At 39.1% G+C, this 144,179-nt stretch overlaps 7 protein-coding genes, 1 non-coding gene and 1 pseudogene across 17 annotated transcripts in view; all 9 read right to left on the bottom strand.

Moving 5' to 3' along the window:
• The window catches only part of LOC103713574 (protein MONOCULM 1-like), a 3,604-nt gene extending 710 nt beyond the window's left edge, over positions 1–2,894 (bottom strand). The window contains exons 1-2 of the mRNA XM_026807144.4: positions 2,726–2,894; positions 1–2,550 (exon numbers count right to left, since the gene is read on the bottom strand). The exon at positions 1–2,550 is cut by the window's left edge and continues 710 nt beyond it. Of these exons, the coding sequence (XP_026662945.3) occupies positions 1–931 (931 nt within the window). The 5' untranslated portion in view covers positions 932–2,550; positions 2,726–2,894. The remainder of the gene's footprint in view (positions 2,551–2,725) is intronic.
• A 2,221-nt stretch (positions 2,895–5,115) lies between these two features.
• Positions 5,116–6,245, bottom strand: LOC103697981 (uncharacterized; annotated as a pseudogene).
• Positions 6,246–10,429: 4,184 nt separating this feature from the next.
• LOC103713547 (HrpN-interacting protein from malus protein) lies at positions 10,430–15,528 on the bottom strand. 2 transcript variants are annotated; one of them, XR_016399349.1, is made up of 4 exons: positions 15,260–15,528; positions 14,990–15,087; positions 11,375–14,884; positions 10,430–11,207 (listed from the first exon to the last, which is right to left on the bottom strand). XR_016399349.1 is itself a non-coding variant. In XM_089928985.1 (3 exons), the coding sequence occupies exons 2-3, from the start codon at positions 15,066–15,068 to the stop codon at positions 14,775–14,777; spliced, it is 189 nt and encodes a 62-aa protein (XP_089785111.1). In that variant the 5' UTR covers positions 15,069–15,087; positions 15,260–15,528; the 3' UTR covers positions 10,430–14,774. The 2 variants fall into 2 exon arrangements, 1 of the variants encoding a protein (XP_089785111.1); XM_089928985.1 differs by having other exon boundaries at positions 10,430–14,884.
• A 1,873-nt stretch (positions 15,529–17,401) lies between these two features.
• On the bottom strand, positions 17,402–38,028 carry LOC120103900 (uncharacterized). Of its 5 annotated transcripts, none has more exons than XM_088716365.2 (12): positions 37,002–38,028; positions 35,789–35,921; positions 35,610–35,712; positions 33,870–33,993; positions 32,785–32,850; positions 32,468–32,557; positions 31,490–31,570; positions 31,285–31,332; positions 24,885–24,935; positions 24,715–24,783; positions 18,304–18,546; positions 17,402–18,041 (listed from the first exon to the last, which is right to left on the bottom strand). In XM_088716365.2, exons 1-12 carry the CDS (start codon positions 37,158–37,160, stop codon positions 17,790–17,792), a joined length of 1,419 nt encoding a protein of 472 aa, XP_088572491.1. In that variant the 5' UTR covers positions 37,161–38,028; the 3' UTR covers positions 17,402–17,789. The 5 variants fall into 5 exon arrangements, with proteins under 5 accessions (XP_088572491.1, XP_038983172.1, XP_038983176.1 ...); XM_039127244.3 differs by having other exon boundaries at positions 32,468–32,506; XM_039127248.3 differs by having other exon boundaries at positions 32,468–32,506; positions 35,789–35,918.
• A 7,826-nt stretch (positions 38,029–45,854) lies between these two features.
• On the bottom strand, positions 45,855–77,068 carry LOC103713549 (MLO-like protein 13). 3 transcript variants are annotated; one of them, XM_089928982.1, is made up of 15 exons: positions 76,055–77,001; positions 74,740–74,797; positions 73,729–73,955; positions 69,020–69,070; positions 53,738–53,854; positions 53,575–53,635; positions 53,401–53,480; positions 48,484–48,558; positions 48,276–48,364; positions 48,123–48,172; positions 47,262–47,302; positions 46,754–46,963; positions 46,617–46,684; positions 46,429–46,489; positions 45,855–46,331 (listed from the first exon to the last, which is right to left on the bottom strand). In XM_089928982.1, the coding sequence occupies exons 1-15, from the start codon at positions 76,217–76,219 to the stop codon at positions 46,044–46,046; spliced, it is 1,641 nt and encodes a 546-aa protein (XP_089785108.1). In that variant the 5' UTR covers positions 76,220–77,001; the 3' UTR covers positions 45,855–46,043. The 3 variants fall into 3 exon arrangements, with proteins under 3 accessions (XP_089785108.1, XP_008798739.3, XP_089785109.1); XM_008800517.6 differs by lacking the exon at positions 69,020–69,070 and having other exon boundaries at positions 76,055–77,068; XM_089928983.1 differs by lacking the exons at positions 73,729–73,955; positions 74,740–74,797; positions 76,055–77,001 and adding an exon at positions 70,350–70,625.
• On the bottom strand, positions 71,167–71,273 carry LOC113463135 (small nucleolar RNA R71). Its single transcript, XR_003386873.3, has one exon. It is a non-coding gene; the product is annotated as a small nucleolar RNA R71 (small nucleolar RNA).
• An 8,867-nt stretch (positions 77,069–85,935) lies between the features above and the next one.
• On the bottom strand, positions 85,936–115,263 carry LOC103713551 (sodium/hydrogen exchanger 6-like). 3 transcript variants are annotated; one of them, XM_089928984.1, is made up of 22 exons: positions 114,840–115,263; positions 111,092–111,143; positions 110,954–111,013; positions 110,803–110,827; positions 110,628–110,713; positions 110,418–110,529; positions 104,333–104,395; positions 104,203–104,222; positions 104,023–104,120; positions 103,253–103,281; positions 99,058–99,089; positions 98,902–98,949; positions 98,758–98,818; positions 98,570–98,667; positions 98,331–98,406; positions 98,210–98,229; positions 92,415–92,512; positions 92,224–92,333; positions 88,535–88,618; positions 87,612–87,709; positions 87,441–87,520; positions 85,936–86,286 (listed from the first exon to the last, which is right to left on the bottom strand). In XM_089928984.1, exons 1-22 carry the CDS (start codon positions 115,021–115,023, stop codon positions 86,237–86,239), a joined length of 1,584 nt encoding a protein of 527 aa, XP_089785110.1. In that variant the 5' UTR covers positions 115,024–115,263; the 3' UTR covers positions 85,936–86,236. The 3 variants fall into 3 exon arrangements, with proteins under 3 accessions (XP_089785110.1, XP_088572488.2, XP_088572487.2); XM_088716362.2 differs by having other exon boundaries at positions 87,612–87,712; positions 99,058–99,090; positions 103,254–103,281; XM_088716361.2 differs by lacking the exons at positions 104,203–104,222; positions 110,803–110,827 and having other exon boundaries at positions 104,304–104,395; positions 110,929–111,013.
• Positions 115,264–118,098: 2,835 nt separating this feature from the next.
• Positions 118,099–124,045, bottom strand: LOC103713552 (uncharacterized). The gene is made up of 3 exons (XM_008800520.6): positions 123,624–124,045; positions 119,586–119,738; positions 118,099–118,487 (listed from the first exon to the last, which is right to left on the bottom strand). Exons 1-3 carry the CDS (start codon positions 124,041–124,043, stop codon positions 118,239–118,241), a joined length of 822 nt encoding a protein of 273 aa, XP_008798742.4. The 5' UTR covers positions 124,044–124,045; the 3' UTR covers positions 118,099–118,238.
• A 7,860-nt stretch (positions 124,046–131,905) lies between these two features.
• LOC103713575 (protein-tyrosine-phosphatase IBR5-like) lies at positions 131,906–139,401 on the bottom strand. The gene is made up of 5 exons (XM_039127288.3): positions 138,707–139,401; positions 135,264–135,363; positions 133,116–133,173; positions 132,922–133,028; positions 131,906–132,489 (listed from the first exon to the last, which is right to left on the bottom strand). Exons 1-5 carry the CDS (start codon positions 139,358–139,360, stop codon positions 132,176–132,178), a joined length of 1,233 nt encoding a protein of 410 aa, XP_038983216.2. The 5' UTR covers positions 139,361–139,401; the 3' UTR covers positions 131,906–132,175.
• Positions 139,402–144,179: the final 4,778 nt, after the last annotated feature.

The following is a 144,179-nucleotide window of genomic DNA, read 5'->3' as shown; positions in this document are numbered from 1 at the left end:
CTGGGTTCATCGCCTTCACGGCTTGAAGAAAGGCCCTCAGTTCGCGCGAGCCATCATCCTCATGGCGGCTGTCTTTGAGGAGCTTGTGCAAGAACAGCACACAATTCACTGCCAGGGTCTCGCCAGGATGCAGTTGGAAGGAAGAACAGGTGAGATTACTGATACTACTACTACTACTACCCCCACCAGCAGCAGCAGCGGCGGCAGCAGCAGCAGCAGAGAGAATGCTCGTGCTATTACCACTGCAGAGACTAGTGCCGATAGTGCTACTGGGGGGGAGGAGGAGAGGATGAAATTGGAATTGGAGGCCTAATGAGCGAGCGAAGGTCTGGAGGCGGTCACCAGTTCGGCGAAGGACGTCGAGGTCGGTGCCAGTGCCAGTGATGCGGATGGACGGGGGAACGTCGGCGCCAGAGCGATCGGCGATGGCCTGGAGGAGAGGGGGCCACTGCACCCCGTGGGAGGTGTCCAAGTCGAGGATGTGGATGCGTCGGCAACCATGGAGGGCGTCGAGGATGGCCTGGTTGGCGGTGAGGTGGGCGAAGCGAAGGAACGGGGTGACCTGGTTGAGCGACAGGTAGGAGGACTGGAGGGCCTCGGAGGAGGTGTCGGAGGGCACTGAGGGGGAAGCAAGGCGGGCAAGGCGAGCAAGGCGGAGGGAGAGGGCGCGAGCGAATTGGTGAGCGAGGCGGTCGGCGGAGTCGCCATAAGGCGAGGCAGCCGCGGAGAGGAGGGAAGCCGTGCGGCGGGCAGTGGGGAGGTCGCCGCGGTGGATGAGCTCGGCGCAGCTGATCAGGAGCTGGCGGGCATGGGCTGACAGGGAGATGAGCCCAAGGGAGGGGTTGGGGTGGTGAGGATGGGAGTGATGGTGATGGTTATGGGGGTCAGGGTCCTGTTCACCTCCTTCATGGGACTTCAATGAACCGAGCATCTCTAGGAGGCTGTGGTGGGAAGGAGAAGACAAGGAGGCCTAGAGAGGAACGGAGAAGCGTATTGGTTTAGAGTGAGAGGGGGAGAAGGGTAGAGTGAGGGGAGAGCGCAGTGGTTGGATTTGGGGGGTTTGGATTCCCTTACTTTAATAGAACATCTGGATAAGCAACTTCCTTGACGGGACATCATCCGCCAATAAACACAGCGTATTGTGATAGTTGTGGTAGTAGCAGCAGCAGCGGGGAGGGCAGCTTTACTGTGTAGATACACTGTTCACCAACCCCTCTCTTCTCTCTCTTTTTTTCTCTCTATATGGTAATGTGGCAGGGGTGGGGGGAAGGGTTTATGCTTTTCTCGACTCTTTTCCTATGGACTTTGGGGACTTGGATGGACTTTCGTGCCCTTGGGTTGAGGGCTGATTCGTTGCCGGCTTTAGAATGATGGAGGGCTAAATGAATGGGGGAAGAATCTAAAACATTATAAGGATTGGGTGGGGTTGTTGTAGGAGGTACGGTTGGCCAAGAACAAGAAGAAAACTAGGAGTAATAAAGAGTGGAACCCAGGAAGAGTAAAGAGAACAATAAAGAAGGTGGGCAGAATCATGCAATAACAATACACGAAAAGAGAGGCAGAGGGGGGCTGTGCATGGAAAGTGGGGGAGGGTGAGTGAGGCTATAACACGCGGTTCAGGAACTAAAAGATACTCCTATGCTCAGCTGAGAGGAGGCGGCCATCAAAAACTCCAATCTGGTGCAACTGTTTGGATAATATCCTCTCTTGTAATCTCTATGCCTTTGCTCTCTCTCTCTCTCTCTCTCTCTCTCTCTCTCCACACTGAATTTATACACGCAAAGCTTTTAATGGCTGAATAGAGACTACACACACCCAACCCCAACCATCTATTATTTTGTCTGCTTGTGGGGATCTTCATTGATGGCTTTCAGATAACTTCCTTGCAGCCTCCTCCCACGTTGTTGTGAGGACAAAAGAGCCCTCAGAGCAAGCAATCCCCATTCCCTACAGCTCTCCCTCCTTAAAAGCCATGGGCCCCTACCTCGACCACTCTCTTTATATATTTTTTTTTTTCTTTATACGTACAGTAGTGTTCCAAGGAGAATGGGCGCACCAAGTAATGCAGCCTGAATCATCACAGCTGATCTCCCCATTAATTGCTCACTCACATCAGTGTGAAGACGAGGCATCTTGGTACGATCCCATTAGCAAGCAAATGGAATATTTATAGCCCGGGAGAAAGCCCATTTGGCGGATAGGAATGTCGCAGACCCACTCGCCCCAGACGAGGAAACTGCATCAGCATCATCGTCACCAGATAATCGCATTCACAAAGATCCCTTGCTTGATAGGGATTCTTGCATCAAAAAAAATCTAAATCTCTTTCTTCTCCTTTTTATACTCCTCCTCTCAGTACTTGATGGTAAAGAAGAAGAAAAAAAGATCCTTTCGTATCTAAATAGTCTTTAAAAAATGAGATACGGACCTCACTCTCTCTGCCTCAAATACCAACCAGCTTACAAGAAGTGGGAGAGTTCTTGCTATAACTTGTGGAAATCAGAGACCACTCATATCCAAAGTAGCAAGAGAACTGCTGCTGCTCCTGCTCTGCGCAAATCAGGAAGAAAGCAGCAATCTATATAAGCTAATGAAAAATATAGAATGAGAAAATAGAATATGAAGCAGATGCGGGAGAAAATGAGCCGAGGAAGAAAAATTAACACCCCCCCCCCCCCCCCCCCCCGGCGCAATAAGAAAAATAAGAAAAAGCTGCTCTTTTTACCTCTATCACAATAAATTCACAGATTTGACATGCTCGAAAGTCCACCCTTTTCCATAGAGAATCTCCATTCCTTTGTGTGGTCTCTCTCTGTGTCTGATATCACCAGTCCTTCGTCACCTTACTTCTCCCAGCTCCCATTCCCATCTTTTCTCCTCACACGACTCCCCCACCCAGGAGATTTGCCTTATATCAGTAAAGGCAAGCGTGCTAAAAGAAGTAGCATAAATAAAAAATTGAGAGAGAGAGAGAGGATGGGGAGGAGGGTGATGTTGGAGCTATTGAGAGAGTAGTATTGAGTGGAGTTGAAGGCAGGAAAAGGGAACCCACTCAAGAACAGATGGGGCCGGGCCAAAGGGTGGTACCATATTAACAAAAGCGAATTAGCCTTAAGGAAGTGGACAAACAGAAATTTTCATAAAGAGAGTCCTACTTATCATGGGTTCTTTTTCTCTTATGTCAATACCCAACAGTCCAATGAATGAACTGCTCTAAAGCCATGTCCGTAGAAACTTTAGAACAAATCGCAGTAGTATTATTCTCGTCAGGTTTGACATCTGATAGAGTAGATAGATAGATTGTCATTTAAAGAGAAACCCAGGTGGGATTTCTGAAAGAATCTTTTTCAGAGCTGCTTCGGCTTTACTTCCATGAATCGTCTCCTTGGTACCTTTAAACTTACCCTCCATTAAAGCCATCCATTCAATCTATCTCATCATTCTCCCCAACCAGTCTGTTTCAATTCCCGACACCTTCCTAGAAAAGCCAAGTCACTTATCTCCCCAACTCCAAGGGAAGGAGACAAGAGAGAAGTACAATATGAATGAATCAAGTGTGTAATTCCAATCCCTAAAGTCACAACCAGGCTTCTGTAGAAAGCGGTAAACCCATCAGAGTGATCATGCTGTAGTCTTGTTGATTCTACATTATAACTTGTTAGTGTCATGTTGGAAAAGCCATTTTGCCCCAAAAGAAAGTAATACGTACGACTTTTTGTCTAGCTTGATTGTTTTCTTAAAATGGGCTTTTTGGATAAAATAAAAAAATGTTTAGATACTGATACTAAATGAATGATAAGATAAGACAGGAGTTTTTCTTAGAAAACAAAGAAGTAAAAAATTAAGGAGAAGAGATCAAAATATAATGTTGCTTGAATTTAGCCCTTAAATAAAGTCTAAATTTAATTAGCAAACTAAAGGCCTGTTTGGTAATGTCATCGTAGGGTGGTGGGGCTCTTTTTCACTTCAGATTATATGGAGAGGGAAATAAGACAACCCTACCTTTCTTTTGTTTCCTCTATTTCAGAAGTTAAAAAATTTTAGGAGTAAATTTAAAAATATTACCAACAGCAACGAAGGACTTATAAGGGTGTCAAAGATATTTTTCAGTCTTCTTAGCTTTCCTTTTTCTGGCTTTTTTATGAAATAATAAGAAATAAAGAATGTTACTGAACGAGCCTCTAAGTCGCCAATTTGAGTACCATAAAGCAACACGGCTTCATGTTTTAACGTTTGATTTATTCCACATAGGCCGATTCATTAATATCTAAAATAGAGATTCCACCGGGCCACAGACTAAACGGGCCGTGCCTGACCCGGCCTGTTACTAAACGGGCCCTGCCAGGCACGGCCCGCTTAGCCTAAAGGCTAAGCCCCGCACGGCCCTAGGCCCGTGGGGTGGCGAGCCGTGCTGGGCCCTGGCACCCGTCTGGCAAAAAAAAATAGCCGTTACCCATAACGGCTATTTTTGGTTTTTACTCAAAATACCCCTCCCAATAGTCATAAAACGGCTAATTTGAGGGGTATTTTGGGGAAAATACCCAGCCCGCGGGCCGTGCTGTGCTTGGCCCATGAATCGTGCCAGCCCAGGCCCTTATGGGCCGTGCCGGGCTGGCTCGCGGGCCATGCCGTGCTTGGCCCACAAATCGTGCCAGCCCAGGCCCTTATGGGCCGTGCCGGGCTCGGCCCGCGGGCCAGGAATTCTAAACCCAGCCCGGCCCCCTTTTATGGGCCGTGCTAGGCACGGCCCGTTACTGTAGCACGGCCCGCTCCGTGCCGGGCTGTGCCGGGTCATGGGCGGCCCGGCCCAATGCCCACCTCTAATCTAAAATACTCAGACTTTGTCAAACTTGGATATCTAAAGGATCCAGCTGATATTCAACAACGATAGATTTTTTATGAGAGTTTTTTCTGCATATATCCTCCTAAATATTAAAACTTGCATGAATACCTTTCTAAAATTGATATTTACACTACAACAAAAAGGGGTTTCGCCGACTCTTACCCACCGACGCAAGAAAAAAGCATTGGAAAATTGGGCACCCCGTGCAAGGTTGCCGACGCGTTATAGTAGGGTTGGAAAAAAATTAGATTAGACGATGCTTTTGAGCGTCGTCAGAATGCTACGACGCTCAAAAGTGTCGTCGGAAGCCTTACAACCCAGTCACCTAATTTTTTTTTCCCACGACGCTTTACAAAGCATCGTCGTAAAAATCTGCGGCATGAATCTGTGGCTTGCTTGGAAGAGACGAGGTGAAGGGTACGGGCGATGCCGTTGATGGCGCCATAGCTGCGGGAAGTGAAGCCCAGGCAGCCGAGCAGACCTTGGCGGTAAGGCAAGAATGTCTTCCGCCGCATCTCCTCCACCTGCGCCCGGTTCGCCGTGTAGTGCCGCTCGTGCGGAGACGGCGCCGGCGCCCTCCGCCGCCCCACCCAGTTCACCGGCTTCGCCGCCGTTCTCTTTGAAGACCAGCCGACCGATGGCGATGGATCCTTCGATTTCGCCTTCTCCGCCCCCGAGATCGCGGCGGCAGGCGGAGGATTGGCAGAAGAAGAGGAGTCGGCAGCAGCGGCGGCCGAGGCGGAGGGAGGAGGAATCGGCGGCGGAGGTTTGGACTTGGATTTGCATTGGAAAAAAGAGATCGAGTGCCAGAACTTCTCTTTGGTGTTTCCTCTCTCTCTTCCCTCGCTCTTGCTTCTATAGAGGAGATCTTTGAGGAAGATCCACTTCTTGGAGGTTCTTCCGGAGGAGGAGGAGGAGGAGGAGGACCGGGAGGACGAAGCCGAGAGGGATAGAGTGGCCGCCTCCGCCTCGATCTGCTTCGGATCTGGAACCGGCTCTACATCTTTCGCTCTATCCTCTCGTTCTTCGACCTCCATTTGCCAATGGAGTGGCGCATTCTGAAGCGGGGAATGAGATCTGGCCCTCCGACGAATCGATTGGCTCCGGAGCTTCAGATCCCGCCCCCTCGCGGCCATTTCCGGCGGGTGACACTCGGATTCGTTGTCGTCGTCTTCTTCTTCGTTGAGATTGAGGAGGGGGGCGAGGACCAGGGCCGCTGGAGGTGGGAGCAAAGCTTCATGGGGCGGATTTGGCCGTTAAGGAAGAGCTCGTCGGCGGAGATCATGGATCCGGTGGCGAAGGCAGCGGCGGAAGGGAATCGGGCGGAGAATTCGAACTCGAAGGAGCTGGCGACGGAGGCGTCGGGGGAGTCGGAAGGGAAGCCGCCTCCGCCGCCGCCGGCGGAGAAGAGGAATTATTATGCCGCAGATAATAATTCAATTTTTTTTATTTTCTTAAAAAATTAATTCTAACGACGCGTTAAAGCGTCGTTAGAACAAGTTTTGCCGATGCTATAAAGCGTCGTTAAATTACAATTCGCGATGCTTTAAAGCGTCGCTATGTTTTAAATTACCGACGCTAAAAGCGTCGGTAAAGCGTCGCTAATTTTCGACGCTTTTGGAAGCGTCGGAAAATATTTTCTCCACTGTAGCATAGGCGACGCTTTACCGACGCTTAGAAAAGCGTCGGAATGGTTTTTAGCGATGCTTAAAAGCGTCGCTAAAGGCCAAAAAACGCATCGCTAATGCCCAATATTCTTGTAGTGTTACATGTATACCCTTATAAAATTCTTATTTTGTATGCATATTCTTTATTTTCTTTTTTTCTTGCATACGTGCCCACACAATCTAACGCCGTCAGAAAATTAGCAGTTTAAAATTAAAAATGATTAAAATATTTTTAATGGATAGATATGCAAAAAGAAATATTTATAAGGGTATATATGCAAATAATACTTTGCGAGAATATTCGTGCAATTTCACATATTTAGAAGGGTTTACATATAAAAAAAATTATTTTATTTTTTTCTATTTCAACCGGTTTTAACACTCAGATTTGTCTAATACTTTCTCCTCGATGTTTTTCATAAAACTATTGCTTAAGAAAAAGATTCATTCGACAATTAGATAAGAAAAGGAGTTATGAAATTTTTTTTACTAATTATGAAATTATTCTACTTCATTTTTCTTCATTTATAATAACCTCTATATCTTATTTTATCGAAACATAGCTTATAATATTTATTATTATAAATGCATATATAAGGGCATGCACTAGGATATAGAAAATGATTAGAATATCTAAGGGGCACATGCTAGATTGCAATGATCAAGTTTTTTTTCCTACTACTATGCTCATAGGTGAAAAAACAACATCAATTATCCCCAAAAAAAATCATGAAAGAACTTCGAACCCTTTAGACTTATTAACAACCTCCATGGCCATGTGGTAAAAGGCCATCCTTTACATTGTAGACCTTAAGCTATTTTTTTTTGGAGCTTCAATTTTTTAGAAGAAGAAAAAATCTAGTGTATGGGGCCCATCTTGTCACAATAATTTTAAATCAGCCACCAGCTTATACATGAGAAATTTTTCAACTATAAAAGATAAACATAGCAAATCTCATACACTAAAAGATAAATATTGCAAATCTCTCACCACTTTTTTTAAATAATTTATAAAGCTATAGGCAGGACTTGACCATCTTCATGTAAAAAAGGATATAATGAATGGTTGTCTATGGTGGAAAAGGGAATCAAGAAAAATGGTTTTGATTCTGGATGGAGAAATAAAAAAGGGGATCGAGAGAGATCGAAAAAATTTTCAAAGGAGGTAGAGGTATTAGTTTCTAGTGAAACCTGTTAACCTATTACCCGCTTCAGAAATAAAAAGATATTTTCATAATTTTAATTAATTTTTAGTTTAAATAAATATGATTTTGGCTAATCATGTTAATTGAATAGCTATGTCAAAGATATTCATACAAAACTAGTGTTTTGTGAGGGCTTGCATGTAAATACCAATTTGGAGGGTATCATGCAAATTCTAATATTGAGAAGAAAATTTATGCAAAAATTTAAGAATTTTTTGCGTGTATACCCTTCTAAATATATGAAATTGCATGAATATCCTCCAAAATTGCTATTTGTATATATACCCTTATAAACGTTTTTTTGTGCATGTTTATCTGCTAAGGGTATTTTTGTCACTTCTATTTTACACCGCTAACTTCTTAACGATATTAGATAGCATGAATAGATACACACAAAAAAAAAGAAGGGTATACATACAAAATCAAGTGTTTGATAAGAATAAACATGCAAGCATCAATTTTAGAAGAGTATTCATCAAAATTCTAATATTTAGGAGGGTATGTACACAAAAAATTCTTTTTATTATCATAATTTCTAGTTCAGTATTACCGTTAAAATATAAACATATACTAAAATATAACTAAAATATAAAAATAAATTTTAGATGATGCATTGCAACAATAAACAAGGAAGGTCATTGAGAATATACATAGGTGTAGTAGAGAGGTTCACATAGGTTTAGAGTATAATTACTTTGCTCAATTGAATTATCTAATTACCCCTTCTTGTTTACATGCACGTAAGTTATTATTTAAGTGCTTGGGTAATTTCACCATTCCTAATGAGCTAAGGAATAAGGACAAAAGAATCTAGTTGTATTAAAAATTAGTACTTCTTTTCTTTCAAGCGCAGTTTGTGTTATTTCTATTTCCTTCGGAGAGTGAATCTTTGAAATTTTTTAATTAGAAGGATTCCAAACTAAGATCAAAAGATGAGGTGCGATATGATTCTCAGTCTAGTCAAAAGTAATACGAATTTTTTTTTGGATATTATATTTCAGATTCCCGGAGCATGGCCAGCTCTACATGGCAACAGGGGATTGGTTGAATCCAAATAGGAACAGGTGACCCGTCTTGTGAGGGTTATTGGGCAAATCACTCAAGCTACATTGGGGTAGAAACTGGCAATGAGGTACGGAGTGGTGCACCTTCACGCTTTTTCTTCTTTTTTTATGATAAAATCTCATGCTATATAGATCAATTTATATGCAGTCATATACACCAGATAGAAGTGACAATGGATTGATTGGTGTTGTCTCCACCCTTCCTCATTTTGTTCCTCTCCTCCCTCGATCTTGCTTTTGATTCTAATTTTTCGTACCATGTTCTTCGGCGAGCCCAAGTGCCATGCAGTAGAGCTAGCAAACAAACCCATGAAAGCAAGCATGAGGGAAGGCCATTGCAAGCTTTTTCTCATGCATGCAAGATTAATATGTGGATTGTATTTGATAACCCTTTGAAGATTCATTTTTTAAAAAAATAAAAAATAAATTGGAGGTTTTGGATAATGCAAATGATTCCATGAACTATGTTGTGTGTTTTTCTGTAATTTGTCGCATTGAAATTTAACTACAAAAATTTCTCCCACTAGTCTAGACAACTAAGAAGACACAAGCATACGTATATACATATAAAATCCTAATTTAGCGTTGACATAGAGATCCCTAATATATCAAATTGGCCACCAAATTGAATACCTTGCAACATGAGCTCAAAATATTGTATTTACTAACTTCCACGGGCCTTTAATATTGGTACAAATTTTATATCCCTAAAAAAGTTCGTATGTCTTAAAATTCTTTTTTAGAAAACGTTATATTTCGAAATCTTAGCATCTAATAAGATTAAACTATTGGAATATTGGATCTATCGACCTCAGATAGGCCTCACATATGCAGAGAGAGTGCCTCACATCACAAGGTAATCTATGGCTTGCTCATGTACTTTTCTTGATGAGTCACCTTCTGGAATTTTAAAATGGAGATTTTTGGTGGGTATTGTTGGTGGTAGAACACAGAGGTCCAAGGTTTGGAAATCATGTTTAATATATGCTTTGAATCGAGTGGCACTACCTTTGAGGGTTTAATTGTGAAAAAAAGGGAAGGTAGGAAGGCCATAAGGAACGGTCACCACCTTTAGCTTTTGTTAGCGAAATTTTAGTGATGAAGAGGTGTGCATGGGAATGGTAGAATGATGGGGCCTTCTTCCCTATTCTCCTGCTGCCATTTCTTAGGGGGTTCTGCCCACGAGAGATTTCTCCGCAATAATGCATGCATTGAGAATTATTGCCACCACAGCATGTATATTATCATTTGGTCTAAGCTCTAGTTTATGTATATAAATCAACAATCGCGTAATTCGAAAGGTATAAAGAGGAGGATTTTTTTTTGAAACAAAAGACAGAATCATGTTGCAAGAGCGAAGATGAAACTAGAATATGTTACTGATTATAGACATCCAGATGATCTCTGTAATTTATTTTTGTTCATTGATTTAAGCTTGTTTTGCAAGGATTTAAAAGGGCCTCCCGAGTGCCTTTATTTCTTCGATTTTTTAATTTTTTTTATCTCATTTAAAGAAAAAATTTATGAAATAAAGGAAATTTTCAAGAAGACATAACAAACCATGGTTTCTGTGAAATTAAAAGAAAATAACCATGATTGTTAGACTAAATTAATATACTCCAGTTAACTAGTAAAAGTAGCATGTACTTCTAACAATAACAAGAGGCAGTGAATAACTAGTTAATGAAACATTTTCCTGTTCAAAAAGGTCATAGGCTCGTTAAAGCTAAGCATTATGAGCATAAGTATACTCCACTTATCAACCCTGAATCCTTACACACCCTCTGCACCACATGGCTGCATCCATCCTTTTTTTTTCTTTCTTTCTTCCTTCCACCCTGAATCCGACAGAACCCTAGACAGATCCCCCGAAAAAAACAACAAACTCAGATTTCATTCGAGAAAGCTCTTGGGCACATCGGAAGAAAAACAACTTCAATTTCAATGAGGGTAAGAGTTTCCCACAAGTACCACCCTGCTCCATGGAAACAAACTTCCTCTGAAGAATAACATAACTCCCTTCAACAGGCTCTTTCTTGCAGATGACCGAGATTTGATGCACATTTGTTGATAATTGGGTGAACCAGTTTGGACTTAAGATGCAAAGAAGACCTCTGGAATAGGCTCTTTCTCACAGCCCATTGGGATATAATGCACATTTATCAATATCTGGACGAACCAGTGAACTTAAAAAGCAAAGAAATTGTTGGAGTGAGAAAGTTTCAGCCACCTCATGGTCCCAAAACTCACCTCTTACAGTAGCATCATACTTGGCAGTGGCAAACAAAAGGCACCTTAACCATCGGCTCTATCATCTGCAACACTGATTTAAAAAAAAAAAAACCATTGAATAATATCTGGTGCAACCATTCATCTTGCCCCATCTATGGAATTCAAAAGATTTTTCTCCTGCATATATAACCTGTTTCTGTTAAGAAAGCGATGCTGAAGTTTAGTGTCTCGCAGCAACAAAAATATCACAGCTTTGCACAAAAAATGCCTATAATCTACAAAGATTGAAGTCAATAATTACCAGTTCCTTACAAATTGACCACCATTATACAGCTGCATGAAAAGATTGAATAAATAACCTACATCTACAAGCCCAGAATGACTGCATGCAGTTCAGATGCCCAGAAAGGTTACTGCATCAGGCCAGATCGCTCCTATCAGCATCCTGGGAAAAAGCTTGAGGGCATCTTCACCATGTCCTTGATTGGCAAATCCTGCAATCATGACTTTGATACCACATCCTTGGCAGGCATCTCAGAAGACACTTTATAAGCTTCTTCGAGACCACCACATTTAGCATAAATATCAACTAAAGAATTAAACAAGTAACAGTTCATGTCGATGCAATTTTTGGCTTAGAAACCATGAACATGCCTTTGAGATTTCTAAAGCTCCTAGTTAACCACAAGCAGACAAAAATATATCCAATAGTAACATGGTTAGGTTTGACAGGCCCCAAGCACAAAGTCCAGAAAAATTCTGTAGCCTCACACCATTCTCCTCTATGAGAATACCCAGAAAGCAATGCATTCCAAGAACTAATTCCTCCCTCTGGCATCTGATCGAAAAGTTTCCTAGCAGCCAACATGTTTCCATGACAACATTCTTCTCAGGCATATTCCAAAATTTCTTTCTCGCTTCTTGAATCCAGCCAAAATTTGCACACATGTCCAACAATGTCGTTTGCACGTAAATGGGCGAACTAGATCCAAGTTTAGTTAAATGAGCATGAACTTCGTTACCTTCTCCTGTGGCCTTTAGAAACGAGCATGCCTTACAGATAACAGAGTGACATGTTTTGGATGAGGTCCATGTTGATACATCATTTTATGAATCAAATAGCCTCCCTCATAGCCTCAGTTTGATTATTTGAATTAAGATGTAAACATGGCTGTCCAAAGGAATGCATTTGCAGAAATATTCTCATCTGGGCATAACTTATACTCCCCATGTTTTACTGCAAAAGGATACAAGTTTGACAGCTACAAAGTTTTCATGGTCAAGACCATTCAGAAATACCTGAGCATGCATATGCTGCAATGATTTCAATGTTTTACAACTTTCAAGGCATTTCAAAGTGTTCTCAAAAATTTCCAGCATTCAGGAAACAGGAGACAGCTTTGGATCATCAACAGTAGATATTCACAATTCTGCTCATATAGGTACAACTCCACTAAGATGGTAGTCCCTGAAGTCTAAGTGCCTTACACAAGATGGTGATAAAAAATAAAAGCCTAGGCAAATTAAATCTAGACACTGACACCTACAATGCTACATACGATACACCATGAAATAAAACATGTCGGACATAGCCAAGATGCATGAGACAGCAAGAGTCCAGAAACTCGATGCACAATATGTTAGCAAAATGGTGATAACATGGAAATATAAATCACTACAAAAAATGATATTATATAGTAAGAGAGATTAGTAAAATATGTGCACATAAAAAATTGACAGATTGGCACAGAAATTGAAAGAGCTATGATTCACATTCATAACCTTGTGCGGCCACAAACATGTGCCTTTTCCCATGTTGGTCTTTGAATAATGAAACATGCATCTATATCACCCATTTTTTCATTTGAACAGACATGAAACATAAACAAGAGTATAGATTAATGATTTGCTTATATAAAGAAGTAGCAGATATAGGGTGCAGATTCATATAATCATTTATTATTATGAACATCCAGCCTGCAATTGCTATTCCACCACATAACAACATTCTCAGAAGAACTAACTGGGACTTGGGAGTACCATGAAAGAGAAATATCTCAAAGAAAAAAAGATATCATGGTTCCGCATCCATATATTCAAGTGACTCACAAAAGTCACTATGATAGCAGTAAACTGTAGCAGAAGTGAAAACACTATGACCACAATTAACCTATAAATTATTTTGAACCTCAAAAATATTCAAACACATGATCAATATATCCATGATTCCACATGTTGTCCGATTTCTGAAAATAATCCTGCGCCCTCTCTTTTAAACACAAAAAATTATAGACTTTTCCTACCCAAGCCTCCCATCAGGTCACAAAGAGCATGAGGACCCATTTAACTTTTCTGTCATCACCTAACAACCTCCATTAACAAGTCGCTAGCCCTAGAGCCTGGTCTCGGGTATCGAATTTTGTGTTGTTATAACAAATCTACCTTGTACACCAAGAAGATAACTGTGCACGACAAATAAGCTAATTATGTTCCTGTTCTCCCACATAGTGCATATATACTGCACCTGAATGTTGCCCCAGATAACTGAGGTCAGAGAAACTACATTATTATATCAATTGATATTGCTGACACATTCTTTTATGCTCAAAAGGAGATTTTATAACTAAGGAAAGCATCAATTTGCGTGAGGAAAGCGTCAGAAGACATCAGTGGCAAGCTTCCCTTCAGTCCTATCTCAAAATCCATGTCTTCCACTTGGAATAACTCAAGGAATTAGTAAGAAATAACAAATAGACACAAAATGTCTCTGTATTCGCCGTCTTTCCAATTTCCTTGTTAGGAGGCACCAAAGCCTTGTCATATGTTCTCACTTCTAAATAGACTTAAATGGAGTCTACTTTCTTCCAAGCAATAAAAGAGATTTTTGAAATGCGAGCCTCAGGGATGCTGACCAAACAACACCTAGAACCCCATCCTCTTCCCCTTGCCCGTCAAAAGGCGACACCAACCAATTAAAGCTCAATCTTTCCATGGGATATGAGATCACTTTAATTGAGTGTATTCCAACACAACATCCTCTATAAGCCTACCCATAATCTTTTACTCAAAAAGCACCACCTTTCCCAGAGTTTTTCAAACTTCAATGCCATTTTCTTGCATAGCCACATTCATCTCCCTAACATCTTTTAGAGCTAGATGCACTTGATCTTCACTTTCTGCTACATACAAATTAGCCCACTTGTCAAGGTAGCACCACAACTAATCTCCACCTTTTCCCCTAAAATAGGAATGTCCTACAAGTAACTTGAAGACGGATTAAGTAAATGAGAACAATTAACCAACAGGACAACATGTCTGTCGATCAATTCACTCCAGTTTCATCTAACCCTTACCTGAAGACACCAGGATCTTAAAAGTGCTCCTGATGATTCCCACGAGCCATAGGAGCTAAACATCTCAGGTAATCCTTTTCTAGGTAGACCAACAACAAAAAATCCCAAAATCTGGCATACAAAACCTTATAAACCAATGCCATAAAGAAACCATCTAATATTACATTTTTTATGAAACAAAATTACAACCAAATACTGCCAATATCAAAGAAGTTGTTATTTTTTTTCAAGCATTGTCTCACAATGCTAACAACACAACCTCGACACAACGGTCCCCAAGACGTCATCAGACAATTTTTTTGGCCGAAGCTACTGATGTTCCCTTTATTGATTTTTTTTTCGGTTATTGGGTGATCAACATTTTTTCCCAGACAGCGAGAAAAAACAACTCGAGCATTCACCTGTCCAGTTCAAACATCCTCGCCAGATTGGCCGGACGCACCATCCATACCCTTCAAGCCCTCGGCCATCATCCGCCCCCTATTCTGCGCCTGCCTCTCTACAGCCACCATGTAGAGGCCTATACCAGCAACGTATAAATAGTATTACAAGAACAGAAAGCAGGGATTTTTAGTCGATACCACTTCATCAATCAAAAGAAGGAACCCAAGAACAAAAAACATACTTATGGCGCTTCCAATCGCACAGAACCAAAGAATCCTCTGCGACCATTTATCACCCGCAACTCGCCTCGACCCCACCATCGCAGATCCGAGAAGAAAGCTATTCGAGATAAACTCCGATCAATCAAGCGCAGGTATGATGTCATAGCATCATAAAAAAACTAAACTTGATGCGAGAAAACAGGAAGTTTAAATCTTAGCAGGTCGAAATATAAGAAGATAAATAGAAAAGTCGATAAAACAAAGAAATGCATAAAGAGGAGGGCGAAAACCTCAAAATAGCTCGAGATATAGGGCGATGGAATCAAGCTGGAGCCCTCGAGTCCGTGAAATCGAGAGCTTCAGTGGCAGTCCGTGAAAACGAGAGCTTCAGTGGCAGTCCGTGAAATCGAGGGTTTCTTGTCGGTGTGAGGAAGGGCGAGCCCGGCGAGAGTGAATACTAGGAATGGCGGAACACTCGAACAGAGTTGCCCTAGATGGCGCGTGCTCAAATGCATTCCGATTTTTCTTTTTATTTTTTTTTTTAACGAAGGGGTTGGGTTGGGGTACGTAAGGGGAGGATGGCTTAAATAACGCGAAGAAACTAACGAAGAAACAAAAGAAAACAAGGCTTGGTGATTCTTAAAGGGTTATCATTTCCAACCCCCGACGGCCCAGTTAAAATATTTATAGAAGAAGAAAAAAATAAAATAATAATAGTAATAATAATAATAATAATAATTTTATTTTTTTATTTTATTATATTCGATCGATCTTAGGGATTATATATATTTGTGTATAGACTCTATACAAAAAGAAAATATAGGTTGATATAGGATCACATTAATAATGGAAAATATTACTGACCGACACAAGCTGTTATGTGATCTCTAAAATAACTCTAACAAGTTCATACTAATAAAAAAAATAAAGTCAATATAAAAAAATATTATGGGCGATGTAAGTTGTTACGTGATCTTTAAAATTATGCTAATAGGCTCGAATAGCAATCTCTCCGCCATCTTCTCCCCATCTCGTCCTAGTCTGACCTTAATTAAGATTGGCTGCCATCTTTGTGCGGACGAGGAGAGACAGTAATTAGGATGATCAAGCACTCTGATTTAGATAAGTGCTCTATATTTTTGACCATCTTATTAAATATGATAAATCATTTAGGGTTTTTATAATTTTCACTAAATTATAGCTTTGTTTTGAAAATATGGCCATTTTTATGGTTTGGTGTTTAGATTGTATGTTATAGGCTAGGGTTTGTCCGTCGATGATGTTGTTACTTGGATCATGACTCGATTAAGTACTTTTATGTTTAATATAGTGTTTTATATAATCTAGGATTTAGGGTTCTAGGGGATAAGGTACTCGGGCAATTGCTACTTCCATTGTTTTTTTTTTTTGATCTACCCATTTTCCTGATCGAGTAATTGCTACTTCCATATTCTTTTGTCTGCCCATTTTTCGTAAGCAATAGAGGTCATATGTTATAATATTATTCATGTGACAAAAATGTTTGGTGTTGGGATTAACGAGCAAGGATAACAATCATTTTTAAATTTTTTTTATCTCATATTGGATCATGCATGCATATGAGAATCTTGTATTCCTTTCATCATGCATATGAGAATCTTGTATTTTTTTCATGTCAAAAACGTATCGTCCACAACCCTGATTACCATACGGCGAGTCCCTAATGTAATAATGAAAACATTTTTATTGTGTTATAGATTGATTATTTGGTATGCTTACTCCAATTTCCTACTAACATGTTGTTCTTTATTACTTTACTCTATAGTTGGTTTCCCTGTTTACATGTCATTCTATATTTTACACAATAACGAGTGCCATTATATGCTTGTTCTCTGTAATTTAAAATACACCATTTCTACCAAATTTATTCTTTTCACAAATCCAATAATTATATAATTCTTCTATAAAATCCTCTTATATAAAATACACATTAATTAATATTTTGCTTATATTTCAAATTTAATCAAGCCAAGCTTGAGGAAGAAATGCCTAGTTTTTGCTCAGCTTGTTTATAGTTGTGCAAGCACCTTCAGCCAAGCCAAACACAAGCTCCTAACCAACTACTTATTTTACAAACAGCCACAGAGCCACCCCATTATCACTTTATTATTTTGCCATCCTACAGGTTCATCCTGCAAACCCTATTATCACTTTATTTTATGGATACGCCAGTAGCCTGTCTACTTGCCTAACCTGAGTAATCAAGTTGGCCTTTGGGACAAACAATGTACCAATTACTGATTTTTAATTCGGTTTGGTTTCTTTTGTTTGCTTTACCTTTTTGTTTCCATCCCTTTTGATGGTTTTCCTGCGAGACTTTGTCTAGATGTCCTGCAATGACACAGTGGAGTTCAGTTTCTTGTCTATTTCACTATCAGGGAAGCAATAAGCAATTTTCAATTGAGGGGCAAGAGCATGACATTATACCGAAGCTTACAAGCCAAAAATGGGGCAATTGTTGGGGAAAATAATGAACTGGCTTTTCATCTTGGGATGTGAATAATTGTACAATGGTGGGTCAGGCTGGACTTGGAGTGCATAAGGCCCAAACTTGCTAGATTCAAACGAGCCCATGCCAAGCCACACCCATCAATGAGGCAGCCTCCCCAGGCCCTTGCTGCAAAGATGACTGAATCCAGACTTCATGACATTCTAATGCTCAAGAGTTAAACCCAAGACCAGATAGCATCTCGAGAGCTAAGAGGTCCCTTCGGCCAAATGTTCCGAAACAATTCATCTCTGCAGCTGAAACATTGGAAACGAAGAGCAAGCAGCACAGGTTCAACCGTTTGGTGGTGGCAGGGGATTTGGCAATGCATATGGAGAGCATTCACGGTCAAGTGGAGCTCGGTGAAGAGGGTTCCATCGGTCAAAGATAATGCGTCCTCCTCGGCCAATCCTCCCATGGAAGCGATATGGAGGCGCCACTGAACCATTCTCGATTGGTGGATCTGGTGGCTGCACAATGCCCGAAGCAGCTAGCTTGCCTGGGTCCACGCCTCGAGTGAATAACAATACCGGCTCATCTGGGTCCTGCATTGACATCAAATATAATGAAATGCAACAAAAAATTGTGAGAAAAATGAACTAAAAGAATCGACAATGTAGTCTCTACTATTGAGTTCAATACATCAGAAGTCCCCAATTTTTGAGGATGACCTTTTCTTCTTTTCTTTTTTTCCTCACAAGACAAGCTACTTAGACAACAAACAGAAACAGCATCCGAGCAACTTTTGAAACTTCGTTGAAAACATGTAGTGGAACAATGGAGAAACATTGATAGAAGGTAGCATACCATCTTATGTAGCCATCCATTTCGCAGAGGCCCCCGTTTCAAATCTTGCCTCATGCGGCCTGGAGGGACCATCGCCATCTTGGAATCAACAGGCTGCAAATGAACAGCAGTGGGCCAAGCATGTGGACGACCATTTGTCGTGTCATCTGAGTCCATAAGATCATCTTCGCTTGAGCCAAACTTGCATGGGGCTGGAATGAAGCCTGGCAATGCTGTCCTATCTTCAACAAGCTGTGCCTCATGCTGAAAAATAGTTTGAAGCCACTATCAAACTGGTACATTGATATAATCACAGCAAGCACTAGCTTTTAGATATAATGTACATTCTCAACACATAATAAAGGCTAACTGAACCCTTGATCCACAATGCAATTGGAATTTATTTTGAATTGGTTGAATTCTATCAGAAAACAATGTAAACACAAGCACAAAGCGGAAACCGTCGACAAGGACAAAAGATCCATGTGTTGTGAGGCCACGCCACCTCTTTGCAATAGAGTCCACCATACTGATGGACTAGGAGCATAAGTAGAGGACATCCAACTTTTTCTGGCATTGTTGAAGACCTCATAGGAAATAACAAGATTCCTGATGGCCTAAATGCCCTTGCCATGATGATAATCTCATAGGAGAAATAACAAGATTTCTAGCAACCATAAAACCTTCAAAATAAAACCTTCAAACATATTTCTTGCCCCTAGATCAAATCACTCACAAGAATGAGAAACATTAATGTAATTCCATGGAACAGGCCTACAAGTATGCTCCCCCACTCCCATAACCCCCCCCCCCCCCCCCCCCCCCCCCCAACACACACACAACAAAAAGAAAAAAAAAAATTCAGTCAGCAATGTTTGAAATTTGAACCACACACTTGGCACAAATACTAGTAGTCCTAGCACCTCAAATGCTTAGCACATCTCCACAAAAGTCTGTTTTACTAGTGCCTGAGGATGTTTTCGGCAAGCTCTCGACCTGATATAAACATAACCATCAAGTCTTGGCCCAGCTATTTGAAAGCTCTCAAACTGATACCAATTTCTCTTTAAATTGGGGCCAGTTCCCTACAATGAGAACGGTTAGTCCTAGAACCTGAAAGGTCAATTGATGAGGACACAAACCTACCATATTGGTCACATAATATAAGCTAATGCAAATGGGAGGAACAAGCATAGCTCCCCCAAGCTTATGAAGAAGTTATGACTAAGAAAAGAGCAATGTCTGATATAGGAAACTGCACCCATCTGAAAGGCAGGAGTTATAAGCCAAAGATCCACTTCTTGTCTCCATCAAAGATTCCATGGATTTCATGTTATCTCGTACCATGTCTGTGACATATTCTAAGTTGCAACCCAACACCACTGTTTCCTTGGCTACAGTATCGATGAGCAGTATTGATAATGACTCATATAAGCACATGCTATCCCATATTTTCCAATATATGAGTGTATCAATACAGGCAAAAATGAGTAGGCACGTGGTCTTGATACATGACTAAAATTGAACCTACCCAAAGCATGTTAGTCTCTTTGGGTTGGTTGTATTAGTTATTAGCTAACATCATTCTCCTTGCTGGATCATATATAAGTAATCTATCCCTCCATATATTATAAGGAGGCTTAGATCATAACTGCAATCTGGATCATTTTAACTGATATAAATGCAATAAAACCTCTCGAATAGCTATTTGGATTTAAAAACTCCCCGACCATGATATATTTAAGCAGTGTTGCATAGATATGGGCACAAGAATCAGATTTCCACATGTGTCCAAGTATCTGGCTCAGCAGGAGGGAAAAAGGAGAGATGGAGAATAATTTTAATTAAAAACATATATTAAAACAATGCATAAAAGAAAACATCATACGTTAAGGTTTTCTAATGTGTATGTTTCTCATCCAAAATTCCAACATGAACTTAAGGACTTTTTGGAAATGATATTTTATAAAGTTATTTTAAAATTTACATTCTTGATCAATCTTAGAAATAATAAAAGTTAACATAAAGAATTTTTTTAATAAGTATCCAAGTATCTGACACATTTCTAATTCAGGTATGTATTTGAAACGGGTTCTAGGAGATGGATGTTAATGTCCATGTAACATAGTTTTTTAGTTAAAGACCAATAATTACTTCATATTAGGAAATAATAAAGCTCCGCGGGGGGAGTAACTGGATATAAAAATGGAAATTTGCTAAGAATATTTGCTAGAAGGAACAAGAAGAAATATTTTGATGATAGAGCAAGGTGAAAGGGATTACAAGTTGACAACCATCTTAATGGAAATGGGAGATCACATCAATGTTTGGAACCTGTTGATCCAGCAAACCCATGGTGGCTGAGTTGCAGGATTCCAGTTCCGTTGCAGTTCAAACATGGTTACTAGACCCAAGCACCATATAAGGGAACTCTCTTTCCCTTCCTATTTTGATCTAATTCCTCCTACCAAATACCTGTTGCCTTATCGTTTCAAACTAGAAGGGGAGAAGAGAGTGGAAGAAGAGGATCTAGCTGATCCTTCTCTTCATGAATTTTATGGCCACAAAGCGTGGCGGGCTTCATTGTTTGGGACACCACTAGAGCAGGCTGAAGCAAGAGAAAGCTCCAAAGGGAACAAGGCAGAGAATCTATGAGAGGAGCATGCCTGAAAACACAGATGGGAAAGAAACGAGTGTTAGGGCAGATATATAAGGATTATTTTAAAATAATCATATAATCTGGTCCAACATTTGAATTGGAATGGTTCAAATAGTTTGAGCAGTTGAACTGTCAGCTGCAAAGGGTTAGAATGGTTTTATATTTTACTAATTAGGGTCCCATTTTGACTATTTTGTTTTCAGGTGATGGGCCAAATGTGCCAACCCGTATGACCTGAATGGGTCTCTATGCTAGGCTGTATACCATCAACAAGAATTACTGTAACTGAAGGAGTCTGGCCCTTACTGTTATACTTGAAGCCTGTGTTGCTGAACAGAGCTTCAGAGTCATATCAGGACATGTAGTCTTAGTTATATACTAACAGATGTCAATTAGTAAGCTGATTGTCTACGCAAAGTCCTACCGGCGTCAAGATCCATTAGAAGAGATGATATCTACTCCTTTTCAATTACTTGATGAAGTCCTCAGGTACTTAAATGAACATGAAGTAAAATAGATCTAAGTAGCCTAATAATCATTTTTTACCTTTTTTTTTTTTTGTGAGCCGAGTATTTGTCTTCAAATATCTGCATATAACTTCCACTCTAAACTAACCATGCCACCCAAAGATAACCTCCAAGGTATCCAAAGATAACCATTTCACTCTTGTCTCTTGATGAATTAAGAACCTCCAAATCTATTATCTCATCTTACAATATAACAAAAGATCAATAACTGATTCCTTGTCTTCTCCTTGAATATGGTGGTAAATAGAAGTTAAAGGATGATGAGACATTTAGGGTGATACATCTAAGAGCTGTCACTCATGAATGATGGCCTAATACATATTTTGAAAGAAAATCCTCAAAGGGAAACTTCACAGTGTCAACTTCATTTCTTCCAACTTGACATACTAAATAAAAATAATTAAAGATAGATATTTCATTGCAATATGCATTATAGCAAGACTACCAATAAGCTTAAGCTACAAATGGACTTGGCAACAGATTTTCCCTGCCAAATCTGCACCTTGGTGATACTACAAAAATGTATAACAAGTGGAGTCTCCAGGTGGAGTCTCCAAGAATAGCTGACACAAGAACCAACCTGATGTCAACCTACTGGAGCAACTTCCACCACCTCAACATTGATGATATTATTTGGAATGTAAATTGAGCATTAGAAGACTTGCAGACTTTCATCTTGTTAGTAATCACTGCACCTACATGTCCTGAAGGCATTCAAAGTAGTTCATTAAAATAATATATGAAAGATGATACCACCCCAACCACCCACACATGCGCAGGAGAGAAAACAGGATCATGCAAACACCACTTCCCTACAGGCCAAGTTTCAGCACAGGCAAATTCGAAAGGAACTCCCAAAATACACATGGCATTGATTTCTTTGGAACTTTAGTTCTCCAATGGTCAGAAAACTGCATCTTTTACATGAAATATTCATTTAGACTCCCTTACTTTCCTCTCAAATTCAAAGCTATTTGAAAAAGATGTTCCAATCCCAGGCCTTAATTTTCCAACACAGAGCCTTCCCATTGACAGACATATCTAAGACACTCCAACAATATCTAGTTCACAGCCCTTTCAAGATCTTCTCTCTTTATTGTGATAATGGTGATTTTCTAAAAACAAGATCAACAATATATATGACTCGATTATGTGAAGAAAACCGGTTCCCAAATATGTGTCACATAAAGAAGCCTGACATTATAAGAAAAGACAATATAAGAGGATTCAATCTTTAAAAAGTTGTCTTGATAACATCATGTCTTACTCATGCTTTCCAAATACTGAATTTACCAACATTCTAGTGAGGTCTTGAAATCCCCATAAGTTCCCTTTGTATTGTAATATGGTGACAATGACAAAAGTTTGGTAAAACCAGAGTCCAAGTATACATCCACCAAAGCACCAAATAAATATCTCGTAAAGCTTTTGTTTCTCCCATTTAACTTCTCCAACAAAATATGCCTCCTTTCAAAAACCGATCTTCCCGTACTTCACTTTCCTAACAGTAGTTCATGAGAATGGTGACTTATGCAGTCCATGGTAATACATAATACATAAAAATAAAGTTTCTGAAACTTGTCACCGTCTCATTGACAGATACACTGGGGGTTGACCACCCGGCACACACTATAACTCAAACCAAATGATACAGAACATAGGTTTTGGATCTGAAAAGTTGGTTCAATAAACTGTGGTTGGGATTGAAAAAACAGACCAGAGACCTTACCTAATCAGCTTCAGTAAAGCTGTACAGGCCAAAACAACCCAAGACCTAGCCTGATCATTTCATATCATGTGTGTGTCTTCACACGTAAATGGTTCAATATTTGTCTCCTCATTTACACATCTAAATTTCGAAATGACTCCGATCACCTTTACCTCTCTGAAAAGCGTCCTAGGGTTATTCCCTTCCTCTTGCAATGAATGTAGAAATGATGTGCAAGTGAATGTTGGTGCTGCGGATAAGAGGATACCAATTAGTGGTGACTCATTCTCTCCCTCAGCAACTGGTTGAGTCCACTATTGGATTCGTGTCAATGGTTGTAAATTAGGTTTTGGTTTGGGTCTAGCTTTGGGTTTGGCACATCTAATTTGGGTTTGGGCGTGATATGGCTGTATCTGATCCAAACATAACCAATTGCTACCCCACCTGAGACTCCTATTATTATTCATTTCAATGCTTAGAATGATATGCAAGGCATTTATTACTGAGTCTTAATATCCTTGAGACCTAATTATTCAAACATTAAGTGTCGATTCTACCTATATGTAATAGAATTGCAACTTTTTGTGACACCTGAGCCCATACTACCATCAATGCTACCAAGTAAATCGTGTCATTTAACCTTCAATTTAGGAATAAAAACTGAACAGAGGATCTTCCTTAAAATTGCGTCAACAAATGTCTATCTAAAAAATAAAAATAAAAAGTGAAGAAAATATATAAAATACATATTTATTCCACCACCAAAAGGATTACTAAATACATAAACATCACCACATAATAATCTCACTGTGGCCAGCCATGATTCTAATAGAAATATGACATGATTTGGTTCTGACATAGTGACCTATTGGTTAAGGCAAATACATATAAAAAAGTCCACTAGTGGCACCATACTTACAATATATATATATATATATATATATATATATATATTCTTCCTTAAAATTGCATCAACAAATGTCTATCTAAAAAATAAAAAGTGAAGAAGATATATAAAATACATATTTATTCCACCACCAAAAGGATTACTAAACACATAAACATCACCCCATAATAATCTCACTGTGGCCAGCCATGATTCTAATAGAAATATGACATGATTTGGTTCTGACATAGTGACCTATTGGTTAAGGCAAATACATAAAAAAAAGTCCACTAGTGGCACCATACTTACGATATATATATATATATATATATATATATATATATATATATATATATATATATATATATATATATATATATATATATATATGCATGCCTGGTCGATCCAAAATTCTCAGGACTTTAGTTTATGCTATCTTGTTAGTCAGTTGTGAATTTTCTTATACTCACCAAACTTCTTGATGCAGGACTCCAAAACAGTTGATTACAAAAAGTGTTTTAAGTGATGTAACCAACAAGAATTACTAAGAGATAACAATGCAAACAAATTATAATAGAATTTTCTGAGTGAAAATCTTATACTAGAAATAGCAAACAAACACGAAAGACAGGAATACAACGTTAGGACCTACCTTGTACTTCAATTGAATGCGTTGAAGGCTGACCTCACACTCCATCACCACTCGCTTCTTCTCTTCCCTCTGAAAATAAATATGTTAGAATATGATTCCTCTTGATCTTCAAAAGCCATTGGATAAAAATTAAAATTCTGAGGTGTAAATAAGTGTTTGCAGTAAGAAACCTTAATCAAAGCCTCCAATACTGTTTTGGCCTGGTCTAAGTTACGTCTAACCTGAAACAGATTAAATTTCAATTCAAGGATGGTGAGCATCACAACTAACATCATATAAAATTTTCAAGGAACTGCACCAGAACACAACTTCTTTCTGTGAAAAAATGAAATAATTAATGAGAAGAATGTATTACTGATCTTAAGGTAAAGCAGAAGATCCTAGAAGGCTCATCTCTTAGTCATCTATATTTATATGTAGAACTGGACGAAAATAATAATGTCTAACATCCAGTGAAGCCAACAGTCCATTTATAGATATCACAAGTAATATATACGAATGGGACCAAGATTGTGGGTGAACTCTACAAAAAGATGCAATTTGTTGATAGTGGAAAGGCAAAGGGTGAGTCGTATATTGCTATTCCATGCTTTAAGAGCATAGTTTGTCTCTGTTAAATTTGTTGCATCTTGAGATACCTATTGGTAGATGTCATGATGCCTAGAAAGTTAATTAGTCATGCTTCATATCCATCTACTTATAGGTAGATAAGGAAATAAAAAAAACTTTAACAAATCTATCACATGGCATAAAATAAATCCATGCTATGTGATAAGTTTCTAACACAGGATGGAGATGTATATATTCAACAAGTTGTAATTCCACATGCCATAGTCCTGAGATGGTATATGACTTGACTCTTAGTGGTGTATTGCACTCAAGGCCCATTCCTCATCTTGGAGGATCCAGTGGCAAAGCAGAGGTCATAGATGAGCAGATAAGAGATCAACATAAGGTCCAAAATGCTAAGCATGGAGTTGTGACAGATTAAAAAACCCACCGTAGTCAGTGCTTAAATTTGGAAATAATAATTAGATATTCTAACCCATTGACATGCATCACATAAGGAAAATAAAAACAATTACAATCAAGACCACTCCATGTGAAGATAGACTTTGTATCATCAAGCACTGAGTTTCTTGTGCATGGATTTAAGCTCAAAGACAAGTCACCAAACTGGGGAGGGTGATGCAAATCAGATCGTCATTAATTTCCACAAGAAAAATGCACATAAGAACCAATTTACAGAACTAACCAACCATTTTGCTATGCTGCAAACAAGAGCACGTGTCAGCACCGAGAAGATTTTGCAGTCTCAACAAAATAAAAAAATTCCTAGTTTATTTTGCATGGTAGTCTATTAGAAATTGGATGCAATTCTTATAGTTAAACACCAGGTTTGGTGTTCTTTTCTTGAACTAAGATTATATACAGATAGGTCAGACAGAATTGAATTTCTTTTCCTCAATTCATAAAACTTTATAAGCGAACTCCCTTCCACTTCCCTTTCCACGCATCACAATGACAATATTATCCATTTTAGTTTAAGTTTCTATACATAGATGAATCTTTAGCTGTCTGAATGATTATCCAACTACTCCTATACATTTGAATTATCCATAGATTGTTTGATAATTTCTAATTTTAAGAATAATTGTTCTTATTTATGACATAATCAGGTATTACAAATTTATGATGTTATTGTTGTTGCTAGTAGTGGTGGATAAACTATTATTTGTTATTATTGCCTTTCCAGTCTACTTATAGGAATTATCCAAGTTATATATTTCACTTTTTTTTTAATCTTCAGTCTTCTTATAATAGTTATCAAAGTTATATCCAAATTTTAATTCATTTTTTCTGAACATTGAAATTGAACCAGTAATTACACCACCTGCAAGCTAAATACATGACACAACACCCTTCTCTCTCTCTCTCTCTCTCTCTCTCTCTCTCGCATGCACACACACACATAGACTTGGGCATCGGGCCGTGCCGGGCCGGCCCAGGCCCACCGGACCCGAGGTCTAAATGGGCCGTGCCGGGCACGGCCCGTTCAGCACCGAACGGAAGCCCGGCCCGGCCCCAGGCCCATCTATTGGCGGGCCGGGCCGTGCCTGGCACGGCCCGTCTGGAGAGGGGGGAGAAAAATAGCCGTTTCCAACGGCTATTTTGGGAAATTTCCAAATTTGCCCCTCCCAACAGTCCCGGCTAAATTGAGGGGTATTTTGGGAAAAAAATTTGGGCTTCTATAAATAGCCCTTTCCTCCCTCATTCTCACCACACCAAACCAACTATTCTCTCCTTCTCTACTACTATTATTTCTCTCTTCTAAAGTGCTCTTCTAGCAATTTAATTTTTAGTTTGCATTTAGCAAGTGTTCAAGTGCTACACAAGAGGAGGTTCCTGTTGAGAAGAGAAGGTCACTCCTGTTGAGAGCACAAGAGGAAGCTCATAATCTCGGCTCTGCCTCTGCCCTCCGACCCTCTACTCAATTCCTCCTTGTGGTTAGTTTTTATTTTTTGAATTCATCAATTTAGATATGTCATCTTTTGAGGAAAGTCAGTTTGGCATTCCTCCTGTTTCTGAAGGAGAAGAAACTAATCCCCAACCCCATGTTCCTAGTTCCTCTAGAACTAGTGAACCGAGTGAAGATCAAATCTCTTCTCGTAAGAGGACTAGTGCTGTATGGAATGAATTTGATAGAGTTATGGTTGATGGAGTCTGGAAAGCTAAATGTAAAAAATGTGCCAAACTTTATAGTTGTAGTAGTAGTGGGGGAACAGGGCATTTAAAAAGACATCAAGAGAGTCATAGGATGCATGATTCTCATGCTCAAACTCAAAGTACCCTTAATATACAAGGGGGATTACTTGTAGGTAATTTTGCATATAATCATGAAAATCAAAGAAAAGCACTTGTAAAATGGATAGTTAAAGGATGAATTACCTTTTAGTTTATGTGAATCTTTTAATTTTGAAGAATATGTTCAATTAAACCTACAACCTGCTTACAAAAGAACTAGTAGGCGTACATTTAGAAGAGTAGCTATGACTAACTTTTTAGCAATGAGACAAAGTTTAATTGAAACACTTTCTACTTTAAATGTAAAAATTTCATTAACTTCTGATATTTGGTCAGCATCTGTAGGTAGTAATTGTTTTATTGCCATTACTGCTCATTATATTGATAATGATTGGCAATTAAATAAACGTATTCTTGCTTTTCGTGCTTTTGATTTTCCACATTCTGGGCAACAAATTTCAAATGTCATTTATCAAACTGCATGTTCATATAATATTAATGATAAAATTATGTCTATTACTTTTGATAATGCATCTAATAATAATTCTACTGTTGCATTATTAAAAGACTCATTGCATCCCATGTTAGATGAAAATTTATTGCATATTAGATGTGCATGTCATATCTTAAATCTTTCTGTTCAAGCTGGCATGGGCATGATTCAAGATGTGATTTCAAAAATTAGAAATGCAGTTTCTTTTATTCATGCTTCAAGATCAAGACTTCAAGAATTTAAGGAACTATGTATAAATCATGGTAAACGTTTTAAAAAATTTAAACTTGATGTAATTACTCGTTGGAACTCAACATATAGCATGATACATGATGCATACCCATATAAAAACTTATTAAGTGCATATATTAATGATCGTGGATTAGGCTTTACATTGACTGAAACTGATTGGAATAAAGAAAAAATTTTGAAAGATTTTTTGCTTAGTTTTATAATGCTACCAATGTTCTTTCTGGTATTTATTATCCAACTTCATGTTCATTTTTACAACAAGCATATATAATTAGTCAAAAATTTGCAGAACATAGATATGATGATGTTTTAATGCCTATTATTGACCTAATGGAATCTAAATGGAATGAGTATTGGGACAAGATATGTCCTATGCATAACTTAGCTGCTGTATTTGATCCTAGAGTTAAATTAAATGGCGTGCTAATTTTACTTGATGCATACTGTGAAAATATGAATCAAGATCCTGAACCTGCTAAAAATGAGGTAAAACAACTTCTTTATGATATTTATGCTATATATGATGAAAAAATTCGTGGATCTAGATTTTCCGTACAAACCTCTATTTCTTCTTCTAGTAGTTCTCGTTCGTCATCTATTTTTTCATTCATTGCACAGAGAAAACACACACATGCTTCAAGTTTATCTTCATCTTTAAGTAGTGAACTAGAATTTTATTTACGAAATGATCTTCAGTCTGCATATGATGAAAATCAAATAGAGAATCTAGATGTATTAACTTGGTGGAAGAGTGTTAAAAATCAATATCCTGTTATGTCTGCAATTGCACGCGATATTTTAGCTGTGCCGATGTCTACGGTAGCATCGGAATCCGCTTTTAGTGCAGGTCGGCGTGTTCTTGACGAAAAGAGAAGTAGGATGACAGGCGAAACGGTGGAGATGCTTCTCTGCTTCAAAGATTGGTTGGATGCTGAGGCAAGACTTCAAGATAAAGGTGGACATAATACAACATCTTCTGATGATGATGATACAAACACTACTGAAGAGTGAATACTGATTCACTGAATCACTGATGATTAGTAAGATTTCTTAATTTTTTATAATTGTACATTTTTATTGTATTCTGGAGGTCAGACCAAGGTCCAAACCTCGGCCTTTTCTTATTGTATTCTGGAGATCAGACCAAGGTCCAAACCTCCCTTCATGTACCATTTTGATTTAAATTAATAAACTGGTAGGGGTCTATGCCAAACCCCCCACCATTAAGGTGGCTTTATATTAATAAATCCTTAGATTCAATATTTATTAATTTATTAAAAAAATTTATGAAGCATTAATTTTTATGGAGACGGGCCGTGCCGGCCCAGGCCCGAAGCGGGCCGTGCCGGGCTCGGCCCGCGGGCCAGAAACCCGTGACCCAGCACGGCCCCCTTAAATGGGTCGTGCCAGGCACGGCCCGGTACTGTAGCAAGCGGGCCGTGCCAGGCACGGCCCGCTTCGTGCCGGGCCGTGCCGGGCCGTGCCGGGCCGTCCACGGCCCGGCCCAGTGCCCAACTCTACGCACACATACAACACTAACTAAACTCGAGACCAGCATATGTGATGCACATGAGAGGACGGTGTAGGCACACACACGACACACAGAGCAACTGCATGCAATATATAACTAAACTAGGAGTTCAGCAAATGCGATGCTTATTAGAGGATAGTATAGGCAGCCGTAATCTTCTAATCTAGTCGATATTTTTATTTGCCATAAGATAGGGAAGGCAACATACGAAACCACTCTTCCACTTGACTAGGCAATTTTTCAGGTTTAATTTCCTTCACACATTGAAATCCATAGGACCTGTGAAAATCACTTTAAAAAAGATGTAAAGACCTCAACGTCCATGTGCATCTGGAAGATCCATTTCATTCTTCCTACTCAACATTCGGATCACATGAAATAGGAATGTTGCCGCCATCTTAGAGATAACAAGATCTTTAATGACCTTTGTTACACTATCCGACACGGAGGGCCAACCAAGGCATTATCCATCAAACTTTGAGGAATGCTTAATCTCTCAACTTGACATGGAATCATTCCTTGAAAGAAACTTTTAGACAAGAGAAGGACCTGCCACAAAACACCGGAGGCAAGTTGACAGATAGGAATCTCGTATTGCCAATCATGTTATTTAAGATTATGCATCCAAGAAGGAGAAGGTCCTCTTCTAAATGCAAGGGTTAACTTTACATAGAACTACCTCAGAAGTGTTTCTTCTGATGAACTTTTGTAATGTCAATATAGGTAAATATCTAAATTTCCTTTAAAAGCAGTTAACATTTTTCTACTTTCTACACATCAAGCAAGTACATAGCATCAGAAAGTACCAAAAGATACTTCATCAAAAATCTTCTACACCCAAATTAAATGCATTAGTATACTAATAGGCTGCAATCAAACTTTTTTAAGCAACCCTTTCTTTCATAGAGGACCGATAGAAGGTTACATTCATATAATAAACAAAACTGCCGATTATCCTCCTACATGAGGGCATACCAGATGCCGCCTAAAAGACCAAACTCTACAACCCAAATTCCGGCCACCAATTGTTGACAAAAGACATAGATGTTAATTGTTATCTGACAATATGCTCCAACGTCGATACACAATTTTAAATGATATGTGATAGATTACTCTAGAGACAAACAGTAATACTTTATGTAACCCTTCAAAGCTAAACTTTGAACATAAACCAACTAAAAAGAAGCTTCTTTACCCAGTGGAGAAAGATATAGAAAAGGGCGTAGAAAGCAATGGGTATCAAATGCATATGAACTTCAACAAAAAAATAAATAAATAAATGTAGGGCCCAGATCAATGGACAGAAAGCAGGTTCCTTCTTCATCTAACTGACATTTTTATTATTTAAATTCATTTCATCTTAGAACCCCACCCCACCCCAAAGCAGGTCCTTGTTTACAAGGAAGAATCATCCAGACTTCGTCTATGTAGAAAAGTATGTTACCCTAAGTCAATTGATATATGAAGTGAAAAGAAACAAGGACCTCACCTGGCGAATTTTTTCAAATGACTGAACATTATTCTCTCTCCTTTGTATCTGAAAAACGAAAAGGAGAAAAGATCAGACTGGCCACAGAAAATAAATTCTTGCCCTTGATTAATGTGCAAAAATATGGTTGAAACAAAAGGATGCTTTTAGCACTTCTCATAGAGTCAATAAGCATTTACAATAATATTCAAACTATAGCACCTACCCTTCTTGTGTGAAGACGGTGCACCTTTTCCCTAGGTCTGAACACATTGTAAGGATTTGTATCATTAACTGGTGGAGGAGGCTGTGCAAGCACAAAAAATACAGGCATCATCAGGCCACCTGAATCTTTTTCAGAAGGCGGTTATGCTAAAAGATCACCATAGGAGCGAAATAAGAATTTAAATTTTAACCAACTTGGTCAGCTGAACAGAACACCATGGAATAGATTGAAGAATACAGTAATTTAATTCATTCTTGTTAATTTCATGTTTTATGCAGCTTTCTCATCTCAAAAATACAAATGGAATATTTTTATCAGAGATTTAAAAACAGCAAAGCTACAGAGAAAGGAAAAAGAAACTAGAGCAGCAACGCTAACATATCCAGCAAACCAGAATAAGCATTAAATATGTACCTTAAGACCATGAAAAAGCAAATGCAATTCCACTAACACACTTGATGATATTGATGGAGAAAAGGTAGAATTAAATATACATCTCTGCATAAACCTATGCAGGCTTCAAGAAAAAGGTATTTTTGTAGAATATTAATTCCATTTTTTTATGTAATAAGTGTCTGAGCAACATTTTCAGAATTTTAAGATTCTTGATAGCACCGATCCTTTTAAACAAAGTAAATCTTTATTAGAACACATTCAAATAAAAAAATGGTGTTTAATATTCCATCATTCAGATAAGCTATGTGAAAACAATGAGCACAAAAAATTAAAGAAAGAAACTAGAGGCACAATAAATTTGAACAACAAGAATATAGGCTACTCCATCTAATGCTGTACATCACTAAAAGATAGCTTTAGAAAAGGAATGATAATGAACCAATAAGAGTTATTTCATGAACTAGAGAATAGCAAAACAATATAACTTCATGTGCAAGGTTGATCAATCATACATGCATAGTCCACCTAACAAAAATGAACCGCTTTGATACATCTTACATCCAACAAGGTGATGGGCCTCACCTGCAAGCACCGCAGAATAGGTTTTTGCCATCGCTCTCGCTGATAAGACATAAATAAGCCATGCATGAGAATGGAAAGAAAGACAAAGCGCTGAAAATTTAGCAAAATCAATATCTTCAGTAAAAAGAGACTATATGAAAGTTAATGCATTTGCAATCAACCATTCTAGGGTATGCTTGCAAAAAGATATCCACAATTGCAACAAAAAAAAAAATAAAAATTAGAAAAAATGAATTTATGAAGTTGACAATGAGATAATTTTTGTTAAAGAAACATGTTCATCAAGACTTCTCACGGTTTTATAACATGAAATATACCTTTCCTTTCCAATAGTTATATACAGACTGGAAAACTGCAAATCTTACAGATAGAGATTGCAAAGCCTGCAAAATGAGGAAGCTATAAGCAATAGCAAAAAGATTATAGGACAAAATTCACATCTATAAAAGTTTGAAAACCAACAGAAAATTTGAGGTCTTATTATTATGCCACACGAGCAGCTGAATAAACACCTAAAGATTAACTACCAGCTAAGTTTCTCATTCATATGCATTCTTGAACTTGTTTCAATAAAAAAATGCATGCTGAGATAAAAAGTACAAGGAGAATTATCAAACTACTTTTGAGATCAATCAGTAAAAAATAACAATAAAGAAAACTAGGTCCTCCCAGCATCTGCAAATGGTAAATTGCATTCTCTTTGCTTATAAAAATGGATTATTCATTTCTCAAGATTTCAACATGTAATTTGTCCACAAACAAGAAATGATCGGAGATATGGATATGTAGCAAAAAATGCACATTATGAATGTATGCCAATGGAAGATTTAGCTAAGACATGTATCCTCTGAAGAGGTCATAGAGGCTTTAGTTCCATAGATAGAAAACTGCAAAATTCCTATAAAATATTTTTACAAGATATAGAACAATAGTCTTTTTGCCAAATAGTTGAATAAGGATGACTGATTGTGGTTAACTACCACATGTTCTGACAAAGATTCCAACGCTATAAATCCAAAAGTAACCATTTCTTTTGATAAGTTATCATAAGAGCCAGACTTTAGTAGTAGGTAGAAGTTTTAGAAACTTCTTATATATAGGTATCAGGCACAATGGATTGCTAGATTGCAATAACCAGAAAAGATAATCAAGTGCGCATGGGATATGGCCACTTTAACACAAGAAGCTTTTTTGGGTTGACAAAATCATAGTGCTTCTCATACCAGACCAACCTAATGAAATGCAAATAGGGATCAGAAATGTGGCCAATATCATGAAGAATACTGCCTTACATTTAGAGCTTCTTAAAGAACAGAGAAACAAAAAACATCATGCAAATTCAATTTATAGCTAGTACTGGAATGACATAAATGCTGCTCCATAAAATTTAAAAGTGCATCACCTCAGCTGCAGCATCTAGCTTCAAAAGAACAGGAATAGGTGATACAAAGGTGGGCATTATAACTCCTGCTTTTTCTCGAATTTTGTGATCCAACACCTCCAACTTAAACAGAAGGGTCTCAAACCTGGATCAAAATGTATTTGCATGATCATTAGAACAAGGAATGGGAATATGTGATGAATAATCTACAAAGAAAAAGCCCATTCCTCACACCAAATATGTTGTGTGTGTAACAAATATTGCATTTCTAGCAATTAAGTACTGTCTCATTCTACAAACAAAATGAATGCTATTCGATAGAAGATGATGTCAAATTTTGTCTAAATTCATAAATCCCATCTATGAACAAGTGACATTGTTGAATTCATAAAACCAGCATGTCTCTGTGCAGCTATAATTCTTAAAAAGTGCTTCTATTGATCTATCAACAAATTCCATCCTGAAGACTTATTGCCAAAAGAGTACACATGATGAAAACAGGTGATTCTCGATGCATTAGAAAAATATGCAAATGGTCAGACTGCAATGTGAACCATATTGTACTATTACCTATGAACTGTAATACACCCATCAATTGACAAAGGAGCAAAAACATTCATAGATGTCAGCTAATAGTTAAAGCACAGAAAAGGTTATCAAGAAGGATTTAAAGAGCAGATGCCAATATTGTCATAAAATGTGGATATCTCATTGACAAACTCATCATTTTAGAAGCATAATCTAACAATGCTTAATATGTAGCATTTCACTCCCTCTTTATTTATAGAAATTATTAATTTTATATATAAAAGTAGTTCTTTTCCTTTCTTCCAATGGTGGGAAGGTGAGTAGCACCACTTGAGCATGCAAACTCCTCTTCATCCCATTTATTGCACAACTATTTAACTAAGTTCTTTAGCAAAATCTTGAGACCTTGATCATTTAATTTGATTTAACGACAAATAAAGGTTAACTGGAGCAAAAAGGTAGGACAAATATAATCCAAGTCAACCAAATGAAACCTGCGATGGCTACTGAATAACCTCCTTTTACTTTGTCAATAATAAACCCTTTGACCTTTTTCTTCGTTCGCCAAATCTTCTTCGGTTCCATCCAAGCATTCAGTTTGCACTACTTATGGATCATGTAATCTATTTCAGGCTGGACTTGAGTCAGAAATGGGTTATGCTGGGTAAGAGTCATGATCATTTAGGGATCATTACTATAATATCTCATCTAGGTCAGACAGCAGCCTTTGTTATGTGCCAATAATTGTTAGTCAACTAAGTAGTTTTCAGGCATTTGATGCCATCCAACAACTCGCATAATATTGTAAAAAAACTACCTTATGAAGAGTCTAATTCTAGAACTAAATTTTTCATATAGCTTCTTCCATCCATGATGGTCTTTCACCCCTCCTCTACTATTTTTTACCTTATCCGCCGACTATAAGCCTCAAATGCTAGTTCAAAAAAAGAAGTTCAGAAAGAAGTAAAAGGAGTTGTTTCATGCTTAAAGGAGCTCATATGAAGAAAATGGTGAGTTTTAAACAACAGGAAGAAAATTTTCATTAAGAAAAAAATGCTATTGATTATCTATAATTAACTAAAATGCAAATATTTATATCATGATTTGAGCTCTGACAATTTGTTACTAGAAATACACTTGTAAACACAATGCAATAAGACATATAAAAAATAAAATATCACTAACTCCACAACGAGATCTTTGGTCAATTTAGGTATAGAGTTTCAGTTTTACTTTTCAGGTGTAAGTATCTTTCTCTCGTTGTTAAACTCTTCAAGCCAGTCCTCATCCTCATTGTCCAAGTCGTACTCAACAAACTCACCAATCTCAGCCCTGGCTGCAAACAGTAATCAATGCTCAGAAAAAGGACCCTTATGATGAAAATAACTTTGAAAACAGCATTAGTATCATACATCCTCTTGCACGTAAATACGATGTTGGTTGTGTAAAGGTGCGAGCATAATCTCTTTCATATGTCGCCACAATACTAAATTGTGGAGTGGGTATCTCTTGAGAACTTTTCTTTCCAAAAGTTGGATGCACCTGCTAAAAGCAATATTATCATATCAGATAGTCACTCTATCAGATCAGATGTGCATTTACCACATTTTGACTATGTAGAGATTTCATTACATGTATCAAGCATGTGACTGCATGATATCTAAAAGACAACATTTAATAGCAGAATGGATCACTGCTACAAATCAAAGATAATATAAACATCAGCTTCAGGCAATTTTAGAGGTTCATATATACATATCATAGTCACATATAAAGACAAGGAAGACTGAAAATGGCAAAATCAAACAAGATGCACAGAGAAATGGAAAGGCAAATGTAAAGGTAAAGGCAAGACATATTCACCACAAATAACATTCAGTTGGAAAGTTAGTAAGCATTTCAAGCTAAAGCAAATTAAAAAAAGGGTAGAGTTATTAAGGGCCTTAAGGCTATAACTTAGTTTTCTAAGAAAAGATGATGAAGAAGAAGATGCAAACCAGAAATTAAAATTTAAAAGATTTACTGAAAATAAAGCCTCTTCTCAAAAACTAAAAAGAAAAGAAAGAAAGAAACCCTTCTTCTAACATGTCTAGTGGTGTTAGCAGAAGATAATAGAAAATAACAAAAAAGATATGAAAGCCCTATTATGATAAGCAAATGTCAAAAACAAAGCTATCCCAGTAACATCATTTCCTGCCAATCCATCAACAATGTCATTGGAAGATCATGAAATGTGATTATATGACACTGGAAAACAACTGATGCACTACCAGATCCCATCATTTCTGTCCTATACATGTCCAATCTCTAAAGAACCCATCCTCGATTATCCCAAGTATTTGAAAACTTTGTCCCTCACGCCCATATACTATCACACACTGGGTGAATGCTTTTTTCTTGCTCAACCTTATTCCCCATTCAATACAGAGATAATTTAAGGACACCACTACAATGTCTCTCCAATACCAGAGACACAGTTGACCCCAGAGTTGGCCATCACAATTCAAACAAAGGGTTTAAGTCACTTGTTACGATGGTTGCAATGCCATTAAAGCAAACCAAGCATCAACACCAAACTCCAAGCCCCGAATTCAAAAACAACAGTCAAGTAGGGAGCAGCATTACCTCATTGTCAGTGTCAGAAGCAAGCCGGAGCAGCTGGGAGTTGCGGGTGGAAGCGACGGTTGCAGGTACATCATCATCCTCAAAGTCCTTGATGGATTTGACGATTGGAAGCTTCTTGTGGATGTCAAGGGGACGAGGCCTAAATGACAGCCTACTCATGTCCACTTCATCTCCCTTCAGATACCAACCTCGCTCCACTGCTCAGGCTGCCGCCGCCAGCACCTCCATTGCAGCACTAGACTCGTAACCAATCGCCAAGACTCAATTCACCCCGCGATACCGACTCCAAAACCCACTTCGAACCGCTCACAAGCATCCAACTTCCCTGCGAGCACGAGGGCTCGCCATTCACAACATCTTCCGATAGAACAGAGCCCACCAGCTTCAATGCAACACGACGCAGTTCAAACAACAGGCTCGAAACAACGGAAACCCTAGAAGACCGACTCAGAAAACTTCAAACCCAATTGGAGAAAGGGGCGAACAGGGCGGAAATACACGAGGTTTCTCCTATCCAATGATGCCCTAGTTTCGAACGAACCAAGACAGCAACCACCAAGGCGCCACCTTTTCGAAAAAAAATCTCCACTCCCCGAGCCGAAAAACGGGCCACGAGGCGGCGAGACGGGATTCCGGGGCGAATTCGACGAGGGTTTTCGACCCGGACCAGTCGCCGGAATCAGCTGAGTTAGGGCACGGGATCTCGCGGGGAGGGGGCAGGCGTTGGGGGAGGGGGGCGTTCGGATGCGTGGGAAAGGAGCTCGGATGGATTCAAAATCCGCGCGGAACGACGGGAGAAGAGGGGGATTCGTTAGGGTTTTGGGCGGAGGTCTAGGGTTTGAAAGAGAGAAAAAAAGGGAGGGAAGGGAAGCGAAGGAAGGGCAGAGACGCGAGAGGAAGAGAGAGAGAGGGGAGAGGGGCTGGGCCGGTGGCGTTCTCTTTCTTTTCGCTCGCTGGCTCGACTACTCGAACGCCAATGCCCGAGCATACGAATTGTTTACAAAACAGACCATTATGTGTCGTAGATACTGGCTAGCTGAAAGAGGACGTAATTTATAGGGGGGAATGGTTGACTCTATGCAACCAAAAAAAAAAAAAATCTTATGATTTTTTTTTTTAATTTGGATTAACTTGCTTGTTTGAGTTTTTAGACAACTTAAGTAGTCTTGTTTTTTTTTTTTGCAGATATAAGTTAAGTTTAAAGGAATCATCATTCTCTCTATTTTATATAAATACCTTAAAAATAATAGTCAATTGTTATTTTGAAATATAAGTTTGGAGTTGATTATTATCGCTTGGGTGGTGTATCTAATGCTGATCTACGACATAATCTTTAAGGAAGGTTAGATACTTAGAACTACCTGTACACGTAGGGTTTGCAATTTTTTGACTTGCATGCCACTGGAATGGTGCATGTCTTTTTTATATGGGCCCCACTTATATTAAAGGTGGTCGCATGTACAAGTACGAGTCAAGAGTGGTTTTAAGCCTCGTGTTACAGAGATTAATAGTCATTTCATGGGTATATATTTCATTTCAAAACTTTGCTATCACATATTGTTTAGGTCCAATGTGATAGTCCTGCTTTCCTATATCTCTTAATCATTTTTTGAAACACAGAATTAGAAGCATTGACTGAGATTTTAAGGGAAACATCAATGAGAAGTAGTCCGACTTTTAGGCTCGCTAAGCTCAATAGTTGCAAGAAGGTCAATGACTTGAGTGCCCTCTCAGAAAATATGAGAAACTAAAAAATGAATGAGTGAGAATTTGTCATATTAGGAGAATATTGTGAGGCTAAAGGTAATTTAAATCTCTCTTGTTAAAAATCCGTGTAATAGTTATTATCGGATCACCTTCAACCCAAAAATTAATGGAGACTCGAAAGTAACTGATGGCCAAATGAATGACCAACCATGTTAGCCATAGCTTAATAATATCTAATAGAAGCCTTCCATAAAGAGCTGGCTCCAACTGCTATAGTTTGCTCGCATTGATTTTGCATCACAAGCCCATAATTGGGTGGTTACTATTCAAGATAAACTCTAAATTGCCCTTAATAGATAAAACTAATTCCATGTTTCAAATAAAAGTATTACCGTATGTGGCAATACTTTTATCGATAATATTATCGATTATATTGGATTTTTCCTTGGATCCCTCCTGGTTTTCTTCTAGTGTTTCACAATATCACGATGAAGGAATATTATTTTTCATAATTTAAGGTACTTGTGCTTAACTAATAGGTGGTTGATCTAATGAAATGCTAAAGATGAGGGATAAGATGGTGGCATTTATGATCACTGGAATACAAATGGATACCTTATTTGATATAATAGCAATATGTGCATTCCTTGAAAGTTGTAGATGTTTTGATGGTTTACTTGTGATGTTATAAAGTTTACAAAGGTTTTTGTGTTGATTTAACTCAACAAATTTGGTCAAATTTATTTTATAATTAATATCGGAATGAAGATTGAAACATACCATCAGATCATGTTTGCTTACATCCTAACTTGGGATTGAGAGCAATATTTACAGCGGATCCATGTATTTTTGCCAATATCAATGAAAAATCCCTTTTTAGAAAAAGACATTCGAACCTAGAATGCAAATCCACACAATATTATAAATTATACTCCCCACCATGGAAAATGTTGATAACAAAATGTTTCAGGATTATGGACATGAAATTGATAATAGATCATATTATGTATATATAGTTTATATATACTTTTTATGTTTAAATATTCTAGTGCTCAGTAGGTAGGCGCAAAGCATCATCCTTGCGATATCTATTCATGCCAATTTCGAGTAACATATTTGACTGAAAAAAGTAGAGAGGTCATGACTTTGTATTGATGACTATTAGATTCCTTATGTCATCCTTCCCAAACATTATCTAGTTTGAATGGTAAGTGGGAATATTCTAAGAAGTAAAAAAGAGATGTTTAAATAAAACAGATAACTCTTTGACCTTTGGAGCAATAAAAATGTTTTGGTTAATGGCCCGTTATAATGACTCCCATCCGAAATAAATCTAGTAGCATGAAATGGACATTACATTTTATTGAGAGAAGCAACGAGTTGCGTAAAATCTGATCAAAATTGATGCATGACATATGCACCATTGCGTTGAGACCATCTAGATCATTTGTTTGTCTTTATCATTTTTCTTTTTCTATGCACGAAATTGTCATGCATCTTTTCATCTATGCAAAAATATTTCAAAAAAATTAGTTTTAGCACATCGTAGGACAAGCAACCAAATATCATGCATACATCAAGACCAAAAGAGACTAATCTAGCAAGAAAAGTATTTGCCAACTATAAAATAAACTATCATTTCAGCGTCTAATTCTTAAACAATAAAAATTAAAACACATAAATATTTTAAAGCAACAAAGCCCACAATGACCTTATCATCGATATACAGTTTTAAGATTTGATCCGATTGTGGCTAACGCTTAGCGTATCGAGCGTAACTTTTTCATAAAATTATTGAAGTAAAACTCTAATATTAATTTGGTTATTGCCTACAACAGCTAAATAGATGTTAGTCTTAATAAGTCGGTAGTTAATGTAGAACTAATTATATGCAATTACAAACATCGAAGGTAGAACGATGTCGAAAAAATTTATAAAAAGAGGCATAATGATGTATCCGAGTTTACTCATAATAATCTTGCAGCAACAAATTATAATGGTGAATACCTGATTGTATCGGCACCTGATGCTCCTCCGTGGGTTTTGTGTGGGGTGTATGCGAGCACGAATCACAGGGTCAGGAGAGTCCTCTGGCAGGAGATTGCTAGTCTCACTGCCCAGGGTGTCCCGACAGTTGTTGTTGGTGACTTCAACTGCATCCTGAATTCGGGTGACAAGAGGGGAGGGGCAGCCTTCACGGATAGAGTGGACAGGAGGGAGTTCCGTGACTTTGTGTCACGCACGGGCCTGGTGGACTTAGGTTTCTCAGGACCTCAGTTTACTTGGTGCAATAACCAGCTTGGCAGTGCTAGGGTTTGGGAGCGTCTAGACAAGGCCTTTGCGTCCCCAGACTGGCTTCTTCTCTTTCCTACCTGCAGGGTTACTCACTTACCTCGGATCGCCTCGGACCACTGCCCCCTGCTGATTTCTACATCACTGGGACCCAGGCATCCTAGCCCCTTCCGCTTTGAGAAGGTTTGGCTATCGTACCCCCAGTCCTGGGATATTGTACGTGATGCATGGCGCCTCCCGGTGCGTGGAGACGCTATGCACCGGGTGTCGCGCAAACTAGAGTTGGCCAAGAGGCGTCTCCGGAGATGGAACCGCGAGGTTGTGGGCGATATATTCCGGAGAGTGGAGGGGGTTGAGACCGCGATCTTCGAGCTGCAGTCGAAAGAAGATTTGGAAGGCACGCTTTCGACGAGCGATATGGGTGACCTTCGGGGGCTTCTAGCGACTCACCACTCCCTTCTACGACAGCACGAGATCTTCTGGCGTCAGAAATCTCGAATCCAGTGGGTGCGTGAGGGTGACCGCAATACTAGTTTCTTCCACCGGACTACGATTATTCGGAGGCAGCGGAGCACGATTCACTTGCTGCGAGATTGGTCGGGACGCCGGGTGGAAGGTGAGCCCTCCATTCGTCAGATCTTGTTGGATTTCTTCCGCTCCAGATGGACGGAGGAGGAGGAGTCCGACGACAGTAACCCCATCCCTCCACGGGTGGATGTGAGGATCGAGGATGATGAGAACGCAGCCCTGGTCCGTCCGGTGTCGGCACAGGAGGTACAGGAGGCAGTCTGGGCTTTGGCTCCAGACAAGGCTCCGGGACCAGATGGGTTTCCCCCGTTCTTCTTTCGACGATATTGGGGTATTATTCAGACAGCGGTGGTTGAGGCCATTCAGTGCTTCTTCTCCCAGGCGGCGATGCCAGGGGATTGGAAGGCTACCTTCATCACGCTCATTCCGAAGCGTCAGGAGGCGGCCGAGCCCTGCCACTTCAGACCCATTAGCTTGTGCACTACCTTGTATAAGGTAGTGGCCAGGATTATGGTTCGAAGGATGAAACCCCTTCTGCCTGCCATCATCAGTCAGGAGCAGGGGGCGTTTATAGCTGGCAGGAACATTTCCCATAATGTTTTGCTGGCTCAGGAGATGATGTGGGACCTTCAGCGAGCATCGAGGCGACATAGCCTGATGGCTATTAAACTGGATATGGAGAGAGCTTATGACAGGATCAGATGGAGATTTCTTCAGCAGACACTGGAGGCGTACGGATTCCATAGGCAGTGGATCGACTGGGTGCTGGGGTGTGTCAGGGGGCCAAAGTTTTCGATTTTGGTCAATGGCACACCTTCTCCTTTCTTTGAGTCTACCATGGGGCTGCGTCAGGGATGCCCTTTATCCCCTTACTTGTTTATTCTTTGTGCTGATATTTTGTCTCGTAATTTGCAGAGGGTGTGTGCCCGTAGGGAGCTGGAGGCCTATGTTCCCGCCCCGGGGGCTAGTCCTCTTTCCCACTTACTCTTTGCTGACGATTGTCTTCTTTTGGCCAGGGCACGGGTTTCCGATGCACGGGTCCTTCGTAGGGTGGTTGCAGATTACTGTATGGCGTCGGGCCAGAGAGTCAACTTTCAAAAGTCAGCTGTCCGCTTCAGTCCGAGTACGGAGAGCAGGGTCAGACAGGAGATTCGTGGGATGTTGCAGATTCCTGAGCAGGAGGAGACATTGACCTACCTGGGAGTTCCCATCACAGGCCGCAGATTACGAGTGGCAGAGTGTTCCAGCCTGGTGCAGCGAGTGGAGAGCCGGTTGGAGGGATGGAGAGCAGGTTCCCTATCTATGATGGGGAGACTGACTTTGATCAGATCGGTGTTGGGTTCCATGCCAGTTTATCTCATGGCCAACACTGTGGTTCCGAAGACGACCTTACTGAGGATTGAGCGACTGTTGCGGTGCTTCCTGTGGGGGTCACTTGGTGGAGGCCGTGGGGTGCATTTGGTAGCCTGGGAGCACGTATGCCGGCCTACCAGCGAGGGCGGTCTCGGGGTGCAGTCCCTGCTGGAGCGCCGCGAGGCCTTCATTGCTCGGCATGCAGCTCGGTTCTTGCTAGAGCCACACGGGCTGTGGAGTCAGGTGATGGCTGCCAGATATGGACGTGACGGCTCAGAGATGGCATGGAGTAGGCGGCGAGTTTCCTTCATGTGGCGTGAGATTGGGAGGTATCTGCCGACGGTGTCGGCACATACCAGGTGGACAGTAGGCGATGGGCGGAGTATTGATGTGACTGCGGACCCATGGGTGGACACTGTCCCATTGAGGTGCTGGCCGACCATGATTGATGCTGCGGCGGCGGAGGGGCTGCGGGTTTTTGATCTTCTGGCCCCAGGAGAGTCAGCATGGGATGATGTCAGGTTACGTCAGCTGTTCGGGGGACATCTAGCTGAGAGGATCCGGTCTCTTCCGGTGCCAGGCTACGGGGGGCCTGATGTTAGGGTTTGGGGCACTTCCTGCCGATCCAGGGTCCGATTGGGAGATCTCGCCGGTGTTATCCAGCAGGAGCATGAGCCAGGGCCGGACTACACTTGGATCTGGAGGTCAGGGCTTCACCCGAGGACTGCACTCTTCCTATGGAAGGTGGCGTGGGATCGTCTCCCGACGAGAGCAGTGCTGAGTAGGCGAGGATGTGAGATCCCTGCGGAGTGCGGGACATGCAGTGTGGAGGAGTCGGTCGACCACGTGCTTTTCCAGTGTACGTGGGCGAGGTCGGCATGGCAGTGGGCAGGGTTCCCGCAGGAGGTCTGGCATGGGAGGCCTCAGTTTTTACAGACGATGCAGCAGTGGTTGGTCCGCCCTCGGACATGTCAGAAGGCTATTCGAGCGACTTGCACAGCACATCAGATCTGGCTGGCACGGAACGCTCGTACCCTCGGTGAGCGCAGGGTGTCACCGAGGTTCGTGGTGGAGCTAGCGCACGTACAGGCTTTGGAGATCAGATCCTCTTCAGATGGACCTCTGATAGCTCGGGACACCTGGGGTTCTCTTTCTGCCTCGGCAGCTTCTCAGATGGTATTCTTCACCTGGGAACCCCCACCCCCGAGTTTCCTCAAGGTCAACTTCGATGGATCGGTTTTGGATGGAGGCGCGCGAGGTGGTGCGGGCTTTGTGATACGGGACCCGCACTCCAGAGTCGTGGCAGCAGGGGGATGTCAACTGTTCGGCATATCGGTCCCCGGGGCAGAGTTACGAGCTGCCTGGGCCGGGCTTCGATATGCGAGGCAGGCTTTGCAGGCTGGCTCGATTGTTTTGGAAGGCGACTCAGCCACAGTCATCAGTTGGATTCAGAAGGGGCTGAGGGGTGAGGGCTCAGACCACCCCTTGGTTCGGGACATAGGGATGATGTGTGGGGTTGGGGTGGCCATTCAGGCCAAGCATGTATTTCGAGAAGCCAACGGGGCAGCCGACTGGGTGGCTGCCTTCGCGGCTCATCATTCAGGATACACCCTGTGGGTGGGGGAGGGGGAGCTGCCTCTGGCTCTCCGTGAGTTAGTATTTTTTGACTTTATTGGGTGTATTCGTACACGTTTTGTATGAAAACCCGCTTTTAGCAAAAAAAAAAAAAAACCTGATTGATTGCGTGGATGCCATAGGACAAGCATTGCCTTGAAGTTGGCAGTGCACATGAGAAACGTTCGTCATGCTGCAATATGGAAGCGAGTCTTGGTGGGAACCACTGTATCATCTTTTAGCTCGTTACGTCTCTTTCCTACCAAGATGCTCTCATCCAATTATCAACTTCAGGGTCATCACTTTTGTCCTTTCATATACGATAAGGGCACTGGTCCCCTTGGACTCGTAACCTTGTAGCTCTGGATGAGAGTTGGAGCTTCTTTCCGGACAAAGGCCAATTTGGATATGAACATTCAAATAATCTAATGTTTTAATCATCTTTCTTTGATCAATTACTAAACATATTGAAAATATTTTGCCATAGTTGGCTAACAAACCTACCTTTTAGGAGCCAAGAAACCAATCTTTATCTTCCCGAGGCATAATTTTGTTATTGATAGTTTCAATCTAGAGTGCAAACATTAGAATGCTGTATTTTTAATGTAATACTTCCAAAAGTGCGACGAACTAAAGACGAGTAAGTTGAGTTGCACATTTGGGCTATGCTGGATAGCCTAGCTTGAGCAGCAAGCTGAGTTATGTTTGGGCTCCGCTTGATATTACAATTGCCTATCTCGAGTCTGAGTCGGGTCAAGTCGAGAAATTTTAACCCTAGCTTAGCTTGAATCAGAGTCAAGCTAGCTCAAGCCTGGTGCCTCCAGCCGTGGGTAACACGGCCGGAGGCAACTAGTGGAAGATCGGCTAGCTATTGAGTTCCTCACCCCCGAGATTCTCCACCATCACCATCAATGCCCTCAACAGCTTCATCGATGTCATTAGTAGCCTCCTCTTGGGCGAGCTACACAACCACCGCCGAACCCAATCTCGGCACCCTCGCCACCGTCGGCAAGGTCGAAGTTCTCACCATCTCCCTCGACCGTGGCAGCAAAGTAGGAGGAGTTGAAGGATAGGAAAAGGTGATGGAAGAGATGGAGGGAAAGCCTCCCATCTCCTTTGTTTCCAGCAGAGGTGCGCGCCTGATTGTGATTATGTGGACGGTGGATCATGAAGGGCCAATAAAAAAGACGTAAGTACGTAACGTAGAAGGTTACAGAGAATCCGCACTCCCTCACTCCACCCTTTGCACCTAAAGCGATCGACAAAACCTCCAGACATCATGATGTACAAAAAATTTGGCTGATAAAAATCCGAAATATTTGAAACTGCACGAGCTTCTTCAGCACGACGCACTAACGGTTTCCAAGGTGCCTTCAAGAAATTTATGATAAGCTTATGAAGCTATCCACATCAAGGTAGCAGATAGGATGGTTACCCAAAATCCAAAGAAAAAGTTGTTCATTACAAGCAGAAAGCATCGTTTGCTGAATCCATGCTCTCAACGAAGGGATGCAGTTACCCGGCATTCTGAGCTCTAATACAATTCAGCTACACAGCTTGCACCTGTGATATCTCTGTCGACGAGGCTATTGTTCCTTCCAAGGCAGCTGATCGCAGGACATTGTGAGAACTCTCAGGAACTTCCGAGGTGATGCTCTGCATTGGAATATCGCTACCACCAGAATGGTTGCTCTTCTTATCCTTGTGACCGAACCATCCCAGAACTGAAGAAAGACCGGGGCCTGCCCTCTTGCGCTTTCTTGCACCCTCGACCCAACCGTGCAGCAGCAAATGCAAACGTTCGGCGAAGATTGCTCGTTTAAACATGTCGCCCATCTGAGTTCAATGAATTCAATCCATGAGAACCAACTCAAAAGTCCCACCGGGAGGGAGACTTGCATTGCTGTAAAAAGAAAATGGATGTATGACTGACCTGTGAGACGATAGCATACAAAGGAAGAGTGCTGTAGCTGCAGAGGAGTTGAATGATCACTCTGTCAAATTAATCCATCTCAACATTAGTACCAGTGAACCGCTTTATCTATTTTGTGTCGGAATTAATTGATATTCTAAGAATGTCATCAGATCCAAGGGGCCCAGAGGGCAAAGACAGAGGAATACCCGAAGACAAGACGAGGGACGAGATAACCCACACTTTCCATGATGCAGGACTTGAATCCATACGTGGTCTAAAGATTGTAGGATGAATCAGCAGAAATACACACATTGCAGCACATAGTCAGTCGCAGTTTACTTACCCAGATCCAGAAGAAAAATGCAATCTCAAAGGCATTCTGAAATAATATGAAATGAATCAAGTAAAGGACGATGTCAGGTCTATTGAACCAAAAATGTTCATCAGATGGCTTCACACGTGCTGCTCCTCCCTTGTCATCACCAGGCATCACTGCTAGATGAGCCAGCCGAGTAATAATGTGCTCCAGCTTTGCACCCACAACAAGCAGAAGCTGCAAATTCTCTGGAAAACTGCTCAGCTTCGGTTCGTAAACTAGATTCAACCTAATACAAGCTCAAGTTTCCAACTTGAAATTCAACAAATTCAATATATAATAATTAGCCTTTCAAGAAGCATGTTTTAGTTTTTCTAAAGTCTCAAGTCGACTCTTTTTTTTTTCCTCTGGCAGCAAGGTTTCAACACAACTTTGAATAATCATGATTTGAACCTCAGTAGGAATTATGAGTCCTTAAACTTCTTAGAATGCATTTATGCAGCACTGGTGCTGTTACAAGGCTTGGTATACTTACAATAAGAGGCAGGAAAGACAACCAGAAGTACGTGTGCCATCCTGCATTAACAATTTAAACTAAAAGCATTAATTAAATGGCATCTCTGTGCCTTATGAATCGTAGAATCATTTTTGCATATAGTATCCCTCCAATAAACCGTATGCATGGATGAAAGATCATCTTTGGCTTACATAGAGTGAGTTAGACATGGTGGTGTTTTGATTGGTTTCAACTACCAGCATTTTGTCACCATTTATACAAATGCTTAAATATAATAAGATCTTGCATCTTTCTTCGTAACTACCATGGATTTATAATGGCTGTGTGTGAAACTAAAATTGCTGCATAATTTACCTTTCTTTAATCTACAGCTTAACCTAATACAAATTCATACTGCCTTCTTCAAGTGTTAGGTTAGTTAAAGTCAAATCCAAGGATATAAGTTAAAGACATTAAACTGCAACACCGATTATAGGTCTTAATAAACTATACTATTTTCACTCTCAAATCCTTTATTATGTTGACAAGTAAACTAGATACAATTGCAGTGATCAAAAATAGATTTTCCATGTTTGTGTACAGGCTTAACATTCAAAATATAGGAAAGCGGACATTTTAACAGCTGCTTACACACTATTAGATAATGTGTTTACTATCTTTTGACCACCAAGCCAATACATAATTACACCAGAAAATACATATATGTTAAAATACATATATGTAATGAACATTACATTAACATGTATAGTTACTTAATAGTGGACTATGCTCTACCACACCTCACTTTTGGTGGGTGGTCGAAGAAATTTGAAAGATGAGTGAATACACCGTGCACCACTCACAGATATCCAAAAAAAAATACCACTACTCCCAACATACCGTGCACATTCAATAACAGGAAGATGACAACAAAGAGCCAGAGATACCAGCTGCATGAAAAGCAAGTTTCCAGTGAAAAGGTGTAAATGTGGCTAGACTTGGTAACAAGCCCAAAGGACTCAAGAAAAGATGAGAAATTATCAGTATGCATACCTTATGCCAACAACTCTCCTAAAATCATCCTCAAGAGCACGCATCATGTACTTGTGGAAATCAAAGTGCGGATGTGTAGGACAGTGACGCTGGAATTATACATAAAAGTTCATACAGTATCTGAGCATGTACAAGGTACAAGCATGGAGAAGAATAATAAAAATGTAAGAATTTCAAAATCCACAATGGCTAGCAGTGCTGCTCCTACCATGATGAATCCTTCTCTTAGTGCTCTGTAATCTGATTTAGTGACTGAGGCAGAAAACTGCTTGAAGAATGCAATCTACAACCAAATATGAGACAGAAGAACCATTTCTCAAGATAAATGCACATTTGAGTTAATTCAGAATTTCAAATTCTTTATGTAATCTCACCAAAAAAAATCCTTATGTAATAAATTTATCTTTCCTAATTTATACCTCAAGCATAACATGAGTTCCATATCTTGGTTTGGACAGAACACATTGCAGATCAAGATAATACCAGAATATGTAAAAAGAGGGTTCACAGGAATGCTTTAATATTTCGTCACTTTCTTTATTATTTCCCAAACAATCTTACATCTGTTTAAACCCTTATGAAGCCATGCCCAGATAATGTTCACTGAAAAGGAATGTCGCTGATAAGAAGTCCCTGTCCACACTCACAGAAATTCATATATTTAGTGAATTTTTGCAATTGACGCAACACCCAGGTCTGCTTTATAAATGTGAAGTATTGTCTGATTGAGAGGCAGTAGTATTAGAAGAGGGACAGGATACAATATATGTTTTGATTTGATTTTATCCAATTTTAATAAAAAGAAAAGAGAAGGAATTCATGAAGCAAACCCAAGCAGGATAATGCTTGTATATTATGGTTATTGCTTTCTTGATGCATTTGCCCAAGGAACTAAAATCTTAGTTTTCATGATGAACATAAGAGAATTTTAAAATCAAGATTCCACATAATACTACAAGGATCGTCAAGACCTATTAGGGATAGCTTCCAAAGTTCCCCATAGAAATTTGAATTTCCAATACAAAGAAAATGATACTGATCTCGTACTAAATTTTATGAATTATTGGACCCATGTTTGAGGTTGTGACATCAAATTAACTACTCAATCCTACACATCAGAACTTGTTAAACTGAAAATATTAATCTGTATGTAAACAAAAAGCAAGTGGAGAAGCAATATCATCTTTGAGAGCAAAACCACCCTAACCTAAACAGAAGTGACTGATAAGCCATATAGGTTGCCCCCAACATCAGTGAGAAAAGTTTAGTCATGATTTTCCACTTCCTGATAATTTGTATAATTGATAAAAGAGGAGTTTTCCCAACCAAAAAGTGGTAACAGACCGGCATGAAGAAACACAACAAAACTAAAGCAGAAGTCTTGCATCAACTTCTCTAAACCCCAAGGGCTATGGAGATGGATATCATTCGCTCCAATAAGAGTTTGAAAGGTAGACACGTTCTCTTGCAATGTCACACATGTCACTAGAGAAAGGTCGTCTTCCTTCGCTTGCCTAAAAGATTATGATATTGTCTTCCGCAGAAGCAGTCAATACATTAAATTCAAGCTATTCCAGTATTTCCCACACTAATTTTTCCTCCCACTTCATTCCGGATCTTCACCCTAAAAGGCCCAAAACCACCAAATTCTAAGAGACCCTGTTAAAGAAAAGGAGTAAATTTGACCTTGAGTGTTCCAGTAGTGATCAACCAGTAAGAATTCATAAAGCCAGCTGATAGACAAGGCATGATATATGGTTATGTTTCAGAATATCTAGGAGCAGGGCTTCCAACTTGGGTTCGGGTAGCAGATGCTACTCAACTATCTGAATCTTACTCCAAATTTGACTCCAGCCAAGTTAAGCAGACATGATTCCTTAGAGAAACTAGAAAGCCATTCCCCTTGAAACTTCAATTCCGAGGCCAAGAGAGCAAGTTCTATTACTCTGTGTACCCTGTATCTCCTCAAAGTTAATTAAATTTCAAAGGTCCTCCCTTCAAGCTTAGCCTCTAGCCACCTCATAATTATAAGATTAACATTTGAAGAATACCTAGTGAATTTCCTTCCAAAACCAACAAATGTGTCCGAAGTATTCTAGCCCACTCCCAATGGAAAAGAAGTTCTTTTTCCAATTTACCTTTCTTGAAGCCCATAAAATGAACATGCACACAAGGTAATTCACTATATTTGACTTTTAACAGTGGTCACTGTCTGGTCAAATTTTGATGAAATGAAACAACTCCCTACCACAGACTAAACTTGGCCTCATTATCACGAGCAGAATATTCTTTTTTCTTTTCAATACATGACATTATGCTGAAGTACACTACTATTCAGGATCATCCCACCTTCTAGTTTAAGAAACATAGATAGTATTCAAATTCTTTACAAGAGCCATATATTCTCATTCCTCCATCTAACATTCTGGCATTGGATTCAAAGTTATACTGGCGATCTTTATAAAGGACTCAAGTACCAGCAAATCATCCTGCACTCACACTGGCTACCCTCTGAAGATGAAAACAAGAACTCAAGGGCTTATCTCCTACAAACAAAACTGATATTGAAATAGACTTCCTGTTTACTGATGACACAGTGATTTAACCTGAAATATCTATTTCAACATGTAGATAACTTTTGAAAAAGAGAATGGAAAAACAATTTACATCTTTTGCATCTCCATCCCCACTCCATTCCAGCACCTGCGACAGTGATAACAGAGTCTGATGTTGTTCCCTCCCATCTCAAATTTCCACAATCACTTAATAAAAATAGTTGAATTCCATTTTTTGTGCTTCCCAATACCTAATCATTCTACAGAAATCAGATATTACGCTCCCAATTGACCAGGTTAAAAAGAAATGCAATAGATCTTGAAGCTTCATCAAGTCCTCTAAGACAATATTAGGAAACTTTAAATAGATATGAAATATCAAACTCCCTATATAAAATGGAAAAGCCTTGAGGCTGGCCCCAAGCGGCCAACTCCAAAAAGTGAAACCTCCCACTTTCTTGCATGCCCCACACATAAAGGGATTTAAGGTAAGTGTATAGTCCTAATACTCATCGCATGCCGGAATGAAACAAAGAACATAATGACATGAAGAAAAGGAAAGAAACTCCTTGAAAATAAATCACTTATTTGTTTCCTTTGGTGTGCTTTTTTTTCGAAAAAAATATATGACAGATATTATGGAGAGATTAGATACCTTTCTAATTTCAGTTGTTGAAACTCGAAAGAGATTAGATTCCTTGCATCATGTAAGCTGTTACTGAAGAAAATTATTATTTTTTTATCTGTTCCAACTTGAACTATTTTAAATTAATCTCAAATAAGATAATGAGGAACCATCTCTCAATCTTTTCAAAGATTTCTCAGCGTAGGTCCCATTTCTCCACCCATTATAATTTAAAATAATGCTCATCTAACTAACTATATCTCCAATCCTTGTTAACTGATATATTTAATCGAATCTCATTTAACTAAATATATCTCTAATCCCTATTAATCAATATCTTTGCTGAGAGAAAGAAGAGAACTGCACTATCAAAAACAGTACGATAGATATTAAATTATATAAATAGGAGAAAATCACAGTCATTCATATGTTCCAGCACATGCATTGCATGTGCAGAGATATAGTGGCTATAAAGTGTGAATGTGATGTGAATCTTTCTCCCTCCATCAATATAGACCTCCCCTTTTGTCCATCCTCCCTTTTGCTGGGTCAAAAATAGATGAGTAGAATACTCAAGAAAGACACTAGATGACAAAAGAAGCTCTATCATGCAACTCAACAATTTTGTTTGGTGCCAAATTTCCTCTCTTCATTTTCAACCCCACTAGAATATTTTATCTATGTTCGTGCAGGGTCCAACACCATTTCTAAGCATCATAGTATAAGGAAAATACTTCAGAGGTACTCCTTCCATACAAAAAGATGTGAAATGGACCATAAAGAGTGCACAAAGTAGGCCTAAAAGAACCAAAAACCGTGCAAGATATTCTTCCCTCTTAACATGTGTCTAGTAAAAGTATTCTCATCATATAACGAAAACAGGAACTTAGGAAGAGTAGATCTTCTAGTCTCAATGCCCTTGAAATCTTGAATGTTTAAAATAACCTTTTGAAGTTCAGCTCATATGGACATAAAGCAAGTACCGATCATCCAAGCTTTTCATCTCTCCATAAAGCCTATGGATAAATGACACTATCTCACTCCTCAGTGCAACCTTCACTTGATAACAAAGTAATAAAAGAAGAAATTGCACCATAATCCACCCATCCCTTTTGGTGAAAGTCCTGTGCAACTTCCATCACCACAAATTTTTTGGAAAATACAAAAAAGAAAAAAAAACATGGAACTAGAAGCTTTGTTATCTCCTTTCCAGGTTCAGTTGGTGCTTCTTCAACCTCCTCCTCCTCAAAAGTCTATCTCCATACCAAACTTAAGTTCTTAAGTGAACGAGAAAAATTGTCCAACTTCCAAATGACTCTTAACAGTTTTCTCTTTGAGATATAGATACTCAAGAAAAAAACAATATCCTTGCCCTATTCCTCAACCAATTTCCATTAACCTCTATTCATGTAAAAAAGTTCCATTGTTTTTGAGCATCAGCCACCATATGGAAGTATTAACTGTTCCCATCTGACTATCTTCCTCAATCTGCAACAAGAAAATATCTACCCTTCAACTAATTTGGATTTCCTACTTTAGCAAGCTTCAATAGGCCCTTGCTATTTGCTTTATCCAATATATCACTACTAGCTATCTCTTCAAGCAGCAATTTCAATTGATTCAATGTGCTAACATTTCCAAAAGGTTACTTTAAAGTCTAAATTAATGTCCATTCATGTAAAATTGGTTTGTGGAGAAAGGAAGCATCAGTAGCATTAGCACCAGAGGAAGAGAAAAAATATTTTGAAGTTCACACAGGCTGTAGCGGCCTGGTTAGAACAATGATTTGCCTTTTTAGTTAGGCATCCATGTCAGATCATTTCACAACCATGGCAAAACAGCTCATATGGGGATTTCGATTATGCATGGACCGTCATCCCAGTAGAAAATAACAAGAAATGATAAAATACTGCAGCATTGAAATTACTACAGAAAAGTGACTTACCAGCCAGCTTACAACTGCTGACTTCCTCCAAAATCCCATTGCACGCTCCTTGACAAACTCAAAGCGACGGTGATCTGGTGCTGTTGATTGTACAACAATATTACGATGCTAATATCAACAACAAAAGTCTGAAACAATTTACAAGGGCCATAAGCAAGACATAGGTCAAATTACGCTTCTCATGCTTGCTAATTTCTAGCTGAATTGCATCCTCCCAATGCTTCCAATGTCTAATCTGTAAACAGTATCACAAAATATTATAAGTTCCCCTCTTGCGCACGAACATTTATGTGCATGCCCATTCATGACAAGAAATAACTTTATAGCATGAATTTACCTTAGCTCCTCCAAGAACCATAGTAGTGGCACAGAACACAACATGAACAACTGCGAGAACGAAGATAAAGATGTGCAATTGGTGTAATGCTTCAAGGGATAACAGCGGAACCTTGCCCTAGAATTAGGGGATAAAAAAGGATACAATTAATATAGCCCATTATCATTAGACAAACTTCTTTAACTTGATCGACAAAAAGCAATTGACATTTGTCACACATACTCTTTTTTTTCTAGAAACAAAAACACGGGGGGTTGCTAACATCACAATATGAACCCTAGACCCCTCAGATGGAGAGAGGAATGCCAACTAGCTGAGACAAGAGTGGTCGGCGACACATGTACATATTTTTATGCATTATTTGATATATGTGTAGAGTTTTAATGTCAACAATTATAAAAATGAACCTTTGGTTACATTTGAAGGGCACACCAAAATGCTAAGGAACCTCTTATACATGCAATTGCCTCCTGTGACTTCTGCACTGGCAGCACTAATGATACTACTGCACATTTTCTTTCTAATGAGTAATTAGCAAGAGATGACACAACCAAATTATATATGCTTCTGTATTCAACATTGTCACCACTGAACATATATTTCAACATTTTATATCTCACGATCCTTTTCAAAATGCTAACCAATATTGTGCAGATATAGTTAAATTAATTATAACTGATTAAGTGCCTGTGTACGACTAGCTTGGCTGAGGCATCAACAAATGCTCTCTTGGCCCTGACACACCCCCCCCCCCCCAACACACACACACACACACACACAACAACAACAAAAAAAAAAAACACAGAGTAAAATGGTTAAGTGCATCTACCCATCTGGGCAAAGTTACAACCATGGCACCCAGCTACCCTAGGTATTCAAAATAGGTAACTTCCAAAAAGTTCCGAAAGGACACTTCTGTAAACAAAGACAGTTTATCTGAAAATATAAAATTTTGAAATAGATAAAAATCATAAATAGTATCTATGAATATTAATAAATAGTATTTTGCTGAAATTGATTGCAAATGCAAATATAGGCATATACACATAATTAAGTGCATAAGAACCATATTGAATATAACCATAACCGTCAAGTTTTGTCCCTGATATTTAGGGTTCACTTTTTCAATCATTCTTTGCCAACCATTTATATCAAGGGCTGCATCCACAATCATTAAACATTTTTCTAACTCTCGAGGAACACCCCATCCATGTTATCCAGGTCTTCCGCACCTTTTCGTTTGGAGGATTCAAGTGCTGTTGGTACATCCTGTACTGAGCAGTACTTTCAGACCTTATTGACCTTCCACCAACTGGCATCAATACAAGGTACCACATGTTCACCGAACCATATTTCGGTACAGGCTATGTACTTCAATACATACCATATCAACCAGTGATCAGTACAGGGCTGTACTGAGGCTTTTTGAACCTGTTTACAAGACATTTTAAAGCCCCATTCCTTTGCAGATGCAGCAGGGTCTTCTTCATATCTTTATTGCACATCCTTGTCTCAGTCAAATCTTAACCACTTCGTGTTTGATTGATGCAGCCCATACGCTTCTTTTAATGTGCTTGTCTCATATCTCAATTTTTTTATTTACCACACAATCTCATTAGCATCGTCATACTCATCTTGCATCCTTGAACCTTCTTTATTTTTTAAAATATGGGAAAATACATCATTCTATCTAATGCATCAATATCTGAGAAACACTCTGATCTCTAGAACCAGCTTTAATTCTGTTCTATATTTGTTTAATCTCTGTTTGAGAATATGCATGGTCCATTCTATAAAACGGTTGCATTAGTTACATCTTTGAATTTGATGTGGTATCATCCTCAATCAGACTTCCAGCAAGGAATCACGATTCACAATTAAGTTTATTTTAGTAAAACCAGAATTTTTTTCAGTTTTTTGCTGAAGATTCCAGCAACAAGGAACACAATCTGCTCCAGTAGCAAATTGGCAACAAAATGAAGGCTTAGGGCAAAGACAAAGCCAGAATTAGGAAACAATTGGAAGAAAAGCAGAGGAAAATAATGAATTCTATTAATTTCCACAGAAAGATTGATCAATAGTGAACACATTATCATGAAGGCTGAGATCTTGGCTGCTTTTTTTCATATACTTGTTGAACTATCGAAACAAATCATCTAATCCTTTTCTGCCCTTCATATTACCTATGCGCCATCTCTAACATTTCTTGAATCACCTCTTGTATGAAAATAACGCCTACAAATTCCAAAGCTACTATTCAATGACATAAATCCTGTTGGATGGGACCATCTTGGGTTTTGTAGTAGAAAGGGACATGATGAGAGCACAAAAGTGTGATTTACATACCGCTTGAATTAGTATTATTGTTAACAGATAATGATAAAATTGCCGATTTAATATTATATTTTTGTTGAGTGCAAGTGATCGTAAATCAAGGCTAAAATGCGTATTGGGTCTAGCAAGATGCATCAGCGCAGACCAACAGCAGAGCGCCTGGATCAGGCCATGGTGCAGAAGAATGTAGCAGGCTTAGCTCCACCAGATCAGAGAGGACCCAACCGCTTGAAAGAGTAGATGCCCTATAAGCCAATCATTTGATGGGTTTCTCTTTGTAATCCTCCAAATCATGTACTTTGACACTCGATATATATCAATAAAGGCATTGTGTTTCATCATTTGCTGCTTATCTATTTTATTATTGGATGATGAACCCCATAAATTAGGACATTGATTTTAGGGTTATGATGAGATTATACCAGTGAGACCTAAAATCCTAAAATCCTAATTTAGAATATTCCCAGTCAAATTGGTATATTGAGTCGGGGATCAATATTACCGGAAAGACTGGCACATCTTATGTATGCTCAATGTAGAGGGTGATTGATCTCACAATCACTTGTGTGAGACACTAATACAAAGATGTGGGTGCTCATTAGAGGAATGAGTTCACTGAAATGACCAGCCATGAGAACATCTTATGGATTCTTACTTAATTATCAAAAGATGGTTCTCATAGTGGGAGTTGTGCAAGTGATCCTTAGACCTGAGATCACCATGGTACCTTGTGCACTTGAAGCTATATTTTGGTTTACCCTCATTCACGACATTGCGTTGTGTACGGGGTATTCTGGATATGGTGGATTTTGTACGAAGGTTGTGAGTAGGTCAACAAGGAATCAGTCACTTCTAGTAAGAGAAGGTAACATCCTACTTACTCTAATCTTATGATGATTCACGAAGCCTTTGATCAAAGCAAAATGAATATTAGAAAGAGTTTCTAATGTTTCATTGTTTGAATTATCATATAAAAGATTGAGAGAGACATGAATAAGTGATTGAGTTTGATATTGATCCATGCTCGAGCACTTATTCAGGATGTAGTATGACTGAGGGATTGAATTGCACAGTAACTTTCCACTGAAGGGTATGTTTGGATTTGTCCAATACATTTCTCATCTTCCGGGTAGACATGATACGTTGCTAGACGTCAATCATGTCTTGTGGGTTGATCGGATCAAAGAGTTTGATTAGATCAAAGCATCAGAAAGGTTCTGATTGCTAAGTCAAGTTTAGCACTAAATTGAACCTAAATTGGATTAGAGGTATTCTAATCAGGTTAGGTCAACTTGCACCTGCACCTACTGCTGGCTAAGATAAGGAACCCAATGGGTCACACACAAGGGAATTGATCAAGGGTCTAATTGGATTAGATCATGTTTGCAAGATGAACATGCTAGCACGTGTTGCAAACCCTAGCTCCTGATTCAAATTAAATTCGAATATGATTCTTAGATTTGGTTGATCTAATATGATTAGATCATGACCTAATATGGGTTAGCCAAGAGTTGAAACCCATTTGGCTTTAATTAGACCTGATTTGATTAGGTTTAATGTTTTCTTTAAGTTGGTTAAACCCAATTGGATTGGGTTTGATAGGGCCTTCACTTCTGGACCATTGGATCGCTTCCTGGATGAAGGATCTGGTCCACTGGTTGGCGCCTTCATCTGGACCATTGGATGGCTTCCTGGATGAAGGATCTGGTCCACTGATTAGCGCCTGAATCTGGACCACTGGATGGCTCTCTGGATGAAAGATCTGGACCGTTGCTCAGCGCCTGAATCTGGACCACTGGATGGCTCTCTGGATGAAAGATCTGGATCGTTGCTCAGCGCCTGAATCTGGACCATCGGTGATGGCATCTTACTTCTGGACCATTGGATGGCACCCTGGATGATGATGTCTTGATCTGGACCATTAGATGGCACCTAGATCTGGACCATTGGCTTTGGTTCACTGCATTTGGGCCCTTGGATCATCAGGATTTAAGAGGGAGATGTGAGAAAGAAGTTGATACACCCTTCTCCTTAGCACCCCATCATGATGGGATGCATCTCTTGGCACATGCCTCATCATGATGAGGTGTGTGGATGGGATGCATCCCTTTATGATGCATCCCTCCATCTCTTATAAATAGGAGGTGCCTTGGGGTTCTAAAGATCATCCAAGAAAAAGCCTCTCCTTCTCTCTCCCTTACCCTTCTTTCTTACAAGCCTCTCTCTTTTGTCCTAACCCAAGACAAGAGGGTCTTCTTTAGGACAAAAAGGCTAGTGAATGTTTTAGAGGTAGAAAGGAAGAAGTGAAGGAAAATCAGCCAATTAAATTCTTTGGAAGGATTGAACAATTAGAATCAAGTTTTGGTGGAGCTAGAGTCTTGAACCCATTCCTGTGTGGATCAACATCGGAGGGTGAACATTTGGGCACCTTAGGACATCTTCAGACATATTGGATATAGCGTGATAGGTATTCTTCTATACCAAGATTATATTTTCTACATTATTTGGTTATACTATTAAGGTGATCTTGGCTTATTAGGGTTTCATATAATGGGTTTTATAAGAAAATTTTATAATCCCGTATCTTCCGCTGCGCCCTAGGGCACTGGGAAACCCTAACAGTGGTATCAGAGCCACCCTTAATCAGTTTAACCAAATGATAATACATGCTATTATCTTGATGCTATGAGATAGCTAGGTTGTTTGTATGCATGATTAGTTTATGCTATGAGATAGTGTTATATTCATGTTGTAGCACAGTATAATTGCTAGTACTAAATTATAGAATATGCAATGAGACCAATATAGTAGTATGAAAACTTTGGGCTGACCCATTCTGGAACAATCGACTCAGTTGGTGTCTAGGAAGGAAGCCACAGGTGGTTACTTAATTAGGACCTCACTCTCTGAGTGAGGGGTGCCTCCCACCTGCTTTCCTGGCCAATTATTTGATTGTCCTTTATGGTTGAGCTTAATGTTAGTAAGATACTATTATTTGAAAGCCCTCACTAAATTCATAATTAAGTCGTAGTGTTAATTGCTTTAAGCTGAGCCATTCTGAATCAATTGACTAAGTTGGTGTCTAGGAAAGAGGCTACAGGTGGTTATTTAATTAGGACCTTACTAAGTAAGGAGAGCCTCCCATCTGCTTACCTGGCCAACTATTTGATTGACCTTCATAGAAAAGCTAATTGCTGATATAACACTATAAAGGTCCTTCCTTCATGCTTAGATATTATTATGTCAATATCTACGCTAGCTTGTTGTGATTCCCACAAGGCTAGTATTAGGGATTGATATTGTAATATCTTGGTGCATATGATGCATATGGCATATTTTAATATGCTGCCTTGTTGTGATTCCCACAAGGGCAGCATTATTCAAATATGACTGTATAAAAATGAAGGGTTTGACTTAACTAGACACAATAGTTTGTTGTGATTCCCACAAGACTATATGTGTGCTAGAGGACAGAATAAAGTTGGGAATTGCATGGGATACAATTGGAAAGAGTTTCCTACCTTTGAACTTATAAGGGCTTGTTGTGATTCCCACAAGGTCTTTTATAAGGAATTTGGATCTCAACCCCACTAAGAAAATTAGTATTTTCTCGTTCATCATATTTGAGGGTTATGACATTCGATAAAAATAGTGGGAGTAACAATTAGATAGAAGTCCTTGTCTGATTGAATACATGTCATCATGATTGGTCTGCTTATATTAGTGTTCTTTGTAATTATAGATTAATTCTGCAAAAATGGCATCTTCACTCTCACTTAGAGGTATCTTAGATACAAACAAATTGACTGGTCCCAACTATGTGGATTGGTTGAGAAATTTAAAGATTGTTCTCACACAAGAAAAACTTTCCTACATTCTTGAAACCCCTGACCTAGGGTCAGCAGGGGAAGATGCAACTGAGGAGGAATTGGCCACATATCGTATGTGGAAAAATGATAGTTTGACTGTCAAATGTATCATGCTTGCTTCTATGAATAATGAATTGCAGAGGCAGCATGATAGCATGGATACTCACTCCATACTCCTTAACTTAAAGGAGTTATATGGTGAGCAGAGCAGAACTGCTAGATATGAGATATCTAAACAGTTGTTCCGTGCTAGAATGATCGAGGGATCATCTGTGCAAGACCACTGTTTAAAGGTTATAGACTTAATCACTCGATTAAGTCAACTTGGTTTTGCTATGGACAGTGAGCTCAGTCAGGATTTGATCCTGCAATCACTACCCGACTCATTCTCGCAGTTTGTCGTGAATTATCACATGAACAAACTGAATTCCTCCCTGCCTGAGCTTCTAAATATGCTGAAAACAGCAGAGTCTCACATCAAGAAGGACAAGGGTCCGATCCTTCTTGTTGGTGAGAGCTCAAAGAAGAAGTCGGGCAACAAGGGTTCAAAGAAAAAACTAAACCCTAAGAGTCGCATCAAAAAGAAGAAGGGAAAGAAAATCTCTGGACCCGGTACCTGTTTCCACTGTGGCAAGACGGGGCATTGGAAAAGGAACTGCAAGAGCTTTCTTGCAAGTGTGAAGCCTGATGCAAGTGTTGCATCAAAAGGTATGTTTTTATTACATGCCAATATGACATTAAGTTCTTCTGATTCTAATTCATGGGTATTGGATACCGGTTGTGGTTCTCACATATGCAAATCTTTGTATGGACTGCAGAAAATTAGAAGTCTGAAGAAAGGTGACTTCGAGCTATATGGCGCTGGAGGAGAATCCATCCAGGCTGAAGCTGTTGGCACCTACATACTGGAGCTACCCTCCGGAAAGTTCTTGAAGCTAGAAGACTGTTATTTTATGCCAAAAATCATTAGAAATGTAATTTCAATTCCTTTGTTGCTTAAGAAAGGATTCGAAATAAATGGAAAGAGCAATGGTTGCTCTATTTCTTTATCTAATGAGTATTATTGTCATGGCACTATGGAAAATGGTCTTTTAGTATTATGTCTTAATAATGTTATGTTTCATATTGGCAAAGATAATAAAAGAAAAAGAGAAAATATTAATAATACCCTCCTCTGGCATTACCGATTAGGTCATATTAGTGAGACAAGGTTACATAAGTTGTATAAAGATAAATTCTTTGACCCTTATGATTTTGAATCATTAGGAACTTGTGAATCTTGTCTTATGGGTAAAATGACCAAGTCTCCATTCTCGGGACATGGAGAAAGGGCAAGTGAGTTGTTAGAACTCGTACACACTGATGTGTGCGGTCCTATGTCAACTCAAGCTAGAGATGGATACTCTTACTTCATCACATTTACTGATGACTTATCAAGGTTCGGTTTTGTGTATCTAATGAAACATAAATCCGAAGCCTTTGATAAATTTAAAGAGTATCAAAGTATGGTCGAAAAACAAACTGGAAAGTGTATTAAAATCCTTCGATCTGATCGAGGAGGAGAATACCTTTCTAGTGAATTTTTAGACTATCTTAAATTAAAGGGTATACTCTCTGAATGGACACCTCCATATACGCCACAATTAAATGGTGTAGCTGAAAGAAGGAATCGTACCTTATTAGATATGGTACGGTCCATGATGTGCTTCACAAATCTTCCAATTTCCTTTTGGGGACATGCCCTAGAAACTGCTGCATTAGTATTAAATAGAGTACCATCTAAGTCTGTATCTAGCACTCCATATGAGATATGGAAAGGAAAGAAACCTAATCTTAAGTATCTTAAGATATGGGGTTGTCATGCTTATGTCAAAAGAAATTTTGGACATAAGCTAAGTGCTAGATCGGACAAATGTATATTTGTAGGTTATCCTAAAGACAGTTTAGGATATATCTTCTATGATCCTACCGAACAAAAGGTATTTGTTGCTAGGCATGCCACTTTCTTGGAAAAAGAGTTTTTCTTAGAAAAAGGCAAGGATAGAAGAATTGAACTTGATGAAGTTCAAGACCTACAAGGTGAGACACATAATAATCCTCAACCAGATGTACCCATGGAAGAGGTACAACCACTACACACTACTCCTCTCCGAAGGTTAGAAAGAGTGCGAAATGCACCTAAGAGGTATGGATTTATCATTGAGAATGATGAAGCCCACATCATTGATAACGATGACCCTCTGACCTATTCGGAAGCTGTCAAGAGTAGGGACTCTGACAGATGGCTAGACGCCATGAAATCCGAGATAGATTCTATGTATACAAACCAAGTGTGGACTTTGGTTGATGCACCTGAGGGAGTGATTCCAATAGGGTGCAAATGGGTATACAAGAAGAAGATAGGAGCTGATGGCCAAGTAGAAACCTACAAGGCCAGGCTAGTGGCAAAAGGTTTCAGGCAAAAACAAGGCATTGATTATGATGAAACTTTTTCGCCAGTAGCTATGCTCAAATCTATTCGGATTATCCTTGCTATAGCTGCATACTATGATTATGAGATATGGCAGATGGATGTCAAAACCGCCTTTCTTAATGGTCACCTTGAGGAAGAGGTTTATATGACACAGCCAGAGGGATTTGTCTCAAAAGGGAGAGCAAATCAAGTATGTAGGCTTAAGAAATCCATTTATGGATTAAAGCAGGCATCTAGGAGTTGGAACATCCATTTTGATATGATAGTCAAAGAGTTTGGCTTCATTAAAAATATAGATGAACCTTGTGTGTACAAGAAGACTAATGGGAGTGCTATTGTCTTCTTGATATTATATGTGGACGATATATTGGTCATTGGAAATGATGTTCCAATGATGCAATCGGTCAAGACTTGGTTATCAAAGAAATTTTCCATGAAAGACTTGGGTGAAGCATCCTATATACTTGGTATAAGGATCTATAGAGATAGATCTAAAAGGATGCTAGGTTTGTCCCAGTCTAGGTACATTGATAATGTGCTGAAGAGGTTCAGCATGGATGGAAGTAAGAAAGGTTTCTTACCCATAGGACATGGCATACAACTCTCTAGGAAGATGTCTCCTAAGACATCTGAAGAGAGGAATAGAATGAGTTCTATTCCCTATGCTTCAGCAGTAGGGTCGATCATGTATGCTATGTTATGTACCAGGCCTGATGTAGCTTATGCCTTAGGTATGGTAAGTAGATTTCAGGCAGATCCCGGGGAGGATCATTGGAAAATTGTGAAAAGCATTCTCAAATACTTGAGAAGGACTAGAGATGTTTTTCTGATTTATGGAGGATCAGAATTGAAACTAGAAGGCTATTCAGATTCTAGCTTTCAATCTGATCCAGATGATAGCAAGTCAATCTCTGGATATATCTTCACTTTGAATGGTGGAGCTGTGAGTTGGAAAAGTTCCAAACAGCAAACTGTAGCTGACTCAACTACTGAGGCAGAATACATAGCTGTTAGTGAAGCTGCTAAGGAAGCAGTCTGGATGAAGAAGTTCATCACAGAGCTGGGTGTAGTTCCTGAGATTGTCGGACCAGTCCCAGTTTATTGCGATAACACTGGAGCAGTTGCACAGGCTAAGGAACCAAGGTCTCATCATAGATCCAAGCACATTTTGAGACGCTTCCACCTTGTTCGAGAGATAATCGAAAGACAAGACGTCAAGATTGAACGAGTAGACACAAAGAACAATATAGCAGACCCATTTACTAAAGCTCTACCACAGCAGCAATTCAATCGTCACCTCGATTGTATGGGGTTAAAATATAAGGGCGATTGGCTTTAGTGCAAGTGGGAGATTGAAAGAGTAGATGCCCTATAAGCCAATCATTTGATGGGTTTCTCTTTGTAATCCTCCAAATCATGTACTTTGACACTCGATATATATCAATAAAGGCATTGTGTTTCATCATTTGCTGCTTATCTATTTTATTATTGGATGATGAACCCCATAAATTAGGACATTGATTTTAGGGTTATGATGAGATTATACCAGTGAGACCTAAAATCCTAAAATCCTAATTTAGAATATTCCCAGTCAAATTGGTATATTGAGTCGGGGATCAATATTACCGGAAAGACTGGCACATCTTATGTATGCTCAATGTAGAGGGTGATTGATCTCACAATCACTTGTGTGAGACACTAATACAAAGATGTGGGTGCTCATTAGAGGAATGAGTTCACTGAAATGACCAGCCATGAGAACATCTTATGGATTCTTACTTAATTATCAAAAGATGGTTCTCATAGTGGGAGTTGTGCAAGTGATCCTTAGACCTGAGATCACCATGGTACCTTGTGCACTTGAAGCTATATTTTGGTTTACCCTCATTCACGACATTGCGTTGTGTACGGGGTATTCTGGATATGGTGGATTTTGTACGAAGGTTGTGAGTAGGTCAACAAGGAATCAGTCACTTCTAGTAAGAGAAGGTAACATCCTACTTACTCTAATCTTATGATGATTCACGAAGCCTTTGATCAAAGCAAAATGAATATTAGAAAGAGTTTCTAATGTTTCATTGTTTGAATTATCATATAAAAGATTGAGAGAGACATGAATAAGTGATTGAGTTTGATATTGATCCATGCTCGAGCACTTATTCAGGATGTAGTATGACTGAGGGATTGAATTGCACAGTAACTTTCCACTGAAGGGTATGTTTGGATTTGTCCAATACATTTCTCATCTTCCGGGTAGACATGATACGTTGCTAGACGTCAATCATGTCTTGTGGGTTGATCGGATCAAAGAGTTTGATTAGATCAAAGCATCAGAAAGGTTCTGATTGCTAAGTCAAGTTTAGCACTAAATTGAACCTAAATTGGATTAGAGGTATTCTAATCAGGTTAGGTCAACTTGCACCTGCACCTACTGCTGGCTAAGATAAGGAACCCAATGGGTCACACACAAGGGAATTGATCAAGGGTCTAATTGGATTAGATCATGTTTGCAAGATGAACATGCTAGCACGTGTTGCAAACCCTAGCTCCTGATTCAAATTAAATTCGAATATGATTCTTAGATTTGGTTGATCTAATATGATTAGATCATGACCTAATATGGGTTAGCCAAGAGTTGAAACCCATTTGGCTTTAATTAGACCTGATTTGATTAGGTTTAATGTTTTCTTTAAGTTGGTTAAACCCAATTGGATTGGGTTTGATAGGGCCTTCACTTCTGGACCATTGGATCGCTTCCTGGATGAAGGATCTGGTCCACTGGTTGGCGCCTTCATCTGGACCATTGGATGGCTTCCTGGATGAAGGATCTGGTCCACTGATTAGCGCCTGAATCTGGACCACTGGATGGCTCTCTGGATGAAAGATCTGGACCGTTGCTCAGCGCCTGAATCTGGACCACTGGATGGCTCTCTGGATGAAAGATCTGGACCGTTGCTCAGCGCCTGAATCTGGACCATCGGTGATGGCATCTTACTTCTGGACCATTGGATGGCACCCTGGATGATGATGTCTTGATCTGGACCATTAGATGGCACCTAGATCTGGACCATTGGCTTTGGTTCACTGCATTTGGGCCCTTGGATCATCAGGATTTAAGAGGGAGATGTGAGAAAGAAGTTGATACACCCTTCTCCTTAGCACCCCATCATGATGGGATGCATCTCTTGGCACATGCCTCATCATGATGAGGTGTGTGGATGGGATGCATCCCTTTATGATGCATCCCTCCATCTCTTATAAATAGGAGGTGCCTTGGGGTTCTAAAGATCATCCAAGAAAAAGCCTCTCCTTCTCTCTCCCTTACCCTTCTTTCTTACAAGCCTCTCTCTTTTGTCCTAACCCAAGACAAGAGGGTCTTCTTTAGGACAAAAAGGCTAGTGAATGTTTTAGAGGTAGAAAGGAAGAAGTGAAGGAAAATCAGCCAATTAAATCCTTTGGAAGGATTGAACAATTAGAATCAAGTTTTGGTGGAGCTAGAGTCTTGAACCCATTCCTGTGTGGATCAACATCGGAGGGTGAACATTTGGGCACCTTAGGACATCTTCAGACATATTGGATATAGCGTGATAGGTATTCTTCTATACCAAGATTATATTTTCTACATTATTTGGTTATACTATTAAGGTGATCTTGGCTTATTAGGGTTTCATATAATGGGTTTTATAAGAAAATTTTATAATCCCGTATCTTCCGCTGTGCCCTAGGGCACTGGGAAACCCTAACACCGCTTGGGTCAGCCCCAGTTGCACACCATAAGGAGACTAGTTCAGCCGCATGAACATCAGCCGTGAGCCGTGTGAGAACAGGGGGAGGAGCAACGTTACCAGCCGTCCGCATTCACTGCAACGTCTCATCCCGTGCGTCCATTTGAAGGAGCCCGCGTGCAGCCCATCCTTCCGCGAGCGATCCACCGTGTCCCAAGTCCCGCGCCCGTTTCCTTCTCCGTTCCAGCGTCCCAGCTCCCGTGATTCATCCCACGCACTCCAACATTCCAGCTTCTTCCATGAGCCCAAGCGTCCGAGCCCGTGTGCGATCTCCCAGCATCCTGCATCCGTGCTTCCTTCCGATCCATCCGCCTCTTCCGCGTTGGATCCGCCCTCCACGCGTCTATCCGAGTCCCAGCAAATCCCAACATCCTCCGCGTCTAGCGCATCCAAATTTCATCCTGCGATCAGCTCCCTTCCGCATCCGCGTCCCTGCATCTCAGCAGATTCTTCCGTGCAGCCAGCTTCCGAATCCGCATCATTCTGCGATCCGCTTCCTCCAGCGATGCATCCACTCCATCCGTTCCCTCCGAATCAGCTTCCGGATTAGCAATCCACCAGTCCGCTTCTTCTGCGTCCGCAGCTTTCGGAGTTCACGATCTCTCGAACATTTCCGCGTCCATCCGTCCGTCCGTTCACTGCGCAGCCTAGCGTCACAGCAGGCCCCGCGTCCGCGTCCCAACATCCCAGCCGTCCGCACCTATTCCCCCTGCAAGCTTTAGGGCTCTCGCGAACTACACAGGGGAGAGCTCTCGACTGAGAAAGGAGGCTGCCATTCAAAAAAAAAGAAAAGAGAAGAAACAGAGAATGCTCTGTTTCTGAAAAGAAAAGAAAAAGAGAGAGGGAGGCTAATGTTTTTAATGAGAGGCTGATTTCTTAGGTGAAGGGTGATGGAGGAACCTTTGATGTATTAATTTCTTTGAAGTAAACTCTGAACTTTTGCTCTTATTGATTTATATTTTTGATGTGTTATGATTCTTGCATAATTATTGTGTAGATAGTTCTTTAATAGTTTATGTCTATTGATATATGGATTGCTTTAGTATTTGATTTGTCGTAGACGTAATAGGTATGATGAATGCTTAGAAGTTGGGTTCATGTGTTCATGAAACATATACCATGATTAGATCTATCCTACTATTAATCTTTAATCAAGAACCATAGAGTTTATTTCTTGGATGCAATATCATCAAGGGGGATTCCAGATCCCTAACCATCTCTATTTCATTGAACTTTGTTTATTTACCTATTATTCTCTGTTTTTAATTCTGAAAACCATCTGAAATTACATCTGAAATTACGCTAATAATACATATACCGTTCCCCGAGGATTCGACCTCGGATTTCCAAGTTTTACTACTTGTGCGATTCTTCTGCACTTGAGGGAGCAGTTTTGCGAACGCATCAAGTTTTTAGCACCATTGCCGAAGATCGGCCGAATTATTAGTATATTTTTTCAGATTTAATTAGAGATTTAGTTTAGGTAAGTTTCAGTTTTTTTTAAAAAAAGATAATAAAATAACAATAAAATTATAAAAAAAATTTTGCATGCTAAAGTGGAATAGGGACAACACCGATCGATTAAGTGGTTCATTTTGTGACAATCCTTGGGACACATTCCTGAGATTTCATCGCAGTATCTCACCCCTTGTGAGATGGCTGATTTAAATGAAGATGCGGGGTGTCACGCCCCGGATCCGGATCCGTGACACGGCCGTGCTATTGCCGACTACCGCCCACAATAGCACGCAGCCTCATACCTGGGTAACAGGGTAGTCAAACCAACCAAATCTTTTCATATGAAAGCATTCTTAGTACAACATGCTGGTCAGTACCCAAATACAGAGCTTCTACATAGTTTATGTACACAAAAGTATGCTTGCTTTACCCCAGAAGCCCTGATACCAAATTAACGTGTCTCTGGCAGCTATCAGTGGTAAGGATCTGAAAGAAAAAGTAAATGAACGGATATGAGCTACACGGCTCAGTAAGTAATCCTGCATAATCCTACCGGATCAACCAGTAGACTAAACATGTAAATCAGGGTTTTGAGAAGCTGACATGCATGTTTATCTAATAATCATCACGGCATAATATGTATGCAATTTAAAGAAGATAGCGGTTATAGCAAAATACAAAATTTTCATAATATATGCATATGAAACCGTGCCCCCCGGCATGCCGTGGTCCTTTTTCTCTCGGATGCTACTACGAAGTCCATTCGGCCACTGGCGGAGCCAGCTAGTCATTCTCGGCCACCAGCAAGGCCAGCGAAGTTATTCTCGGCCACTAGCAAGGCCAGCTCAGTTGCATTCGATCAGTAGCATCTTTGAGCCCGTGCCCCCGGCATGCTGTGGTCCATTCTCTCGGATGCTACTGCGAAGTCCATTCGGCCACTGGCGGGGCCAGCTAGTCATTCTCGGCCACTAGCAAGGCCAGCGAAGTTATTCTCGGCCACTAGCAAGGCCAGCTCAGTTGCATTCGATCAGTAGCATCTTTGAGCCATTACAGTGCCTCTTGGCTAGCTAAGATTTTACAAACTTACATGCATGATATCAGTATCATCATGTCGCATACATAGCCATAGCTTCTGGAATCATGCAAGTTACTTATGCATTGTAACATATCATGCATGAAACATATATACTTAAAATAAATGCTTAGGAAACATTAATAACATAACATGATCCATAACAGGATTAGGACAGGTTACTTACATTCTTCACTAATCATGCATACAATTCAAATTGTATAAAAAATACTGGTTCATCTTATAAAACGTAATACAAGATCTACGATAGGATTAAGACAGATTACTTACGTCAATTCGCTTTCCAAATTGCTCAAGTCCAGGTGACAAATCCTTAATCACCTAAAACAACATAATAGGGATTACATTATTCCCTATTTATTTATTATAAAATCTCTTAGTTCATCATATTATGAATTTACTTGCTTGGATCCCATCCAAGGATTTAGCCCAAGTCCAATTTGAAGCCTTTGGGGTTCGATTTAAAACCAGATTGGGTCTGCTGGAACTAACTCAATTTAATTGGGTTCGGACCCAAATCAATTTGGGCTTAATTCGGTTCGGATTTGACCCAATTTGCAGTTTGGGCTCGTCCAGACTTAGCCCAATTTAATTAGGCTCGGGTTCAGGTTCAATTGGCTAAATCAATTTCTTATTATTGGGCTTAACGGGTTTCGGACCCGAACCCGATTCCGGCCCGTTAACCCACTCTTTTTTTTTTTTCCTTTTTCTTTTCTTCTCTTCTCTTCTCCTTTTTCTTTTCTTCTCCTTCCCGAAGCTTCCTCCCCTCCTCCTCTCTTTCCTTCCTTCTCTCCCGATCTCCCCCTTCCTCTCTTCTCCGACGATGGCAGGACGGCGAGCGGAGGGGAGGATGGCGAGCGGAGGGAGACGGCCCACGACCGGCGGCGTCCGCGGCCAAGCCCCGCGGCATCCCCGGCCGAGCCCGCGGCCGAGCTCTTGGCTTCCCCGGCCGAGCCCGCGGCCGAGCTCTCGGCTTCCCCGGCCGAGCCCGCACCGGCGACGCTCACGGCCGTACACGGCAAGTCCCCTCCTCCTCTCCTTTCTCTCTCTCTCCTTGGTTCCGATCGGAAGCCCTAGCCATTTCGGCCGGTCCTCCGGTCTTCTTCTTCTCCTCCGGCCGGATCTACGGCCTCTTCCTCCTCTCTCTTTCTTTCTTTCTTTCTTTTCTTTGGTCCTTCCCTCCGGCACCACCCCCTATTCTCTCTCTCTCTCACTCCCAAACCCTCTCTCTTCCTCTCTCCATTCTTCCCCTGTGAAGGAAGAAGGGGGTTTTGGGAGGGCCGAGCCACAGTCGGCAGTGCCACGGCCGAGCTCGCGGCGTCCACAGCCGCGCCTGCGGCTGAGCCCACGACCGCGCCTGCGGCCGATGCCCGCGGCCACACACGGGTGAGTCCCCTCTTCCCTCTCTCCTTTTTCTTCTTTCTTTCATTTTCTTTTCTTTCCTCCCTTCTTCTTCTTCACTGAGACCCCCTATCCCACTGAAGAAGAAGAAGGGGAATGGACTCCGGCCGACTGCAGCCCCCTACCGAGAGCCGGCAGTGACTGCAACTGAGGTCCATGGAGTCCCTCCTCTATTTTTATTTTGGTAACAGGAGCTTACCATTTCCGGGGATGACCTGCGGTGCCTCCTCTCCAACACCTCTGCCGACTTAGGGGTTCCTCCTTCCTCTTGGAGCTTCCGGGCTCTCTCTCTTTCTCTCGTTCGGTGTTTAGGGGGGTCTGTCATTTTGGGGTTGCCGGCATAGGCTTAAAGGACTGTTTAAGGATGAGACCCCCTCTGAGAGGTCCCTTCCCTCTCCATTCCTCCATACCTCGGGACTGGCCGCCGCCCCCCTTGTCTCCGGCGCGCCGGCAGCGGCTGTCAGCAGGGGTGAGGGTCACCCCTCCCTGTCGGTCTTATCCCTTCGTTTTTATATTTTTTTATTTCAATCCTTATACAGCACTGCCCACAGTGGAATTTGGGCCCAACCCTTAACTGGGCCCATTTCTTATTGGGCCTAGTAGGTTCTGGGCCCGGACATTACACGGGGAGTCACCATGATCGAGAATGTGAACCCCCTATTATGACTTTGAGACAATACCTACAACTTACTAGAACTAGTCAGCCTTCATGCATGATTTTTCCTGATAATGTAGGACATTTTGACATCAAACCAGGGGTAATTCAATTGCTACCAAAATTTCATGGATTAGAGTCCGAGAGTCCTTACCTTCATCTGAAAGACTTTGAAGAATTGAGCATTACATTTAGAGTGCCGAACATCACCGAAGATATCCTCAAGCTGACGTTGTTCCCTTTTTCTCTAAAGGATAAGGCCAAAACATGGCTAAACTCCTTACGACCTAGATCAATAAGAACTTGGCAAGATATGCAGAGAGAATTTTTGAAAAAGTTCTTTCCCGCACAAAGGACCAACTTTCTAAAAAGGCATATCAGCAATTTTTAACAAAAAGACAATGAAACTTTTTATGAATGTTGGGAGAGATTTAAAGACCTTCTTCTCTCATGCCCTCATCACAGTTCGAAACTTGGAGAACTATTAGCTTCTTCTATGAAGGTTTATCTCCACAGTTGAAACAGTTTGTAGAGACTATGTGCAATGGTAAATTTTTAGAAAAACAACCTGATGAGGCATGGGAGTATTTGGATTCCCTTACTGAGACTGCCCAACTTTGGGATAACGGGGATAGAAACAATAAGTCTTTGCCCCAAGCCTACTAGCTCTGGACAGGGAGGCCTTTACAACCTCAAAACTGAGGATGATCTTCATGCTAAAATGGCAGCCCTCACTAGGAAGGTAGAAGAAATTGAACTTAGGAAGGTAGAAGAAATTGAACTTAGGAAGGTTGAGCCCCTCAAGACCATAGAGCTCAGAAATGAGTGTTGTGGGATCTGCGACATGTCTGGTCATACCACCACAGATTGCCCCACCATACCGGCATTTAAGAAAGTCTTGCACGATCAAGCAAATGCTATGAACTCCTACCAGAAGCCTTATAATGATCCATTCTCGTATACCTATAACCCTGGTTGGAAGAATCATCCGAATTTTAGGTGGAGAAACGATCATCCTCAGCAGTCATACCATCCAGCTTCTCTACCTGCACATCCTACTTTTGCATCACCACCCTCTCAAAAGCTGAATATCGAGGATACCTTGCAATCTATACAATCTTTTCTACAAGGTCAAGCCAATATCAATGCTCAAAATACTCGAAATTTTGAAGATATAAGAAATCAATTGTCAATTTTGACTACCGTCCTAAGTACCCAGGAGAAGGGTAAGCTTCCAGCTCAACCCCAACCTAACCCACAAGTGCATAATGGTAATAATACGGCTCCTTCTAGTTCGCATACAGAGCACACAAAGAGCATCATGACTTTGCATAATAGGAAAGTCATTGATCAGACTGTCCCATTGAGACCGCAGGTCACTTCTAATTCTGATGCGCCCAAAGCCGATAAAAAGGACAAAGAAGAAGTTGAGGTCCCAACTTCTACCGAGAAAGTTGAATGCCCTTTTCCTCCACCTTTTCCACAACAGTTAAGGCCGTTGCAAAAGCTCGAAACTAATTCTGAAATTCTTGAGCTTTTTAAGCAGGTAAAGATCAACATACCTCTTCTTGATGTAATTAAACAAGTACCCTCATACGCCAAATTTTTTAAGGACTTGTGTACTGTCAAGCGCCGATTAAATGTTAAGAAGAAGGCATTTTTAACTGAAAATATGAGTGCTATTTTGCAGCACAACATTCTCCCTAAATATAAGGATCCGGATTGGCCAACCATCTCTGTTTCATTGAACTTTGTTTATTTACCTATTATTCTCTATTTTTAATTCTGAAAACCATCTGAAATTACATCTGAAATTACGCTAATAATACATATACCGTTCCTTGAGGATTCGACCTCGGATTTCCGAGTTTTACTACTTGTGCGATTCTCCTGCACTTGGGAGAGCAATTTTGCGAACGCATCAGGATACACTGTCGTCCTACCCTATCCTTAAGATTGGAAGGGAAATGTTTGAGGATCCACTGAATAAGATGCTGGGATGACAGTGGGATGGTCTCATCACAATACCTGGGATGGTGCCCCATCCTGATGTCCGGCAAGATGTCTCAACAGGACTTGAATCCTTTCTACTACTCGACATGGAGAATTTGAGAGGATAACTAACTAGGATAACTAACACTGTGCAGGCTCAGTTCATCTTAGTGTCTTTATTATCCAAGGAGATAATAATCAAATGCACATCAAATTCACTCTTAAAAGTAGCTAAATTCTCATCTCTCCTCTTAAGTGTGCATTGCTATTGTCACCTTATCACTCATTACAAACTTAAGTATCAAAAATACCCATTCCCATGTTCAAATGCTTGCCACCATTTCCCCCTCAAGTCCTCTACTAAAAGTTACCAAATATAAATTGTTTCATCCTCCTGAATTCTGTGCTAAAAGATCCAACTCCACACATTACATTTTCTTCATACATCTGTTCAATCAAATCTTTAGTGCATAATTCATCATCTCTATCATTATGTACCAAATTTTCAACTACGTTTCCAGTAGTATCCAATAGATTTCTCCTACACATGCATTATCGACTCCCATCATTGTATCCACCAATTTCACCATTCTTTGCAATTAAAAGCCAAATGCATCATGTATCAAAATCGAGTTCTCTTTGACTAGCTTCTGTATCTTCCCTTGCTCCAATATCAGAAATGTCTCTTGGTAGCAAGTGTTTGCATGCAATACACAATTGTTTCAAACAACATATTTTCATGCACTATGCTACTCATTCAATTGATATAGTGATGTTTGATGCTCCTATCTTTATCTATGCGTGTGTTGTTAGTATTTAATGGGGCATCTTAGACAGACCCAAACAGTGTTGTTTTTTTTTTTTTCTTATTTCTAACATTTCTTCCATTTCAAAGAAATCTTAAAACAAATTCAGCTGTTTTGAAGTATACCTTACTTGTACAGTGATCAGAACTAGCACCCTCAGCCAAGAGCCTCCGCTTGTTCCATGTACGACCATGATAAAAGTTCTTCCCATGATAATTTTCTTGCGCTGATGTTAAGCCTTCCTTCTTGCATGGAAGCATGTGAGTTGAAACACTTTCTGGAATGCAGATGTTGCTAATAGAACCTTGAAAGACAGTTAGGAGAAGGGAAATAAAGCCGAGTAGCATTAGCTCTGCATGCAAACAAAACCAAGCTCTGTGTCAGAGTGTCCTTGACAAACTGTCCTACATAAACAACAAGTTGAAAAATTAATACATATTTATTATTAATGAGCTCTGGTTACATGATTTAGTCAATCATATTATTTGGCAACTTCAAACATCAAGGAACACTCATAGCAACCAAGAAGGTTACTGAATTAATATGCTGGACTAAAGAAAAAGCCTAGTACTACTAAGACAAGACAATCACCATGTCATCTGAACTTGTGGCACGAGCAATACTAACAGCCAGTCATCTCATGCCTTGAATGAGCAAAAGCGGTAAAAAAAAAAACTAAGGATATAAATGGGTTACACCACCCTAAGCAACATATACGAGAAACAATCTGCCTAATCTAATCAAGTATGATTTTAACAATTAATTTGTAGATCTCACAATCAAATCCAAGCAGCCATATCAAAATATCTTTCTTTTAATATAGATGATAATCCATACTCCTGCTTTTGTATCAAGAATAGCTCACATCCAGCATCTGAGACAAGAAAGATCCAAGAACCTTACCAAGATTCTGAGACAATGATGACACTTGATATAAAAATGGCTATGTAAACAACAGGTAACTATAACTTCCCAGAGAAAAGATTAAGAGATAATAACATTAATATCTCAAACACTTTGTGCATGTCAAACGATTAAAATAGCATTAAAAAAGGTAAAAGAAAGCAAACAACATAAATGAATACATTGGAGCTTGTAAAAATACTATTGGTGGAAATCCAGATCACCATGCTAACCTTCTTTCACCTTCTGTAATGCCTCAAAAAGTGCATCCTGCCTTTTATGTTTCAAAAACTGCAAATGATGTCAAGCAAAAACCATAAGAAAGCAAAAAAGATATCAGAATGCCCACAAAAATGGAAATCAATTGGAAAAAGAAAATAGGAAGCAGCAAAAAACTGTCATAATCATTAGAAAGCATATTGATTTAGGACTGGCCATTATATTCCAAGCTGACTTCACTTGCACTCGTACTTCAAGCAATGATCAAACTTGGCACCAGTTTGGAGATTTAATGTGAGCTCCATTTGGTTTGTCAAAACCATTTATAGGAACAGAAAGTACCCATCACAAAGACAACTTATAACATATGTTCGGAATGTTCTTTATGAATCACTTTCCCTTACTTGATATTGTACAAGGAAATGACCAAGTCAGGAGTTTCCTGAAATCCTCACAACCTCTGGTAGCCCCTCTTAGGTCTACCCTATCTCTTTTGTAGCTTTCTATAACCCAAACATGAGTTTAGTGCACATGTCCAAGCTGTCTGAATAATATTCCTGCCACGTTGTCTTATTGGTGCCATAATCTTTTTTTTCTCAAAAATGAAAGGCTACTACCTTTTCTAGTTATTATAAATATCAATCTCGACCAAGATTCACCATTTCGGCACGAGATCCTGTATTGATACCATACTAATACAGTATCGGTATACCTGGTAGATGCCCTCATACTGCATACTGGTTTGGTACTTTTATAATATGGTATAGTTGGTATGCATTGGTACCGACCAGTAGTACCATGATCTTGACATTTTCACCATAATATTGTTCACGTTATGTGTATTTATGATTAGGCATTTGTAGGCAACAGGATTACCCGGACATGGGACAGAGGTGTTGCGCGTCCAAGGTCATGAAGAATCCAACACGGCAGCAAAAATAAAATAAAAAAAAGAACATGAGCATGAGTAAATAAATAGATATATAACTATATAAAAGTGCAATCTGCTCATTCAAAAGCATTTTTCGTTCATCCAAGACATCTTGCATCATTCTTGATGTCTACAATCACCGGAGCTGAGTATTCAAACCCAACAAATGGTAGCAGTAGTTTGAAACTTCAAGCCAAAAAAAAAAAGCAGCGCATAGAAATAGTGATCAAAAAATAAACAAACTTTATTGATAAAAATTCAAACTTTTCACAAACTCAGTCCAATTCCGTCACGATAATCAAAAGGCCATCATCATCATCATCAAAAAAAAGAATAGCAGCATCAAAGAAAAGCGATAATGAAATAAGAAACCAAGAAAAGCGCGAATCTTGACGTGCCTTTCCGAGGTAGTGCAGCAAGCGCTCGACAGCAAGAGAGATGACGATGATAACACTGCAGACGGCAGCCAACACCCACGTCGGCGTGTACTCGAGCGTCCCCTCCGGAGAAGCTTCGGAAGCCATTACCTCTTCTTCCTCCCAGAGCCAACCCCCTCTCCGCATAATGTAATCACCAGGCCCATAAAATAAACAGCGAGGAGGAGACGAAAGCCTCCGGAGAAGAAGGAAGGAATCCCGTCGGAAGGGAGAGGAATAAAGGGGCAGGCGCAGAGTGTAGGCAACGTCGGAGTCGTCCTTTGATATCTTGGTCTTGCGTATGGGATAGGGGAAGACATCGTGGGCGAAGGCAGAGATGCCTCCCTCTCTCTGTGTTGCTTGTGAAGAGGACTCTTCTCTTGAACCCCCAAAAAAACCTCCTCTTTGGTATCCTCCTCTCCTCCAATCTCCTTAAAGAAAGGAAGGAGGGAAGCCAGGCGAGTCAGAGAGGGAGAGAGGGCAGGGGATTCGAATCCTTTTCGGGGGTGGAAAGAAACACGACGGCAGAGACGCAGTAGAAGAGGGAAGGAGAAGTTGGAACACGGAAAGAAGAAAAAGAGCAGGGAGGGAAAAAGACGAGATGGATTCAAGATCGCCCACGCGAGTGGATTTTTTTTTTTTTTTCCCTTTATTGACCAGAAGGTTCCCACTCTCCTGCCATATATAGAAAAAAATACCTCTCTAAACAAGACAAGAATATTAGAGTAGGGCGTTCATAAGATTCCACTAACAAAGACGGCAATCCAATTTGCTGTTCTGTTCATTTCCAACAAGGCTCCAAGAACCTAGCAGTACGAGATATTCAGTAGTGGATCTAGATTGTTTGAAAATCCATCTAATCACAATAGATGAATCGCCTTCAAGAAGAATATGATTAGCTTTCTTGGGGGCATACTTACAACACCGTTATTTTTTGTGCTGATGAGGAAGGGAAAGCTCTTAAAAGAGCACCAGACCATGGCCACCCTGGAGGGTAAGCTGCCCTTTCAATTCACTTTAGTTTTGAGTCTTCCCTTTTTCCCTAAGAAATTAATCTTTGCATCATAATGGTTGAAATATTATCACTTATTCATCATTTAACAAGAAAAATAGCTACAAATCGAAGACTAATAATATTATTGTGGACCAAAATCATTGTTCATCAAATAAAATGTTTTTAAAGCTAAGATAAAAGTTTGAGTTTTAAAATATAATTTTATTCAAGTAAATAATACAAATTTTACATAGCAATTGCTATGATTATTATAAAATATTATTATAATGAAAAAAATGATGATATTACACTTTTTGTTTCATTATTGATTATAATAGTAGTTTTCTGTTAAAGCCTTTGAGATACAAGTTAAGATGCTATGGGTTAGATGTGGAAAAGGTTTGTATTACCTTGGCAAAAACCATAACACAAACCCAAACTCTTTCATAGAGAGGCAAAAGAGAGCCGAGAAGAAAAGGATTGTAGAAGATGTTCTGAGAAAAAAATATTAAAGGAAAGTTTTACGTACTTTTTAGATCTTTAAGGGCTCATAGTTTAAGATGAAAATGAACTAGTTGAAACTAATCCCAGCAGTTGGTTTGTCCCTACTATTTCAAACCTATACTGTATCTAAAATAAAAGTTTAGAAATCAAGGAATATTTTTTCTGTTGATTCCATCTATCACTTTTTATACCAAAAGTATCCTTTCATATATCTTGAAAGCATACTGGTATGTAACTCGCGCTGCACAGCGGGATTTACCCTCTCCCTCACTCAACCCTAACCCTCCGTTCCGCCGCTCTAACCCTCCTCTTCTCTACCCCTCTCCTATCGCCATCCCATCGTGTCCTTCCATGCCCGTGACACCTCCTGTTAGAGAAGCTATGTCAGAGGCAGAACATTGAGAAGAAATGTTTTCTCTATATATTTCATAAACATAAGCGTGCAACATATATATATACAACTCTAGAAAACAAGGATCCCTTGAATGGTGGTTGAGATATGGGATATACAGTAACAGTGGATTTATACGTGGAGAGAATTAGAAGAGGTCAACGATTTGCTGAGCTGTGATATTTGTATACCTGTAAATTTGTAATATACCCCTTGAATGGTGGCTGAGATATGAGATATAGTAATGGTGGATTTATACATGAAGAGAATCAGAAGAGGTCAATGATTTGCAAAGCTGTGATATTTGTATAGTTGTAATACTCCCCCTCAAGTTGGAGCATGGAGATCCGTAATGCCCAACTTGCGTGGAATATGGTAGAAAGAGTCACGACCCAAGGCCTTTGTAAAAATAACTGCGAGCTGTGAATCAGCAAACACACGAGCAGTGCAGATCAGCTTGGCACGAAATTTTTCACGAACAAGGTGGCTATCAATTTCAATGTGTTTCGTTCATTCGTGAAAAACAAATTGGCAGCAATGTGGAGGGCAACTTGGTTATCACGGTAAAGCTGCATGGGTTGCAGATGAAAAATGGCAAGATCGTGGAACAACTGCTTTAACCAAACAAATTCACAAGTTGGGGTGGCAATGGCATGATTTCAGCTTCGGCAGAGGAGTGAGAAACAGTAACTTGTTTCTTCGTGCACCATGAAATGGGACTAGAACCGAGTAAAATAAAATAGTTAGTAGTGGAACGGCGAGTAATAGGATAGCTGGCCTAATCAAAGTCAGTGTGTAGCCATGAATCTGAAGATCAGATCATGAAGAAAAAAATAAGCCTTTGCCTGGGGAAGACTTGATGTATCTAAGAATGCAAAGAGAGGCTTTATAATGAGGTTGGCGAGGTTGATGCATAAACTAACTCAAAAGGTTGAACTAGTCTAGTAATAGTGAGGTAGATGAGACGGATGATGAGATGGCGGTAAGAGCTTGGATCAGCAAGAGGGTCACCATCATGATCGGTAAGCATCAGATTCTGCTCTATGGGGAAGGTGGCTAGTCGAGCACCAAAGTGGCCACTGTCAGCGAGAATATCCAAGGCATATTTTCATTAGTTGAGGAAAATGCCAGTGGGAGAGCGAGCAATTTCAAGGCTAAGGAAATATTTGAGAGTGCCAAGATCTTTGATTTTGAATTGTGTGGTAAGAAAGGCCTTAGTCTTGGTGATTGCCTAAAGGTCATTATCTGCTGCAAGAATATCATCCACATAGACAAGAATTACAGTAATAGAATGATTTTCGGAAAGAGTAACAAGAGAGTGATCAGCCTATGACTGGTAGAAACCAATAATAAGAAGGATAGAAGAAAGCTTAGAGAACCAATTGCGGGTGGCTTGCTTGAGACCATATAGAGATTTATAGAGTTGACAGACTCGAGTCTTCCCCTTACGATAATAACCCAGTGGAGGATAAATTTCCTCATCAAGGTCGCCATGGAGGAATGCATTATAAATATCAAGTTAATGTAAGAACTAATTTTTGGCAATGGCAACAACAAGGACACAACGAACAGTAACAAACTTAGCAATGGGAGCAAAAGTGTCGTGTTAGCCCAACCCTTCGACTTAAGTGTAACCCTTGGCAATAAGGCGAGCTTTATGGCGTTCAATGGAACTGTCTGCTCTAAGTTTGGTTTTGAAGATCCATTTGCAACCAATGGATTTTTTTCCCAGGAGGAAGAGGTTGGAGGGACCAAGTGTGGTTGTTTTCTAATGCTTGTATCTCGGATGCCATAGCTTCACGCCAATGGGAGTGTTGAGCAGCTTTAGAATATGACCGAGGTTCGTCCTGTGCAGATAAGGAGGAGAGAAAAACAAGGTGTTTGGCAATAAAGCGAGAGTAAGAGAGAAAACAATGAAGAAAATGGACATTACTTGCTGAAGACTGATTGGATGAAGAAGGTGTGATGGATCTATGGGGCAAGGTGGGGCATACATAATCATGAAGATATGCAGGACCAGTGATGGAGCGTTTTGGGCGAGAAGGTGGTTGAGACGGGTTAAGAGGAGGATCAGGAGAAAGGGATGTGAAAAAGTCAGGGAGAGGGGATGTGGGAGATGGGTGGTCAATAGGAGACACAGGGTTGGGAATGATTGCGGTGAAAGAATTGGATTGAGTAGACTGAAATGGAAATTGGTATTTAATGAATGTAACATCATGAGAAAAGAAAATTTTTTTGGACTCTAGATCATAAACTCTATAAACTTTTTGAGCATGAGGGTAACCAAGGAAAACACACCATAAGGCTCTAGGTGAAAATTTATCATGAGAAGAATGAAACGTATGTGCATAGCAAAGACATCCAAAAACATGCAAGTGATCATATTTAGAGAGAATGTTAAAAAGCAACTCATAAGAGGATTTCTTCTCAAGATTAGGAGATGGAATGCGATTTATAAGAAGAGTGGCAGTTAAAATGCATTCAACCTAGAAAATGAGAAGGAGGTTGGCTTGAAGACGTAAAGCTCGAGCAACATTAAGAAAGTGTTGATGTTTACGTTCTGCAACGCCATTTTGTTTGGAGGTCTCGACACAAGTGCATTCATGAAGAATGCCATTGTCATGGAATAAATTTTGCATAGAATGAGATAAAAACTCTTAACCATTTTCAGTACGGATATGGCGAATGGTGAACTGAAATTGATTTTTTATAAGAGAAAAAAAAGTTTGAGACAGGTGAATGCTTCAGATTTGAAATGCATAAGGTAGAACTATGTATGGCATGAAAAATCATTAATAATTGTTAGAAAATAATGAGCATTAGTAAAAGATGGAGTGGGATATCCTCCCCAAATATCACAATATATTCATTTAAAAATGGTCGTGCTTTTATTGTGATTCAAAGAAAAGGGTATTCGAGCATGTTTAGCCCGAATACAAACATCACAATGTGCAGATATATTGGCAAAAGAAAGATTTTTACTTAAATTAGAAGCAGGATGTCCAAGACGCTAGTGCCATAAGAATGGAGCAATGATGCAGGAAATGGTAGATGCTAAGTGCGAAAAAAAATTGCCAGATGATTTTAGATAATAGATGCTATCACGAACTTCACCCATTTCAATCAACTTTCTCGTGCGCAGGTCCTAAAAAACACAAAAGGTAGGAAATAAAAGGGCTACACAATTAAGAGCTTTGGTGATTTTATTTATGAACAAAAGATTGAATGTAAAAGTAGGAACATAGAGGACATTAAATAAAGAGAGAGTAGGGGAAAATCGAATGGTACCAAAGCTAGCAATGGGAATAGTCTCACCTGTGGGAAGAACAATAGGACTTCCATGTGTAACAGGATGACAAGTTTCAAATAAGGACTTATTGGGAGACACGTGGTCAGATGCACCATTATCTAAAACCCAATCTAATTTATGTGAAGAAGAAACTATATGACAACAAGACATATAAGCAATACCAGAAAAATTTGTTGTTGGGTTACAAGTAGGCGAGGAAATGTCCATCAATTGTCCATATTGCTCTGCCGTGAGATCTAGTATTGCACTTTTAGTTATTGTAGGTAGATTTTTTTCCGTTAGTTACATGATGGGCAGCATGGTATGCATTTTGTTTGCTACCATTAGAGCGTGAATTCTCTCTTGAGTGGTCCCAATTTGTAGGATGCCCTATGATTTTGTAACATGAATCCTTCCAATAACCGGCTTTTCCACAATGGTCACATTGTTGCGTCCTCTTTCTCTACCTTTAGAATTAGATTGGCATGAAGTGAAATTTTGGCGACTTGCAGACATAGCAATAGAATCTGTGGAGATTGAAGGTAAGTGTAACAGCCGTTGTTTCTCTTTCTGATGAAGGATAGAGTACACCTTGTCGACAGTGGGCAAAGGTTCCATAGCAAGAATCTGGCTGCAGATAGAAATGTAAGATTCATGAGCCCCATCAAAAACTGGAACACCCTCTCGGTTTTTTGGATCGAACATAGCTCTTTTAGACCACCACAAGAACAGATTGGATTCATTTGAAGTGCTGTCAGTTCATCCAAGTATCCTTTAATGGTGCTATAATAAGCCATAAGTGAGAGGTTACCTTGATTGAGAGTGCAGATGTCGTGTTTAAGCTTGAAAACCCGTAGGTTATTACCGTGAGAGATTCGTTCTTCCAAATCAAGCCAGACTTCTCTTGGACTATTGTAGTAGATGATGGTGTTGATGAGAGATTTATCAATCGAGTTTAGCAATCATGAAAAGCACCATATCCTTGCAGCGCTCCTAGACTTGAATTTCTGTAGTATTAGAAGTTAGTTTGGGAAGAGATCAACTAATAAAACCAAATTTATTCTTAGCGTTGAGGACCATCCATATGGCGTGCTTCCACATCGAATAATTATCACCTATGAGCGGCGTGGAAATAAAGATTGTGCCTAGATGGTTAGATGAGTGCAAGAAGAAAGATGAAGCAATATCACCAGAAGAATTGAGAAGATTAGTTTCATATGATTGGAAGGAGGCTTCATGGTTGCATGTTGACATGAAGAGATGAAGAGCAAAAAAAGATTGTTTAAAACTCTGATACCATGTTAGAGAAGCTATGACAGAGACAAAATATTGAGGAGAAATGTTTTCTCTGCATATTTCATAAACAAAAGCATACAACATATATGTATACAACTCTAGGGAACAAGGATCCCTTGAATAGTGGCTATGATATGGGATATACAGTAATGGTGGATTTATACATAGAGAGAATTAAAAGAAGTCAATGATTTGCTGAGCTGTGATATTTGTATAGCTGTAATATATCCCTTGAATGGTGGCTGAGATATGGGATATATAGTAATGATGGATTTATGCATGGAGAGTATTAGAAGAGGTCAGTGACTTGTTAAGCTAAGATATTTGTATAGTTGTAATACCTCGACTGCAATCCCTTCTCTCTTTTCTCTAGCAAGCAACATCCCTCCACTCCTCTCCGAATCCGCTGCATCGTCGTGCCTTTTTCCCGACTTTTTGATGCCTCCACCGCCCTCATCATCCTCTCCTCCGGTGAGATCCATCCCTCCCAGCCTCCACGGGCATATCAACGACCGGTCTCTCTCAATTAATGCTAACCCTCCACTCCATTGCTTCCCCCTTAAAAAAAACACTGACTCTCCTCTTCTCTATCCCTCCTCCGATCTGCAATCATACTGTGTCCTTCCATGCCTTTGACACCTCCACCGCCATCCCTTCTCTCTTCTCCTAAAGTAGCATCCCTCCACTCCTCTTTAGAGTGCGTCGTCCTGCCTTTCCATAGCTTTGATGCCCCACCATCCTCCCCATCCTCTTCTCCAATGAGTTTCATCCCTCCACTCATCCCCTGGACCTTATCTTCTCATGTCCACCATCCTTCCTTAGTCTTACCCTTGAATCCTCTCACTTCTCAAGCCTCCCTCTCCATACACTCTCATATTTCTCCACCTCTTACTCCACTCATCTTTAATATTGTAAGGACTTCTCTTTATTTATCGTACATATTATTTCAATCTCTTTTGCTCATGTGTGCGCTTACTCGCATCATGACAACATTTAATAATAACCCAAAATAACTATTTATTTTAATTATACTTATTAATATGACATTGATAATCACCATAAAAAATAAATTATTTATTATATTAATTAAATAAAATATAAATTAATTTATAAATTAAAAATGCATTATAATAATAGGTTTTAGTAGCATAATATAATAACAATATAACATACTAATTATATTAGATTATATTGTATTACTATAGCAATCATAATATAATAATATAATATTATTATAATTATATATTGATATTATAAAATATTATTATATTTATAATAAATATAAAAACTATTATTTATTATAGCATTAAGATTAAAATATTAAAATAAATAATCTATAAGTTAGAGTTTTAATACTATAAAAAACAATAATTGAAAGTACCATACAATATCTTTTATTATCATTTCTAAATATTAAAGTACTTTCTCAATTTAGTTACTAAATAAATATTAAAGTTTTAAATTATTTTAGAAATATAGTTACGAAACAACAAGAAATTTTTTATTAAAAACTCCACTAGCGAAAGCTCTGCTACCAAAAACTCTATCAACAAAAGCTTTGCTTCATACAACAATGTCAAACAAGATCCTAGTTAAATTGTCGTTAAAATATTATTAAATTTAGAAAGTAATAATATTTCTAGTCTTACAAAATCATTGTTCAAATTAAATTTATGAAATGATAATTTTACCTAGCAAAACTAGTTCTAAAAGTTAATAATTAAATACTATGTAAGCGATGCTAATCATCAAGTAAAACAAAAGCATCTTATCCACCACAACAACATTTAACAATAACTAAAATGATCATTTATTTTAATTATAATCATTGAATTAAATTATTTCTATTGTTATTTTTCTTTTTTAACAAAAATTGACATGTACTTCACTTCATTGTTTTGGATATTTTCAAAACCTTACTACGTAAATGATTAAAATTATTAATTATTTACGTAAATTCTGGTTTTTTTTAATCATGCATGAAATTTCATGAAAGTTTTAAAAAATTACATGATTTATGATTATTTTATATTTATTCTATTATTATAAAATAGGTGCAGAGAGTGGATCCATATTTAAAGAGAATAATCAAAATAAAATTTATCAATAACTACGTATGTTAAAAACAGATATACTTTATTTTATTTTCTGGTACTTTGAAGATTCCAATAAAAAAGTAAAATTTATCAATTTTATTTCAAATAACTAAAAATATCAGTTTAACTATTTCCATTGCATTCATGAACTATAGATGTGACAATGACCTATTATTATAATGTATGCCATCATTTCCAACATCTAGTCCTTTTCATCAAAATGGCTCAACTATCGAGCACAACTTTCTCGACAGAACTCCATGAAAGGATTGAGCCTCATCTTATGGGCAGCTGCCAACTTGATGTCAACCCTAATTATTGGTGCAAAACTTGTTTTTTTTATCATGTCAGCATTCTAATGTTTTCTCTCAACTACAGCTGATAAAGATAAAAAGATTGTATGTAGACTCATGGATATGATTTGCTTGCTTGTTAACTTCAAAATATCTCCTTCAAACACATGGATCTTTATATTGATGAAGACAAATGATGATATTTTCCCACAATTTACAAAAAGATTTAATGAAACGTATGTCTAGGAGACAAACTCAGCAATCAATAGCAAAAATTGATCTAAAAGCTGGCTGAGATCTTTGAGACTTTCCACTGTGATGACCATTCTCTTGTAAATTTGGTCTCGAATTATAGTCTCAATCACTGGTTGCTTTCGACATAGGTGCCTGATGGTATTTTTGTTAAGACAGCAAAAATTATTTGCAGATTTATTTGGGAATAAGATTCTTCTCAAGTTGGCTTTTATTATAAGGGTCAACACAAATTAATTTCCCCTAAAGCTTACTGTGGCCTGGCAATTTAGAATGATCACCACTATCAAGAGATAGATATATATTAAAAATGATACGCTGTATGGCATAAAAAGTCGTTTGATAGCTATCCATCTTCTGATAATGGCCATTGAGCAGCGTACATCAGTCTGTGGTGCAAACCGCGCACCGTAGAGGATCCATACTCATTTGGAATTCAAGATGGGCAAAGGTGGCTACAATGGGCAAAAATGTGATGAAGTTATTGCAAAATCATGAGACTCGCTCTAAGCTCAACTAGTCAAAGACAAATATGGGATCAAACGACGCGCTCTCTTGAGAATAAGGAGCTCGCAAGAATGACAGCTTGGAAGACTTGGTGCATGGCAAATGAGCATTTCAAAACTTTCTACCAAGCACCAACTACAAATCAGCATGTATGATGGGTAAGACGGGAACCAGCCCCTCTTAACTACTCCAAGATATACAGATGGCTTTGCAATGTCATGTCAAGTGAAACCTTCAAATGTTTGCACCAAGACCAGTAACCCATATGGAAATTAGATGGACATTACTGGCATCCGTTTCTTTTATATAATAGCTGATATTTACATACTTATCTAGAATTTGATCATCTCAGTAATCAACCATGCTGTCGTGTATAATCTATCCCTTGAATCACATGTAAAAATTGTGTATGGCAAATTTACAATATCAATGCATCCATCAGTTTGCAAGTGAGAAACATCTATTTAGCTGTCATTTGTAGAAGCTGCCAATGAAATTTGATTGGGCTCTGGAGGGGCATTAACCAGTTTAACTCCGGACACCTACCCATGCCCTCGGAAGCCCCCTCTTCGCTTATCCTGGGTTGGCTCACCTGACAACACAATTTTAACACAAAAATGAGTTGCAAGAGAATAAGTTACCAAAAAGCTCATTTACATTGAAAGATGAGTTTCAACAAGCACAAGATTAGTGGTGCAACAACAGATGATGTACATCAACTTTGTCCCAGGGTTTGGAAGACTTGACAACGAACAATAGTGAGCTTATCACTCTGCCAGGTTTCATAGCCATGCGATCTGGTTACAGCTTCCACCAAGTTTCAGGAAACCCATGAACTGAACCATGGGGCCCACTTCTATCACCGACCTAGCCATGCGTTTGGCATATGGGCAAAAGAAGGCATGGTAGCACTTCTGTAACCAAGATAAACAAAGAAAACCAACCTAAAGGCTCAATGCTTGAAATGGAGCTCAGGACATAATCTCTCCCGCTAGGATCGCTGCCCGAACTTTCAAAGGCACATTACTTGTAACCAACCACTTTGACGTACATATAATAAATACAGCACAGAGGCATGGTGCTTGCAGAGTTGAAGTTTAAAAAGGGAACATTCACAAAAATTAGGAAACTGAAGGTTTTATCCTATCAGCCAATTTTGATTTACCTAATGGTGTTTCAGGTGACAGCCAACGGTTGAAACGAATAGCAGAGTGTGGCGTATGAATGCCATGCTCCGATGATACTAGGCTTCTTTGGCATACTGCATCTAATATTGTTCATCTATCTGATACAAGACTCAGATTCTACTACCATACTTATGGTCAAAAGTCCATTGCTTTACCAAAAATAAAGACAGAAAGCCTCATTAATGTGAAGTAATCAGAAGAAAACTCCCCAAAAGCGTCAAGTATGCAAAACTAGACTTGTACTAGGCAGAGCACAGCGGAGCTGAAAAAACTCCCACTAAGTTCCATGACATGCAAGCCGACCCATTAAATCAAGTCTTCAATCAGAATGTTAGGTTTGCATGTATCCATTGGTCCAACACAATATCATGAAATAATTGGAACTTAGGGCAGCCATAATACTACTAAATGATGTGTTCTCTGGGGACATCAATCAAATGGCCCAACATGTATGAGCCAATCCAGGCACTCAAAATCCCTTGAAATCCTTGTGGTCTTCTGTGTCATTATAGAGGAACATGAATAAAAAAAACAAAGAAAACAACAAAATATATCTTACCAAAATCCTCTTCATCATCATTTTGACTCGTGAAAAATGGAGTGAGATAATTTTTATCCAATGCAGTGAAAGATGTAGTGCTGCAGCAGCGATCCAAAAACAATCAGGTCAAAGAGCAAATAAAAAGCCTTGAAATGTACATAGAGATGACCTATAAAAACTGAACCAAACCTTTCATGGAACTCTTTGAGTTTCATCTTTAGCCTACTCCCAGATGAAGTACCCTCTTCATAAGATGGGGCAACATAACCATTGTTTCCCTCGTAGCTCTGCTGATAATAATAAAATATTGAACATTGATAGATGATTGAAGTGATAACAAGAGCAGTAAGCTGTTGTATATATTCATATTCACTCTAATTCAGTAGGTAAGAAATCTAGCAGCAAGGTCTGCCGTACTTCCCGATACGGGGCGTGCCATACCATACCGAGAGAAAACCGATGCAAAATATATTCAAGTCGGTACAAGCCCCGTACCAAGGCGTACCAAGGTGCATACTGGTCCATACCGAGGTGTACTGAGATGAAAACTGAGAAAATAGGTAAGAAAGCTAATTTGGCACAGAAGTGTACCGAACCAATAAGATACCACTACGGTACCCAGTACCAAGATTGCAGATCTTACTTAGCAAATATATGATACAAGCACACAACAACATTAATAAATACAGGCTAACCACTATTCTCAAGGGAAAAAAAATCATCTCAAGAGAACAACGATAAGCCTAGCTTAATTTCCAGGAGTGTTCCCTAGGAGAAACCCAAGAACGTGCTTATGTGGAAGAGGAGAATTTATACAAGTTCATGAAGAAGCAATGCCACTCAATCTGCAAATAAGCTCATAGGAAATTACATATTTATAAGAGCCATTGATGTTGTGAGAGAAACGAATCAACAACCAATTTCAGAGAACACAAATATGTTGTGTCATCTGCACAATTGCCAAGGAGAAGCGAGCCCACATTAACTAGACAATGTCATATATACAATGGTACCAGGACAAAAATCTTAATGGCTTGCAGAAAAACAAAACGGGATAATGGAGTAAAATAAATAAACCAGATCATTTTGACTATTAGCTTCCAAGGACTTACTTCTCCAATTGGACCATCGTAATCATCACCTACGACTTCCAGAGCTTCAAGCATGGTGCCAGTTGAGCCCCCAATCAATAGAACCTATAAAATTACTCAAAAGGGATCAAATAAATCCAAGGTGCATCAGAAAAAGAAAATCTTGAAACATTTCCATTTTGAAAAATTCAGATACCGGAATTAGATATTGCATCTTAAATAAGCAAATTATTCATAAAATTGAATCACGATCTATCTTCTTGATCATATCTGGGATAGGTTATTTGAGTTCATAGAAGACCAAGCCATCAAGCCTAAAAACTGAACCAGAGTTAACCTTTCCAATTAAAAAGATGGGAAAACTAAGAAAAAGAAAGGACGTAAATTTTAGTTTCTACATATCAATTAAAAGAAAACTCTAGCATCACTCTCTTTACTGCACCTTTTGTCCTGATTCTCTCTAATAATATGAAAGTCCACCACAAGCCAGAATTTACTATTAGCATTAAATCCACTAAAACAAGTTTTCATGCTTTACAGCTTTATCGTCTGCATAACAAGACTCAAATCAGCTAAATCAGTTAATTTCCACCATAAAATAGATCTTCTTTGTAAGGTAATTAGGTCATTAAGATGTTTCACTTGAACTCCAGCAAAACATATCCATTCACGGCTTTTTTTCAAACACACTTCACCTCTCCTTTCACAACCTAATCCACATCGAAAGAACCAAAAATTTGGGTGCAAATACATCATATGATTAAAAGTACATGCTTCCTCCATTGTGCCACAAATTCCACCATGTTTTGATAAAGAGCACTTTTTAAGCATGAAATACCTTGTCAAATCATATATCTTCCATTGCCTCTGAAGGTTCAACTTCCAGAAAATGCTCATCTTCAAGTCACTGAATGTACCACGAAAATCTTCTTTTCATAAAAATGACTCACTTGACCATGTGTTTTATTCATAGTATAGAATGTACCCGAGATATTATGCATTTTTGCAACAATACAGATCTTGTACATCATCATCTTCTTCAAGCGCCACTCTGCATTTTCTTCCAACTTTTTTTAATTGATAATATTACCTTATTGATCCCAATCACTCCCACAGAGTCATTGCCACCTTCACCATCTCCTATAATTGACCTCCCTCTTGCCTGTGCTTTAGAACTTGTTAGTTATTTGTGTATTGAGATTTTCCACTATCTAGCTTTACACCAATTGCACGATGTAGCTAGGCTGATGCGTCCATGGATAAGCCATCATCCCACAGCCAAGCTTTAATAGCTATTAACCCAACCATCAGTGACTTATCATTCCTACCATAATCTATGGTCACATAGTGGGGCTGCCATCATCCATGTTCTGTCTATACATATAAATAGTCACTACAGCATATTCCAATATCTTTCAGACTTCACTTTTTACTTTTTTTTCTTCCACTTTTTACCCTCTTCTTTCTCTCTTCCCCCATGGGTCCTTGGTTGCCTGTGATTGAGGCAGCTTGTGGCTCGCACCATGACGCTTACCCTCATCCTCTATGCCAAGCAGCACGTGAACAGATTTGCCTTTTTTTTCTCAAGACTTCTGGTTCACGAGCATAGCAGCCAAGGCATCAATTTATATTCCATTGAGTGGATTCTTCCATTTTCGCTAATGCCCAAGTGATATTATTTCTGTTCACATGTCAAAAAAAAAAGAGAAATATATGTTTTTCTGCACTACTGTGTCCTAAAAATATGGCAAATAATGTGTCAATGTGGTACAGCAAGGACATTGTTAGATTATAGCGATTACAAGAGAAATAAATGACTAATGATGGAAAAATAATGTCATTATTTACCAAACCACAATTGATTAAATAAAATATTTTTGACTACTAGCTGGATAAAAAAATCTTCAATCCAGTACAGGTATTTCAATTAAATAAAAATAAATGAATAGTGTTAATGATACATGATGATTGTTGTCTGCACTGCATAACGGTCATTATAATGGAATAGTGGCTAGATAACAGGCAATATTTAGACATCCATTATTACCATGCACAGCAATGACAGATCCCCCAGTGAAAGCCTGAAACTAACTAGTCATTATTATGGTCATAACACCCGATGCTTTAACAAAACTATCTGCACATAGTTTATTAGGGTTTGAAATAAATGTGGCTATATCAGCTGTTACTTTTGTTTTAATGGAACATAATGCTCGATAACAAAAAAAAAAACAAATAACAGCATTATGAGCCCAAATCATGCTGATCAAATAAAAAATTATTCTTAATTGTTGACTAAATAAAAAAATATTCAATGGGCACAAAAGATTGAATTTAGAAATATTACAAAACAACAGCCTTAGTGAATGCTGTAAAAGCTAAATAACGGATCTTGATCATATAACGGCCTTAGTAACAAAACAACAGTCAAACAATGGTGGTTATTCAAATACTTCTTATGCATATTATAGCATAAGGAACCCCCTCAAAAGTATAGTGGTCATCATAATATTATGATGGGTGTTATTTAAAATCATGATTTTTATTGACGAAATTCACCTCTGCAACAAAACTTTTAATGTCTGCAGTAGCCTTTCTAATATGCATGTCTGTTATTCACTAGATTACATATGCACACAATTGTACTAATGTTAGTTGGCATTCTCTACATATGTGCATAGGTGTTGGGTTTTTTTTGCATGCCACTAAAGTTGTTTGTTGCATTCAATTTATGTGCCAAGTTTTTGCTTTTTAACTGCCAGTCTACTGCTGCTCCATTCATGCATATCACAGTTTTCATCTAAGGCAATTTGCATACTTGTTTTTTTTCCTTTTTTGGAATTTTAGTTTAATGATACTGCATATTTTGTTTCCATCTTCTGCATAATTTATGTACATCTGTGTGTATATATATATATATATATATAACTTTCTTCCTATGTTTCCCATGCATGGCATGGAGCTTGTGCAAGTTCCTTAGTACAACAGTTGTGGCTGAATAGCATACTACACCATTATAAGATGTGATCATGTTTCTGAAATGGCCTATGAGAACCTATTTTGTGGATGTGGGTCTGCAACAAAAAAAAAAAAAGACCAACCTAAATGGTTGAATCAACAAATACAAGGTTTACAGGATGGCATATGCCTTTCTCATTATGATCTTCTTCCTATACTCTATATGGCATATTATCCACCATATAGCTATTGACTTCATGAAGCTCACTTGGCGCAATGCTTCACTTCTCAAACAAAATCTCTGCACTGGATTAGGAAGGATTTTTAGTTTTCTTGAAGAGCTCATATTGCAGCATATGATGACACGAGAGTACTGTTGGTCTTTTTTGGAAGGGATACCAGATTGAAAAAAAATACAGAAAGCTTGGTATGGAATTTGAAGAAGTTTGGCACTATGAAGTTTGTGACTGCAGAAGAAATTGATAGTTTCTTTCAATTGCCCAGAAGTGCAATTTGAGTCAAGACTCTCCAAATTTCAATACACAGTACATCAAGAGGATGGACATATTTCATTTAACTTTTACTGAAAAAAGAAGATCTTTGATCAAGCAAGATGCATTATTCAAATCATCCAAGAAAATCAAGAACATCTCAATGAGATGTGCATTCAGTAATGCAATGACCAGGTCCCAATATGCACTTTAAATGTGCATTGTTTGAAATGTAAAGCAGGCATCACTAACAACACCTACCGTCAGGACAACTATCGCAGTGGTAGCTGTGAATATTGTTTGGCCATGCCCTTCAGGAAGGTCATGGATTGATTGCAGAGCAAGAGCAAAAGCCATAGCCCCTCTAAGTCCTGCTTGCACAAAAAAATATCCATCATTTAAAGAAAAAACTCAAATGTAATTTAACATTCTACCATAGCATATCTACTTACCACTGTACCAAAGAGCCTTCTGGTATTTTGGGGGTATTTGGCGATGTGCTGGACGAACCAAATTGACCAAGTAAGCACAACCAAACACATTTGCCGCCCTAAAGTAAAGACAAATCAAGATGGTCAAGCAATGTTATAGAAGATATTCTTAGAATCACATTGCTACAAATCAGAAATCCCTAGAAACAAAATTAACAAACTAAAGCATGAAATTGATACAATGTAAAAAGTGTCTGTAACATAGGAGAAGGTGATGGAATCAGAGTGCAAAAGGTGCATGCATGTAATATTCATAAAGTAGTCTTGCCTAAAAAAAAGATTTAAGAAGATATAGTATGGACAAAGAAAAATCTATAAAGAATTATAGTAAACTAGCAAAACCACCACAAAATGCTTGTTGCATGGTTCACACTAATAATATCTACAATAAATTACTGTCTGTTCATATTAGCATGTAAATGTTGAATACAAGACACAAGCCACCTATGAAGGGGCAACTTTGACAGAAGCTCCAATATCACAGAAGCATAAATATGTTCATGAAGAACATGTTAGATTGGCACAAACAAGGCTTTACGTCCCACCAGCTTGGAGCATGCCAGCCATTATATTTGTTTTGTGCCATGCCCCAAAAAGAAAAAGAAAAGAAAAGAAAAGGACTTTTTGGCACACGTTGGTTCCCTGAAAATAGGCAGGATACAGCCACACATGCATGCCCTGTGCTGGCACCAGCACAGCTTGGCACGAAAAACATTGGGTACAAGGCCTATAAATCATTTTAACATTTTGCTTTAATCACATCATAGAGTCTAGCCCTTGCAAGTCAAGATGCCTCAAAGGCTACGGAAATTATCTCGCCATTAACCTTCGATTTGTGTAGTGTTGGCATGTCCGCAAAATATTTGATATGGGACCAATAACCGAAAATGCAAACAATGTGTAAGATACACTCAATGTACTAGGTCCATTAATCAATATAAACTTTTCATTGAAAAGCCTAATCCATCTAACATCAAGAAGCCTTGAATGTGAGGCTAGGGAGATTTCCTGGCTTCACACCTCTTATACTTTTCATTGAAAAGCCTAATCCATCTAACATCAAGAAGCCTTGAATGTGAGGCTAGGGAGATTTCCTGGCTTCACACCTGCAACTTAAGAGGCAGTGCTGCACCTTGCAACAAGTAAACACCCAAATTAGCAAGCTGCAGCAAAAACATACATGCTAAAATTTATTGGGATGCAATTTACATGACTAACACCACATATACATCTATAGACATTCTGTGGTACATATCTCTAACACACCACCCTATCTTTTTCCAACTCATAAAAGACAAACATTTAGTTCCCTAGTAGTTCATGTTTTAATAATGCAGCAGTCTAAATCTGTGGAAAGGTTAGTAGGCTGCTCAATAGACTGGATATAAAAAATAATTAAGTATGCAATTGAATTTTCACATAAAGTAACAACTAATTTTCATGCACTCATCACTCATGGAAAACTGGAAGCCAGAGTAAGAGCCATGAGGAAGAATTGCAAGCAATAAAAGTAATCTATAAAGCCGCAGCGAGAAGAATCTTGAATTGCAGGTTAGCTCATGACATGATGAAATGCCAATGCACAAAAGTCAGTCTCCTGAACAACCAATTCGATGATCTCAGATACAACATGAAGCAAGGATCTAGCAAGGATCTAATGAAGCAATTGATTTTAGGCATTTAAAATTCCTAAATGTATGATATCTTGTCTCGCTAGATGGAGAGACTTACGCCCCCTAGAATATTGCTCATGCTTGAAGGCAATTATCCATGAGTAGAACTCCAAGATCAACTGCTGAGTCTAGTAAGCAACCTCAAATACAGAGAATAAACTTTATACACAAATTCTAGAGGGAAATTACCAAATCTCATGAAATGTCCAAAAGTCAGCATTCTACAGTCAAAGCTGAAGGTCCTCAATAGTATCATATTTGTAATAAACATTGCAATGTGATTGATTAGTCATGATATCAGAGAGTTGCACAACAAGGAGGCAAATGGCCAATCGACGGTTAAGAGATAGAGGCTCCAAAGAAACTAAATCTTGGAAGTTTATTGGGATAAAGCATGTCAAAAAAGTAAAAAAAGAAACAAGAGAGAGAGAGAGACCACCAATGAGTCACTGGACAGCGAAGTATGGAAAAGAGATGTGTGGGAGCTAGCAAACAACATGCAAGGACCAAAGATACGTTAGTTAAAGCCCCCAAAAAATGTCTAAACACTTGATGAAAGGCACAAGAGTACCTAGTTGAGATCAACACCAAAGCAGACAGCGACAAGATGGCACCCAAGTGATTGGTGTTGGATTGACAAGGACTATATTAACTTGATTCAAGACAGAACTTATAGAACAAGGTTCGCCATCTCAGTACCGAACCCTGTATAGGTACCATCCTATTATAGTATCAGTACACGGTACCATACGAGACGATAAGACATATCGAGTGTCGATACGGTACAAGACTGGATACAGATTTGGTACCAATATAGTACGGTACACCCGGTACTGACAGGTGCGGCGAAACTTCTTGTGAAAGATATGCAACATTCATGTATTTCTTTAAAATGCTAATTAATGGTTAAAAAAAAGGTTTAATGGATCAAAAGAATATTTTGTATAGGATGGATAGAAATGGCATGTAGATGATCACCATTTGGAATTTATGAGGTTTAGATATCACATACCAATGGTTACACACCTAAAATTTTTATAAGGAGATTAGATGACGTAAAGAAGATGGACAGTAAAAGTATAGCGTTGCTTACAACCTAACCACCATCTTCAAACATAATTAAATGTGGGGGCCAAAAGAAACAATAATAACAAAATCTAGCACTCTCTTCCATGCAAAAAATAGAAGTCTGACTCATCAAATTCCAGTAACATTAACTATTGGAGGTTAATGATGGTATCCCACAATAAGACAAGCAAACATCCTAGGGCTAGGTCTTGCAGCAATCTACCAAATCGGCCATTAGACAGCTAGCAATATATGTTAGATCTTGGCAATGGCCTAACAAAAGACTCTTGGATCGTTACAAATGATACTAGAGTAGACCTAGCCCATAGCCCATATGAACTAAGGAACACTGCAGCACGAGCCTATTTGGAGCTGACCATAGGCCAATTTTGTTTTTTGTGATTGAATTTGATTTGTTCTTTATGATTAGACCCTTAGCCTAGCAAGGATGCTAAAGATTGAACAAGGGGAGCATGTAAAGACCCATGCGAGTATGCGTCTAGTCCCAAATCAATTATGCAAGAAGATCTTGAATACTTATACAGAGCCAAAAAATCCTAATAATACCTTCTAGCTGGCCTTTTGAGGTGAGGTACTAGGTCATTATAAGAGGTATTGGCTCAAAAACTGATCGATTTGCTCAAACCCAAAGTGATACAAACGACAAATCGATTTAACTGCAATTTTAAGCAATTCTCATAAATAGGATTTTTTTAGTTGAAAAGGGCTTAAGAGTATATCTAAACCGCGCATTGGTTGGTTCACGGTTCAACTGGCCGGTCTGGTCGATTTTCAAAATATTGTTGCTAACTAGCATTAGTACCAAGATATACCAAATCGATATCGGAGCTTATACCAACCGGTTCCGCATAGTACAGATCTGTACTATGCCATTATGGGACGTACTGAAATACAAAGAGTTGGACAAGGAGAGAAAGAGGGAGAAGGAAAGAGAGGGAGAGGGAGAAGGAAAGAGAGGTTCGAGCCATCACTAGGAAGCTTCAAGAGCTCCAAATCTGGCGATGGGGATAGAGAGAGAGGGGGGGAGAGACGGAGGGAGAGAGAAAGGCTAGGAGAGAAATGTTTGAGCCATTACGAGGGAGCTTCAAGAGCTCCAGATCTAGTAATGGGGTTGACAGAGAGAGGAAGAAGGGGAGAGAGAGAGACTTACCTAGCTGGAGACCTCGTTGTCGTTGACTCGACGAGGATGGAGGGCTTCAATGATAGTGTCTCAAACCAGAGCAAGAGGAGAAGCTTCGAAAAGGGGAAAGGTGAAGCTTTTACATCCCGGACGAACCGGCTAAACCATGCCGGTGATCAACCAATCCAATTTGGTACGCCTTGAATCGGCCAGGTCGGCACAGTTCGGCTAACCTTGATTGGTACAAACACACATAGAATATCTTTATTTAGTTTTTTTCTATTTCCTCGAAACTCAAATCTAAATAAAAGTTTTTCAATAATATACATTAACATAAGAGCTAAAAGAGGATTTTTTTTTTTTTTGTTAGAAGCATCAATCTTTCTTTGATAAAGTTCTATTTTTGGGAAAAACTTCAGTTTTTTCTTGCCTTACATAATTGTTTTAAAGGTATTTTTATAACTGAATTGACACGTGCTTTGAGTTTAAACAAGCAAAATCTACAAACAAGCCAAGCTTCATGATCTAAGCAAGTTCAATCTTCACTTGATTCAATTTCAAGCTTCAACAAGCTGAGCTCGAGATGGCTCAATTATACACGTGTGGAGATTGGGGAGAGTTGCGAAGCTCATCTCGAGCTCAAGTCAAGCTTGATCTGAGCATTTTTTTTATTTCTAGCCAAGCTCAGATAGAGCTTTGCTAGCTCATGTTTAGCTCGTTTGCACCCTAATGAGTACACCCCTTTTGAATCAATCCATGCTGAGATACAGTATGTCACCACATTTTTGCAATTTTGATATTGGAGTACTGGGTGTCAGCACAATACCATACCATACAAATAACGTACTAATGCAGATAGTAGCAGATTCAACTATTGATCTCAATTCTTGAAAAGTCACAAAGAGCATATATTGGTGACACAACATCCTTGAAGCAAATTTTTGCTTCATCCACTCTTCCACTTTTCTATCAGACATCTTTCTCTATCTCAATGTTCTTACACGCAAAAGATTCAAGCTTGTAAGCTGCTCAAGTTGGGCTATCTCATCACAATCAATGCTTGTTGAGGCCAATTTATCATTTGATTCTACAAAAATCATTTCTGTAAAATCCAATTTCACTTTAGTAACTAAGTTTTGGCCCGTTATCCTCTGAAAACTTCATTTGCAATTCCAATTTTACATAAACCCCTAGATATAACAGCAAGTAACATAACACCATCCAATAATGACATCACAACAACTCTTGAATCTCAGCAAGAAGATCATTTATGATGGAGCAAGTTATGCACTTTAGGGTCAAACCTTGGTGTTGCCACAAGTGCACCTAACACTCTCACCACATTAGTTTCTAACTCTTCTCAAAAGTCACTTATGCATTCCCTAGTAAATAGACATAACAGAAGATAAAAATGATGAACCATGTAATATGATCTTAATACCTTATCCATAAAATTCAGTTCAATTTTATGAGCCCCTTTATCAAGGGTCATGTCTTCTATCAATGCAAGCATCCCTAAATATAAGAAAGTTAAAAGAACATATTAATCTTATATTAGGATCATATCAAGTTAGAAAGCACAACTCTTATCATTTCGGCATGTTTGCACTATACACCAAATCCTGGAGAACCTGGAGAAGCTGATCGATGAAGAGCAAAAGAAAGCCTGGCTAATAAGAATGATCTACAAAATGCTAGGAATGTAACTGCAGATTTTGAACTGAGCTATCTATCTCCACATCAAGCTCGCTAGATAAAAAGTCAATCAATAAATAAATTGCAGAAGTAAAAATCAAGGCATCCAATACTTTGCCCTTATAACAGAAGCATAAATCACAATATAGAAGTTTTGTAGGAGAGTCAGAAACTCATACCTTGCAACTCCTATGAACAGCTGGGTGTTTAATGAAGACTTAAGGAAAGAACAAGACCATGCCAAAGAAACCCTCTAAAAGTAATAAAATTTCTGCATAATGAATAAATTTTAAAGGATACAATTGAGAAAAAGATAAATCCAACATGTGACCAGCTATGTTGTTCCATAGCAATATCAAAACCCATATATATAAATCTGCAGACAAAACAAACTTAGTAAGGAAAGTTAATTGCAAAGTTGGTCAAGAAATACAATTAACATTTATAAAGAAATATAGGTATTTAGTGAAGATAATGACATGATTCATATAAGAATTTAATAAGCATTAAAAAAAATCATTCATGCAACAATATCTTACACAAAAGTTTCAGCCAATGATGATATAAGGTGGAAAAAAGCAGTAGCAAAGCGTTGAGAGTTTTCTGACAAATTTGAGAAGGTATAATGCTTCATGACCTGAAAAGAATGGAATGAGAAAGAATCTTGAAACCATTTAGCACCAAATATGGATATCTGTACAGGTTAACAGGTAAAAAATGTACTTACAATTCCAGTGAACAATATAGAAACAATTCCAGACAGGCCAAGACCCTCTGCTAGCATGTAGCTGGAGAGAAAAATCAAACAATTAGCAAATTATGACTTTCAGATGCAACTGAATGCAGAAATAAGAATTCAGTATTGGCTTACGAAAAATAAGGGAAAAGGACAAACAGACAGCACTCCAAATTCTGAAGACTGGAAGAACAAACAAGGTCATTCAGTACTTTTTATAGCTGCCAACTGATATGAGAAGATTGAAAAGAAAAAAATCAAAGAATAGGAAAAGATGACTGCCATACTTACTTGTCAATGTCCAGTCCGGCATACTTAAAGAGGTACCAAGTGGTCAAGGTTTTTCAATATAATACACATCCTTGTCAGAATTTTTCAAGAAAAAGAACCCAATGCTATAACAATATATGCAGCAATATTGAATATTATAAAGAGACGAGGTGCATAGACCAGATATATCTTGTTATACACCATCCATGATGAAAAGTTGCAAGTACACTTGTTACCCTCCAAAATAGATTACTGACCATTTTCTTTAATCAGTAAAAATCTGATCTTGATATACAAAGCATTATATATGTTCATACGTAGCATAGACAAAAATAGGGTGTAAAAGGAATCTAAGTCCTTGAGAATGCATATACAGAACATAAACCATTAACTGGTAGACAGCCAAATTACTTTTTTACTATTCTTGTTTCATGTCTTAGGAACAGAATTCCAAGAGTAAACTTTCAATTACAACATACGCACAAGAGAATGGGAAGCATCAATCTAAATCACCAAATCACAGCTTCTAAGTTGTCTTTGTGCCGCTGCTTTATCAGCTGCACCATTTAAATAACCATGGAGAGAATATTTCCCATACTGTTCTTTAGACATGATTCCAAGTTTCAAACTTGATGCTCAATCATGTCTTTTGACAACATGTAGATCTGTAATTTGTTCTTCACCTGGTCAGACTGTTAGTAGTTCTACTTTAAGAACTAAACCTACTAAGAATTTTCCTGCTTGAAAAGGACAACCTTTAAGAAAATTGCATAATCAATCAACAATTGACCTAGGTGCAGAATAGCTCCACTCAGTGTTATCTACTTGCTTAAGCATAATTCCAATCTTGGGTCAGATAAGAGTTCGCAGGGTTCTGTGTGATCTCTGCTTATTAGTCTGGCTTACATAACCAGAGTTTAATATTTCTGCACTCATCTATACTATCAACCTACTGCATATCAAGGGGACACCAGACCAAATGATCAAAGATCGTTCTAAATTTATATGAGTTTATAAAATATAATATCTTGGAGGCTACTTCCATTAGAGGGTATATTGATGCATTTTTTCCATTAGAAATACTTCAATTTAATGTCATCCTCTCTAATGTCCAGACATTTTAGTTTTATGTTACCTCTATATTTACTAAATCTAGGAAAATTCCTAATCCTAGGCTTAACAGTTGTTGACCACACCAAGGTATCACATTATGCTACTCTCTCCCTATTAATTTTGTGCTTTGTAATTTCAGTGCATTTCAGCAGCTATACAATCTGCTTGGAACAAAAGCAACAGCTAAAGTTGAGGAGAACCTGGCTCTGCACGAGCCCACACTTGTAATCGCTTTTCTCTATGAATAATTACTGCAAATCAAAGATTTAATTCAGAAGGTAGTCTCAATTCTCGAGCTCCAAAACTTAGCATATCGCTGAAGATTCCACAGACAAGGCATAAGTAGAATGAAACATCTATCCTTGGTTTCAAAGATAAAAACCGGGTGAAACAAGCCACAATCACTAATGAAGTCTCCCTGCTGATATAGTGAAAATAAACCATAGAGTTTTTTGCAATGAACACAGATGGTCAATATATAGCCTACTCTCCATTAATTCTTATGCTTTGTAATTACAGTCCATTTCAGCAGTTATACTACAATCTGCTTGGAACCTAAGCAACAGCCAGAGTTGATGAGAACTTGTAATTGCTTCTCTCTATGAATAACAGCATCATCAGTCAACAATGACGGCAAATCAAAGATTTAATTCAGAAGGTCATATGAATTCTTGAGCCCTAAAGCTTAGCATATATCACTGAAGATTCCACAGACAAGGCATGAGTAGAATGAAACATCTATCCTAGGTTTTGAAGATGAAAACCAGGTGAAACAAAAACCACAATTGCTGAATCATAGCCTCCCTGCTGATATAATGAAAATAAATTTTAGAGCTCTTTGCAATGATCTTAGAAGGTCTATCTATAGCCCACTCTTGAACTCAGCATCAGTCAGATGATGTTCATTTGCATGCCTTTTATATTATTGAACAGGTTAATGCACTTGTTTATAATGAGATGGGCCCATTCCTTATTCATTGAGAGACTCAATGACTATGCTTTGCTCATTCATAACCCTCAGATTGGCTACACCAGCCTCCTTGACATCAACAGCGATCCCCACTTTCTAAGCAAAACAAAACCAAAAAAAGGTATTGCCATTAAGATTTGTTCTGGACTTCTAGCTACTTCTTGTCCCTTGAGGTTTGTTTGTCACCCAAGATTAATTAATAATGCAACAAGAGTGCACCTCAGATCTTGATATTCAAAACTTGGGAACACTTAACCCTATAAGCACAGTGCTAGAACTATTTGACGAACAAAGACCTTAACATAAGTCAAATAGTCAGATGATATTGCCAACATTCCTCAGACATTTTGCTGATATGGTCATACCATTTCCATCCACCTAATAGTCACATGATTTTTTCAGTAGTCCTCAGACATTGCACTGATATGGTCATAGGATTTGCATCCAGCTGCATATTGACATTCTTCACCACACTATAACACACACCTTTGCTACAGATTAGTCATTGATAGTGACCAAATTCCAACAATGGGTATATGCATCTATTTGAGTCGTGCTTTGTTCCCACAATTAGCATTTTTGCAACATCAAGGCAACAAATTGTACTGATTGATATCCTTCTTAAATAATCATTATGCCATTAAATGACATGAAATCTGGATTTTCACCAGTGAATAGAGATATCAAGATTGATATTAACTTCATCAACCAGGACTGCCTTGGCAGTGGACCCTCTCATTTTCCTAAACTTAATTGACTTCATTGGTAGCATAGTCTAATACTACATAACAATCTCAATATGGTGCTCTTAAGCCTATAAGAAATTTCCGCAGGAAGTCAGAGAATGTCCGTTCCTGCATCTTTTAGGGACTCAACCTATCCTTTACTTAATAGTAAACTTCAATTACTGATCAAATAATGTTAAACAACCACAGAAAAAAAAAACAAATCTGAACTTCCTCAAAAAAGCTATATTAGCAATAAGACATGCATACATGCATAGCCCCACACCAACATACTTGCAGCCCCCTCCCCCCTCCCCTCCCGAAAAAAAAAACACATACAAACACACGCACTAGCAAACAAAACACCCAAAAAAATAAAAAAATATAAATGCCCATGGCCACATGCATGCATACACAGCTCTGTAATTTTTGATTAGTTTCACATCATAAGCTTTAGGAAAGGCTTTCCAGTGCCAACAGCAATCATATGAAGCAAAGAGAAGTAAATGATTGGAAGACCAACCATAGATTCACCCATGCAGTTCCTTTCTCCAGCAGACCAGAATTGAATTGCTTTGCCTCTAAATCAAATAGCTCTATAAATCATGCAAATGTTGCATTTTGATAATCAGATTATTCTATTTGGTCCTTAAGCGTACAGATGTTATATCAAAAATATTTTCAGCCAACCTTAACTAACATTTTACAAAAATCATCTGACTGAGGCAATAAAATGGATTTTGCAAGAAAGTGTAAAATTAAGAACAAGGAAATTACTAAAATTTATGTTAGCAATATATGAAAGGCTTTGGTAGAAATGAATGACTATGACCGTCCATATGCTGGGCCTGGTTGAAGAGCAACCCAAAAATCTAGGGCTTGTGTTTTAACCGAAACCATGATGCTTCACTCTTCAGATGAGTTCAGGCTGACTGGGCTGAGCTTTTTCTGGGGGGTCAGATGCTGGGACAAATTTGAGGCCACCGGGCCCAGCCCATTAACACTCTTTATAAGGCAAATTACAAGAGCAAAAGTTCCTCAAAAAGAACATGTCCTGAGGATGACAGCCACATTAACATTATCCAACAGAAAAAAAATATGTAAGTACATTATCCTTGATGCCTAAGCTTTCTGACCTGCAAATATTCTTCTTTGTACTATCATACTTTTTGTTATATCAGTCCCTCAGCAAGTATGGCTACGGTACTTGCTTTTCTTTTTCTTTCCCATTTCCTAATCTTATTTTCCATATGCCTGCCTAGTTACAATAAATTATGAGCTAGCAAAAAACTAGGCATCAAGAATGGTTCGTATAATATTCAGGAAACATATAACAGGAAAAAAACAAGTAACAGACTTCTCTATAAATCTGCTGAGAACAACTACAAAACGGTATTGGAAAGGATATGAGAGCAGATGTGAACCCAACTCCAACCCCTGTAAAAATAGAATATAAGTCAATTGAAAAATAAATTCTTACAATTAAATTACTGCAGTGAAATACATAATTAAGTTGCAACAAACAAAAAACTTGAGACAAATCCAACTCTTATTTAATCAGGTAATTGCCTGACAGGCTCAACTGCCTATCACTTACATGACAAGAAATGATGCATGACGGACCAAAATGTACAAGAAATGAACAGGAAAGAAAAAAGATTCAATAAATTTAATGCAAATCTGTTACTCAATAGTCACCAGTTGACTATCAATTAATAACCAGAGGTAGCCAACAAATTGTTCGATTGATTGGATCCTAATGGTAACAGCACTTTGTAAACAACTAGACAAATCTGAGTTCCAAATAAAACATCTCTCTGAATAAATTTATTATGTGTACCATAAACAGTGCCAAAGAATAGTATGGTTTGTAAGTTGAATTGATAGAAAAAATATACCATATAGATATTACATGTTATTTTTTATTTATATTTATAAAATATTAGTTGATGAGAGCCTGCTCCATATTACAGGTTGACTAATCCAACTCTAATAAAAGAAAGGTGACAACATAATTGTTGAGCAATTAATTATGAATCTTCATGCAAAAAAGGTCTTTTGCATAAATTCCCCATCTTTTCTGATGCAAGGAAAAGAATTCATGCTTCTTTTTTGAATGTGAAAAATGAGCCTGAACAAGAAATTTAATAAACATGTATAGTAAGATTTCATACTGACCTGAAGACAATGAACCAACAAACGTCTCAAGAAATCTCACAATAATCATAAAAAAGTTTTGTCCTGATGAAGCATGACTTCTTACTGATGACATTGTCCTGGAGTATAATATTTCAGTCAAACAGTGAACAATAGATAAGGAACAGTAGTAAGAGCAGGTTTCAAGCACTTTAAGCAAACCTGTACAAGGAGATCGCCATCTACAATGCCAAGAATGAAAAGATATGTCAAGCAACAAGCAATAGCAGTTGACAAATATAACCATGAGTTACTGGAATTACTGGTTTTCAGACAATGGAAATACACATACTGCATCATTTAGAACAGACTCTCCAAACACCAAGGCATAGAGGTTCATATCAGTGCCAAGTTCCTGCAATGATTTAAATAAGTGACTTAATGTTTCCTGAAAATATAAGAGTATAGCTTTATGTAGACAATCTGCGCACATGAGGGCCATCAACATGGAGTTTGCAGACGCCACATATACGATCTCCATGTGAGGCCTCAAAGAATTGCCATCAGGTCAAGTTCATATCATTTTTCATACATCATATAACCCTCTGTCCATACAACTACATAGATCTAACAGTCCCAAAAAGATCATATAATAAACAAGGAAAACTATATTCCCAGAAAAAGGGAAACCTAATTCTTCAAGAGAAAGTGATACATGGGTTATATTAGGCACCAATTATGAAGTTTCCAGGAGTTGATATTATAAAAACTCAGGAGACAAGAAGAAGAAACAGAAACAGTGGTGATCATCACATTGCACACACAATCAAACAACTGTCAAGCCCAAAATTTTAATTGTCCACATATCATGACAAGCATGACTACAAGACATAGAACTAATTAAGTTGCCTCAAAACGACCTTAGATGTGGTGTTCTTGGGAGGTCTGCATCGCAAAATGATCCACAGGATCATTTTTTCCTGGAATTACTTTTATGCAGCATGCACCAAGTATGGAAGCACGCACATAAATATGGCTGCCAATTTTTTATTAAATAATGTTATGAAAATGCATCATTTGAATCCTTAAAAGAAACTTCCTAGAGAGGAAAAGGAGAGAGAGGGGGGGGGGGGGGGGGGGGGGGGGGGGGGAAGAATCTAAAAAGGATCGCTCCAATTCATAAAACTCATATCCACTCCCTGCTCGTTTTGAGATAGGTGAAGGTGGAAGATATGGTATAGTCTCAAATTATTTAGACATTTGATTCTCATAATTATATATACTTGGATATCTCCTAAATTCACAGAAATGCCCCCATTAATTTGCACAATATGTTACGCCTTTCTGGACCATCCATATTTTTTAAACAGATTTGATATGGTTTTTAGTATATATATGCAATAACCCCAAAAAAAAAATTATATATAAAAAGGGATAGAATAGTCCTTTAAAATTGATATAAGGGGTAAAATTGGAAGGAATCAAAAGTTAATGGCATAACAGTAGATATGTTGAAGTGTTAGGGGCAAAATGGAAATTTAATAATATTAAACAAAGGGTGAATAGTGTTTGATGTGACTTAATTAGGGGGTTTGGTGCTGTGTCCGTGGAATGAAACAGAGAAGGAGACGGGGAGTCTCAGGCGGTGGAATCAAACAGAGAGAGAAGAAGAGAAGGAAAAGAAAGAAAGAAAAGAAGAAGAAGAAGGGAAGGGGATTCGAGGTGGAAGAGAGCCCCGGTTGCGCTGCCAGCTGAAGGAAAAAGCGTAGGTCTCCTTCCCCTCTACGCAAAGACCTCGACTTTCCGAAAAGAAAAAGGTAAATACCCGTCCCTACCTAGTATTCTAAAGAAATTAGGCTATACAAAGGGTGGATTTGGTCTAGAGAGGTTAGATAGAAGTGGTTAAAGGAGAGGAAATCGGATTTCGACAAGTTTTTCCGAGGCTACGGAAAAACTGTGTCGAAGTCCCAACTTCGGTGAATTATTTCGGAGGTCAATCGGCCTCCGATGGTGATACATGTTACCATTCTGGAAATCCCTATGAGTGTAGAATGTTAGGTAAAAATTTCATAAAGTTTAGAATTTGAAAAGTGGATCAAAACCGGGATGAAATAACCCGCTGTCAGTTCGGGTTACTGTTCATCCGAGAGGAAGAAGGTGAGAAAAATGATGGAAGTCGCCTCAAAACGCGCCGGAGTCGACGCGGGGTCAACTGGAGTCGACTCGAGGCAGATTGGGGTCAACTCATGCCTCAGAGGGGTCGACTCACGAGGTTGGGGGTCGACTCTCTCTCTGAGAGTCCAAAAAATGAAGTTTTGCGGCTCTGTGGTCGGGGTCGACTCATGAGGTTGGGGTCGACTCTCTCTGAGAGTCCAAAAAATGAAGTTTTGCGGCTCTGTGGTCGGGGTCGACTCATGAGGTGCTGCTTCAGTGAAATTTTTAGTGAAGGAGGATTTTGACTCTTTCTCGCACCTTGACCCTATAGCAATGGCCTAAGATGTGTGTGTGATGCTTTTGCATCATAATACATATAAGGGGAAGATTAATTGATAGGAAAAAGGGAAAAAGGAAGATTTAGTGAGGGGGGAGTTGAGTCAATTAAAGTTTTCTATGTTTATGGTTGATACATAGATTATGAGTCCTTGATACAAGACTGAATGTATAATTAATGCATGTCACAGTTGGGCAAGAAGCTAGGGAACAAGAGGAGGAAGTCCCCCACTGCCTACTGTAGATTTTGAAGGTGTATAAAGACTGTGCCAGATTGACAGATGATTGAGAGTCATGTACTTTGCACCATGAGCATTCTTAATTCATTTTCATGAATGTCGCCAAGTGTGAATTGATTCCACTTGTGCATATTAATTGATATTGTAGTAGATTCCTCTATAATCTTTTTTCTCCATGTTTAATTATTTTGTACATGCATTTGAGGGAACATTGAGAGGAATTACAAGGGGTAGATGAGTAGTTAAATTGGTTCCAAATTGTGAAATGACTTCTTTTGTAAATTGATTTCATTTCCTCTATTTCAAAGACTTGTAGAGCCTTTTCAGTGATATATTGAGTTGCATTGCACTCCCATGATTCCTCACTCCCAACCCTGATGTTAGTTATGATTGGGTCATGGCCAAGTGAGTGGTAGTCTTGATTATACTCCTTTTTAGTACAGTATTGGAAGGTGCATTATGGCATTTATGCATGGCCTGGTAGTATCTACAGAACACCTATAGTCGATGGGGTTAGACATCGGCCTGTGTGCACATATTAGCCTTCTAGGTGGGCGGAACCCAATCCCTTCCTAGGGGGGACACGGTCCTAGGCGTAGGATCAGCAGGTCCTACGACTTATATTCTGCTTGCCGCCAGGCATAGTAAGACCCCGCGAGGTGCAGTATGGCTTTCCGCGGATGTAGAATTCCCGCAAGGTGCCATTTAGTATTCAGATGTGAGATGAGTCTCACGGTTTTCTATGAATTTCTGTTCTAGATACTGGCCAGCATATACATTATCAGTATGGTGTCTTATCCTGCATATGCATGTGACAGTAGGGAGTTGTTGTGGTTCGCCTGGGGCGTAAGACCCACCTCCCGACAGCTGTCTAGTGATGACTTTGCATATTGACACCCCGATTTGCATATTTCAGTGTTATAATCTATTGAGCATATTCATAATGTATCATTCATATTTATTTGACTATTCTATATATGCTCCCGATGAGTTGATTATGATTGTGGTGATACTGTAATGATTTACTCCATATTTCTTAGTTGAGTTGTATGCACCCTATTATTGATGACTACTCATATGCTCTTGAGATTTCACCTCGAGCCATGATTATATCTTGTCTCATGTGCATAGTACTCACTACTCCACTCACTGAGTATTCATATACTCACTCCCCAGTTTGATATTTTTGTTGCAGGACAGATGTCGTTTAGAGAGAAGCAAGGTTAGAGATTGCCTGCTAGCTGTGCCGCTCCATAGTATAATGTAGATAGAGGTTTATACCTTTTGGTGTATTATAAACCTTTTGTTGTATATAGTGTATAGTTACAGTCATAGATCCTGTTGTGGATATGGGTTGACCATGGATGGATTGGAAAGCAGATATATATATATATATATATGCAGATCAGTTGCGTGCCTGTGATGATGTATTGCTATATATTGTCCAGGTTTATTATGTGACAGATTATGTGATTGCTGCTCTGACAGGTAGTGTTGTATGTATTGAGATAATCCTGACAGGTCAATATAGGAAAGGTGATCATTTTGTGCATGTATCATGCCAAAATTTTTAGAATTTATTAATGATTGATAGGTAGTAGGGTTCTATATGGTGGCTGGTGGCCTTGTGCCTACCCGCATCCTAGGACTGTCGCGGCCGCCCGCCGGGAACGGGGCGGGGGTCATGACAATATAAGAGCTGCACAGCTTAAATTAAAGAAAAGACTTTGTGTGAGAAGGAGAGAGGGAGGGAAAAGGTAGGGGGAGAGAGAGACCCCCTATTCATCCCATGCTTTATTCTTTTAACACAATATCAACATGAGTGTTTGTTTAAAAATATGCATTATCATCCAATTGTAGCGTTCCGGGCAACATAGTATGTGGCATACACCTTTTTCACCTTTTTTTTGTTGAGATTATCATACCCACCTATAGCATGCCAATTTTATCTTCTCATTCCATCAATAATATTGAAAACAAGTAGAGTATGTTAGAAATGATAATGATAAGATAGATGTGTGGTAAAACTGGAAAGGATAAAATAAGAAATAAATATATTAGAGAAGCTATAGGAGTTGAACAAATTAAGGATGAAGTGAGAGAAAAATGATTGAGATGATATGGACATGTACAACAAAGATCTAAGGAGACTTCAGTAAAGAGAGGTATTTTAGTTTGTGCTAAAGGTTGCAAGGAAAGGAGAAGAACTAAGGTAACATGGATGAAGATTGTAACGGAGGATATGGAAAAAACTTTAAATAACATCAGCGGTGGCCCTAAATAGGAACACTTGAAAAATGAGGATCCACAAAACTAACCCCAAATTTAGGAAAAGGCTAGATGGTTGTAGTTATTGTTCATCAATAATATTCAGATAAGGAAGCACTAATTTCAACATCCATTTACAAAATAGTCAGCATATAACCATTTTTGAACAGCATATGCCTCTTATTTTATGAATATTGCATGGTATGATGTTTTGGTTGGACATGTACAATATAGGCCGAGAGATGCACCATGAGTGATTTGATATATATGAAAGGAAAGAGGGGCAGAAATAGAAGAAAATCATATGGGATGAAGTAGTTGGGAAAGAGTTGATATCGCTACATCTTTCAGAAAGTGTGGCCCTAAATAGAGTAGAATGGAGGAAAAGGATTCATGTACCCGAGTGATTAAAGCTTAGTTGAGTTGCACGGTGTGATGCTTTGTCCATTCCCATGCATTTAGCAATATCAAGAATTTGTTGAATTATTCCCATTGGTTATTATGGCCTATTTCCTAGAATCACCAAGGGGTCAAAAATGTCCAGGTGAGATAATTCTAGCATAAGAACAAGATTGTAAAAATAATTTTCCCGATAATATATTTTAGATTTTCTTATAAATGGGTGGCAAAGATGTCATTCTAGACAAAGACATAGTCATAAAAAGAGTTTTTTTTGGAAAAGTTAAAAATTGATATGGACCTTGGAGTGCAATGTCCATTAACAAATTCTAAAGATTGCCCATGATTTCAAATACGATAAGAAAGGCTTAGGGTTAAAATCTAACAGTCTAGATATCATCAGACATGAACTGAAAATTCAGTATCGCATTGATCCCAGTTGGTATGTGATGACCTAGAATGACTAACAGAGGCTAAAGAAATTTGATAGTGGCATAAATTAACAAATTTGTTCCGAATTTCTAAAGAGGACTAATAGCATCCAATGATAGTACAAATTACTAATGAATATATTATTTAAAACATGATCTATTGTGCCGGTACCGGGCACCGGACCGGTTGCTCGGCAGCACGGGTCGGTACGGGCCCGCATCGTGTCGTGTCGGTATGTCGGGCTTGTACCAACACAGTAGAGAAGGTGGAAGAGAGGAAAAGAGAAAGAAAGGGGAGAGAGGGAGGGAGGCCGGCGGAGGATGGCAAAGGCCAGCGCCAGGCAGGACGTAAAGGCCATGGCCGGGTCTCCTGTTTCGAACCACGGACGTTCGACGGCCCTCCACCGGCCTCCCTCCCTCCCCTGCTCGCTCTATCTTTTTCCTTTTTTCCTTCTTCTCCCCCTCCAGCAATGGATTTCGTTTCCGTTGCCGAAACCATCCCGGTCCGCCGCCGGTATGACTTAGTACAATTGGAACCGCCCGGTTCGAGACGGTTCTGCCGACCTTAATTGAAAATATTAAGATAAATAGGTGGAAAACATCTACACACCTGAAATATGGATAACACAGTGACAGGATCTGTCGCTGATATAAGAGCACCAAACATAAGGCATTCCACCAATGGCAGTCTATACATGAGAAATGTTAGTCCACCAAGGTATCTGCAAAGGAATAACAGGATGAATAAACAACTGACAAGAAGTGTCAAAGAAAAAACCTATTTGCCAATAAACAGGAACCAAGACTGAAGAATGCTTACACTAAAATCCCCGTAACAATTGATGCAATAAACGTCCCTAAAATTGCAAACGTGACTATGGCTCCAAAATTTGAAAAGAATGGTTTCTGCCAAGGTCAGTTCAGTGGACGCATCAGATATACATCTTTAATGCAAGAATAACATGCGGAAGATGATACAACTCTAAAACACTTACTGGTGCTAAGCTGAACCCTGATTGAGTATGCTGAAGTTAAGGGAAACATCATACAACTCATGGCATCATACTGTTTTATCTGATGATCTTCAAACTTAATAAAAAAACAAGAAAAGAACTAATAACTTCGGACATAGCAAAGATTGGATATAATATAATCGGAGGTAATAAGAAGAGGAAGAAAAATTCTTCATGGAAATTGAACCACGTCCTGGAAAAGGAAGAAAGCAATTAGTACAAGAAAACAAAAAATATGTTCTAGTTCAAAGAAACATAAAAATTCACAAACCTGATGCTGGTTTCTGTATTTGAAATGTTAGCAAGTACACCAACAATTAAACCTGCAAAGGAGAGCGGGGGATGAGTTCTAGAAAAATATGAGTTCTAGACTGCTTCTAAACAATTCCACTCATCTCAGTATCAAATCCACAAACTCCAAGGCACCGGGCATGCTATATTGTATTCCAGCACCTGGTGGCATGCTAGCCTGGCACTGAAATGCTCCCGACTATGTTATGCCATCCAGCACCAGTATTTGCTGCTCTCTTATCAATCTAAGTTAGGAATCCAATCCTCAAACCCTTATACTTCCTTTGCTTCTCTTTCTCATACTTCTATTTCAGTTCTGAGACTTATTTCAGATCCGAACTGAATGTTTATTATATCTAATTTTAACCATGAAGTGCACCAAAACAGGTAAAACAAAAAATTATTTTTCCTAACATAAGAAATTACTTGCCCCCTAGACATAGTATGAAGTTTCACAACATGGTATAGGAATAAGAGGACTTGAAAGAGGGCCAGGATGGAAGACAGACACAATAATTGCATATAAGGTTCAAAAAAAAAAAAAAAAACTCAAGAAGTTGGCTAATGATGAAGCCTAAAATCTATAACTTAGAACTGGAAATTCAGATACAAAATCCTTCAACTGAATCTCCCACCGCAGGTTTGTAAAAAGCAAATACCAGTTTGGAAAATAGATGGCAAAGTGTTGGACATGGACATATAGGTCAAGAACTGTGTATTTGCATATAATTAAGACTATAAAGCCCTGATCTAAAAAAAATTCTGCTTGGCATTATAAATCCTCAAACACCGCCTGTAGAGCTACATCAGGCTTTTCCAAAGCCACTCGAACAAATTTCAGATTTGTAAGCTTAGTATTTCTTCAGTCCCTGGTAAGCATTTGATGTCAATATGAGCATCTCTTCTTACCAAAGCCTCCTAAGATATTCACATCACTACATGTCAATACTAACTTAAATGGCTCTCCATCAATTGTCCTCCATTGGTGCAATTTATATGCCACCTTTAGTGCAATCATTCCTCATCATTTTTTAATCAGTTTTACCCTGCAATCATCTCAACATTCTCAGCCATGCACAACCATTTTTTTTGCATAGGCCCTCTAAGATCTCTAAGAAAAAAAAGAGTGATATCTTGAGATTTCCTCAATCAGAAGGTCAGCATTCAAATATTCTTCTTGCCATAAAGTATGTGAACAAAGAACAGTATGCAAAATTGAGAAACAACATAGTTGGTTAAGCAAGGGTCACGATGCATATTGTAGTTGCTGGCAATATAAGACTGAAAAAATGGAATGAGACAAAAAAAAATCAAAGGGTGTGAATGTTTTGTCACAAACCATTAATAAACATCATTCACCAAGTTTTGTCATTTACATATTAGGTAGAAGATGAGCAGGGTAGCAAGGACTAGAGATGCCATGTAAAATCACATTGTTGGTCTTAGCCCTATTGGTAGTTGGTGTCTTGGAGAGAGAGGACACATTGTACTGGGACATCATCCTACCAATTCCGCTTTCTCTTCTAGGACTTAGAAATAACTTCCTAGACTATTTGGATGCTATTGTTTCACAACCATGCGCCCCATAATAAAAAACAACCTTTGAAACAGTGCCAGCTTAACTAACACTTTCTACATTAATAGAAAACTAGTAAGGTCCAACTTGAATACTACTTTGTCATCCACCAAGTCCCTAATCATATTGCTTACTATCACATCCTGTCAGATTATATGCATGCCCTTATCTCCAAGACCCAAGTACCTTAGAGAATATTGTCCTACTTAACAATCCAATATAGAAACTCCAGTCCATAATCTACGAAAGTTATCATACCATACAAACTCTTTCTCCCCTTAAACGCAGCAAGCTTCATGTCAATTCCTTCACATGTGCCGCTTTCCTCACTCACAATTGAAATAAAGCTTGTGGATAATGGATAAATCTAACATTAGCATCTCCCCATCCTCCCACCAATGTAGCTTCGTCATATTAAGTATATTATATGCCTTCAAACTACAATGGGCACCCCTCTTAGTCCCCACCCATTCAGACTACTACTGCTAGAAACTTCATGTGGAGATTTGAAGATACCCTTTCCACAGTCCCCGCCCTTTTTAGCTCTCAATTGCAAAGAAGTTGTATCCTTCTTCGCAACCAGCATAAAATCAAAACATGGCAGAGCCTCCCAAATCATGATTCTAGTAAGCAATCTAGAACTTACCAAAGAAGGTGACAGGTGGCAAGATAATCACCATCTTATGCATCCCCGGTTTAAGCATTATCAAGCAGAACTCCTACTTAGTCTAGGTCATCTAATGAAGCTTTAAATTGGAACTAAAACCTTCCCGAATAAAATAGTAAAAAAAGGTTCCAGATAATGCAAGAACCTTGTTAGATTTGACTGAATATTAAGCTTATAGCAAACTGCATTCCCACCCAAGGATCAAACAAATTAGTGATCCAAAAGCCTCAAAAAGGCTCAATCTCAAGGTTCAATTTTCAAAATCCCTGGCATGAAAATCAATAACTCTATGAGGACTACATCTTCTCATTTGTACTTTTTTTTGTGGGGTTAGTTCCATGCCCATAAACCCAATTATGATAGTCCAATACATTCTTCAATCCCCAATAATTACACATCTCCACAAAAGCAAGATTTTTTTTCTTTTTTTTTAATAATAGATCCATGAAGATTTGAGAAATTCCTGTCCGCATATGAATCTATCAAATATGGAGCGCTAATGTCATTTTAAGAGACTATAAGTGCCTCAGCTTCACACATCTCTAGGGCAATACAGTACAAACAAGCATGAGAACAGTGTCCATATACCAATACTTAAAACATCTCCTTAAATCCTCCTCCCACATCCATCTTTATTTGTCTTCGAAAACAATACTTTTTTATGGTATAAATCTTCCCGGGACCATCATTCTTTTCTACTTATTTCCCAACAAAAGCCCTAACCCATCTCATAATTCAACAAAACCACCTTCTATCTAACCAGATCAGTCCTGTTCATTCATGTTTTTTTGTTAACATGATGTATATATAACATGAAAAGGCAGGATGATACATTTGAGACAGATTAGGGCAGGGGGCAATACAATAGCTGACTGATTAACAAGGAAAGGATGAAGAAGGACATAAATGTTCATCATCTAGGACTCGCAAATTGTAACCTCCTTCCCATTTCACATAGGAAAACTCGGTGCTTATTCATCCAAAACTTCTGTTTTCATCCTCTCCTTAACTTCATTATGTTAAGTGAAAAATGGGAGCAATATTAAATCATCAGCCTGCCATTATCTAACCTAAATTCCATTTTGAGGCATAAACCAGGCATAAAACCTGGAAAAGATTAATCTCAAATAACTCATACATGAAGAACAAGAAGAATAATCACCGTACAGGCACATATTCTTAACTTTCATACCATCAACTCAAAGGATGTAGCGAATGTTGCACACACAAGAAATTAAGAAAAAAAAAGAAAAAAAGATCCAGAATCTTGAAAATTTGAGCAGTTAATCTTCAAAATACGAATAAAGAACAACGGACTGGTCAACATAAAAACTGGAACCGACCAAATTTCCATCAAGAATCAGATAGATTTCAAACAAGAACCAACTTCAAAGATCCAGCATCAAATCCCGCAAATTAAAGATCATAAAGAAAGCAAAGAAACGAAAAGCAAGTCCACAAGGCGAGGTGGGAGGACGGGATTACCGATTAGGAGAGAGCCACTGGCCTCGGGGAGGTAGTAAAACTTCTTGCGGCGGAGGACATGGCCGAGGACGAAGGAAAGCACCAGCATCGAGATCTGGAGCAGGATCCCCACCCCCGCCGCCTGCTGCTCTTTCCCCGGCGGCGGGCTTCCCGCCGGCGGAGCCGTCACGTTCAGCTCCATCATCGCCGGCGATCCCCCGCTCCGCTCACTCCACCCTCTCCTCTCCTCTCCTCTCCTCTCCTCGAAGGCTTTCTTTTTATTGAATCCTTCTGGACTCTTAAATTCTTCTCCGCTCGCCTACCTACGCTTCTCCGAGGGGATTAAAATAGGGCCGTCCGGCGCGTTCTCGGGGCGATTATATCTTCCACGCAAGTTCATAAAATATTATATGCGGGGGAACGCATCCCATCCGCCGACATCGGTATCGTGTCCGGCGCCGCGCGCGACGTCTTATATTGACGGACAGGATGAGTTTTCGCGGAAAACGCGAGCGGCGGATATTTTTGCGCATAATATTTCATGTGCGCGGCTTTGTTTGGACGCGTATATAGTTCGCGGACTATTCGTTCATTGGCTTTCCACTTTGGCTCCAGAATTTCGGCGAGCTTACGGCTGCGAAGTTGGGTCGGGTGGATCCAGATCGGATCCGAACCGGTTTAAGCCTGGCTCGGACCCATCATTTGGTCTCACGAGTCCGAGGTCAGGATTGTTGACCCAATTCCAAAAATAAGTCCAATCTAAATGGCGTGCAAGACTGGTTCTAAAAAACAAATGGTAGAATACGTTTCAACTTTTGCAAGCACAATCAAGATCCATGCTAGAGTCTAGCTTAGTGTGATACATAAGGTGAAAACATGTAACAGTATAAGTCTACTGCTCGTGTGCCGAACCGAGTAGGCTAAGATCACAACTATGGGTTCTAGCTTGATATTTGATAAATTGCTAATTACGATGTCCAAGCATATTGAATATTTGGATTTTGCATAAAATCCACTTATCAAATTTCCAAGAGAAGGCTGATTTCTTTTTTGCAAGATAAAATATTTGTTTAAGAGTCTATGAATAATTTTATCCATGGATCTACGTAGGAGATGAAAAAATATTAGATATTTGATATATGTGCACCGATCGTTAAAAAAATGTGTACGCACACTATGCATTGCATAAATGTTTCTCACCCATATTGCAATATGGCTCGAGGGATCAGAAAACCTCTATATGTATAATATTCTTTCTAAAAAATAACTAATTTTTATGCAAAAATTGCTATTAAATATTTTAATTTTTTTTCTAGATAGGCAATATTGCAGTGAGTATATGTAACAATTTTAAAAAAACTAGTCGGAAGATTTTTTTTGGATTTCTTAGTCTTATATAAGTACTCAAAATCTCTCCAATAAATAATCATGGAATTAAAAATACGTCCGCATAGATTCTCATATACTTTTTTGTTTAAACCCCGTCCTCGTCGAGCTAAGGATCCAAATCTATTCAAATCTTATCACAAGCACCACGATCAATCTATGCTTAGCCTCAAAAAACCTATGTTATAATGTCTTCTAGTTCACATAAGTCATAGGCTGAATTCATTCTAATACCACTTGTAACAACTATAACATCATCCAAAAAGACTATTTGGAGGATTTTTTTTGAATTCTTTAATCATGTATAGATATTCAAGATCTCTCTAACAAATAATCGATGTGGATTAGACACATACTTATACGGACCCTCATGTTCCACCTACTCCTGCCCCTTAGGATAAATAGAGCTGATTTACATAATTGGAACCGCTGACCTTATTGCAACTTTCAGTGCTAAAGAATTTTCCAAGGAGGACCATCGAGCCTGCCCAAAATGGTCAGGTCGTACACTAGACTTTGTCCACGGGGCTAAGAGCTCCGAAAGCATTTTTTTTGAAAAAAAAAAAAAAAACTCAATTGAAAAAGGCAACATATGTCCGAATACCGAATCCATAGGCGTCGAGTCGTCGACCAACTAGTGAGGAATCCGATACTATAGTCAACCAAGATGGTGCTATATCACTCCATCCATGCAATGATGCAATGCGTGACATCTGCACTACAAAAAATGTGGACCACAATATTCGTATGACATCAAAAGACACGTCGCACAATTAAATAAAAATGTAAATGTAGTTGGACAGCTGAACACCATCGCCAAGAGCTAACCCACAAGTATTGAAACACTGTACAAATGCAGCAATCTAATAGTTAAAAAATTATGTCCTACACCGGATGCACCATGCCAATTACTTAGTCTCCTTCATATGGGCTCTATCATCATGCGCTCATTTTAGTGATTGGCACATAGGAAGAAGACGAGTTGATTAGCATGATACATTGACCATATTAGTAAACATGGTGCAAGGTATAATTTGCCCTAATAGTTGGTGGTAGGTGGGACTCAAACGAAGGTGGTTAACCTATTAGATTGTAGTTGATGATGTAATCCTATTCTCTTATGAGATCTGTTGCATCATTCTTTTTATTCTTTTACAATCTTCCTTTCCTTTAACTTAAAAAAAAGGGAAGAAGAAGAACATTAGCATACAAACTTATTAAGGGCTCGTTTGGTTCGTGGGAAAAGAAGGGGAGAAAGTATGGTCAACGAAAAAATACTGAAATGCCTCTTGTTTGGTTGGAGTTTTCAAAGGAGAGAAATGGAAAAATTGTATTTCCATGGAAATATAATTCCCACATTTTATGGAAAAGTCTTTCCCATAAGAAACATGAAAAAGTTACTTTCCCATGAGGCGGGAATCACTCTATTTTTACTTTTTCCCAAAAAAGCCTTTCAGTATTAAAGAGAAATTAAAGACCTAATTTTTATTAAGGGTATAATAGGAATTACACATAACTTTGTAAAGAAAGTGGATGGTCAACCAAATATTAGCACTCTGAAAATCTACCACTTTTCCATATTTAACCAAACATGCCAAAAGTACATTCCCAAGCATTCTCTTCTTAGGAATCTTCTTTACAGAAATCATATTCCTAGGAGGAAAAATACTTTCCGCGAACCAAACGAGCCCTAAGAGTTACATGGCATAGGTAAAAGGGAACTAAGCTTTGTCTCGGCCCAGAGACCTAGCTTCTGAAGCTTCATCCATCATAAAATCATGCCCAAATTTTTATACACAAAGCTTAGATCCAGAACTGAAATTTGATCTTCTAAATAGCAAACTACGTGCAGTTCTTTCAGGGTATTAGAGCTACCTGATTGGCTAAAAAAGCATTTCAAAAAGCATAAAGCTCACATAATATTGCAAGCTTAAGACAGTTGACAATGTCTCACACATAGATGATAGTGCATCAATCAGGGTACAGTATCATGCCTCTTGCAAGAGGGTCAAATAAAAGAAGAGATGATATAACTCACACTCTCATTTCAAGGTCAGGGGTTACGGCCTTCCTCTTTAATTTATTATCGGTTTCTGAATTTGTTCCAGATTTCATTTCTACATCCTCGCCTGAGTTTACTCTCTCCAGTTGACCAGTGCTATCACCCTGCACTGCCAGCTTTGGATCACTTTCACCATCACCATCTGGAGCATTTAAACCCAAGCTCAAATTTAAATCTGTTCCCTTGCTGTCTTCTGCAAGTGCTTCATCCTTCTTTGTAGCCTGAAAGACATTAAAAAAAAAAAAAAATCCATACATGGTTAAAAAGGGCATGTTGGAAAAAGGGCAGCAAGTACCCAGACATGATTATATCAGCTTAAGTAAAAAGAATATGAGCTTTTGCAAAAGGTTTGTCTTATCGCATGATTTTTAAGGTGAAGAAATCTGATGAGATTGGCATGAAAGTGCTGGCCTAGAAAAGATGGAACAGAGAGAAAGAGGCCATATTAAAGGTTTTTCGCATGAATATTTGGCATTCTTCTAAAAGCTAAGATAAACTGATAATAAAACTTGACACATGGGTGTGGTTACAATACAACACTCTTCGTACAGGTCCACAAGAAGAAAATTACTCGAGATTAGAAGCATTTGACATTTACATGCGCACCCGTACCAAAAACTTGTACCGTAGTCCATGTCATGTAAATTGCATAATCTGTTGCTTCATCAATTTTGAACAGGTAACTGACTTATAGGCTGCATAATATTGTGCTATAGATCATCCCACACAAGTATCAGGAAACTACTCGATCAAACAAGGTAAACATGCACAGCCGCAGTTTCATACCTGAGTTCCATGTACAAAGTTGACAGCATAGGCCAATGGACTGCAAGGTCTATTGCTTCATCACTTTTGAACAGTTAACTTAAAAAGACCTGGTACCTCTGTGCTACAAATTGATTCCACATCGTGTTCACTGTCAAACAAGATAATTCATTGGTTTCATGTTGAATTTCCTATGATTTACTGTAAACATTCTTCTTGACCATCTGAATGTAAACAACCAAAAACACAGTCCTGATGGACCTGACACTCAAATGAGATGCTGCAGGCCATAGCTGGTGGGAACAATAGCCAGAGTACAGGTTTATGTTATTTTAAACAATGGTATCTACACCATCCTATTAAAGGGAAAAAAAAAAGATGAAGGCTAAAAGTGGGAAGCAGGAACTTATATTTAAAAAACAAAAAGATGACAATGATTATTTGTGAAAAAAACAGGACAATATTTTCATGTGGAAAACATCAGACAAGTAAATTGATCAGCTTCCATAATGAGATATTGTATATATGAAATATAGGAAATATCTAAATGCCACCTGAGCTTCTTCCATTGAGACATCATTCATATCAGGTTTCCCATCAGACAGATCAGCCTGGACAGGCTGTGCGGATGGATCAGCATCACTTGGTTTGTTCTCCTCCTCAGAGTTCACAGCAGCCTCTTGCTTTTGCTCTTCAATTACAGAAATCTGCATTATTCATATGATCAAATAAAATATCAACAGAAAAGGCTAGAAAGGCTCTAATAACTTGGTCTTCTTCAAGCTGTATTTTACCAACTAGCTTATGATAGAGAATACTGAGAAAAATGTGACTAGTAGTCTAACATACACACATAATCACTACAAGAAAAAGGAGATTTCCCGACGCTTTTTTCCCGACGCTAGGGAGAAGCGTCGGGAAATTTTGGTTCAGCGCCAAACTTTGCCGACACTTCTAAAAAGTGTTGGCAAAGCTTCGGAATTAACGACGCTTAAAAGCGTCGTCTAAAGATTTGACCTACAACGATGCTTATAAGCGTCGTCGGAGGCCAAATTCATTTAAATATCAGCCCCCTCTCGATTGATGCCCTAATTCTTGTAAACTTCTCCTCTCCTCTCCTCCTCCCTCCAGCGCCGACATCAATCCACCGCCTCCTAATATCTTCTCTACTCCTCTCCTCCCTCCAGCGCCGAATACTTGAAGATCCCAAGCCCTCCAAGAACAGTACAAATCCTGCTTCTCCTTCTCTCAGCAATCTTTTGATCATTACATCATTTTTTTCCCCTTTTGCTTTCCCCTTTTCTTCTTTTTTTCCTCAGGTAATGGCGAAATATTTCAAGATATACTCTGGAAAGGAAAGGACAAAGGCTGAGTCCCGCGAATCAGGTTTTGAATCATCGAGGTCTGTCATCTTTCTCTGCCCCTCTTTTCTTTTTTTTTAATTAACCGTCTTATAAGAGTAGTAGCTCTGGCTTCTGCATTTTGTTCACAGGAAGGATTCAAGAAAGGTCTCGATGGCCGCCTCTCGAAATTTTTTTTTTCTTTTCTTTCTTTAATAAAGTTTTATGTGCATGGTTATTGTCCCTTTGCCTTAATTATCACATGTTTTCTTGAAGGAAATCGGTGCCTGGGAGTGATGCATGTGAAAAGCCTGCTGTGCAAACTGGTCTGAATGGTGGCAAGGTGATTTCGTTACTTGATCTACGAAATTTTGGTTCTATCCTTTCTTGGAGTTCTTGATTTCCTTCTTAGTTTTGTTTACTGATGCCTAGGTGTTTGTATGTCCCTGTCTTTGGAAAAAAAATTCGAAGAGTTGATGTTGCTGGGGCTGATATCGTTGATGCTAGGTGGATCTCGAATGTAAGAAGGAATGGGGATGCTGAAGAAAATAATTTTTTTAAAAAAATTAAAGACTATAGCCGACGCTTATAAGCGTCGGCTTTGATGCTTTTAGCGCTAGAAAGCGTCGCTAAAAACTAATCTTTTACGACGCTTTCCGAAAGTGTCGGAAAAAACTTTTTCCACTCAGGTATCGCCGACGCTTCTACGACGCTTTGTTTAGCGTCGGCCGAACTTTAACCGACGCTTATAAGCGTCGGTAAAGGTCATAAAAAATGCCGGAAAAGATGTATTTTTCTGTAGTGAATGATACCATATATAGTTCTTTGCCATAACTGGTGGACTGAAAAGAAGCAAACGAAGAGTTAAGCAACACTCCAATTGAAAGCCCAAGCTACACACTCCACTTCCTATGTCTGGAAGGATCAGCAACCTAGTTAGCTGCTCAGTAATGTGTGAAAAGGATAATATGCTCCCACGTAGAAAAGACATGATCTGTTCTTCTATTTCTATGATGACCTATAAGGGACCATGGTACAATGGAATCTCATCCTCTAAATATGCATCTTATATTCACCAGCATAATGCAGTGTCACCTTCATTTCACCATGCAGAGTTACTTTTCTTAAGATACTTAAGCCAAGTTCTGCTTAAACTTATTTCAATATGCCATCTTCATTTTTTTTTTTTTTCTGTGCGTCAATATACCAATATGATTTACACCAAATCAGTAAGTAAGTAGTGTTACCAGTAATATGCTACACAGAATTATAAGAACAACTTTAAAATCCAAGAGACTTGAAATAATAAAGAAACAGAACTCATACTCTAAAGAACCAATACTTCCTAACTCACCATCAAATATCAAGCCATACAAATAACCTAAAGGAAACTTCCTATATATGTTTTCTCCAAAACTATGACTCTATCAACCCTAAAATTGTATGAGGAGCCGAGAAAGTGAAAAGGAAAAACAACATTTTAGCAACAAATATTTTGTTTGTTCAATACATCTAGATTAGATTAGCAAGCTTATAAATCAGTGGAAACTCTAAAAGTCATTGAAACAACCTTAAAATCTACTGAACCATGACTCCAAAGACCTCGTTCCTGAATACTAGAACTTTTTAAACATAAAATCCAATCCAACTCAGCTATAATTCCTCTCTATAACTACATCCATATCCACTCACACTAAAGGCTATAAGAAAGTTGTCATGATAAACCCTCAAAATCACAACCATATCAAATTTAAATTTTCAAAAATTTCCTCAAATTTCATCATAAAATGAACCAAAAATTAAAAAATTGTTTGAAAGCCAACCAGACCAGATTGGTGTTCATATTTTGAGCATACAATCACTGAAATCTCTGTCGTTGTACCAATATCTCATAGCCATCCAAATTCAAAGGTGATCTAGGCCACCTCAAGCTAGTGTTGGAGTAGCATGGACAAATAAACATCCATGAAAGTGGGCCTTAGGACCACTAACTATATGCAAGTCATGGGACCTCAAAATAAACAAGCATAGCTTCAAGCATGCAAGCAACGAGCATGAGCCCCAGACTCACCTGTGAAGCAGCAATTAAGTTGACATCAAGTTGATGTGAGCCTGACTTGACTCTATCTATAATCCCTAAGAAAACCTATACTGTGTCCGTGTTACTCCTGCTGCTGTACTCTGGTCTTCCACAACCTGATGATGGGCCAAGCCTAAGGATGCCATATATAAACCTCAATTCAGTTTACAATGCACCTAGGTACCCCTTATAGTGCACAATAAGGTGATCGGCAACAAGGCACAATAACGTGAACAAGGCAGTACATAAACTGCAAAGAGTTCCTCCAAGCAAGTAACCACCCAATAAATTTTTTGGAATTGTAAGAACTAAAGAAAGTGACAATGCTGATATCTTTTATCAGCTTTTTTTATCCTTTTCAATGCTCAAAATAATTCAACTTTACAGATCCCTGGTTCCTTTTCTTTAGCCCTTGATTTAGTTTTCCCTCTTCTCAATTCTTTTTACCAATAATTATTCTTATTTCTGATACTACTTCATGATATTTTAGTCAAACCGCTTTAGCTTTTGGTCCTCGCGATATAAGGAAATGTTATGTTTCCCTAGCAAGCATCACTAGCACGGCATGATGGTCAAGCTTACATCTTCCTAACACCCAACATGCCCCACCATATCCTATACCAATCTCCATTTCCTACTTTCCCAGATCCTAAGAACTTGTAATGGCTAATGTACATTCTAGCAGCAGCAATGACAGTTCCGCTATCTCACCACCTCATCCTAAGTAAACCCTAATCATCAAAATTTTGGCAGAGGCGGAAAACTCCACGACCTTCCCCAATCCATCAACCCCAGAATATCAATGCCTTCCCATGGATCTACTTCCATAGTACAGTTAAGAAAAAGACTCGTCGAACACTTCTGAGAAATGGCAAATCAACTAACTAAAAAAATTAAAACTTTAAAACGAACCATAACATAAGCGACACAAATCATCCAACTATGCTTTCCGTATCACTAATTCTCAATTTTTTCCATAAATAAAGGCTTTTTTTATCAGTGTGGAAGTTTTTTTACAAGAAGAACAACTAAATGGCGGAATCAGCCAGAGAGGAGGTAAATCCTAACGCCCAAAAGACCAACAGAAGAAATACCCACCCATTTCGGATCCCAAGAGCCTCTAATCCAAGATCGAAGGATTGCAGGTCAGCAGATGAAGGGAATCGGCTTACCGGGACGTATCGGAACTTCCTCCGGGGCGGCTCCTCGGGTTGGACGGCGGGGGCAGCGGCGGAGGCGTCCTTCCCGGGGGCCGCGGGGGCGGCAGCGCCCCCATTGCCCCGGGAGGAGATGGGGGTCCACTTGTAGAGGAGGAGGTGGGAGTGGTTGTTGTTGGTGGCGGTGCCGCCGTTGGCGGCGGCGTTGGAGGAGGCGTTGGAATTAGGGTTGGAGAGGGGGACCCACATCTTCTTCCACTTCCGGACTGGTCCACTGAAGACCGTCGCCGGCCCATACCGGGTCGACGACCGGCCCAGCCGGGCCCCCACTCCTTCCATCAAGCGGTAACAAGAGAAGAGGGGAAGACGGTTTTGGCTTTTGAGCTCCCAATAGGAGGGCGCGGAGAATGAAGACGATGACCGCTCCGTTGTCATTTTCTTTTCTTTTTTTTTAGTGGTTTTTGCATGAATAACCTTCTTCAATTCAAATTTCGGTGGATACCCGCTTCAAATTTATATTCCTTTTTTACACTCATTAAATATTATTTTTATACAAATATTATATTCCTTTTTTACACTCATTAAATATTATTCTAACTCTATTAATAAAAAACATATTTATTTTAATTAAAAATAAAATAAAATTTTGAAGTTATTTTTTGTACTCCATCGCGATAGCCATAAATATTTCTTTTTGCACAGAATATTTTAGTTATTTTAATTTGAAACCATGATTTTATATGACATTGATACATATACAAAAAAAATAAAATAGTAAAATAAATATTTTATAAGAATATATATATATATATATATATATGTAAATATCAATTTATAGAGATATTGATGTAATGTCCGGGCCCACAACCTACTAGGCCCAATAAGGAATAGGCCCAGTTAAGGTTTGGGCCCAAATTTTACTGTGGCAGTATAATTACGTGATTGGAAAAAAAAAAAAAAAAAAAACGAGGGGATAAGACCGACAGGGAAGGGTGACCCGCACCCCCTGCTGGCAGCCGATGCCGGCGCGCCGGAGACAAGGGGGGCGGCGGCCAGTCCCGAGGTATGGAGGAAAGGAGAGGATGGGACCTCTCAGAGGGGGGTTTCATCCTCTAAATAATCATTTAAGCCTCTGCCGGCAACCCCAAGTGAGAGATCCCCTAGAGCACTGAACGAGAGAGAGAGGGTTTGCCAAACCTACTTCCGTCGCCGGAGAAGATGCTCGTGGCTTCTTCCAAAAGCTAGGTAAGCCCTCTACCTTCTCTCCTCCTGATTTATTTAGGATAACAAAGAAAGAATGAAAGCAAAGAAGATGAAGGGGGAGGGGGTTACCGTGCGCGGCCAGGGACGTCGCCAACAGCGTGAACGCTGCCGGCCTCGGCTCGGCCGCAGGTACAGGCCGCGGACCGGCTGCGAGCACGGACGAGCCCATTGGCCGCTGGAATCAGCCGCGGGCGCCGCCGGCCGTGGCGTGACCCCAAGCTCGGCCTCTCCCGAGCCCCCTCATCTTCTTCCTTGTGATGGGAAGGGGAGGAGATTAGAGTAGAAAAAGGGTTCGGGAGAGCCTTCGGGAGAGAGAAGAAAGGGAGGAGAAGAGAGAAGAAGAAAGAATGAGAGGGTTGAGAAGGAAGGTTGAAGAAGAAAAAAAAAAAAAAAAAAAAGAAAGAAGAGAGGAAGAGGGGACTCATCCTCGTCGTCGTGTGCGGCGGCCGCCGGCTTCGGCCGCGAGCACCGTCGCCGCAGGCGCGCGATGCAGGCTCGGCCGGGGACGCCGCCGGTCGTGGCCCGGTCCCCTTCCGCTCGCCGCCCCCCTTCCACTCAACGTCCTCCCTTCGTCGGAGAAGAGAAGAGGAGACCGTCGCCCTCTCTTCGCCGGAGAGTAGAGGAGAAGAGGAAGGGGAGATCGGGATGAAAGAAGAAGGGAGGAGAGGAAGCTTCGGGAAGGAGAAGAAAAGAAAAAGGAGAAGAGAAGAAAAGGAAAGAAAAAGGAAAAGAAAAAGAAAAAGAAAAAGAAAGAAAAAGAGAAACAAAAAAGAAAAGAAAAGAAAAGAAAAGAAAAAGAAAAGAAAAGAAAGAAAATGAGAAGAGAAAAGAAAAGAGTGGGTTAACGGGCCGGAATCGGGTTCGGATCCGAAACACGGTAAGCCCAATAATAAGAAATTGGTTTAGCCAATTGAACCTGAACCCGAGCCCAATAAGATTGGGCTAAGTCTGGACGAGCCCAAACTGCAAATTGGGTCCGAATCCAATTAAGCTGAGTTGGTCTCAGCATACCTAATTGATTGTAAATCAAGCCCAATTCAAGCCAATGTAATTAATTTGGGGGCCAAATTGATCCCGGATTGACCCTGACTCAGGCCCAAACGGGTCACAGTGACCCTAAACCCGAAATTAAACCCAATTAAGCTGGGAATTAAGCTTAGTGGCCAATTGGAAGGCCAATTAAGACTTATGAGCCCAGCCAAGACCCCAATACAGAGGAATTAGGCTTGGGCTAAATTTCAGGTAGAAAAGGAAATAACATATTGTTATTATGACATGATTTTGGTGATTAAGGATCTATCACCTGGACTTGAGCAATTTGGAAAGCGAATTGAGGTAAGTAATCTATCTTAATCTTATCGTAGATCCTGTATTATGTTTTATAAGATGAACCAGTGCTTTTCATACAACTTGAATTGTATACATGATTGGTGAGAAAAGTAAGTAATCTGCCCTAATCTTTATGGATCATACATGAAATTTAACATGTTATGCATGTACTGTAGGCTAAGAACGATATGTGTATCTGACATGCTCTAGTTACACAAGATATGATGATATATGCTTTATATTCCGTTATGCCTACAAAATACTGGGATTACGTTACATGCTAAGATATGAGTTATGAAATATGAACATGAGTGGTACATGTCAGTCACATAATTCATAGTTGTGCACATATTATGTTTTCATAGCTCTTGTGATACATGCAAAATGAATGGAGTTCCATGTTATGATTTTTCTTAGCATGAGTGTAAAGAATGATAATGATTTGCCCTAGCTGCATATTGCTTGTAAGGGGGTACCTAAGAACTACTAATGCTACGGGCCGAATGCAACTGAGCCGGCCTTGCCAGTGGCCGATAATGACTGAGCCAGCCCCGCCAGTGGCCGACTAATAACTGAGCAGGCCCCGCCAGTGACCATTAATGAATTCGCCGTAGCATCTATGAGGTACTACCTATACTGAACCGGATATGGACAGTTCCAATAAGATTTCATTCTTGAAAAAAAAAATCCATTTTTTGATTTATTTCATCTATTCCATGATCGGAACTGAGCATTATTTATGAACTCTTAAGAGCTACTGACCTAATGTAACTGAGCCGGCCTTGCCAGTGGCCGAGAATGACTGAGCCAGCCCCGCCAGTGGCCGCCTAATAACTGAGCCGGTCCCGCCAGTGGCCAAGAAAGACTTCGCAGTAGCATTTAAGAGCATGACCACGGCAATGCCGGTGGCACGATTTTTCCTACATGTGCATATTACATGATTTCTTGATATTGTAGGATACTGTTTTATTTACTCAGCATGGATATTTTATTGATTTAGTAGTATTTAAGAGCATGACCACGGTATGCCGGGGGCACGGTTTCATATGCATATTTATGAAAATGATATTTGAAGCATGGTCATGAGGCTCGTTTCAGAGATTGGGTATATGAGGCGGGTGCTTCCAAATCCTGCAGATGTGTTTTTGGGGAGAAGCAAAATCGGTGAGGGGTGAAGGACGCTTGCGTGAAGCCCCGGAACCGGCCAACATCTGGCAGGGGAGCCCCGTGTTTCCTCCTCATGTGGGCCCGATAGTCACGTGCCCTGCGCAGGCGGGCCGTGACATTTATGAACGTGCCTGACCAAAGCATACATTGTTTTACAACGGGTTTTGAATATATCGTTATGAAATGTTGTATTTTGCTATAATCGATATCTCCTTTAAATTGCATACATATTATGCCATGAAGATGATTAGATAAATATGCATGTCAGCTTCTCAAACCCTGCATAAACATGGTTACCGTTATGTTCGATCCGGTAAGATTATGTATGATTACTTACTGAGCCGTGTAGCTCATATCCGTTCATTTACTTTTTCTTTCAGATCCTCACCACTGATAGCTGCCAGAGACACGTTAATTTGGTATTAGCGCTTCTTTCTTTTGGGGTAAAGCAAGTATACTTTTGTGTATATAAACTACATAGAAGCTCTGTATTTGGGTACTGACCAGCATGTTGTACTAAGAATGCTTTCATATGAAAAGATTTGGTTGGTTTGACTACTCTATTACCCAGGTATGAGGCTGCGTGCTATTGTGGGCGGTAGTCGGCAATAGCACGGCCGTGTCACGGATCCGGATCCGGGGCGTGACAATTTATATAAAATTTGATATTTAGAAAAAAAATTCATACAAAGTTGCAAACCCCTCTCCCTCTCTCCTCTCTCTCTCTCTCTCTCTCTCTCTCTCTCTCTCTCTCTCTCTCTCAAAGTCGTTTGCTGATGAATTAGGCCAAAATGGTGTGAATGCATAAAAGTATAGAGTGCAATTATAAATTTTATTTTTTTCGTAAAATAGTTTGTTTTGTATTAGCCTTTGAAAAATATTGCCATTACAAATAAACCCTATGAGTTTCGTGTAATTTTTCGCATGCTCCAATTGAGCTAGCCATTTGCATATTATCCTACTACCAATATTTGAAAGAAAAAAAAGTTGATTCAAGTATATCTTTTCCACGGCCGCCTAGAGCGGTTTTTACTCTTGAGATGATTAATCTACCCCAATACTTTCCACCCTTATTTGGTTGAGGATAATCTAGTATGAAAAAATAAATTTCATACGAAATTATCATATTTGGTATAAAAATAGATAAGAAAGATGGTAAAATAAATAATAAACTGCATATTTAACTTTCTAAGAAAGAAAGTAAAATAAATACTACTAGGAAATGGTATTTATTTTTCTATGCTATATTACCAAATGGAGATAATATAAAAATATTATTTTTTGACAGAAATTCTCTCACTTATATTATATTAATATTAGATCAATTATATTTTATAAATAATATTAATTATATTAATATGTTATAAATATATTAATATGTTAATTAAATAATATTTATACATAATAATATATTTAATATAACAAATATATTGATTAATAACTATTAACTATAATAAATAATTAACAAACATTTATTTATTATCAATAAATCTAACACAAGATTTATTAATAATTCATATATTTATTTATATACCAAAGCATACTAAAATTTATTTATATTAAAAAATAAATTTTTCTAATATATATAATTAATTTAATAATATTTAAATTAAACAATGTTTATGTAACTATATGCATAACTCATGCAAATATATTTTGATATTTGAAATCGTCAATGGTAACAGAGTTTGTGTAAGTGCACTATAAATGGCCAACAAGTGGATCGAGAAAAAAAATGTTATTTCTTGAATTATTTATTCAATGGCATTGTTGAAAATTTGATAATTTTTTGATGCTATTTTTTAAAATAATTTTTTTACCAAACAAACATAATAAAATTTATTTTTCACTACAATTATTTTTTTCGATAAATGATTCCTAAGAATTGACGGATTACTCCATAATCTAATATATCCCAACCAAATGAACCCATTAGATTTTATTATCTCCGAGTGATTTGGAAACTTTTCAGCTTTGGAAAATTATTATTGATCCCTTGATCTTTTTCTAAAGAACTAATTGCCAGTTCCAGCTATCCGAAGTTATAAACTGTCAATAGTCCGACGTTGCAGCGAACTTCTCCAGAAACAAAGAGATAAACCTCCTCTCGAACAGCCTATCAATCTCATTAGACTCCTCAGAGCTACTTGTTTGTTGATTTCACCCACCTTGTTGAGGCCGACAAGATGCCTACACAAGTACCAAATTACAAGAAATCCATAAGAAACCAAGCAACCAACTCAAATTCCAATTTACAAAGGTCCTTGTAGGCGTAACTCGCCATGACAGGAGCAGTTGACAGGCAATACTTCCTTGGAGCCTAATGGTTTTATATAAATAGTCAGCAAGCACTCTACAAGATACATCAAAAATCCGTTAACTCGAACGCAATCTAGCTATTAAATAGATCAAAAATCGAGGCTAAAATCTAACCATTTTGTTAAACGGATAATTTAGCCCGATCTACAACAAGTTGAATCAAATTAAGTATTGTTATCTCTATTTATTATTTTTTTTGTACATCAGCTGCTCACACTAATTTTATGTAAGCACTGCCATCTGAATCAAGGCAGGCTCGAATAGCTGATGAGCTTATAAAATAAATAGAACAAAAATAGACGAGTGTCAAAACTTCTCCCACAAACCGAAGATCATGTAGTTATTTGGGGAACTTGAAGATTTTTATGGCTAATGCAAGGAAACTGAAACACTCTTACATGGAAACTTCCTCTGGCTGCAACTTGTTAAATAAAAATGAGTTGGAGTAGCTTTAGACTTGTTGCAGGTTGATGTGGGAAATGGCTACCTGGGCCGGGTTTCATTCTATAGACAATGGGTGAAAACCTGAGCTGTGGCTGTAAAATTCTGAAGTTTGGGCCATGTAAGGACTGGTTGCGAGGCACAGGTTCATGGTGTGCTCCAAGAAGCAAACAAGATTCGATATACTATCTTGTTGGGACTTGGTAAAAATGATCTAATTTTGGTTTGATCCTTCGAATCTCTATCGATGTTTTGGTAGTGGATAGACTTAAAAGAGGATCGCACGCAAATATCTTGCAGTTGCGTGAGAAATATCCCAATGGGACCCAAAACCATGGAAATAACAGCGTCGTTGCCGTTGGCGACGGTCATTTTTAATGGTTTTAAGACCACCGCTGTTACGTATTGACGTAAATAACGTGAAAAATATTACTTGTCGTTATTTTTTCGTTAGCCTTTATTTTCTCTTGTACCAATAATTTATTTCGAGTTTTAAACTTTCTCTTGAAATCATCTCAAAAAATGATCATATGGCCCCAAAATATTTTTTTATCTAATAAAGTGAACGAAAGGATAACAAAGTTATTTTTCCATTATTTCTTATTATAGCACTGTTACAACAGCCATTTTTTCAATATTATTAAATAATAAAATTTTAATGATTGCTTTTCAAGATAAATAATGATGTTATAACCATTATAATGGTTAATAACAAACCATCTTAATATAATAATGTATTATTTCTACAATGATCCAAACATCGAGTAGGAGTTGCAACAATGAATTCCTTCCTCTCTAAAGTTACTTACTTTGCCCATCCTTTTTTTTTGATTTCTAAGTTTTTATCCCTCTCCATATCATGGCACAGGTGGGTGGCGTTCCTCTCTCAAGAACTGAAGCCACTTCAGATTTTTTTTTTTAATAGGCTACTTTGAGAATCACGTCTACTGCACTTCACGAAAAATTATTAGATAGACTAGGTTTACCGTCTTCCATGAAATTATTTTATAAATAATTCCATCTAATATTTTGGACCAGATCCACCTAATAGATTTTTCGAGGTAGTCAAATTAAATATCAAAACTGGGCTTTGATTTGATTTAAATATCAAGTTACGGGCAACCAAACGGGCACTTAGAACATAAGCCCATAAATAATTCATTAATTGAACAAAGAGACCCATTTCTGATTTTGAGGATAAAACTGATTGAAACCACCGAATAGACCCGTAGGCCTGCAGCCGATTTTTTTTTTTTTTTTTTGCTAAAACGAAAGTATCATACATAGCATGCACAAATATAACCAAGAAAATCAAAAAGCAAAACATTCCTGAGCGCACTAAGCAACTCCGCCTCTCCCACCCTAAATGGTCCCTCGAATAGTTGGCAACAAATAAAGCCACCCAATCTGCACCTTTATTGGCCTCTCTGAACACATGTTTCGCCCGAATCACCAGCCCATCACGGCCCATAGCCCTAATATTTCTCAGCAGATGGTAACCTGCAGCTGATTCATTTTGCCGTAGCAACATGGTTCTCTTTTCCAAGGGTATAAAATCCTCAAAACTGCAGCCAAGCCTCCAACCCGGCAACAGAGATTCATCCAGTACCTAGAAATGTTCGTCTCCAGGATTATTCGATTTATTTTCTCAGAGCATCACCTTCTCGGTGAACCATCAGATCCAGGTATATTGTTGCTGTACCTGTCCTCTTTGCATCCCCACAGGTATTCAGAATGTTGAAATTTGAACATGTGGAAAGAAATGGAAGACAAGCATATGAATGAATAAAAATTCCCGAGTGATGAACATTAATATAGACAAGGAGTTAATTGGAGCATTACAGTCGAGTTACAGTTCTATGATATGATTCCACAAATTACAAAAGAAAAAGGCGTGATATCAACCCTGCTCGATTTTATCAAAAAGTACATTCTGGACCAAAACCTTGAGGAACGCAAAGTATTTTACTTCATATCCATGCTTCAGATGTGAGGTAAGACCTCCACCTACAACTTTTCCTGTCAGGCAACACAGGATGTATGAAGTCCTACGAGCTGTCCATGGGGGTTTCACTCCCAGTTGGAGGGATGACATTTAAAGCACTGCTTTCCACGATTTTCTGCTCTGTATTCCCCCCAGCTCCAAAGACAAAATTACTAGGGGTGGTGTTTGGACTTATGCGTTCAAAGATGGATGGCATGGCCGGCTGATCGAACACCGGAACTGGAGAATTACCGATTGTCCTGGGATACCCAGACCCGAAACAAGGAGTTGAATCTGATAGGAAGAGAGGCTGGACTGGCACAGGCTCATTGGATCCAAATATTTTCTGCTCGTACTCCAGCAATTGTTGATGGACAGCTGCAACTCACGAATCATGATATATGAGTCAACTGGTGAAATGAGCAGTTTGAATGAAAGATTGTGGTTAATAACTCGAAGCACAGTAACAACCAATGATCTCCTAGTAGGTGAGACTGTATTCAACAAAGAAAATAATGCCTCATCTTCCACAATTACAAACCATCCGATCGATGATTAAATAGTCATTCCCTCCAGGGATATGAAGCAGTGAGGTCCCATCCCCGACTCAATATGGAGAAAAACGCATATAAACACACAAACACACACACACAGAGAAAGAGAGAGAGAGAGAGAGAGAGAGAAGGAGAGGACAACGTTTCAAATATAAGAACAACCCTTAGTTCAATAAAGAAAATCATATGATGTGCATTGCAAGTTTGTAAATATTTGACTCCATATTCCTAAACATCTACAGGGGAGACGACAAACCTTGGGACAACTCCACCAGAGGTCTACGATGTTTAACCCACTGATAACTTGGCGCAAATCGCCATCCTTTGCTTTTCATCAAGTAGGCTATTACAATAGCTGGTGACCTGTCAAAAGGAGATGATGCAACAGTGTATATACAAGAAGCTTATATAAACAACATATAAACTCAGAAATGTTAAATAGAAACAAACCTATTTTTTCCTGACATGCAGTGAACAAGAACCCGCGCCTTGTCCCTTTCACATTGCTCTGCATTAGAATATCAGATAACAAAATTCAAACAGAAGCTGTATCAGCTACAGATATGACCAAGAGAACCCAAATTTGGCATGGTTATTATCCAACAACACAATAGAAGTTAAAGAACAATCACAAAATATATAAAGTATGGAATCGGGGGTGAGGGGGTGAGGGGAAGAACATTAATAGGTTTAATTAAAAAATCAGATAATTAATTGACCCTCCTGCATAGATGGGTTACGCCTTGATGACAGCCCAGCGCACAAGGCAATTATGCATGGAAATGTCATCTAGAGACATAACCAAATACTCAGACAATAAAAATGAGGTTACTAGATTACCATATAAACAAATCTAAGGCCGACATTACCTATAAACAAGTCATTGATTTGTTTCATACCTTCCTCAAAGAATTTATCAAAATATCCTCATCTTTGACCATTCTAGATCAAAACTCAGCACTCTCCTTATCAGGCAAGCCTTTTATTTTCATTGTATATAGACTTCGACTAACAGTTGCCCCTCATTAGATCCTTTAATGTGAAATTCCTAAATTCCTATAATGTAGCTGTATCATTGTTTTCTCTCATGATGACCTTAACATTCATCTGTTGTAAACATGGCTTAACTCTGCTAATTTACTAGAATTTTGCTAACCTCTTTGTAACGATCACAAACACTCCAAATTTCAATCCTCTAAACTCAACTTTCATTAGTTCGGTTCAGCATGTGCCTCTTTTTTTTATTTTTTTTTCCTATCTTTAAGAAGCTTGTTTGTCATTCTAACCTGACAATACATTAGTAAATAACATATTGTTCCCACTCCTTAAATGTCAATAGTTGCTTCATTCGTGACAAGTGGAAAAAGATATAGGAAGGTTGACAATGGGTCTAGACTCTAGACCCATTAAAAGCGCCAATTTAACAATTTTATTGCAATTATTTCTCAACCTTGACATTTCTACTGTGTGCCCTCAAACGTAACTTCAGCCCAACCAAATTACCATCTTTCCATAACCTATCATGTGATTTCCCTAACTAAGCATTTATACATTCTCATCCTTTAATCATTCAACCATATTACAATTAAAGATTTTAACATAAGAACACTAAAGTATGATATTCCTAGAATAAAGTAGCACTATTATTAAAAAAATTACTTAGAAAAATTTAGCTAATATCAATAGTTTAGGCTCAAGAAAAAGGCCGGAATAATTGTTATGGATACCTCAAATGTGTGTACAGAAAGGAAGTCAGGCTTTCGCGTTTCTCAAAATAATTTGAGTGAGACACACGAAGTAATCAAGATAAGGCCAATATAACATGGCAGTAATACTTCGATGTAGTTTTGAGTCAAATTAACATGACAGGTATGTGTTTGTGCATTCATGACTTTCATTGTCGTTGTAATGACAGGAAGGTTATATAAAACAGAAACTAAGAGCCAAAACAGTGCACTACTCAATATGATGGAATTTCCGATCCTAATTCACCTCCCCACCTTTCCTCAAACTTGTAAGACGTAGACATATAGAGACATGCAGAAGAGGAGTTAAGAGCCAATATGGTGAACTACACAGTATGATGTCCAATGCTATCTCCCCACCGTCACCCAACGGTAAAAAAGTGTATGTATCTCAAAGTTCTTGGCAATAGGATAAAGGCAATCATCGGCAGCATGGAGATGTATGAAACAGCGGGGGCAAGGACAAAATCAGATGAGGATGAAAAAGATGGGATGTATCACTAAAAATGGTCAAAAGCAAGAGATGTCTAAAGGTGCATGCATATAATCGTTCATAAAGATAATAGTTCTTAATGATAGCTGCAACAATAGCAATGCACAATTATAAAGTTAATCATAAGTCTAAGAGCATGCATTCACAAATATAAGTTATGAAGAGTTAAAAGGGACTTGACAGCTTGTTATTTCTGTTACAAGTCAATACAGCCTGTCATCGAGGAAAACAGTTCCGTAGTCTACATCTTTCACTGCAATCAATTAAAGCAATACATAAAAATCGAACAGATACTCAAATGTGCAATTGAGTAAAACTTGTGATCTGACAGACATATTAAAACAGAACCAAAAAGCATACCTAAAAATTGAATTGCATCATCAAATTGTAAAAGCTTGTCATTGTAGAGGCAATGATATGTGAAAGAATTCTTATATAGATTTTGGCATGCAGGCACAGTCTGCACATAGATAAAACAACACACAAGTGTATCAGGACAACCTCAAAAGACAGTAGCAACCACTCGCTCTGGCTGAGATTTAAAAGCATACAAAATACCAGAAAATATTATAAAAGCTGACCTCTCATTGAATACAACAAAAGGCCAAGATGGATGGTTGTATAAATATTGCAATTATTCTTCTTATTTGCATAGAAATAAAAAGGAAGATTTGTAACCAAAAGGAAGATTTGTAACCAAAAGGAAAATTTGTAACCAAAAGGAAAATTTGTAACTGTGTCATGATTCAAAATACATCTATTCTTAGGAAATAAAAATACAAACTAAAGTGACATATACAAATATCAACTATAAACTCATTTCTGATTTCAAATTTTTTAGCTAGAACATGACAATTTCAATGTAAATGATAACGAAAAGGAACATCGACCCAATGAAAGGAAAGGGCTGTGTTTATAGCCTATTTCCCACTTTTCATCGAGTACCATGCCGATTAAGACTATTATAGAAGCAGATGCATGGTGAATAGCAAGCTTCGAAATGTGTTATTCCACAGGTGAAACATCATTGGTTAATTGATGAGAAAAAGATTGCCCAAAGAAATGTTCATGTCAAGGCATTGCCAATTTGTTGATTTGTTTATTGTGCACAAACATTGGATTGAAGCATGCGATCAATAAGATCGATATCAGCTTGACAAATAAGTAATTTGCTTGACTCATTTTTCCTAAAAGATAAACCTTTTAACCAGTCATTGCTACAAAATTATAGAAGAATTCTACAGATATCAAATTATATCACATCTTTATAACCTCGTATTTCCTTCTATAGTCATGTGTATAATTTCTCTGGGGGCATTTGGTAACCCCAATAGGATCACCATGGTGATCTAAGATCCCCGGTGATCCGAATGCTGGGGTAATTTGATCTCCAGTGATCTAAGGTTAATGTGTTTGGTAGGCCATGGTCCAGTGATTAAAAATCCCCGAGTATCCATGAGTAACTTGTTTGGTATGGTACGGGATTCAAAATCACCGACCATATAATACCACAAATACTCCTGATATATCTTAGATGGATTTTTTATGTGTTTTTAATTCTTATGAATCAAAAATATAAGTCAATATGCTAATTCCTATAATAGCTTCATAATTTTGTCATATATTCTATTTTTAGTAACCCTTATAACAAAAAAATCAGACCATATTCTCGTTCTATCAACAATACTCTTCATGACGTCAAATTTGAACAAATTGAATTATAGTTAAATTGTTACAACATCCAACATGTTCTTATTATTCTATTAAGACTACCATGACTCGGCCCAATTGCCAATAATTTGTAGTCGTTTTAAAGCCAAGTTTCTTCCCACTTGCTCATCATTTTCCATTTTTATTTATTTATTTATTTATTTATTTTCTTATTATTTTTTTCTTTTTTTCCTATCTTTTCTTTTTTCTTTCTTTTCTTTTCCTTCCTTTTCTTTTCTTTTCTTTTTCTTTTCTTTTCCTTCCTTTTCTTTTCTTTTTCTTTTCTTTTCCTTCCTTTTCTTTTTCTTTCCTTTCCTTTTCTTCTCTTCTTCCTATTTCTTCCCAAAGCTTTTCTTCTTCTTTCTTCTTTTTTTTTTCTTCTCCTCCATTTCTTCTTCTCTTCTCCTTCTTCTTTCCATAACTCCTCCCGACTTCTTCTCCTTCTCCCTTTCTTCTCCTTTCTTCTCCCACGAAGGGAGGAAGGCGAGCTCGGGAGGGGGGCTAGCGGGAGCCCACCCCACCGTGGGGAGCGCAAGAAGGGCCTCTGACCGAGGATCGACGGCGCTACGGCCATGGATCCACCGGTAAGTGGCCGTTCCCTCCTCGTCCTTCTCTTCTTTTTCTTCTTTTTTTGTTCTTCTTTTCTTCTTCCTCTTCTTTCTTCTTCTTTTCTCTTCTCCTTTTTCTTCTTTTTTTTCTTCTTTTCCTTTCTCGATTCATCAAATCTCCCCTCTTTTTCCGTGAAGCAAGGGGAAGATCTTCCTGTCGGATCGCTCGGGAGGAGCCCGGCCGAGGCCGATGATGCCCGCGACCAGCCAGCAGCGCCCGCAGGACGACTGCGGCGAAAAAAATCTTGTTTTTTTTCGTGCCCACAGCTTTGAAGGATAGTTTGGTCAACATCAGATCACCACGCTCCGATGATGTTGGAAACCCGTCCTCAAGGATGGATATCCGATACTGGACTGGACAGTGATTTGAAAAGTGGGGTGATCCGATATCACCACCACGTAGTATTACTAAGATATAACCAAACATGGTGATTTTATTACCTTCATCCGGACCACCCTTGATCCTGGAGTTATCACCCCATACCAAACGCCCCCTCTATGTATTAGTCCAGTTTGATTCTCCCTCGAAGGAGCATCATATGTGAAGTCCTTACAGTTGAGTTGAATTTAGCTTCTAGTGGACATAATCAGTTTAGGTAGTTGACCCGGTCCTTTCAATGTCCAAGACATTTCCAAGTTGTGCTATCGGTCTGCGATTATAACATATCAAGACAACGAGTTCATCTTTACCCTAAATGATGCATAATTTCATCTTCTCTTATCTTAATAAAGTTTAAATGAGCACAATCCAACCTCCGTACAGCCTGAAATCTTTCAAGATGAACCCAACATACACTCGAGTGTTGAATCCCAGCATCCTTGCAATTATCGCATTATGGATTTTCTTTTTCCTTGTGAGCCTCCCTTGTCTAGTCAGTCACCATTTGAACTTAATATGGGACTGGGCCAATATCTCCTTTTTATTTCAAATCAATTTGGCATACTTTTCTGAAAACCTAATCAATATATTTGGGGAAAAAAACTAATATACATGCTTATGTAACAATAAACATATAGATATGCAAAAAGATTGTACGATGAAAAGATTTTTCGTCTTTTAAGTTCTACTCCAACGTAATTGTTCTACCCTTGTTATGCCCGAGTATAGCTTCTTGAATGTACACATTGATTTCTTCAGTATGGCAATCAAATCTTTAATAAACAAAACTGTATACAGAGCTCCAATTTTTCAAACAGGAATCTCAAAAGAAAAACAGTGTCACAAGCTCTGATTCCAAGTCTAGGGCACTCATATGTCCTTATTGATCAAAATAAAATGCCAAAGTTTCCATTTTCACAATATAGAGTTCCAAAAACCATTAATTAACGCTCGAATTCCACGCAGCAACGAGTTACCATAATGATAATAAGAAATACCAAATTTCTGATTTTTTTTTCAATAGAAGTACCAAAAAAATCAGTTCAAAAGCATGCGAATGATTGTGAAACCTCCTAAGAATAGTACCGGTTTCTAGATTTACTTACATTAAGGATGCGGGAGATACCGAGCGTCTTGAGGAGCTCCCCCCTGGACGCGTTGTCGTAGCTCCCTAGATAGAGGAAATCTTTAAGGATCTCTGAGGGGAAGGCGCTGCCCTGTTGCACCGAGCGCTCCTCCGCCGCCGGGATCCGGTGGCCGCACACCCCGCAGACCTCCCCCTCCTCATACTTGTGGTAGTGGCCGCATACACCGCACGGATTCTCCCTCTCCCTCTTCCTCATCGCGCGCAAGCAGCACCGAAATCCCTCCGATCCCCACCACCACCACCCCCCCTCCAAAAAAAAAAAGAAGACGCAGCCCGAGATCAAACCGGGGAGAATCAAGCTCTGCGAACGACGCCAGGCATAGGGAAAGGCGATTTCGAGATCAATAAAAGGGAAGAGAGGAACGAATCGAGGGCCTGGACGTGGCCTTTGGCAAAGGATGGAGAGGAGCGCAGAGAAGCGAAGAAGGGCTCTCCAGAGCCGATCGGACAAAAATCCTGGGGAAAGGTGATTCCAAAGCGTGCCATATGGGGCGGGCCTCTTGACCTGCCACGTACCCATCTCACCAATCCCAAAGTACATATAAGATAAGCTGAAAGTTAGATAACGGACCGTCAACGGATAGTGAAAAGGATCTGCTGCTCTCCCTCGCATCAAGGCGGTGCGGTGGATGGGAGAGAGAGCCCGGACACCTAGGGCTTCGTCGAAGAAAGCCGCCATTACATAATATATATCCAAATAATACACGTTCAAGCTTTCTAAATATCTAATTCATGCTGGCTTGCCTTCTATATAGCTTCTCAGGATCTTTAGTGATGATCTCAACCTGTTATTCATGGTATCATTTTTGACATGACAATGATGATGATAGTGGGAGGGAATCTAAGGTCTTGAGATTTGATAAGAAGAGAAGAATGATAAAGAAGAGAGGAAGCCGATGGAGAGTTGCAATACTAGGTTATGACTGGTCGATAGAGTTCTTGATATAGTTAGAGGTACATTGGTTCATCGAAGAAGATAGAAAAGTGGAATTAAGAGAGAGAGAGAGAAGGAAGGGAAGAAATTAGTGGACTCAGCTTTCTTATATTTATCCATTAGATGGGTTTCATGGAGAAAAAAGGCCATGCTTTTCTTTTGTAAAAAGATGGTGACAAATCTAGACTCTAGAGCCAAGACTTGAAATAAGATGTACTGCAGGCATCAGCTCTCAGCAAATGGGCCACTGGCCCAAAACCTAAGCACTGGCCCCATCAATCAATATTGACATACCGAGGTCAAGTAGGCGGCCGCATAGGCCCTCCAAAGCAGCTGCAAGTTCGGCAATTGGAATTGAACAAGAAGGCCATCTCTTCTCGGCAAGTATATTAGAGAACCCATCTCATAAAAATTCTTGTTCTTGATGTAGTATTGCCGACAAAACCATCAAAGTTAACCTTATGCATTTGGGGGCCTAAGGCGAATTCAGAGGCTCCAAAATAAATGCATTTGAGGGCCTCAATGCATAAATAAGAAAAGAGATAATAAATTTCTTTAGGTAAGAGATACGTCCCAACATAAATACATTTGGAGGCTTCAATACATTTATAGCTATAAAGATAGGTAGCATTTGGGACTCTCAAATACACTGGGGGCCTCAATACATTTGAACGCTCATCTTGGAACTTACTATAATAAATGTATTTTGTTGGGGGAAAAATGGATCACTCCAAGCATGCGGACAAACTGACGGCACTCGATGGTGAAGGTAACAACGGCGAACATGCTCTTGGTAGTCCCGACTTTAGAGCGCCCGACCTCAGAGGGTCCGACCTCAGAGCGTTCGGTCTCGGCACCGACAGCCACAGAGCTCACGACTTCGATCTCGATAGAGTTGAGCCCGGTCAGTCTTATGACCAAGAAAGACCCAGTCAAAGGGAGAAGTAGACCTCCCCTTCTACACCGAAAATCGAGCCCTCCATCTCTAGGATTAAATCCCGCGATCTCCGCCTTAACGGTTGTCAACATTTGAATACTCACGATCTCGACGAATCGCCAGCTAGCCCGGAATCTCAGGTCGTTTATGGTAACTCATCAATTTGCACGGTCACGCTCGATCTCGGGGGAGCTCTAAGCAAGCAGACTGCTCTTCCGCCCTAGCCTGAAAACACATCCATGCCTTTGTTTTTCTTCTCTCCATTAAAACCCTCTCTCTAACTTAAGCATCGGAGGGCCTACGCTGGAACCCCCGGCCATAGGTTCTTGCAGATCCGCCGGAGACAGCCGTCTGCCGCCGCACCACCAACCGGAGCTCCTCCTCCTCGGTCTGCGGTCATCCCCGGGTTCAATTTTCAGCAACAGTTGGCGCTAGAGAAAGGGCCCGAGTCGTGATCATGAGATTGAGGAGCAGAGGAGCCTCTAATGCCTCCCGGCATCGTGCGCCGAGTCCTGGCCCCTCGGTCCAGAACCCGTCACCAGGGCCTTCGGTGGATCAAGTTCCTCAGATCCAGCCGGAACAATTCAACATGCTGGTGGAGCAAGTCCAGGCCTTGGCAGCAACAGTCCAAAGCTTGCAACATATGGAGGGCCCTCCTGTGCCCCCTCCGCGGGTTCATGTCCAATCGGTGCTTCTTCCAGATGAACCTATGTCTCAGGGCCAAAATCTCCATGACTCTTCGAGAGTCAACAATGGAGAACAGCGCTGTCACCAGGGTTCGACCCGATCGTCCCCCCAGAGAAGAACCAGGACAAAAGGCCGCAGCCTTCCGAAGCCGAATCAACCCCGGATCGATCAATACTGGAGCAGACCACCGTAGCGATCTCCCAAGGCGGAGAACTCGATAAAAAGATCGAGAAACTCGAGCGGCAGATTGAGGCGCTCCAAGATCAGAGGGCAAGGCGCAAGGGCGACCTCGAGGCACCAGAGGAGCTTAGCCCGGAATACTTGGTTTGTTAAGTTAAGTAAAGAGACCGAATGCCTAGACCTCCTTCGTCCAAAGGCTGACATACCGTTTGCCAGTTTACCGCATAGATTTTTTTCTTCGGTAGGGCCTAGGAACACGGTATGCCACCCTGCCCTGCTGCTTTGTTGGCATTGGCATGATGAGGTGTTGTGAAATGGTTCGATGGATTATTGGAAAATGCACAATTGCAGACGGCATCGCGCATCTTAGGCTAACCTGCTTACCTCAAGGGACCAGAAACGACATAATATACTAAGGAGAAGCGGTATACGTGACCAACCCTCGGCTAACAATATGAGGTGAAGAGATCACCAAAAAAACCACTAAGTCATATTTTTTTCGCCAGATCGAGAACGAGCCGGTCCCACCAAGATTTAAGATGCCTCAGATAGAGCCCTACAGCGGGACCACCGACCCCTTGGACCACTTGGAGAGTTACCGAGCCCTCATGGCGCTACAGGGCTCCTCGGAGGCCATGCTCTGCAAGACTTTTCCCGCAACTCTTCGAGGAACGGCTCGGCTTTGGTTCTGCGGCTTATCGGCTCTCAATCTTAACTCCGAACAACTAAAGGAGGATTTTTGTCACAATATCCTAAAAACTAATCATCATTATTGGACCCGTTGCAAGTCCTGAATTAAGCCGATTCAATTATATTGCCGGCCCCAGTCGACTAAAAACATGTATAAATGCCATGTGAAAGATCATAAATCTTCTCATGGACGTGTGCTCCATGCAATTCCCTGCCGCATGGTGAATGCGAGAAATTTACAGGCAAGTGGAAGCGATAAAATTGAAGCATAGTCTCCACAGCTGGCTTTGTGGATATTTGTTTGACATACATGCCAAAGGGGTCCAAGAAAATCCTAGCTTATAGTAATCCATGCCAATTGACTTATTTAACAAAATAAAAGGTTTCCAGATGATGCTCCCATTGAGTGAGCAGGTGGAGTCACAAACAACAAAGATGATAAGATGCGATGGTTGTCACGCATTATTTTAGTAGGGCTACTAGGTGAGGTTTCACAACTTTTTCTTTTTTTATTGTTACGCTCTAATTTAATCCGAATCCGGAGGGCGGGAGAGATTCTGGGATTTAAGTACGGATGGAATCATTGATACACACCTTCTTTCCATGGATGCACTCCCATTGATACTTTCTTTCTAGAAATATTCTAGAAGACCCGTTTGATTCGCTTAAAAAAATTTTATTTTTAAAAATATATTATTTTAATTTTTTTATATATTTGATTGATTATAAAAAATAGTATATTTTAAAATAGTATTAAGTATGTATTTTTTAAAAAAATATCTATTATATTCAAAAAATACTATCCATAAATTTTGATAGTTTAAGGGTGATTTTGAAGAAAAAAAATCTAATTTCTAACTAGTGATAAAATAATTTTTTCATGCTCATTATATTTTTTTTATCAAATATAAAAAAATTATTTCTATAAAATACTAATTTTATTTTTTATTTAAAAACTCTAATTATATATATATATATATATAATTTTTTTTTGTTGACCATGGTTTCCGGGAACCAAACGAGCCGGAAGGAATTTGGAGCAGAAGGGGTGCGTAGTTATCTGGAAACGGGATTGGATCCATCAAACGCCCAAAGGGCCGTTGCTGTGGTCACCACCAGTAAGACTAAGCGGCCAACTGCTATGAATATCACCTGGGAGCACGGAAGATGGTCGATACGGTGGGTTCAAAGAATGAGTTTGACGTCTTTCGTATCCTGCTGTTTAAAAATAAAAAAAATAAATGACATGATTTATCTTGCAAATATTATAGCAATACATATTATATAATACACATTTTCGGAAGCAAATACAAATTAAAGTGGTAATTAGATTTATTTTATAGTGTTTTTATCGTGCAACATTGCTTCTAAGTCTTTTCTTTTTTTATTTTGATAAAAACATGTTGTTGAGGCCGTAAAGTGACTGTGTTTCTCATCAGAAGTATTGTCCGCTTTGGAGCTCCGGCCCACGCGTCCAGCATCACAGGGGTATCCGCACAGTTTTGCCCTTTATAAGACACCTCTAAAGAGAAAGGAGTCACCCCCATTTAAGGCACAATCCTCTTTGCCACTCAAGCAAAATGGGACTAAAGTCCCGGGATCCGCTCTCTCCCCAACACATATACATATAAATAATAATGTGTTAACTCATATCAGGCATATGATGAAATATTACTATTTGTATGTTACCAAATATATAAAATATTTTGAGGAAACTTTTTTTTTAATTCACTTTTATGTTGAAATGCAAAGTTCAATAATTTATTCTAACATATTTCTATAAAATGTCTAAAATTTTCTTAAATAACAGATTTGGGATCTGGAGTTGATTATCAGTTCTCTATTTTTTTGAGATCATTTTGCACTTAGAATTTTAGATTTTTTATTTATTTTATATATCTTATTTTTATATATTGATTTCTCTTCATCAAAGTGACTTTACAATTCATGATGTCCAATGTCTTAGTTTTATCTTATTTTATTTTTACATCTTGAATATTTTAA

The sequence above is a fragment of the Phoenix dactylifera genome, chromosome 2, assembly GCF_051530095.1.
Source record: "Phoenix dactylifera cultivar Ajwa chromosome 2, Ajwa_hap1_PhDact_Kaust_v1.1, whole genome shotgun sequence".
Taxonomy (NCBI): Eukaryota; Viridiplantae; Streptophyta; class Magnoliopsida; order Arecales; family Arecaceae; genus Phoenix; species Phoenix dactylifera.
The sequence above is the reverse complement of the archived record's forward strand: the minus strand, read 5'-3'. Positions and strand labels throughout refer to the sequence as shown.

Bases quoted from the DNA above. Each gene is read 5' to 3' on its own strand.
- LOC103713552 (XM_008800520.6), bottom strand. From the start codon at position 124,043: ATGACAACGGAGCGGTCATCGTCTTCATTCTCCGCGCCCTCCTATTGG. The intron at 119,739-123,623 runs GTAAGCCGATTC...TGAATAATGCAG, and splicing joins GGAAGTTCCGATACGTCCCG to ATTTCTGTAATTGAAGAGCA. The intron at 118,488-119,585 runs GTGGCATTTAGA...AATGTCTTTCAG, and splicing joins TCTCAATGGAAGAAGCTCAG to GCTACAAAGAAGGATGAAGC.
- LOC103713575 (XM_039127288.3), bottom strand. From the start codon at position 139,360: ATGCGAGGGAGAGCAGCAGATCCTTTTCACTATCCGTTGACGGTCCGT. The intron at 133,174-135,263 runs GTATGCTTTTTG...ATTCTAATGCAG, and splicing joins TGATGCAATTCAATTTTTAG to AGCAATGTGAAAGGGACAAG. The intron at 132,490-132,921 runs GTTTGTCGTCTC...CGTGAGTTGCAG, and splicing joins TCTGGTGGAGTTGTCCCAAG to CTGTCCATCAACAATTGCTG.
- LOC103713547 (XM_089928985.1), bottom strand. From the start codon at position 15,068: ATGGTGGGGTCGAGGCGAGTTGCGGGTGATAAATGGTCGCAGAGGATT. The intron at 14,885-14,989 runs GTATGTTTTTTG...TTGCTGGTATAG, and splicing joins TGCGATTGGAAGCGCCATAA to GCCTCTACATGGTGGCTGTA.
- LOC120103900 (XM_088716365.2), bottom strand. From the start codon at position 37,160: ATGAGTAGGCTGTCATTTAGGCCTCGTCCCCTTGACATCCACAAGAAG. The intron at 32,558-32,784 runs GTATATTTCATG...CTAAATTTTCAG, and splicing joins ATAACTATTGGAAAGGAAAG to CGCTTTGTCTTTCTTTCCAT. The intron at 18,042-18,303 runs GTATGCTACCTT...ATGTCAATGCAG, and splicing joins ATGGATGGCTACATAAGATG to GACCCAGATGAGCCGGTATT.
- LOC103713551 (XM_088716361.2), bottom strand. From the start codon at position 115,023: ATGATGGAGCTGAACGTGACGGCTCCGCCGGCGGGAAGCCCGCCGCCG. The intron at 92,513-98,209 runs GTATGAGTTTCT...TCTTTACTTTAG, and splicing joins CTGTTCATAGGAGTTGCAAG to GGCGGCAAATGTGTTTGGTT. The intron at 92,334-92,414 runs GTAAGTAGATAT...TTGTGCAAGCAG, and splicing joins GAAGGCTCTTTGGTACAGTG to GACTTAGAGGGGCTATGGCT.
- LOC103713549 (XM_089928982.1), bottom strand. From the start codon at position 76,219: ATGCGGAGAGGGGGTTGGCTCTGGGAGGAAGAAGAGGTAATGGCTTCC. The intron at 53,855-69,019 runs GTAAGTAATCTG...CCCTAATTCTAG, and splicing joins AATTTGGAAAGCGAATTGAC to GGCAAGGTTCCGCTGTTATC. The intron at 53,636-53,737 runs GTAAATTCATGC...TACTGTTTACAG, and splicing joins TGGTTCTTGGAGGAGCTAAG to ATTAGACATTGGAAGCATTG.